This window comes from Vipera berus (genome assembly GCF_964194415.1).
Source record: "Vipera berus genome assembly, chromosome: Z".
In the NCBI taxonomy this organism is placed as follows: domain Eukaryota; kingdom Metazoa; phylum Chordata; class Lepidosauria; order Squamata; family Viperidae; genus Vipera; species Vipera berus.
In genome coordinates this window covers 108,566,717-108,700,426 of record NC_138205.1, presented here as the reverse complement: position 1 = coordinate 108,700,426, position 133,710 = coordinate 108,566,717, and the positions used below count along the sequence as shown (strand labels likewise).

Sequence of the window (133,710 nt, the reverse complement as noted above, 5' to 3'; positions counted from 1 at the left end):
GAGACAAGCTTTAAAAGCAATTGTTGTTTCCAGTTAAAAGGGACAGCTGCTAGTATCTGTTGAATGTCATTAAATAAAATTTCAATAACCAGTGGGTTTTGGGTCATTTGTGTGAATATACAGTTTAAATTTTTTTTAATGCCTTTAAAGGAGAGATATTTGGAATCACCACCTGTTGTGACATTAAAAGAGAATCAAAGTTAAATATCTGGGGGATATATATATATATATATATATATATATATATATATATATATATATATATATATATATATATATATATATATATATATATATATATATATATATATATATATATATATATATATATATATATATATATATATATATATATATAAAGGTAAAGGTTCCCCCACACATGTGTGCTAGTCGTTTCCGACTCTAGGGGCCGGTGCTCATCTCCGTTTCAAAGCCAAAGAGCCAGCGCTTGTCCGAGGACGTCTCCGTGGTCATGTGGCCGGCATTACTAGACGCCAAAGGTGCACGGAATGCTGTTACCTTCCCACCGTAGTGGTCCCTATTTTTCTACTTGCATTTTTTACGTGCTTTCGAACTGCTAGGTTGGCAGAAGCTGGGACGAGTAACAGGCGCTCACTCTGTTACGCGACACTCGGGATTCGACCCGCCAAACTGCCGACCTTCTGATCGACAAGCTCAGCGTCCTAACCCACTGAGCCACCGCGTATATATATATAAAATGTTTGTTAAGCATTCAGAATACCAGAATACACTTGCTTAGTCCCAGACACAGGACAAATCTTATTTCTTGTTTCAGCCTAGCCCAAGGCCATCTACAGGCAGTAGCCACAGCAGTGGCAGCTCATATTTGTGTAAATTTTTTGGCTTGCTAACAAAGAATAAAGGGAGACCGATATGATCATTTCAAACTTATTCGTTCTCATCAGTCAGCCATACCCTTCAGAGAGAGAGAGAGAAGAGAGAGAGAGAGAGAGAGCCTGTGGCCTAGGGGTTAAAACAACTGCTTAAGACGCAGTCAGCCCAGGTTCGAATCTCAGAAGAGTACGGCTGACTGATGAGAACAAATAAGTTTGAAATGATCATATCGGTCTCCCTTTATTCTTTGTTAACAAGCCAAAAAATTTACACACACACACACACACACACACACACACACATAATCTTTATAAAGCCAAATACATAGAACAGAACATGGCAATAAAGAATGTATAAAAATTGTTTAACTTTTTCTGAAACATTATAAAAAAGAATTACTGTTTCTGAAACATCACAGCCATATTTGCTGTATGTTTATTTTAAATGTTTATTTTAGTTGGAGAAATTTGCTGGGTGTAATTATAAGCACATTTATTATTTTTAATGTATATTAGTATGTAGATTTATGACTAACTTGCATAGTAGTTACTTCTTACTTATAACTGAAATTTTCCTTTTGCTACCCACTGAAATACACAGCATTAGCTCTCCCCACTTACTATTCCAAATGACCAGGAACAGACATCTTGACTAGGGCAGGGGTAGGCAACCTCGGCTCTTTTATGACTCATGGACTTCAACTCCCAGAATTCAGCATAACCCACTCAGGAATTCTGGGAGTTGAAGTCCATGATTCATAAAAGAGCCAAGGTTGCCTACCCCTGGGCTAGGACTAGACTTCTATGTCACTGCATTTCAGAGAATGTATGCATCTGTCATTTGGAGATGGCTTCATAGCTCTTGCTTTTATATTTCAATGAATGTTTTTGGCTAGGGGGCCTTAAACCAGGGCTCTTCAACCAGTGGTATGGGTACCACCTGTGGTACATTGGCACCTGGCAGGTGGTACGCGACCATCCTAGAAAAGTGGTAGCGGTGAGGGGAATGAGCTGAACCGGTGGCAGCACCGCACAAGCCTGAGCGAGAGATGGCTGGAGCTGCAGGGCTGTCAGGGATCAGTGGAAGCACCAGGATCAGCACCAGGCTCCAGCTGAAGCTCAGTGCTGATCCTGGCGCTTCTGCGGAGCCCAGAAGAAGTGCCGATCAGCTGGAATGTTGCAGCATCTCCAGGATCTTGTGATTTACATTCAGATACTTGGCAACTGATTCATATTTATGATAGTCACAGTGTCCCAGGGTCATGTGAAGTGACCAAAACCTGCTGCAACCACCCAGCAGAGGGGGGGAATAAAAACCAAACACCTCCCCACCCCCGCTGCCAATCCTCAATAGAAATGCTCAGAACAATGAAAACCTCAGACAGGAGGAAGAACGCTGCTGGGTGGGCAGGCAGGCATCTTGCTCGGCTTTGGCTTGGGGGGCACTTTTTTCCGTGCCATTGTAATTTCAAACAGTCACTAAGCGAACTTGTAAGTCGAGGACTACCTGTACTTCACTTTTTTCCTTTTTTTTGTGGTCATCAAGTTTTTGATATCTTGCTAGGCGACTGGTGGTACTCGGATGTTGCCATATCCTAAAAGTGGTACAATGGGTGAAAAGGTTGAAAAGCCCTGCTATAGGGAATCATGTGATAATTAACCCAGGTCTCTAACAAAATTACTGTTTAACAAAACTAAGTTGTAAAAGTTGCCCAGAAAGTGATAAGTGGTAAGTGACAATAACAAAATCCTTTAAAATCAGACCAAACATAAGAATTAATTAAATACTTCAAATTGTAAACCCACACAAGCAAACACAAAACACAAACACAAAATAGATGACCCAGATTGGATCCTACACACAAGCAAACACAAAACTCAATTAACATAATGTAAACATAATTTTCACAGTTCAAAGGAAGAGATTCAATCCACATTGTTTGATTTAATCAATCTCTTCTCCGAGTCAACATGTATACCAACTCACATCCCTCAAGTACCACACACTAGAATCAACATGCCCCTGAAACCCACACCAAGGACCAGTCTACCTATAAAACTACCTCTCTATACCCCATTTTCTCTGTAGCTATCCTCACAGGCAAACATCTTTGCTTTGGAGAATAAATAAATATTTATTCATTTGGGAATAAATATTTAATAATATTTGTCTGGATTTCATTTTGACTTGCTCCTGCACAAGCCTGGCTCAAGTTATAACCCCAAATTATTTTCTGACATTTTAAATCAAATCCAGACAAAATTTGTTCTATGATTTTGTAACAGATGCTTAAAACATACAGATTTAGTTTATTATCTTATTTTACACCATGAAAACATTTTTGCAATGTTACAAAATTAAGTCTTTTTCTTGAATCTTAAATTACCGTATATACTTGAGTATAAGCCGAATTTTTCAGCCCACTTTTTGGGCTGAAAAATCCACTTCGGCTTATACTCCAGTGAACAAACAAAAAAAGAACTTCCACCCCACAGTTTGGAGAGCTGCTGCTTTCATCAAACATGGACGAAGGCAACAGCTCTCCAAACGGGCTGCGGCGGTTTGGAGAGCTGCGCGCGCAGCTCCGCCGCCACCTCTGCAAGCCTCCGCTGAGAGAATGGGGCGGTGGAAGCTTGCCACCCATTTTCTCGGCGAAGACTTCTTTCGGGGGATGCAGCCTCTGTCACCCCCTTCTCTCAGCTGGGCAGCTGAGAGAAGGGGGCGACAGAGGCTGGATCCCCCGAAAGAAGTCTTCGTCGCTGAGAGAATGGGCGGCAAGCTTCCCCGCCCCATACTTCGCGGAGCGCTCCAACGCCTCGTTCTCTCATCTCAGCGGAGATTTGTTTCGGGGGATCCAGCCTCTGTCACCCCCTTCTCTCAGCTGGGCAGCTGAGAGAAAGGGGCGGCAGAAGCTGCATCCCCCGAAAGAAGTCTTCGCCGAGAAAATGGGCGCTGAGATTTTCTCGGCGAAGACTTCTTTCGGGGGATGCAGCTTCTGCCGCCCCTCTCAGCTGCCCGGGCAGCTGAGAGAAGGGGGCGAAAGAGGCTGGATCCCCCAAAAGAAGTCTTCGTCGCTGAGAGAATGGACGGCAAGCTTCCCCGCCCCATACTTTGCGGAGCGCTCCAACGCCTTGTTCTCTCGTCTCAGCGGAGACTTCTTTCGGGGGATCCAGCCTCTGTCACCCCCTTCTCTCAGCTGGGCAGCTGAGAGAAGGGGGCGACAGAGGCTGGAGCCCCCGAAAGAAGTCTTCGTCGCTGAGAGAATGGGCGGCAAGCTTCCCCGCCCCATACTTCGCGGAGCGCTCCAACGCCTTGTTCTCTCGTCCCAGCGGAGACTTGTTTCGGGGGATCCAGCCTCTGTCACCCCCTTCTCTCAGCTGGGCAGCTGAGAGAAGGGGGCGACAGAGGCTGGATCCCCCGAAACAAGTCTTCGTCGCTGAGAGAATGGGCGGCAAGCTTCCCCGCCCCATACTTCACGGAGCGCTCCAACGCCTTGTTCTCTCGTCTCAGCGGAGTCTTGTTTCGGGGGATCCAGCCTCTGTCACCCCCTTCTCTCAGCTGGGCAGCTGAGAGAAAGGGGCGGCAGAAGCTGCATCCCCCGAAAGAAGTCTTCGCCCAGAAAATGGGCGCTGAGATTTTCTCGGCGAAGACTCACCTTCTCCCGTTCACCTTCAGCAGCTCCGCCAGGCCCGTCCAGTGCCCTGCTAGCAGAGCTTGACAAATGCAAAAGCTGCTTTGGTTAAACACTGGAAGGTTTAGTTATTAACCCACCCCACCCCACCCGGTCTTCTTGCTGTTTCTCCCCATCCTCACTCCTACCCACAGGGGCTCTCTGCCACTTCTACTACTTCTTTTTCTTTCTTTCTTTTTTGCTGAGGTGTGCGTCTCTCTCTCTCTCTCTCTCTCTCTCTCTCTCTGTGTGTGTGTGTGTGTGTGTGTGTGTGGTGTGTTATCTCGAACCAGATGGGATGGCAAAGTCAAATGCAAATGGGGATCTTGCAGATCTTGCCCTGCCTTTCCCCCCACGGTTACCTTCTGTTCTTGATGAGCTCACGAGTGCTCAAGGACAAAATAGGGCAGGGCAGAGCCGGCAGTTAAAAATAGGATGCAGATAAAAGGAAAGGTAAGGAGGGGTTCAGGTTGAGAGGAGAGGCTGCGTAGCCTTAGTGTAACTCCTGTTTGGGCTGACTGGGTTGCCTCCGATGGGCTCTGACAGTGGAACAGAATGGAATAGAAAATATGGAATGGAATGGAACAGAACGTAGAACAGAACAGAACAGAACAGAACAGAACAGAATAGAATAGAATAGAATAGAAATACAGAAAGTGAATAGAATAGAATAGAATAGAATAGAATAGAATAGAATAGAATAGAATAGAATAGAATAGAATAGAATAGAATAGAATAGAATAGAATAGAATAGAATAGAATAGAATAGAATAGAATAGAATAGAATAGAATAGAATAGAAATATAGAAAGTGAATGGAATAGAATAGAATATAATAGAAATATAGAAAGTGAATAGAATAGAATAGAATAGAATAGAATAGAATAGAATAGAATAGAATAGAATAGAATAGAATAGAATAGAATAGAATAGAATAGAATAGAATAGAATAGAATAGAAATATAGAAAGTGAATGGAATAGAATAGAATATAATAGAAATATAGAAAGTGAATAGAATAGAATAGAATAGAATAGAATAGAATAGAATAGAATAGAATAGAATAGAAAATGGTAATAAGAATAGAATAGAATAGAATAGAATAGAATAGAATAGAATAGAATAGAATAGAATAGAAATATAGAAAGTGAATAGAATAGAATAGAATAGAATAGAATAGAATAGAAATATAGAAAGTGAATAGAATAGAATAGAATAGAATAGAATAGAATAGAATAGAATAGAATAGAAATATAGAAAGTGAATAGAATAGAATAGAATAGAATAGAATAGAATAGAATAGAATAGAATAGAATAGAATAGAATAGAATAGAGAATGGTAATAAGAATAGAATAGAATAGAATAGAATAGAATAGAATAGAATAGAATAGAATAGAATAGAATAGAATAGAATAGAATAGAATAGAATAGAAATATAGAAAGTGAATAGAATAGAATAGAATAGAATAGAATAGAATAGAATAGAATAGAATAGAATAGAATAGAATAGAATAGAATAGAATAGAATAGAATAGAAATATAGAAAGTGAATGGAATAGAATAGAAATATAGAAAGAATAGAATAGAATAGAATAGAATAGAATAGAATAGAATAGAATAGAATAGAATAGAATAGAATAGAATAGAATAGAATAGAGCTGGAAGGGACCTTGGAGGTCTTCTAGTCCAGCCCCTTGCTCAAGCAGGAGGACCTATACCAGTGGTGGTGAACCTATGGCACGCCTGCCAGAGGTGGCACTCAGAGCCCTCTCTGTTGGCACGTGCGCCACCACCGCTGCCAGCAGCAGGTCCTTGTCGGTTGGTGGACTGGAAGAAAAGGGAGGGGGAAGCATTTTACATGCGTGCATGCGCGCACGGGGCCACGAGCAGGCACATGCTGCAAAGGGGGCGGGGCTAGTGCCTGCGTGATACTCACTAGCCCAGCCCCGTTCTCACGTGGTGCGGTGCCTTGTATCTGCACCCTGCGGCGCGGCGGTTGGCGTTTTTGTGCCTTGCGGTACGGTGGCCCATTTTTTGCTCCCCCTTTTTTTTGTGCCAGAGGCGGCACTCAGAGGCGCCTCCCTGTCCCCTCCCCCGAGGGCACCAGAATGCCGATGCTGCCTTGGCACTTTGTGATAAACAAGTGGGTTTTGGCTTGCGGTTTGGGCACTCGGTCTCTAAAAGTTTCGCCACCACTGACCGATACCATCTCAGACAGGTGAATGTCCAGTCTCTTCTTAAAAACCTCCAGTGATGGAGCACTCTTGATTTCTGGTGGCAAGCTGTTCCACTGGGCAGCTGAGAGAAAGGGGCGGCAGAAGCTGCATCCCCCGAAAGAAGTCTTCGCCGAGAAAATGGGCGCTGAGACGCCTCATTCTCTCGCTCAGCGGAGACTTCTTTCGCGAGATCCAGCCTCTGCCGTGCTGCACCGAGAGAACAGCAAGCCGCCCCATTCTCTCGGCGGAGCACTCCACCGCCCCATTCTCTCGGCGGCTTGCCACCCCGTTCTCTCATCTCAGCAGAGACGTCTTTCAGGGGATCCAGCCTCCAGCTGCTGCATTTCCCAGCCTCGGCTTATACTCGAGTCAATAACTTTTTCCAGTTTTGGGGGGTAAAATTGGGGGTCTCGGCTTATACTCGAGTCGGCTTATACTCAAGTATATACGGTAAGCATGTGATGAAATGTATTTAAATATTTTACGTGGGTGGAGAATGCAAAAATAGAAAGCGAGACTTGCTATGTTCTAAACTACTGGCCAGTAAGGAAATAACTTTCTTCTTCTTTATTTCTTCTTGGTCCATTCTTTCAAGAAATACAGATATTAAAATAGAAAATGTGTGATTATCCGGTTATATAATATTATTTATTTTTAAAAAATACTTCTCATATTTGCAGTATAGTTATGACTGGTATAATGTTACAAGTTTTAAATTGATTCTTATTTTTAAATATTAGATGTCCTTGTGCCAAATACTATATTCTATCTATCTATCTATCTATCTAATTATTTTGTTTGACAGATACCATGTAACACAACTATATTTTAAAAATATGTAAACAAGGAATAGTGGGGACATGATGGAACAGAGATTTAATGACACTGGATGTACTGAGCAATTGCAAGCACTCTGATAGTTCAAATCCATCTCTTGTCCCTAGCTCCTGTGCACCTAGCATTTCGAAAGTATTGTTTGTGAGTAGATAGATAGGTACCGCCATTATTGGAAAATGCTGGCTGCATTCTGTGTGGGGAGCTGGAACCTACGCTGGATCTGCCCAGACGCGATCGGGCAGAGGATCGGTGGAAGAAAAGCCCTGGGATGAGGTGACTTCCTTGGAGAATGCTGGTATGAAACTAGTTCACCCCCTTGTGGTGTACTGGTGTAACAAACCGGTATGATAAATGGACTAGTGCAGGAATAGGCAACATTGGCTCTTTTATGACTCGTGGACTTCCAGAATTCCTGAGCCAGCTGTGCTGAGGGAAAAGGCAGTTTCCAAGCTGAGCCATGCTGGCTCAGGAATTCTGGGAGTTGAAGTCCACAAGTCATAAAAGAGCCAAGGTTGCCTACCCCTGGACTATGACTGTAGTCTTCAGGATTCCTATGTGTGCTTAACATTGTAGCCTCCCTGGCCTAGTAAGCTATATGATGAATGAATGAATGAATGAATGAATGAATGAATGAATGAATGAATGAATGAATGTTGATTATTATAGGTGTATTATATTAAATAGTTGTTGTTGTTGTTGTTAGTTGCGAAGTCGTGTCCGACCCATCGCGACCCTATGGACAATGTTCCTCCAGGCCTTCCTGTCCTCTACCATCTTCTGGAGTCCATCTAAGCTCACGCCTACTGCTTCAATGACTCCATCCAGCCACCTCATTCTCTGTCGTCCCCTTCTTCTATTGCCCTCAATCTTTCCCAGCATTAGGCTCTTCTCCAGTGAGTCCTTCCTTCTCATTAGGTGGCCAAAGTATTTGAGTTTTAGCTTCAGGATCTGGCCTTCTAAAGAGCAGTCAGGGTTGATCTCCTCTAGGACTGACCGGTTTGATCGCCTTGCAGTCCAAGGGACTCGCAGGAGTCTTCTCCAGCACCATAGTTCAAAGGCTTCAATTCTTTGGCGCTCAGCCTTTCTTATGGTCCAGCTTTCACTGCCATACATTGCAACTGGGAAGACCATAGCCTTGACTATACGCACTTTTGTTGACAGGGTGATGTCTCTGCTTTTTAGTGTGCTGTCTAGATTTGCCATGGCTTTCCTCCCAAGGAGCAAGCGTCTTTTAATTTCTTAGCTACAGTCCCCATCTGCAGTGATCTTGGAGCCCAGGAAAATAAAATCTGTCACTACCTCCATTTCCTCCCCATCTATTTGCCAGGAATTGAGAGGGCCGGATGCCATGATCTTGGTTTTCTTAATGTTTAGTTTCAACCCAGGTTTTGCACTCTCCTTCTTCACTCGCAACAAGAGGCTCTTTAGTTCCTCTTTACTTTCTGCCATTAGAGTGGTATCATCTGCATATCTTAGGTTGTTGATGTTTCTTCCGGCAATCTTAATTCCAACTTTTGATTCATCTAGCCCTGCATTTCTCATGATGTGCTCTGCATATAAGTTAAATAGGCAAGGCGACAGTATACAGCCTTGCCGGACTCCTTTCCCAATTTTGAACCAGTCAGTGGTTCCGTGTCCAGTTCTCACTGTTGCTTCTTGGCCCGCATATAGGTTTCTCAAGAGACAAATAAGATGGTCTGGTATGCCCATCTCTTTAAGGACTTGCCACAGTTTGTTATGATCCACACAATCAAAGGCTTTAGCATAGTCAATGAAGCAGAAGTAGATGTTTTTCTGGAACTCTCTAGCTTTCTCCATGATCCAGCGTATGTTAGCAATTTGATCTCTAGTTCCTCTGCCTCTTCGAAATCCTGCCTGTACTTCTGGTAGTTCTCGATCCACATACTGCTGGAGTCTAGCTTGTAGAATTTTAAGCATAACTTTACTAGCATGAGAAATGAGTGCAATGGTGCGATAGTTTGAACATTCTTTGGCACTGCCTTTCTTTGGAATTGGAATGTAAACTGATCTTTTCCAATCCTGTGGCCACTGTTGAGTTTTCCAAATTTGCTGGCAAATTGAGTGTAGCACTTTTACTGCATCGTCTTTTAAGATTTTGAATAGCTCAGCTGGAATACTGTCACCTCCACTAGCTTTGTTGTTGCTCAGCTTTTCTAAGGCCCACTTCACTTCACATTCTAGGATGTCTGGCTCGAGGTCAGTGACCACCTCATTGTGATTATCAGGGACGTTAAGCTCATTCTTGTATAGTTCTTCTGTGTAATTTTGCCACCTGTTCATAATCTCTTCTGCCTCTGTTAGGTCCCTGCCATTTTGGTCCTTTATCATGCCCATTTTTGCATGAAACGTTCCTTTCATCTCTCCAATTTTCTTGAAAAGATCTCTGGTCCTCCCTATTCTATTATTTTCTTCTATTTCTTTGCATTGTTCATTTAAGAAGGCATTCTTATCTCTTCTAGCTATTCTTTGGAATTCTGCATTTAATTGGGCGTATCTTTCTTTTTCTCCCTTGCCTTTCGCTTCCCTCCTTTCCTCAGCTATTTGCAAAGCTTCCTCAGACAGCCATTTTGCTTTCTTGCATTTCTTTTTCTTTGGGATGGTTTTGGTTGCTACCTGTTGTACAATGTTGCGAACCTCTGTCCATAGTTCTTCAGGCACTCTGTCTATCAGATCTAATTCCTTAAATCTATTTGTCACCTCTACTGTATATTGAACAGGGATATGATTTAATTCATACCTGACTGGCCTAGCGCTTTTCCCTACTTTCTTTAATTTAAGCCTAAACTTTGCAACAAGAAGCTCATGGTCTGAGCCACAGTCAGCTCCTGGTCTTGTTTTTACTGACTGTATAGAGCTTCTCCATCTTTGGCTGCAGAGCATATAGTCAATCTGATTTCTGTGTTGGCCGTCTGGTGATGTCCATGTGTAGAGCCATCTCTTGGGTTGTTGGAAAAGAGTGTTTGCTATCACCATCGTATTCTCTTGACAAAATTCTATCAGCCTGTGCCCTGCTTCATTTTGTACTCCAAGGCCAAACTTCCCTGTTATTCCGGTTATCTTTTGGCTTCCTACTTTAGCATTCCAATCCCCCATGATGATAAGGACATCGTTTTTGGGTGTTAGTTCTATAAGGTGCTGTAGGGCTTCATAGAACCGGTCAATTTCATCCTCTTCAGCACCGGTGGTTGGGGCATAGACTTGGACTACTGTGATATTGAATGGTTTGCCTTGGATTCGAACTGAGATCATTCTGTCATTTTGAGGATTGTATCCCAGTATTGCTTTTCCTACTTTTTTATTGACTATGAAGGCTACTCCATTTCTTCTGAGGGATTCTTGCCCGCAGTAGTATACCTGATGGTCATCTGAATTAAATTCACCCATTCCTGTCCATTTTAGTTCGCTGATACCTAAGATGTCGATGTTTAGTCTTGTCATCTCTTGTTTGACCACGTCCAGCTTTCCTTGATTCATGGATCTTACATTCCAGGTTCCTATGGAGAAAAAATCTTTACAGCATCGGACTTTCCTTTCACCACCAGACATATCCACAGCTGAGCGTCCTTTCGGCTTTGGCCCAGTCGCTTCATTCTTTCTGGCACTACTAGTACTAGCCCTCTGCTCTTCCCCAGTAGCATATTGGACGCCTTCCGACCTGAGGGGCTCATCTTCCAGCATCATATCGTTTTGCCTTTTGGTACTGTCCATAGGGTTTTCATGGCAAAGATACTGGAGTGGTTTGCCATTTCCTTCTCCAGTGGATCACGTTTTGTCAGAACTCTCTGCTATGACCTTTCCGTCTTGGGTGGCCCTGCACGGCATAGCTCATAGCTTCATTGAATTACGCAAGCCCCTTCGCCACGACAAGGCAGTAATCCATGAAGGGGTAAATAGTTGTACCTTGCTTTAAATTTGATTTCAAAAGATGATACTAAGTGTGTGATTGTAGCATCTGTCTGCCACTCTTAAAAGCAGCCACATCTTAAAAGATGCGATGATTGCCTGGGGGAAGAATTTTGGTTATGCACTTCGACTTGAGAAATGGGAAGAGATTTGGTGGACTAATATGAGGCTGGTGGTTTCCACGTCATATAAGGAGAACATATACAAAATGCTTTATAGATGGCATCTCCCTCCGGCTAGACTTTCCAAAATGTTCCCCGGATTGTCGGCCGATTGTTGGAAGTGTGGTAAAGGGATTGGCACATACTATCACTTATGGTGGACATGTCCGGAAGTGGTTAGATATTGGATGAGGATCCAAAAGTGGATAGAGGAAATCACAGGGTGTTTAGTTGATCTTAAACCAGAGACGTATCTGCTTGGCTCCAGGCCTGGAAATATTAAGAAGGAAATATGGTATTTGGTTTTACATATCTTAACGGCGGCAAAGATGGGGTATGCTCAATTTTGGAAGGCAAATCATACCCCGCCGGATGAAGTTATAATTAGGAGAATACTTGATTGTGCAGAAGCAGACACATTGACCAAGAAGTTGAAGGGTAAAGAAGAGACACCAGCATTTGTATCATGGAATAAATGGTATATTTGGATGGATAAAAGATTAAAGAAATGAGGGTGGCTTGGAGGTTGGTCAATGGTTGGGCTAATGCCTCCTTAAGTAACACCAGCTGCCTGCAATTAGTGCAGGTTCGCATCCCACCAGGCTCAAGGTTGACTCAGCCTTCCATCCTTCTGAGGTAGGTAAAATGAGGACCCAGATTGTTGGGGGCAATTAAGCTGACTTTGTAATAATGCCGCTTGGGGTGTGTGTGAAAGCCCTAATAAGCAGACATATACATAGAATGAAGGCTACTGCTAAGCTTGTAAGCCGCCCTGAGTCTTCGGAGAAGGGCGGGATATAAATGGAATTTTAAAAAAAATGAAGTGATATAGTCTTTGTTAATGAATAAGCTTTGGAGTTGAATGGTTATAAGAGACTTAATGAGTGGAATATAATTGTTAGTTTAGAAGTAGATATAATGTGAAATTTTTGAAATGGTTTTCAATTTTTTGATTTCTTCATTTTTTGTATATTGTAAATGTTTTTTTTGTCTTTGTTGGTGTATGGTGTGTTTTTAACACGAAATGTAAATAAAGATTCATTTATTAAAAAAAAGGAGCCACATCTTTACCCAGGATTGTATAGCAACCAAATTTATCAGAAGATACATATAAAAAAAATTAATTAATCCCCTTGTGGCCTTGTTATAAATTAAATATTAAGACCCAAATACTATCATTAGATTTTTTAATGTAGTGTATCTGTCACGCTGTAAAGTTGTTTTTGGAAATGTTTCCAGTGAAAATTTAAAATCATCAAAATACTTCTTAAAGAAGTATAGGTTACACAGAGTCATAAGTAAATACATGTATTATAGATATCTTATTAGATTATGGGTAATTGTTTCACATTTGTATATTTGTACCATAATGATGCTAGAAAGCCTGAACAGGTGTATTTTTTGTAATAAAAATAGCATTAGAATCTATGTGTTGGAGAAGAAATAGCAGAACCTGGGGCTGGATTGAAAAAGAGATCAGCCTAGACCAGCTTGGCTGGCTCAGGAATTCTGGGAGTTGAAGTCCATGAGTCATAAAAGAGCCGAGGTTGCCTACCCCTGGCCTAGACTCACTATGTAACCATAAGTGAACTAGTCCTGGCTAGAGAGAAATTCCTGAAGATGGGCTCCAGCACAAGTCTGAAACCTCAGAAGACTAAACCTCTGGTCCCAGTGACCAACCCAGATTGGAACTAAATCCAACTCTCTTTTAAAGCTGTTGTCCCTTATCTAACTCTAACCAGGTGGTTATCTTACTTGAGAAGCTTCCTGTGCTTTAGTGATGTCAATTTAACTGAATCTTCACATGTGGACTTAATCTTTTATGCCTAACATGCCTCAATATACTTTATTCATTTTGCAAAGCAGTGATGACAGAAATAGTTGCACCCATGTTTGGACCCATGATTTATGATTTAGTTCAGGCTTTATCTAGATCTTAGGTAAAATGCAGTGTTTTAATAGGATCTACAGGTGAAACTCAAAAAATTAGAATATCGTGCAAAAGTTCATTTATTTCAGTAATGCAACTTAAAAGGAGAAACTAATATATGAGATAGACTCATTACATGCAAAGCAAGATAGTTCAAGCCCTGATTTGTCATAATTGTGATGATTATGGCTTACAGCTCATGAAAACTCCAAATCCACAATCTAAAAAAATTAGAATATTGTGAAAAGGTGCAATATTCTAGGCTCAAAGTGTCCCACTCTAATCAGCTAATTAAGCCATAACACCTGCAAAGGGTTCCTGAGCCTTTAAATGGTCTCTCAGTCTGGTTCAGTAGGAATCACAATCATGGGGAAGACTGCTGACCTGACAGTTGTGCAGAAAACCATCATTGACACCTTCCATAAGAAGGGAAAGCCTCAAAAGGTAATTGCAAAAGAAGTTGGATGTTCCCAAAGTGCTGTATCAAAGCACATTAATAGAAAGTTATGTGGAAGGAAAAAGTGTGGAAGAAAAAGGTGCACAAGCAGCAGGGATGACCGCAGCCTGGAGAGGATTGTCAGGAAAAGGCCATTCAAAAGTGTTGGGGACTTTCACAAGGAGTGGACTGAGGCTGGAGTCAGCGCATCAAGAGCCACCACACACATACGGATCCTGGACATGGGCTTCAAATGTCGTATTCCTCTTGTCAAGCCGCTCCTGAACAACAAACAACGTCAGAAGCGTCTTACCTGGGCTAAAGAAAAACAGACCTGGTCTGTTGCTCAGTGGTCCAAAGTCCTCTTTTCTGATGAGAGCAACTTTTGCATCTCATTTGGAAACCAAGGACCCAGAGTCTGGAGGAAGAATGGAGAGGCACACACTGCAAGATGCTTGAAGTCCAGTGTGAAGTTTCCACAGTCTGTGTTGATTTGGAGAGCCATGTCATCTGCTGGTGTTGGTCCACTGTGCTTCATTAAGTCCAGGGTCAACACAGTCATCTACCAGGAGATTTTGGAGCACTTCATGCTTCCTTCCACAGAGGAGCTTTATGGGGATGCTGACTTCATTTTCCAGCAGGACTTGGCACCTGCCCACACTGCCAAAAGCACCAAAACCTGGTTCAATGATTACTGTGCTTGATTGGCCAGCAAACTCGCCTGACCTGAACCCCATAGAGAATCTATGGGGCATTGCCAAGAGAAAGATGAGAGACATGAGACTGAACGATACAGAAGAGCTGAAGGCCGCTATTGAAGCATCCTGGTCTTCCACAACACCTCAGCAGTGCCACAGGCTGATAGCTTCCATGCCACGCCGCATTGAGGCAGTAATTGCTGCAAAAGGGGCCCAAACCAAGTACTGAGTACATATGCATGCTTATACTTTTTAGAGGTCCGATATTGTTCTATGTACACTCATTGTTTTATTGATTGCATGTAATATTCTAATTTTCTGAGATTGTGGATTTGGGGTTTTCATGAGCTGTACGCCATAATCATTACAATTATGAAAAATCACGGCTTGAACTATCTTGCTTTGCATGTAATGAGTCTATCTCATATATTAGTTTCCCCTTTTAAGTTGCATTACTGAAATAAATGAACTTTTGCACAATATACTAATTTTTCAAGTTTCACCTGTATTTAAGATTACCAGATCCTTCAACAGCACATGTACAACTGAAAAAGAGAACAAGCGGGGAGTAGGGAACAATAACTTTTTAATTTTCTTGGCATCTGCCACAAAAAAAATACATCAAAAAAATCCTGCAAAATTGTACTTACTGTAGATCTACTGGATATGAAATAGCTTTTTCCAGTATCAGAAAGATTGGGGTTTTTTTAAATTGAAGTACAGGTAGTCCTTGACTTACAACAGTACCTTAGTCAAACTCAAGACCAGAACCGCAGTGGTGATTGAGTAGTTACCTTCTTGCTTTTTCCTCAGTGGCAGCAGTGCTAGCAGAGGACAGGCAGCAGGAGTCTCTCCAACACTTGGAGCTGTGTGGCAGCGATGCCCACAGGGGTGGGCGGGCATGGCTAAAGTGCCCTCTGCCTGAGAGAGAGTGGCTGGCGATGGAAGGAAAGAGAATGGAGGGAAGGAGCTCAGATTGTGTGTTTCTTCAATTCTCACCAACAATTTCCCCACAATTTACCTCCCAGATTTATCCCCAGAGACATGAGGAAACATGAGATGAGAGGCTCACACGTGCACCAGGCCCAGGCCAAAGCTAGTTAAGAAACCTGAACCAACCTCAAACAGGAATGAACTTGTAGGCAAAAAAAAGATGCCAAACATCCGACTCGGACAAAATGGCATGAGAGAGAGATCTAAATAGCTTATGTTTTTTCTTGGTTTTAAATTTGTTTTTTGCAAATTTATTTGAAATATTTGTTCATATCTGAAATGTTAATCCTGTTGGCCCCGTGTCTTAGACATAAAGCACTCCTGAACTAATATGATATATATATAGTCTTACATGCAACTGGCCCTTTGAGGTCAACCTAATGCTGATGTGGCCTTCAATGAAATTGAGGTTGGCATTCCTGATTTAGTGACTCTTCAAAGTTACAATGGCACTGAAAAAAGTGATTTATGACCGATTTTTTCACATTTACTACCATTGCAGCATCCTCATGGTTACTTGATCAAAATTTGAACTCTTGGCAACTGACTCATAATTATGATGATTGTAATGCCCTGGGGTCATGTGATCACCTTTTGTGACTTTCTGACAAGGTCAATGTAGAAACCAGATTCACATAACTATGTTATTATCTACAGTGGCTCACTTAACAACTGTGGCAAAAAAGTCATAAAATGCAGCAACTGCCTTCCTTATCAACATAAATTTTTGGCTCAGTTGTGGTTACAAGTCGAGTACTACCTGTATTTTTCCAATCTTTATTTTCAAAAACAAAGTTTCTAGCATTTTTTCACAAATGAAGGATCCATGGTTTTAAACCAATCAAGTTTGCAACAGGAGCTGACTGAGCCCAACAGGGACTGAGAGAGTGACTGGTCCCAAAGTCACCCTGCAATTTTTCATGCCTAGAGAATTTAGTCTCTTGGTTTCTAACCTGGTGCCTTAACTACCTGATCAAACTGGCTCTTTAATTTTTCAAGAACATATGCTAATTCTAACATAGATCCTACAACACTGAGCTTTGTAAGTTTCACCATACATACATATGATAATTCATTTGATCTATAGATTATGATTGTGTATTTGAAAGAGCTGGATTGAAGCCAGTGCTGGAATTAGGAAATAAATAACTTAAATTTAAATTATTGAATAAGTTGACAGAAAAGAAAAGAAAGCAGCAGATAATTTACTATATCACGATACATAAACGTTTGTGTTTACTGCTGTTGAAAAAACAATCCAAGCTCTTTTTTTTTAAAGAAGCCATACCAGTTGCCAAGGTAAAAAGCCAAATAATATTTGATTTCAAGGTTATACCTCTTGGATGGATAACATGAGGCCGAAAAGAGGACATGTCTTACAGGTAGTCCTCGACTTACAACTATTCACTTAGTCACTGTTTGAAGTTACAACAGCAGTAAAAAAATTAATTATGACTGGTTTTCATTCATAACCATTGTTGTATCCCTGTGGTCATGTGATCAAAATTCAGTGCTTGGCTACTGGCATGGATTTAGGACAGTTTAACTGCCTGGAGTCATGTGATCACCATTTGTAATCTTCCCAGCTGGCTTCTGACAAGTAAAATCAATGGGGGAAGCCCGATTCACTTAATTAGTGTGTGATTCACTTAACTGCAATGATTTGCTTAACAACTGTGGCAATAAAGGTTGTAAAATGAGGCACAACTCAATTACTGCCTCACGTAGCAGTAGAAATTTTGGGCACAATTATGGTCACAATTCAAGGACTAGTTGTACTTTTGATGGACATCTGGTATTCCTATTAATGCTTCAACTTTCATTCTGGGGTCAGTTTTTAATACGTTTGTATAATAACTAATAGACAATAATTGTATTGCAACTGCTATGAGGGGAGAGTGGGGTATATGTTGTTATAAGCCACCCGGAATCACCTGTTAGTTGGGTGCCATATAAATTTATATAATAAATAAAATAAACCTTGGGACACTTATCCCCAAGTTGCAGTGATTTTGTTTAGATGGATATGATTTGTTATTTAACTGATGAATGCCAGCTGAAATTATATGTTCCAAGATCCAAGCCTCTTTGCTTTTGTAATTTTAACACTAATGGAGCACCCTCTAATGAGAATGTTGCTTGCTTGTTCTTGCTAAGTCTGCAGAGATAGATTGCAGGTGATCTGTTATCTGACAGAATTTAAATTCAGGAAGTTTGGACTTGTCAATTCCTGGCTGAAACGACCTAGAGCCCGTCCAAGACCAATGTTTCTCAACTTGGGCAACTTCGAAGATACATGAACTTCAACTCCCAGAATCCCTCACTAGCATTTGTTAATTGGAGAATTTTGGGAGTTGGAGTCCTCACATCTTAAAGTTAGCCAGGTTGAGAAATGTTGTCGTGGACAAAATGAGGGTTGCAGTTACACCGTATCCCCAGTCAGGCGACTAAAGCCGAAAGCGCGGCATCCGTAACTGTGCCTCTCCCTGGGCTCCGGAGAAGCTTTGAAAGCCCTCTCCCCTCCCTTTTGGTCCCGCCGAAGAGGGAGGGGCCGCGAGTCGGCGCTTCCTCCTCGCCTTCCTTTCGTGTGAGTTTAAATGTAGCGCAGAAGTGCAGAGCAGAGGATCCCAAGAGGAGGAGGAGGAGGAGGAGCGGAGTTGCTGCTTCCTCTTCAGCCACTGTTTGGACTGAACTTGAGGAGACGCGCCGAAAGGCCTCGGAGAGGACTGACGAGCGCGGCGTGGGCATGAGGCAAGGTGAGGGGGGGGTGTGTGCTATGAGGAGCTCGGAAGGGTCTGACCTGAGCGGGCGAGCGGGTCCCGAGAAGCGCCAAGCCGTGAGTGGGAGTGCGAGCAGGGAAAGACTGTTGTCGGCCCTACCTTAGTTCTCCAGGGTCCCTTTGGTTGAAGGAGGGTGGTTATTGCTCTACTTTTCTTTCTGCCCTCGCCTTAAACTCTCGCTCTCCAGGCCACCAGCTTCTGGGGGCTGGACCTTTTAGTAGAGCGTCTTCGGTTTGTTGGAACAGAAACGCTTCTTTGCACGAACGCTCAGAGACGGAACTTCGTGCCTTTACTGCTGGTCCACAGAAAAACACTGGGCGTTGTTGGGTATAAATATTCCGTCCTTAAAACTTAATTCTCTTCCATTGACAATATTTACTAAGGAAAAGTCATAAAGGATTCTCGACTAGGACCTCGGGCACCACTTTCCTTAAAAATATGCGATCCTCCTCTACGGGGTAGAATAGTGTTTTGTTTTGTTTCTTAATAAAATAATGCGAGCACACTTGAGTTTTTTTCTCCCCCCAAGAACCTCTACTGGGCTTCGAAATCAAAATTATTTGCCATCCTGTGTTGAAAAACAGTCGATTAAAATCCCATTGAAGAGTCGTGAGAAGTGGCAGCAAATGTGAGTCAAGTTTAAATTTTTATTATGGTAAATATCAATGTTACTTAACCCATGCAAGCCAAAGTTCTTTTGGAATTTTTTCATAATTTTTAAAAGTGGGAAGGGATCCTGAGAGAAAACAGGTTTAAGAAACTTTGTACTGAACTGACTTCCAAAAAGTTCATGAGATCAGTTAGGATAATACTGAGATTGTGTTTTCCAATATGAGGCTCCAAGTATTTTTTTTATCAACTCTCATCGTAAACCAGGATTGGTGATTAAAGATTAATGTGTCTGGAAGACACAAAGTGGGGGAGCTTTGAATGAATACCAATCTCAGCAGGTGGTGTTTTTTTATGTTTTCACCCTTTACATTGTAATAATGTGGCAGAATAGGTTCAGCTGTAATTCCATAGGTGCTTTTTCTCATTCTGGAAAAGCACACTTGAACTTCTTTTAATGTGCCATGATAAGGAGCAGTGAAACTGGATAGGGCTGTTGAGTGCATTGCTAGTAAACAAAGGGAATGGAGAGAATTGGGGCAAAGGTTAAGCACATTTGATTTGTGCTTAGATTGTAAGCCGCCCTGAGTCTTCGGAGAAGGGCGGGATATAAATGGATTAAAAAATAAAAAAAAATTATATGGCACATTCTTTAATTTGAGCATGTAGCAGACAAAAACCAGAATGTGCACATTCTTACTCTATAGTAATTGCAACTTACAAAATTTATAAAATAGTATTTTGTGCCCCAGCTGTGGCTATAATACAAGACCAATATGGTTAGATTATTTGATTAATGTATTTTTATGAATTGCAGCATGTTAAAGCTATTCTGGATAAAGGTAAATGCTTTAAAACAGGGGTGTCAAACTCGCAATGTCACATGATGTGTCGTGACTTATTGCAACTTTTTCCCTACTGCTGGAGCTGGGGTGGGCATGGTTTTGGCAAGATGTATCCAGCCCATGGGCCGGCAGTTTGACACCCCTGCTTTAAAACATAGTGTATGTATTTGACCAGGATGCAATGTTCTTAGAGGAATAATGCTTTTATTCAGTAATTGCTCCTAGCATTTCTAGATAATTTTTCTGAATTTTTGGGTTATAGAAAATTATCCATGCTCTGAAACTTTGGCTTACAAAAACAATATTAAATTTGACATACACGCCAGGTTTGAAATTAGGAAGAAAATAAGAGAAAATGGACAGGGGGAATTTAGTAGTTTTAAACCAGGAAGACATAAAGCCTAACTTGGAGGATGCAGAGAATCTGAAGTTGTATAATAGATAAGAGCAGGAATAGAACAAAAGTGGAAAGAGCAGTTATAGTAAGCCTTTGCAACTCATTAAAAAAAACAGTATAAATACTTAAAAGAACTATATTATAAAAAACATAGTTGCTAGCCAATTTTCTGTAGCAGTTTTTATAATATTTACAGTAACAGTAGATTGACAGTAAGAAAAATATTTTAAAATTATTTTAATATATGCAAAAATGAAGGGAAAAATGAATTCCAAAGACACTTGAAAATGCATTATCAAAAGACTAATTAAATTGTATCTTTATGTAAGTTTATACAAAAATAAGAAAAAATAGAAAAACAACAGCCTACACAGTTCAAATAGTTGAGTATTCTTCCAGTTAAGACTTTGATAAAATGCTTGTTTAAATATATTTTTGAACCATGGTTCTTATTAATCAAATACTATGCTATAAGGGACGCGATGGCTCAGTGGGTTAGGACGCTGAGCTTGTCGATCAGAAGGTCGGCAGTTTGGCGGGTCAAATCCCGAGTGCCGCATAACAGAGTGAGCGCCTGTTACTCGTCCCAGCTTCTGCCAACCTAGCAGTTCGAAAGCACGTAAAAATGCAAGTAGAAAAATAGGGACCACTATGGTGGGAAGGTAACAGCATTCCGTGCACCTTTGGCGTCTAGTCATGCCGGCCACATGACCACGGAGACGTCCTCGGACAAGCGCTGGCTCTTCGGCTTTTAAACGGAGATGAGCACCGGCCCCTAGAGTTGGAAACGACTAGCACGCATGTGCGGGTGAACCTTTACCTTTACCTATGCTATTTTTAGACCTGATGAAATATGATCTCTCATACCTCAGAGATGTGACTTTGAACTTTTAACTATAACAGCAGGATTTTGATTTTTTTAAAAAAGCTGATTTGTTAACTTGCAAAAGAGGAAAGTTGTATAGTCTTCTAACATGTTAAAGAATTGTAAGGAGTATTGTCTGTTTTCTGGAAGCTAATTCTAGATGTAGATGTCTGATCCTACATAACACTCTTAATGATGATTGATTATGATGATTATGTGTAATCAAATAATTTTTTACTCCACAGTTAGATTTTTCCCCCCAAGATGATATATCCCTTATCTGTTTTTCCAAGTCTACCAATAATGCATTCATTGCCACTGTAACCGAGTCCATATTAAACACTAATAGAAGTAAAGCAAATTTTAATTATTGTATAAAAAAGCTGAACAAGTGGAGGAACTCTATATATATTTAAGTAACAGAATAATCAGAATTGGTTAAACTATGTTTCCCTGGATATGAAAGCCATGTAAACAGAAACTAATTTTTCTTCCTGTTTTGCTGTCATAATAAATATACAAGATGTAAAGACTAAAAGATAAGCAATTTGCATTAATACAAATGTCAAAATGAAAAATATTACTTGCTATAGATCAACATAATGGAAAACCAGTTAACTGATTCATCTGAAGAACGTACGTTTCAGTATCAGAATTCCTTGCCTTCACTGCCTGTTCCTCCTCTTGATGAATCCCTAACGAAATATCTTGATGCAGGTATGTACATTATGATGCTTTCATTGACTTGAAGATTGCTTTTGATTCTATCTCTAGAGTATGGCTGGGGAGGAAACTAGCAATCTTTTCTATTGATCAGTGTTTATTGTGACGGATAATAATATATGAGAACACCTTCATGTTTCTTTAGCTGTACCATCATAAGAAATCCCACTGCTTAATTCCTGTATTGAAGGGTATCAGGAATGTATTCTTGCGCAATTTTTATTTAATTTGTATATAGACTCTGCAGTTAAAAACTATTGAAAAGTGAGTTTCACCCTATGTTAGATAACAATTCCATCTCCATTCTTTTTATGATATTTTTTTTATTTATTTAGATTTTAAGTCCTGTTTTAATATTTTAATATTTTTGTAAGTAACTCAAGAAAGTGAACATTCCTAACCCTCTCTCCTCCTCCTATTTTCCCCACAACAGCAGCCCTGTGAAGTGTGTGTGAGAGAGAGAGTGACTAAGCCCAAAGTCACGCAGCTGTTTTTCACGCCTAAGGAGGAACTAGAACTCATAATCTCCTGGTTTCTATCCTGGGGCTTTAACCATTACATCAAATAGCCCTGAATAAAGACTTTTTGTCATAGTCTAAGATTTGCAGTGGCGAAGTCTGTGAATCCTTGCAACATATTGTTATAAGAAACTGAAAATTATTTTAAACCTAAGGTGGTTTTAATTTCTAACTGTTGTAGCAATTATTGTAAATGGAAAATTAATGGGCTAAAATTTTAGTTTTACCAAACACAATTTTGTTCCAGCTGTTGCTAAAATCTGTTAATCTGTGCCCCTATAAAGACATGTATGCTTTATAAGCAATCCTCTCCAAATTTCCAATAATTCTTCTCTGTGTTCTGTAATATGTGCCTAACACATTCTTTCATTTGGAACTTGGCCTTATATCTGTAGAGTCCTGTATGGGAATTTGCCAATTGAAATGCTAGATAAAATAGGATTTCTGGGGCAGGTTTTCATTTCAGTTTTAGAAAGCAAACATTCATTTGTTAAGGAGCTAACTGATATACATGTTCAGGATACAATGTTTATCTTACAAACCAGTTAAAGAAAAAGCTACAAAAGGCAAATATGATGACTCAGCAGTTAAAGATGCTGAGTTGTCAGTTAAAAAGCTGACAGCTTGGTTCAAGACATGAGCATTACACGATGGGTGAGCTCCTATTACTTGTCCCAGCTCCTGCCTACCTAGCAGTTTGAAAGCATGCAAATGCAAGTAAGTAATAGGTGCCACTTTGGTGGGAAGGTAACAGCATTCTGTGCACTTTTGACGTATATTCATGCTGGCCACTTGACCATGGAAACGTCTTCAGACAATGCTGGCTCCCTTGGTTAAGAAACAGAGATAAGCACCATCCCCTAGAGCAGGGGTGTCAAACTCGCAACGTCACATGATGTGTGGCAACATATCACAACTTTTTCTCCATTGCTGGCAATGGGATTGGCGTGGTTTCAGCATGACGCATCTGGCCCGCGGGCCAGCAGTTTGACACCCCTGCCCTAGAGGCAGATACAACTGGACAGGGGAAACCTTTACCTTTATGACAATAGCTATTTCTGTTTGAGAGCTAGAAATAAATTTCAAATGATATGTGATTTTTAGAAGTTTTGTTTGTTTATTTGAAACTTGTTTTATAATAAAGGTGAAGCCTTAATGCTGCTTGAAGTAAAGAAGTGAATGTGTTTAAAAGATATTTTCAACCGTTTATATTGTGCAGTGAAACCTTTCCTAAATCAAGAAGAGTATCAAAGAACTCGGGACATAGTCAGAAGATTTGAGAATGGGATTGGAAAGGAACTGCATAAAAAATTACTTAAAAGAGCTACATTGAAGAGAAATTGGGTATGTTTTTAAAGAAAGCCATTTTTCCCAGTCACTGTGTATAATAATAAGAATATATTGGCAGTGTTCACACATTGCATAATGTGGGCTTGTGGGTTTGGCTTAACATGTTGTGTCATGTGTAAGCAATGCTTTATTATAATATGTTAATCCAGCCATTGTAGTTATTGTAATATTTCAGCAAGTCTTGTTCGAGTAGAATCTAGTTTCGGTTCTAGTCCCTATGATACTGAATGTCAGAGTAAAAATAATAATAGCAGAAACTAATTCAATAGCAAACATTGCTTTTCTAAATAGCCAATCTCACTAGAAATATTTTCTCTTTGAATAGATCTGAAATTATTTTTAAGTTTTATTGTTCTGTAGTGTAGGGTGAAGAGTTGCTGATTGAACATCATATATGTAATATTTCTTTGTTGTGCCAAATGCTTTCTGTTGTGCTTTTAATGTCAGCCATGGAATAGAACCTGAACTTAACAAATAACTATGTTAAGGATTTATTTTGCTGTTAATTGCTTTTTCAGTTGGAAGAATGGTGGCTGAATGCGATCTATCTTGAAACTCGTTTATCAACACAAATCTATCATAATTTTGGAGGACCAGGCTCTTTTCTTGAACATTATTGGCCAATTAAAGAAGGGACTCAGATAGAAAGAGGATGCATAGGTGTTTGGCACATCTTGAAATTCTGGGAACAAATGAGAAAGTAAGAAATATAAAATCACAATGTAGTAATTATAGCTATGGTTATTTGTCATGTTATTATGAGATCTTGCTAACATAATTTATAAGTTTAGAGTTTATTTTTTAACATATATAAAATTACACCATTGGAACTCTTAACAGGGGAAAAAAAATCCAAGCACATTACTGTCTTCTTTCAAATTATAGCTTCTGGAATAAGTGCCACTGCTTGTAGTAAAGCATAAGCATAACAGCCTGAGAGAATAGTGGGCATTTCTATAGTGCTTTTAAAAGGATAAATAGTTGTGATTTGAGTGCCTTGTTTATGTCACATTATATGGAAAGACATCATAGGGCCTAGGCCTTCAGAATATATAGTATTGAAACATATTAAAATATAGCGTTTGCTTAGATCAGAGGTTCCCAACCAGGGTGCGAGACGATACTCCAAGGGGTGCGAAAACTTGAGTTTAGAAATTTCAAAATCATACTGCATATGCACAATTTGTTGCCGTTATTTTGAACTTTTGTAATGGGTGTGAGAATATATCAAGTGTTCTAGGGGTAAGGGACATAGAAAAGACTGGGACCCAGCTTCCGGTTTGCTATTGCGGTCGCTGGAAGGCAAGCTCCATCTTCCGCATTCGGTTTTGCTCTGCTGGGGAATCCTGGAAAGGGTCAAGACTTGCCTTGTAGGGGTGACAAGCAAGGAGGGGACCCCCGCTTGATCGCAGGAGGACGATAGCCCTTCCTCTTGATCCGGGGCAGCCCTCCAAACCGGCGGACAAAAGACTGGCCATAGAAATATGGCTCGTCACTAGGCTACAGACAACTGAAGTCAAACTTACCACCAGGCACTTCTAAAGCAGTGTGGAAGAGACTGGGTGAGATCTGAACCTCTCTTCAATCCTAAGTATTTTCTTCTCCTGTAAAAGCTGCCCAAAGTATCTCCCTGTGAGGAGAGAAGGAAGGGAACTTCTATCCCACCCTGTAAGAGTAGTGGCGACTGACTATCCAGGGGAGTTAAAACACTGAAAGAATAACCTTAATTTAACTGGATTTATATGCTTCTAAAATTTGGGGACCAAAGGATTTCTTACCTTTACTGAAGATTAGTTTTTATTTACAAAAAAGGAATAAAATTAGAAAAAGGATTATAAAAATTTTGGATTTAAAAAACCTCAAACGGCATTGGTGACAACTTGTGGCCAAGTTTGATATTACAACTTCTTATTGTCTAAAGGAGAATTGACTTGAAGCCCAGACTACAGATAAGACTTTTTCAACCTTGACAAATATCAGCTATGAGAAGCTCAACTGTATTCTATACTCAGTTATAAAATTATTTTCATTCTCTGACTTAAAGCTCTCAATTTAACACACTATTAAGAGAATGTGGATGAAGACTAGGAACAGATTCTTTTTATGTTGAAAGCAATACATGAAAACATTCTTTCAGCTTGTGATGAAATAAGACGCTACAAAAAAGAACAAGATGTCAGCTTAGATATACGAACACAAATTTGGACTACAATTAAAGAATCGGAACATAAGAAGTGGAAGAAGAAACTTCAGGAGCAAGAAGAACAACAGACCAAAGGGAAGACAACCATATCAGGACAACTATGGGGATCTGGAATAATAGAGAGATGATTCGCTAGCCCTTCCAAAAAAAATGGTGACTGAATGGTCTCTTTTATTTCAAATAATATATATAGCAACAGAGGAGATCTATTTGATGACTTAAAAGAATGGACATAGAAGGTGAGCTGGCAAAGGAAGAAATCCAGAATTAGGTTGAAGAAAATTGGGGTTTTGATTTATTAGAGAGGATTTTATTTTGCTAATTTAAATGGAATATACTCAAATAGACAAGATGTGTATTTTGAATACTAGATTTTGTTATGAATTGAGATAAAAACTTGGAAGTATAAATATTAAAAGTTAAATTTGAATATTGTGGGAAATTAAAAATTGGGGAAAACAAATATATAGGATATTGATTGTCTATAAAGACTGAATATAAAAGTAAGATGTATAAGCTAAAAATTTATTGATAAATGTAATAAACATGTTTTTACTCAGTTGATATAATAAGAACTGTATTAGCTTAAATATGAAACAGTAGATATTAAAGGAAAAAGGAAATATTTGATGTTGAAATAGGGGAAATTTTGGTCATTAAATTTAAGACATTTGGAAATTAATTGAAAATAAGGATGTTATACTGTATTATTAACTAGATGTATGATGGTGGGAAATAAACTTTGATATGAATTGTGATAAAGGAAATTGGTTACCTAAAACTTGGAAATTATAAATATCAAATGTTAAATTTAAATATTGATGGGAAACTAAAAATTGGGAAAAACTAATTACAGGACATTGATTGTCTATAAAGATTGAATGTTAAAGTAACTAGGATATCTGTAAGCTAAAAATTTATTGATAAATGTAACAATGCTATTTTTACTTAATTGATATAATAAGAAATGTATTAGTTCAAATATTGGACAGTAGATATTAAGGGAAAAAGAGAGGAAATATTTGATGTGGTAGCTTGAGATTTGTACTAAAGATTTTTATATGTTATTGAATTATCGATTAACCCAGCCACCATGTTGCTTTTTAAATACTTAAATGTAAGAATAGAAAATTAATAAAATATTACAAAAAAAGTGGGAACTGCTGGCTTAGATCTTGGTTATAAATTTATGCCTATCCACGCAGCTTTAATAACTTATATATTAATTATCTTACAGGGAAAAGATGGCTGTACATAGATCCGGCAATAAGCCCCTGGACATGGATCAGTTTCGAATGCTTTTTTGCACTTGCAAGGTGCCAGGCATTATTCAAGATTCCATTACTAATTATTTCAAAACAGGTAAATGATATATCTTTATGAATCAAAGAAAGTGGCCACAATGTACTGTATATAATGTTTATCCCATATATATGGATGATCAACAGGTATATTTAGTTTGCAGTCTAAACCACATACCTGGGAGTAAAACCTAGTAGAGCTTAGAAACCTTAGAAGCAATAGCAACAGCATTTAGGCTTGTATACTACTCCATAACTTACAGTAGGCACTGTAAACAAATATAAAATAAGAGTTCATTGGAAATAATTACTCTCATTACAGTATAGAAGAGTACACTTTGGTCCAAGATTTAGTGCGTAGTATGAATATCTGGAGACAGACAAATAGTCTGATTCCTTTTAGTAAGATAGCTGATGTGAAAAATACTAAAAGGACTGAAGAATTTTTCATTCTTCAATAAAAATGCATAGCAGGATAATATTTGTGAGTCACTAGGCAAGCTGCTTTTACACATTTTCCTCTAATCTGTAATGTGGCACAAAAGTGTATTGGCTTAATTCAGGGGTGTCAATTTCATTGAGGGCCGCATCAGCATTGCAGTTGCCCTCAGGGGGCCGGGTGGGTATGGCCTGGGTGGGCGTGGCCTACTGGGTGGGCGTGGCCAGCTCTACATCATTCGCATCAAGGGTGCCTATGGGGGCCTGGGCAGGAGTGGGACAGATCTGAGGGTCTCTGGCAGGAGGAGGGTCTCTGGGCCAGGGCCAAGGCAGTGGGGGCCGTTCCTCACTGTTTCCAGGATGGCTTCACGGGCCACATGAAACCACTTCGCGGGCCGGATCTGGCCCCCGGGCCTTGTGTTTGACATGTCTGGCTTAATTTGTTCTGTCCCATTCAAGTTGCTATGGAGAGCATTTTTATATGACGATCTTGCTAGCACTCTTTGTAGCACTCTTGCCACTCCATTTCCACAGTGGCTACTGTTCAGTTGAGTGGTGAGTGCCTAGACTTTTTAACAAGAAGAAGCAGTTACTGATGTCCATTCTTGATTTCATGCCATAGATATTAGCTTCCAGAATTGTTGATGGACATGATTGCAACTGGCCATATATATAATCACCAGCACCATGGCAACTAGTGCCTCTAACACTATAGTGAAGAGGTTCAAGTAATGAATAAACAATGAGTCTTTAACGTAATAATGGGGCCCTCCAGAAAATTAAAAATAATATAAGAGCGTGTCCCTTTGTCAATAGAAGCAGTGGACAAACTATACTGCTACATTTCTATGCAGAAAATTAGTCTTAATTTTACTTAAGTCCTTAAAGGTGTATTTGAAACTTCTTTCACTAGGATTGAAGGAAACTCATCTAGTGCAGAAAGTGTATTAATCCAAATGTTTAACCAACAAGAAAACTTCAAAAATGATTAGAAAAGGAAGTATGCAGTGTACTAAAGGCGCTGACCAGGGTCTTAAATTGAGGATAACCTGTAACAGTGTTTCATATGCTTGCAGATAATTACTATCTTGCTAAAAGGTGAAGATATAGCTCATTTGAGATAAATCGGAAGTCTCCAGTATGCTGGCCTACATGGCTAATAACAGCAAAAGGTTATTGTGTGTGTCTCATCATCCTAGGAAGCATTTCATGAAGATTATACAAATGTCCATATTAATGAATTAAACTTTTTCTTTCAGAGAATGAAGGTGAATGTCCATCTCATTTGATAGTGTTGTGTCAAGGCAGAATTTTTGAATTCAATAGTTTACATGATGGTCATATTCTGAGCCCACCAGAGCTTTTTAGGTATGATTAGAATACCTTCTAAAAACAACCTATACAAATTTGACATTAATTATAATTATACTGATATTCCAAATATGCTCTATAGAAAGAAGTAGTCAATGAAGATTGAGGGAATTTAAGAGTTTCTGTATAAAACCTAAGAGGGAGATGCTGCATATTCAGCTTTGAATTAATATTTATCAGATGTTATTTTAAATTGCTTCTATGTATACTTAAGTATAGTTTATACTTAAAGGCTGAGAATTTTTAACTGGGGTTTTTATTTTCAGGGATAATTTAATCTTTTTAATTGTTTTTTAACTTTTGTATTTTGTATTGGTGTGATTTTAAAATACCCTGTAAACCGCCCTGAGTTCTTCGGGAAAGGGCGGTATATAAATCTAATAAAATTAAAAATTAAATTAAATATATATATATATATATATTCATTTTGTGGTGAATACAGATTGCATTCTTACTAAATGACTGTAATTCACAGTCAGTGTTTTCTTTTTAGGTTTTCTTATCTTAATCTTATATGTACTACTTCTGATATTTGATAAATAACTTACAGAAACTGTGAATGTTTAGTTTAGTTAATATAGACCTGGAAACTTGGTATATTTTCAGTCTTCATTACTTGAAATGGTGATTTAACAAAAAAAAACACCAAAAAGATTTGTCTTGCATGATAGTTTGCATTGGAAGTGTTAAGTATTTTTACTTATATTATTTGCAGACAACTTTCCTACATTAAGAAGAAATGTGAGAATGAACCTGAAGGGCCAGGATTGGCTGCCTTAACATCTGAAGACAGAATCTCATGGGCAAAGGTGTGGATTTTTTAAAAGAGACATTTGGTGCAAATTGATGTTTTATTTTAATAATTGTTTTTTTCCTTTTAGACACGGGATTATCTTATTAGACTTCATCCAAAGAACCTCTCTCTGTTGGAAACAATACAGAGTAGCTTATTTGTAATATGTCTAGATGATTCAAAGCCTCAAGCTACACCTGAAGATTATACAGAGGTATTTAAAGAGTTAAAGTCCACGCCAGCCTTACTAGTCTGCTCAGTTTTAAACATGGGTAGGATTGCAGTTTTGTATTAGGCTTGTATTGGTAATTTACTAAGGGCAGCATAATAAATATGGGTGAAGCTTGAGCAGTTTGGGCGATAGATTTTGGAAGTTTTGAAAATTAAAATATGTGCCTGCAAAGTTTGTTTATTCATTTTCCCCTTGGGAATTTTCTAAAGTACTCCCCCTCTCAAAAAAAAAACAGCCTCAGTATTCTAAATGGTCTTCTTTGGCATTAAGAGGGTACTGTTGGCTGCTAGGCTGCAATGTCGCACTTCTGGTTGGTATCTATAGATAGCAATTTTAAAAGTGATGATCAAATTGAAGATGCTGTAGGAGATAGTATTGGAGGTGAAGAACCCTATGGTAGATGGAGATCTTGCTGTCACAATTCAACCTGCAGTGATGTCAAGACATGAAAAGTAGGGTATCCCAGTGAGCATTTTTCAGTCTTTGAATGGCAAATGTGACAACTTTTTCTTTCAAAACTAATTATGCTAATTCTTGATTTAGATAACCAGATTGGCACTCGCAGGGAACCCAACGTTACGGTGGGGAGACAAATCCTATAACTTCATTGTCTTCTCAAATGGTTGTTTTGCAAGCAACTGTGATGTGAGTTTGTACTTTTTGCATTTCTCATTTTTTTCTCTTGTGTTTATTTAAAAACATTACAACCATTCTTAAGAAATATCTGCTTGTTTTAATGTCGCAATAAATGTATTTATAATCTATAAATCACATCTTAAAAAGAATTTGTTCATTTTGTTTCTGTGCTACAGTTTCAGTTATTACATGAGAAATATCATTGGCATAACAAAAATTATGAGCAATCCTTCTGAAAAAGACCATTGAAAACAGATAGGCGACATGTGACATGCTACTGGATTACAGTTCCTAACAGCCCCACTCAATTTGACCAACAATTATTATAGATTATCTATGGTTGTAATAGGAAAAAAAATGATGTCGATCATTTATTGCTCCATGGAGTAATGTTTATTTTATACATATCTTCCAGCATGCTCCTTTTGACGCCATGGTTTTAGTGACCTCCACTTCTTACGTTGATTCTAAGATTGTTGAAACAGAAGGGAAATGGAAGGTATGCTGTTAATTGTAGTTCCATCCTCTTCCAGTTGATAAAACCTCCGTCCTGTGTCAGATAAGTTGAATGGTTCTCTCCTTATTTCATACAAAACAGGGATCGGACAAAGTACGCAATATCCCTTGGCCAGAGGAGCTTGTGTTTAATTTGGATCAGAAGGTGCTAAATGGTATTGCTCGTGCAAAGGAGCAATATTACAAACAGGTATCTATATAAATTTTTGGAAGTCATATATTTGTGCTTAATGTTAGTACATTCCCTTTGTTTCCATTATGTGACATGAATGAGGATGAAGCAAAAGAGAAATCTTTTTATGCACAGCTGGTGATTTGTTAATTTGGCTTGCCATCTACCTGCACTGCAGCCCAGATCCATCCTGAGAGATTTTGTATCATTCCCTCAAATATAGGACACAGAGGCAGAACTATACTTTTTTCATACTTCCAGGTAATAAGTATGATTTAGAATAACAGTTTGCATTGTTATAAGCCAGAGGTTTCTATCAATAGTATGGTAGTAATCATCACTCAGAATTTCTAAAGACTTGATTCTCGAATCTTTGCTAGATGTTATCAGTTCTGTGTCATTCAAAATATAAATTTTCCATTGGTTCTCTGAAATTTCATTATTTTTCTCTTCTCAGATATCTGACTTAGAGCTTGTGAATTATGCTTTTACAACTTTTGGGAAAGCACTGATTAGGAATTACCACCTTCATCCTGATACATTTGTTCAGATTGCCCTCCAGTTAACTTATTACAGATGTCATGGACAGTAAGAATACTTTTTAAACATGTATTTCTTTTGTTAATTTTATTAAATACATATGGAGTATAATTTATGGAGCCTTTTTGCAAGTTTACAAATAGATGAAAATTATTTTCTCATCTGTATGCACTTTACATATTCTTTAGAATTATCAAATAAATACCTTTTATACATTTCTTCCTTTCTCCTTTATTTTTAATTTTTTCGCCAGCAATACAGACTTAATCCAAATATCTAACTTGTTCATTTCTTATCTTTTTGCTATTCCAACATGCACTGTTCTTCATGTTTGTATCCGTTTATCTAAGACTGTTTGTATTTTATTATATCATCAATTTTCTTTTTTAAAAAACAAAGGTATCATGTGAAGGCCAGATAAAGTAAATCATTTTTTTTAAAGTAAGATTCAAAAAGTAGAGTGGAACTACTTGGTTTCACATACTTTTTTGTTAAAAAAAATTGCTGTATCAACAAACAACTGGGCTTTTAAATTTCTATCCTTTGAGCAGTTAAAACAGTTAAGTGATAGACCTACTATTCGTTTTCTAGCCCTGGTTGCTGTTATGAAACTGCAACAACTAGACAATTTTATCATGGCCGGACAGAAACTATGAGACCATGCACCACTGAAGCAATTGAATGGTGTAAATCCATGCTAGACCCTTCAGTCACTGTGAGTGTTGTAGTTAAAGAGACTTTAAAAATTTGTGACCTTATTTTGTATTTAGTACTAAGATCTATATAACCCCCGCCCCCCAAAAATGCTTTACTCATGTATTTAATAGAAGGTCAAAATCTAGTGGAGATAAGTGCCATCTTACCTTAATAATGATAGATCATTTCATCAGCTGAATTCATAGTTCTCAGCCTGGGAGAAAGTTCAGATACTAAAGGAATCATGTTCAGTATGACATAAAGCTTGCAGTACGTCCCTCTTGAAATAAGAAATAATCTCATCCTTGTGGATATTTTAATTCCTCTTTAAAGCACAGTTGTGTTTTACCATGTTGTTTTTGTTAACTAGATTTTTTTACTCGGATGAGATAATGTATTTGCATTAAATCTTTTGATTCATGTTGATTGTGCATGTACATGTTATTTACATTATACTTGGCAAAAAGTAGCTGCTTCCCCTTTCATGGTTTTAGATATGTAAAACACAATTTTAGATATATATTTGGGACATGATCACATTACATACTTCTAGATCATCCTTCACATTTCAAGAGCAGCTTTCCCTAATCTCACGTGGGGCTTCAATTCCTATCTTCTATGGCAAACAAATGGAAGAGAGTCTGATAGGTAATAATAGAAGCATAGGAGTCAAATGGCAGCTGATTCATCCTGGCCCTTTCCCCTACTGTCTTTTGTTCTTTTCTGAAGAAATGTTTAGATATAAGCAATTTGGGTGGAATAATTTTGTTTTTCTTGTGTTCTGCAGCAAGGCCAAAGAAAACACCTTATGTTAAAGGCATTTGCAAGACATAATAAACTGATGAAAGAGTGTGAGAATGGAAGAGGTACATTTTTTTAATCTCGCAGAAGCAAAGAGATACATCCTACAATATCAAAATACCAAACTGATCTTTTACGTAACAGGAGAGAAATTTTTTAATCTACCCCTTGAGAGTAATAGTATTGTTTAGTTTTAATTATATTGAAATGACAAATAAAAGGGGTTTTTTTCAATCCAACCTCCTCCTCTAAAAGTATTGCCATATGTAAGTCTTGATCTAGAAGTAATTCTGCATCCTGGCATTAATATCTTTTTTCTTCATAAGCTGTGATTTGTTTTCTTACCTCTCCAGCTCTAATTATAAAAGTGCTAAGTAGGATCATAGAGCTAATATACAGTGTGAGCTCTCAATTGGCATCATTTTCCACCCAGCAAAATTCTCAAACCATCCTTTATACTATTCTGAGATGTTCAACAGGCTGAATGGAATAAACTCTGTCCAAGTCATTGAATATTTTGTCATTATTAATTAATTTTATATTTATCAAACAGGCTTTGATCGCCATCTCTTAGGCCTCCAACTCCTGGCCAGAGAGCACAGCCTTCCAATGCCAGAACTCTTCTTAGATCCTGCTTTCACTAGAAGGTATTGAAAAATATTAAATTTAGACTTATCTTTGGAAATAAATCATTTTATACCAACAGAACATAAGGTTTTACAAGTTGTCCACAGCAACAATTGGTACAAACAAGTATGTCATTAAGTGAAGCATTTGCTAAATGCTGATCTTATGATCTTACTTCAGCATTCCTGTCTTCATAGACCGGACATGTCAAACACAAGGCCCGGGGGCCAAATCTGGCCTGCGAAGTGGTTTCATGTGGCCCGCGAAGCCATCCTGGAAACAGTGAGGGAACGGCCCCCACTGCCTTGGCCCTGGCCCAGAGACCCTCCTTCTGCCAGAGACCCTCAGATCTGTCCCACTCCTGCCCAGGCCCCCATAGGCACCCTTGATGCAAACGATGTAGAGCTGGCCACGCCCACCCAGTAGGCTATACGCACTCTAGCCACGCCCACCCAGTAGGCCACGCCCACCCAGGCCATACCCACCCGGCCCCCTGAGGGTAACCGCAATGCTGATGCGGCCCTCAATGAAATTGAGTTTGACACCCCTGTCATAGACAAAGATTGTTACCATTGTTACTGTGAACAGTTGCTAAATGATGTAATCATGGAGTTGAAAAGATAAATAGATAAGTAATTGTTTGCTGATGGGACGAATGTTCATTGCTCCAGCAGCTTCCAGGGATTAAGGAACTGCTCTTCTTTTAAACTATTGTTGTGGAATAAGCAATTCAGTTTTTCCATTAACAAGAGTGTTTCAGAAATCTTTATAATATCAGTTTGAGCACTGAACCCCATTCATTTATTTCAGTGAAGTTCTCTAATCTTAGCAGGGAAAGCAATTATATTTATTCACTCTGCTCCTGGTCTTATTTTTTATATGCCTTCTTGTTTTGTCCTTTAAATTTGCAGTGGGGGAGGTGGAAATTTTGTTCTTTCAACTAGCCTGGTAGGATACACAAGAATTGCAGGAGCTGTTGTTCCAATGGTAAAGCACGGTTATGGCATTATCTACAGAATTAGAGATGACAGGTAACAATACCATTAACATTATTCCAAATAAAAATTGAACCCTGTTTTCCTTTGTGTCAGTGTGGGAGAGACAACTATTGTATTATTTCACTAATGAAAACTTGACTTCACAGCTACACTTGTAGGTACTCTTAACTTTCTTCCGTGTAGTTCTAAATATGATTCTTTCTCCTGAAATATTTTATCAATTCTGTCAATGATGTGATCTACTCTTGTTTATGGCTTCATGTAACTCACTAACCTAAACTGGTGATTCTCTTGTATGAATGTAGCAGGATGATTAATTCACTGGTTAATTATGCTATTATGAATTCAGACAGTAGGGTTAACTCCATAAACCATATTTCATATGAACAGACCCATATTTAAGTTTAAAAATTCAGCTTCCTAACTAGGTTTATACATTCCATAGTGATAATTTCTTGTCTTTTTCTTTATGTCTGCTGCTTATATTAAGAATAATATGCTGGGCAATATTTTAGGAGTATAATAGGATAGCTAAACTTTCTGTGAAAAACAGGTAAGACAAAGTACTTCACTCTACAACATTTCAGAGCTTTTTTATCTCATTTGAAGGTAGTTTTTTCTTCACGTTGTTGAATGTGAAACACATCTTGGAAGAGATTCTTTCATTCCAATTTTATAGCATAAATCCACCTGCCCGTGATTTGGATGTATAGTAATTGTATCCTGTAACATTGTGATTATTTAGGTGCCCAGTATTTTATATATAACCAACTGAAATGCTATGCTGATTTTTTTAAAAATGGCATTTATCTAAACAGTTGTGTTCTATTTTTCCTCTGGTAGGATTGTTGTTGCCTGTAGTGCTTGGAAGTCATGTCCAGACACAGATGCTGAAAATTTTTGTAAGGAATTGTTCCAGATTTTTCAAGACATAATAAAATTGATGGCCACAGCCCAGATGTAGAAAAAGTATTGGAGTTACAGTGCCATTTTTTTTACAATACCACATCTACTGAAAATATGAATATTAAATCCTTACTTAAAAGGAATGATTGAAGTGGACATGGTATTTGAGTTAAATATAAGCCAGGCATAAGTAATGCAAATTTCTATTACAGTAACGATGCAATTTTCTTTTAATAATCTGCAGCAGCAATGCAAAATATTAGAACTATGCAATGATAAACTAAATTTTTTAATTTTTCTATAGAAAAAGTTAAATTATGTAATCTTACTAGCAATAAAGAATGCAAAATCATATTCAAATGAATTCAATTCATTAAGTTCCTTTTTAAGTACACTAGACTGGGGAAGCATGCTTTGATTTACTACAGTGGAAATCTGTATTTTGAGCAACCATTGCATGTTTTCTTTCTATATGAAATGCATATCATGGTTTTTTTCTTGCCTTCAAAAGTAATCAGAGTATTAGAATGCTTATGAATTTATTTCAGGTAACATGGGGCTGTTGTCTTGTTTTATACAGTGGGATTGTTTAAATGCAGGTTTTCTTTCTCTATAAACTGGAAGAAGCGATCATTAAAGATACTGTATTTTCTTGCCATTTCAATGTATATCTCAGGATAACATGAATTCTTTGAATCAAATGAAAATGCAATTTATTCTTGAAATAAAGACATTCCAAAGAGCAAAAAATGTGAACATTATTCATCTAAGCTTACTTACATTGTTCCATTATGATGGGAGGGCAGGTGTATTCTTAATTACTCCACCACACAAGATAGTTAACAAGCATTCAAATGTTTTTGAAAGAATAAATACTGAAGAGTAGTGTACCTTAAAAATCCAATTGATTTCAAACTGAAAGAGATCAGTACAGGTAGTCCTCTAGTTAAGAATGTATTGGAGCCTGCCCATTCCATTCATAACTCGAAAATTCATGGGAGTGAATCTTGTACCTTGAACAAGATCACTCCCTGCTTTCGCCCATGCATTCGCTAATTCAGGGCTTTTCAAACAGTGGTACGGGTACCACCTATGGTACATTGGCACCTGGCAGGTGGTACGCAACCATCCTAGAAAAGTGGTAGCAGGGGAGGGGAATGGCAGCACTGCACAAACCTGAGCAAGAGACGGCTGGAGCTGCAGGGCTGTCAGGGCTCAGAAGCGCCGATCAGCTGGAATGTTGCAGCATCTCCAGCTTGTGAGTTACATTCAGATGCTTGGCACCTGATTCATATTTATGATGGTCACAGTGTCACAGGGTCATGTGAAGTGACCAAAACCTGCTGCAACTACCCAGCAGATGAGGGAAATAAAAACCAAACACCTCCCCACCCCCGCTGCCAATCCTCAATAGAAATGCTCAGAACAATGAAAACCTCAGACAGGAGGAAGAACGCTGCTGGGTGGGCAGGCAGGCATCTTGCTCGGCTTTGGCTTGGGGGGCACTTTTTTCCGTGCCATTGTAATTTCAAACAGTCACTAAGCGAACTTGTAAGTCGAGGACTACCTGTACTTCACTTTTTTCCTTTTTTTTGTGGTCATCAAGTTTTTGATATCTTGCTAGGCCTCCTCACACACACACACCCCACCCCCACTGCCAATCCTCAATAGAAATGCTCACAACAATGAAAACCTCTTACAGGAGGAAGAGCACCTCCGAGCAGTCAGGCAGGTGTCTTGCTCGGCTGTGGCTTGGGGGGCACTTTTTTCAGTGCCATTGTTTTCGAACAGTCATTAAACGAAGTGTTGTAAGTCGAGGACTACCTATACTTCACTTTTTTCCTTTTTTTCTTTTTTGGTCATCAAGTTTTTGCCACCTTGCTAGGTGACTGGTGGTACTTAGATGTTGCCCTATCCCACAGGTCTGCAACCCGCGGCTCCGGAGCCGCATGCGGCTCTTTCAGCCGTCTCCTGCGGCTCCCAGTTCTCTGCCATGCGCAGTCCCCCCCAAAAAAATGTAGGACTAAAAAAGTTCAACCAATCAATTCAAATATGCAGGATAGGTGCATATCTCGCCTTGGCTCCACTCTTCAGTTAAACCCCGTTCTGCGCATGTGCGCATGTACGCACATGCGCACACATTTTTTGCGGCTCCCAGTTTTTCCTTTTCTGAGGGAACCGGTTCCGAGTGGCTCTTTCACTGTTTCAGGTTGCTGACCCCTGCCCTATCCTAAAAGTGGTACAATGGGTGAAAAGATTGAAAAGCCCTGCGCTAATTCATCACTTTGTAGGAACATTTTAAAAAGGTGCATGGTATAATATGGAAACATTTTAGGAAAGGCAAATTGTTTGTCATTCTCTGGTACATTGTACACGATGGAACAAAGTGCATGACCCAGAAATATTCTAATTTTAAGCATTACATAATAGTGATAGGCAATGAGAAACAGCTATGAGAACACTCTACTTAAAATAGGTTGTCTGTCTGGATCACAACATAGTGGAATAGTGGAACACGTAGGATTTATCTTCACATCCAATTTCCACCCAGAGTTCTTACTAAATTTTGCGGAAATTTTAAATCATTAGGCTTTGTCCTAATGCCATTTGTACCTAATCGTGTTTAAAGGAGAGATTATGACAATGAAAAGACCGATATGTGGACAATTAATGGCACTTTTCTTTCACAGGCGCTGATCGTTAATACTGGGTTTAACTATAAATACCTGTTAACCATCAGAAACTGGTGTAGTTATACAGAATCCAGAACCAGTTCTAGACCCAGATTGACCATGGCAGTGCAAGTTCAGTGTGATAATAGAACATTTTATCTCCAATATGAAGCATGTTATAGGTAGTCCTCGACTTACAACAGTTCCTTTAGTGACTGTTCAAAGTTACAACGGCACTGAAAAAGTGTCAAGATCTTTTCACTTTTATGACTGTTGCAGCATCCCTAGGGTCACCTGATCAAAATTCAGATACTTGGCAAGTGATTCATACTTACGATGGTTGCGGTGTCTTGGGATTATGTGATCATCTTTTGTGACCTTCTGACAAGCAGAGTTAATGGGGAAGCCAGATTCACTTAACAACCATGTTACTAACTTAATCACTACAGTGATTCATTTAATAGCTATGACAAAAAAGTTGTAAAATCGGGCAAAACTCACTTAACAGCTTATTAACCAACTTAGCAATTTTGGGCTCAATTGTGGTTTTAAGTCGAGGACTAGCTGTACTTTTCTAAAATTTATAATGCACAAATTGGCTATTCTGGAAATAAAACAAAACCACGACCCAAATCTGACACCAAAGAGCAATGGGGGAAACTTCCAACACTATCTTGATCTCAATAGGACTATCCTTTAGAAGTGGAATTATAAAGACTATTAAATGGCTCAGCTAGAATTCATTAAAAAGCTCGTCATCAGCACACTTAACAATATTTATTGCATATTAAACTGAAACCAAGATTTCTTATCCTGAATAGAAGAACCTCATAAATGCAAAATCGTGCTTCATCCAAGTTTTGTTAATAATTTATTATTCTGTAATTGTCACTATATTCGACCTGTCATTTAATATTCTACACTCCATAATCACTATGTGTATATATTATAGTATTATCCTCTCAGAATTATGTTCCACACATCTCGATGAAGTAGACAGTGATCACAAAAGCTTATGCTATTACAAATATTTGAGACTTTTAAAGTACCAAAAGTGTGTTATTGGAATGATGAGTTTAAAAAAACTGGTTGAAACAAGTTATGTATTGATAGAAAATGTAAAGCACAATCAATGTCATAATGATTAAAATGAAATTGTTACAGATTAAGGTTTAGGCCAGACATTAAAATTAATAACATAGTTTTGAAAGTATGATGAGCTACTTAGAGATAAAATGTTAGGGAAATTCTATATTCCATATTTCTGGATCATTTCATTTGCTTTAGAAATATAGGCTTTCATGGCATCTTCTTTTGATATACCTGGAATGGAAAATTAGCCGTTACTATGGTGCCTTACTTTTTATCACTGGGAAAAAAACTCTATTATTGAAAGTAAAACTAACCTTTCTTCAGATTCCAAGCTTCCCATTTGGCTCTGCCTTTCAAATCTAACATCCCAGGGCACTCTGTTGAAAGAAAATATAACCATAAACATTATGTGTGTTCTTGAGAAGAGCTCTCATACTCAATTTGTCTTAAATGTTCATTAAACTACCAGTGTTGATGTCTCCTACAGTAGCCTGTTTGTAGAGTCCATACAGTTCCTTTAATTCATCATCAGTGGGCTTGGACTTTAATTTTTTAACATTTTCTGCCGCAGTTTCAAAGTCAGCCTGGTGAGAAAACAAAACAAACATTAAAGAAATATCATTGTTTCATGTATCAACATGACCTGTTTATTTCTACAAATTTTATTGAGTGCTTGATTTCTGATTCTAGATGTGTGGTAAAATATTCTGTTTTTCTAGCTGCGTGATAGCTCATACCCTATACTATTTCTTTTTCTTTTTTTGCTAGTGTAAGAATTCCCTCCAGCCTTTGAGCTAGAGGCCATGCATACAAAACAGGTTTGCACGTGTGGAGAATTGCTGTTAAAAGACAAAAGACACTTTCATTACTGAACAGCAATGAGGAGCAAGCTCTAAGTTTGGGATAACAATTCAACATCCCATTTATTAGTTGAGTTTATAATTCGACTTCTCTTTGCCTTGATTTAATCAAGACCGAGAGCCAGTTTGTTCCAGTAGTTAAGGCAGGAGGCTAGAATCTAGGGTAGAAAGAAAGAGACCATCAATTCAAAATCCTGCTTTAGCCATGAAAGCCAGCTGGGTGACTTGGACCAGTCACTCTCAGCCCAATTCACAGGGCTGTTGTGGTGGGGAAAAATAGGATCAGTGGCGTAGCGTGGGTTGTCAGCACCCGGGGCAAGGCAAGTAATTTGTGCCCCCTAACCCGCTGGGCGGCCGCTGCACTGTCCCTCCCCCAGATAGTCCCTCGCTCTCTCTCCGCACCGCACGCCTGGCACCCCCCCTCCACAGTGGGCGGCGGCTCGGATCGGATTCGCACAGCCAGCACTGCAGTGAGAGAGAGTGAGTGAGCCAGGCAGGGGCAGAGAGCTGCGAGTGCGAGCACGCCCCCCCAGATGTTGCGCCCGGCCCCCCCTGCACCCCCCACGCTACACCACTGAATAGGATCAAAGTGTGTTGGATATATTACTGCCTTGAGTTATTTGTAAAAATAATAAAGGCAGGATACAAACAAAATTAAGAAAATACTTTTTAATACTATTTACAATTCTGTTTAAAATAACCTGGTTCTGTTTCATACAACACAAATTTTAAATGATATTGCCATATCACAACTCCGTTACGTAAAAGGGCGTCAAAACACACAATCTTTCCCCAAATATTCCACTGTTCTTAAAACTAATTATTACAAAAGTCTGCTCTTCTATATAGAGCTGCTCTCAGTTCTTTATGTGCCTAATTTTCTTTTCCTTATTCTGCATTATTTTTTTTAAAAAAATAAAATTATTTTCCCAGCATGCTTAGCATTCATTCAAATGTTCTTATTGTGTATATGGACAAAACCAAAGAAAAAGTGACTTATTGCAGTGATTTTTGCTGGTTATATTAAATCAACTTTTCTCAAGCTGGGCCCCTCACTCAAAATTTCTAACAGACTCTTAAGCACCAGACTCAGGAAGACAATATGAGATGACCCTCCATGACAATTCATGTTTGACATAAGCCAAAATTTGATTTTTCTCTAAACAGTATGTGATTGTTTCTCACATACAGAAAATTCATTATTACATCTGTAACAAGTATTCTTTAAATAATAAACTATGTTGATGAGGCACTTACAAAGAAAGCAAAACGTAACAAGAATTGTCAGAAAGAAATGAATTAAGACAGAAACAGTTATATAACTGCATCAAATTAAAATGTAGAAATAAATACATTAATGTGCATATAGGAATCAAAGCTACATGCAATTAGCAAAGCCACTTGGAATCTTTCAGCAACATATCTCTGTTTTAGCCTTGAGAACAATTTTATGATTTTTGACTACCGTAATTAGTTTTGTTCTACTCAAACTAAGATCATTAGTATGATACAATGATCTCATATGCTATACAACCAGCTCTTGAAAGCATACATTTTTAGTATTCTGCCCAGCAGAATTTTATACCTACTTGCTCAGAACTGAATCCTAAAGTGATCTAGATTTTGGATACATTCTATAAGTTAGTCCACCCTTGGTTCAAAAATTGATGCTCTGTGATGCACTGTTTTGCCCAGTTAAGGATTATGGAATCAAGAATTTTGATAGTACGTATATATAAAAAAGTTCATCCCAAAGTCACTTTTATTTCTTTCATTACCACCATGGTTCACTTGTTTCTTGCAGTCCTAATTTCTTATTAAATTTAGAACTGTACCTGCCCAGCATCTTTTATGTTCAATCAACATAGCCTTAGTCCTTTTTTCAGCTATCTGGGTTGTTGTGCACAAATTATCAAAACCTGTAGGTTTCCAGCAACAGTAGTTTTAATAGGAATGCAATGCATAATGCTTTTGTGCATTAAAGAAAATAAAATACAAGTAATTTTAATATTTTTTTAAAAAAGACATTGGATTGGATTCATATTTGAGTGCAATTGTAGTGATATTTCCTTAAGCTGAAAAGAAAGTGAGGGTCCATGTAGTATTAATCTCTCATGAAGTTGTTGTCACAGCTAGGTTGCTCTACATCGTCAGGCGTGCGCACACAAACACACACACCAAGAAATGTCCTGGCATCTCCAGTCCTGGCTGAGATGGATTGAAGTAAAATTGAGTTGTCTAGCATTGTATTAACGGTGAACCTACCTTGATAATAAAAAAAATTATATGCATGACATCATTTGCTGAGTACACAAGCAGCGGTAAAATCCAGATTTCAATCACCTTGTTTCTAGTGTATCATGATAAAGAAATTTATGATGATAATTTAGAGAAATGATACACAGAGTATTTAAAAATATAACTATGATGAAGTAAAATGCCATTAATAATTATTCATTTGCATAATTTATATTCATAATTTATATCTCCCATTTGTTTTGTTCCAGAGATGCAAAAAGACAAGAAAGACTAATCAGGCATAGAGGTCAAGTGCTAGGAAATCATACACAGAAATGCTGCCTCCAAAAAGTCATAAAAAGCTGCCCTGGACGAGTGATTCACAATCAAAGGTTCTGGGCATCAGAACTAAAGGCTGGCTGAAACAAATGTTACCTCCAACAACAGCTTCTGATATTATCTTATGAAGTTCCCAGCCCCACCCAGCTGAGCAGGTATTCGTGATGTTTCCATCTTCCAGGGAGGTGCTTTTTCCCCACCCTGCAACCTTTACCATTCAACCCTTTATTCTCTACTAAGTGGCACTTTGAGCGGGATAAAGATCAGCAACCAGAGTTTCAGGATCACTAGATGTTGCAAGAACCTGTTTCAGAATCAGATTTCAAATTTAAATTGCTTTACACAATTACATTTTTACAAGGTATTAGAATAAAATTATAATAAAGCTGCTACTGGCTAAGGTTACATTATCTTTAATCTAGCCTTGTCCTTGGTATTAGCAGTCAATAAAACCTTTCCACATTTCATAATAATGGTGCTGAAATCTCATGATCCAGCAATTTGTTGAAGCTGTTAAAGGTTATGTAAAGATGCTTTTGTTGCTTTTGGGTGGGGGAGGCTTCAAGGCCGCCTTGACTCCTGGTGACAGCCTGGACATACCCTTGTAGATTTTTGGGGCCATATTTTGGGAGTGGTTTGTCATTGCCTTCTTTCTAGAGCTGAGAAAAAAATGACTGGCCTAAGGTCATCCAGCTGGCTTTGTGCCTAATGCAGGACAAGAAATTCAGGTTTCTAGCTCAATGTCTTAACCACTACACCAAACTACCTCTTCCATTGTCACAGTATTTAATAACCACTGGTTGAAGGAATTACAACAGCAGCTTTCCCAACATAAAGAAAATGCTGGGTTGAGTTTCACTTTTGGGGACTTGTGTGTAACCTGCAGTTTATTTAACAACTACAAAAATGGTTTTATACTTCCTTCCTCATGGATTTTTTTAAAACTTTCCAGTCTACCTTATATTACTTTTACATGATCTCCCATTTTAGAAAGCTTAGCTATAAAGCCCACACAAATGTTGCCCACTCAGAAGAACATTACTGTTTTTTTCTAATTTTATTCCCTGGACTACTTCAGTACTCTACCAGGGAAAGTCCAGACATTTGCAAAGTAAGAGGAAGTGTTATATAAAGTCAGATCAAGAGGAAGATCTGGTGGCAAGGAGTGTAAGTGGGAACTATCTTTGATTTTCTAGAAGCAAGTGAAATACTGTTTATCTACAACTTTGCAGGCTCAAATAAAGGAAAAATCCACGCAAGCAGTTCAGAAGATAGCACTAAGAAACCAGCACAAGATAGGGCAGTGGTAGTGAATGTTTTAGAGACTGAGTGCCCACACTTGTTTCGCTGGGTACCGGGTGGATGTAGCCCGCTGGGTGGGCGTGGCTATAGTGGTCATGGCAGACTGGGTGGGTGTGGTCAGCTCGATGTTGCTCCTGGGGAGGGATGCCTGTGGGGGCCGGGCAGGGTTGGGGGAGATCCAGGGGGCTTCTGGTGGGTGAGGCAGTGGGAAGGAGGGGGTCTTGCTCAGCTGATAGTTTGGGGGGGAAGGGGCAGCTACACCCCCTCCCAAATGCTGCCATCTCACGAAAGCAGGATGAAAACTCCAAAAAGCGACAAGGAAAAAAAAGTTAAAATAGAAGAGTGTCTAGCGATGGTTTTCTTCCCCGTAGGGGTGGGGTGGCATGGGGGGAGGCTCCTGAGCCCCGTAGATCTTCTGAGGGGGGAAGGAGGAGAGTGGGGAGGGGCTGTGCTGGGATTGGGGCTCATACCTTCCGCTGCCTGCCTGCGCTCTTCTGCCGCAGATGCCGTGGCTCTGCTTGCCTGGCAGGGCAGGGGCGCACTTGCGCATGGGAACACACATGAGGCTGCTGCCTTGCTTCCTATGCTCTGCCGGGGCTGGGGTGGACTGGGCACAGAGCCTCCTCACCGCTTCTTCCCCCACAGACATCGGGAGCATCCACCCCACCTACTGCTCATCCTGGGGCAGATGCCGCCATCCGGCACTATCCAGCCTGTCGCTGCCCAGCCGGGTGCACCAAGATGCCTCCCTTCGGGCTCCAGGCAAGTGGAGTCACGGCATCTGCGGCAGAAGAACACAGGTGGGCAGCCGCCGTGGCTCCACTTGCCTGGCAGGGCGGGGATGCACTGGTGCACAGGGACGCACATGGGGCTGCTGCCTCGCTTTCTATGCCGGGGCTGGGCTGGACTGGGCTGGGTGTGGAGCCTCAGCGGAGCCACGGCATCTGTGGCAGAAGAGCACATGTGGGCAGCGGAAGGCACAAGCCCCAATCCCAGCACAGCCCCTTACCTCCCCACATGCCCAGTCTGGCATGCGTATCATAGTTTTGCCACCACAGAGGTAGGGGGTTTGAAAATGGAACCACAGCAGACAAGATGCTGTAAGGATAAGTAACAATATTGGTGACTATTTGGCTAAGAAAAAAATGAGTATCAAATCTACATGCAAATACACATGGTGTGGGGCAGAGGGAATGGGGCTTTTTTCCCTCTACACAATACACAATGCTAGATGTTGGGTGAATCAGGAAACAATACTGTTTCACAGAGCATTTAATTAAACAATGCAGCTTATGGTCACAAGAGGCAGTGATGGCCATCATCCTCGATAATTGGACAGATTACATCAACATAAAGAGAGCAAAGTTATCAGTAGCTATTAATCACAACAAAGATATGAGGCTCTTGCAATCAGAAACACACTGCTTCTCTTGTAAGGAGCAGGAATATTGTCCAATTTCCAATTTTCCCATTAGCAGCTGCCTGGCTGGATTTAACAGCTTTTGGTTTGATCACTTAGCATGGGTTTTTTTAATATTCATTATACGAACCTAAGCGTGAATTGCATGATATAACTATTTCATTTAAAACTAAACTACTAATCCAGTTGTTAGGCAAATCCTTGCTTTTTGTAGAAAATACAAACTGTTTTGGCAGCAACCATACCTAGGTAAGCACTTTTTACTATGAAACATCTGCCTTTTCTCCACATGGGACTCATTGCAGCACACATATTATTCTCAATAGATAGAATAGCCTCCTGGGGAATATCAACCAGATTCTCTGCAGTCAACGTGGCTGAAGAAATTATAAAGTCACAAATCCTTAAACCTTTTCAAGGACCGTATTTATACTGTGCATAAAGTATTAAATTCCATTTCTGTGCTCATGCACAGTGTTAAGTCGTGGGCTCTGGTGAGCAGGAATGATGACATGAGGCTGAGTACAGGAAAACTCATTGCTGGAACTGTACTGAAGCTTGGGCCGCAACCAGCCACAATATATAGCCTAGCCCCTAGGTGGCAGCCAATAGGTTTGAACCCACGCTTGCCGCCTGGGGCTGACCAATTGCAGGACCGGAGACGGCCTGTCTGGGTTGCTGGAGAGCTGTTAGCTCCTTCAGCAACACAAGTGGTGTAACACCACAAGCCCAATACATAACACCCCTCCCTTCTTAGATCAGACTATGACACCCTTAAAATAGTCTTAACAACTGTCAAGACTTATTAATCACTCCCAACAACCGTAATGAAATAATAATAATAAATAAATAAATATATATATAAATAAATAAATAAATAAATAATACTTATAAATTTGTTGTGGCTACAATGACATTAAACAACATCTGAACAGACTTACCAATGCAGTAAGGACTACAATGAAATTAAACATCTGATGAAAATGCTTACAAAGCAGTATTGGCAGTTTCAAAATGCCCAAGTTTGTATAGGTAGTGGTACAAGTTTCACAACACTATACATCACTTTATTTTACAATATAGTCTGTGAGGTACACAGGAGGCTTGTGTGGCCTAGAGGAATGTCTTGGAGTTCCCCTCACTTTGTGGTCTACCAGCTTACCCGGTGGGCTGGGTAGACCCATGTCCCCTTGTGCTCCAGTGTCAAGGGGAATCGAAATGCTCTGGCTGGTCTCACCAGGTTGGCCCACCCCAGACTCAGTCTGTTCTGCAGAGTAGGCACAGCGGTTGCTGAGGTTCGGCTGGCTTGCTTGGTCAGGGGTTCCATGTTGCACTTCTGTGCTTCCTGGTTCTTCCTCAGATTCCACTTCTCCTGAGAAGGGGAAACCCTGGTGGTTCCAGTGTGGGCTGGCTTGGCTACCAGTTTGAAGACCTTGGGAGGGACTTATGCCGCAGTCCTCACTTAGTGACCATTCTGGAAACCTTTTCCTGAGTTGGTCAATGTGTCTTCTGACCAGTCGCCCTCCCTCCAACCCCACTTCATAAGATAGGGGTCCGGATGTCTTGGTTATTTGACCAGGAACCCATAAATTCCCTGGCCCATAGTTTCTGGCCTAAACCCAATCGCCCATGTGCAGTCCCCTTGGGGGGTTTGGTCGAGAGGCTTCTGTTGCCACTCTGTCTGGATGGAACCTGTCCAGTTTAGTAATTAAACGCCTTCCCCAACGTAGTTCAGCAGGACTTTTGCCTGTAGCAGTGCAGGGTTTAGAATACTGGCAGAGTAAAAAATCTGCCAATCTGTGATCCAGTCACCTGTGACAATAAGCTTGAGTGCCTCCTTTGTTGTCCTCACCATGCATTCGGCTTGTCCATTCGAAGAAGGATGAAACGGTGCAGATGTTGCATGTCTGATGAGGTTAGCTCTAAGAAAAGCCTGAAATTCAGCAGCAGTGAATTGGGCCCCATTATCAGAAACTAAGACATCAGGCAACCCATGTGTTGCAAAAAGTTTTATTTATTTATTTATTTTATTTATTTAATTGATTTTATATACCGCCCTATTCCCAAAGGACTCAGGGCGGTTTACAGGGCGAATTAAAACAATACAAATAAATACAATTAAAATAGAATTAAATTAAGACTAGCCCACAATTAAAACAAATTAAAATTTAAAATTTAAAGTTAAATTAAAAACCCCTCAGTCCAGGCCAGAAAGATCAAATAACCAAGTTTTCAGGTCCCGGCGAAACGAGCGAAGGTCCAGGGCAGTCCGAAGTTCCATCGGGATGGTCCTAGCAGTAGTCATATTAGGAACTGGAATTACTTCCAGCCATTTTGAGTGGCTATCCACTACTATCAGGAAAAGCTGCCCCTGAAAAGGCCCAGCATAGTCAATGTGAATCCTAGATCAGGGAGTGTGCGTTTCCTCCCAGCTGTGAACTGGGGCCTGAGGCATTTCATGCCTAGATTGCTGGCATGTATAACAACCATGAACTTGATCCTCTATAGCCTTATCAAGGCCAGGCCACCAAAGGTAGCTTCTAGCTAAAGCTTTCATTCTGACAATGCCTGGATGGCCTTCATGTAAAGAGTGTAAGACCCTGTCTCTTAGGGAAGTGGGAATTATGACTCTGTTCCCCCATAAAATGCAGCCGTTATGCGCAGACAACTCATGTCTCCTGACAAAGTAAGTTTGAAATTCAGAGCCTGGACTTTTTTCCAACTAGCCTGTGTATACCCATGACAACACTCTACTCAGAATTTTATCTGTGGCAGTTTCAGCAGCAATATCCCCTGCGTGGAGGAGAAACTCAGGTAAGTCCTGTATGGACAGTATTCTAGCAGCAGGAGCTGGATCAGGATCCATTAGTGGCAGTAGTAGTCTGCTGAGGCCATCCGCATGGCCCATTTCCTTCCCTGGTTTATGAATTAACTTAAAATTGTATGCAGACAAAAAAATAGACCATCTCAACTTTCTTGGAGATAGTATGTGGGGGGTTTGTTTGTCAGTTGTGAACAATCCCAACAGAGGTTTGTGATCAGTGTAGACAGTGAAATCCCTGCCATATAAATAATCATGAAATTTCTTAACTCCAGCAACTATGGCCAAGCCTTCTTTATCAATCTGTGCATAGTTGCGCTCAGCAGAGGATAAGGTCCTAGAGTAAAATGCAATAATAAATAGTAAAATGCAACCTGTTTCCCATTTTTCTGTGTGGCTTAAGACTGCCCCACCCCATCACATGCAAGACATACAGGTTTAGACTGTATGTAATGAGTTACAGTGGACTTTTCTAACAGAAGGGCTTTCAAATCCTGGAAGCTTTTTTCGTGTAAGTTAGTCCATTTCCAAGGGGCTTTTTTATCAAGCAGCCTATGGAGGGGCTCTGCTATTGCTGCCTTATGAGGTAGGAATGTGTGATAAAAATTTAGGAGGCACAAAAATGCTTGCAGCTCTCCTTTTGATTTTGGCCTAGGAGCCATTTTGATGGCCTTCACTTTAGAATCAGTGGGGTGAATACCATTAGCATCAATGTGGAACCCCAAGAATTCTGTTGATGAGACCCCAATACTACATTTGTCCTTCTTTAATTTGAGTCCCGCTTTGCAAAGCCTCTGCAAAACAGCCCTGAGCCTTCTGGCCAACACTTCTGGGGATTTCCCAGCAATAAGAACATCATCAAAATAAGGGCAGACACCCTGAATACCCTTAAGTGTACGTTCCATAATCCCTTGGAAAATACCCGGTGCAACATTGACTCCAAACTCTAAGCATTTGAATGCCCCTCTGAGAGTCATAATTGTTTGAGCCACGGCTGTGGCCTCGTCAATTGCTGATAAGCCTGTGCTAAATCAAGTTTAGCAAAAATGGTTCCCCCTTGCAAGGAGGCTAAAATATGGTTGACTGCAGGAACTGGGTAAGCATGTTGTTTGAGGGCCTTATTTAATATGCCTTTATGATCAGCGCAACTGCAAACTTCCCCGTTGGATTTCAGTTTGGGTGACAATAGGAGTTTCCCACTCCCCCCCATCAACAGGTTGTAACACGCCCTGTTCTACAAGCTTATCGATTTTGGAATCAATTTTGTGCTTTAAGGCAAAGGGGACCCTGCAAGGTTTAACCCTAATTGGAACAACATTAGGATCTAACTTAAAAGAAATTGGCGGGCCAGTGTATGTCCCCAGGGTTGAATCAAAAACATCTGCGTATTCTTCGCAGTCATGAGGTCTGCAGTTTGTGTCCGGTTTATGCCAGTAATCTGAATACCTAAAGCATCAAACCAATCAAATACAATAAGACTCGTTCTTTGGCCCCCTACTACTATTACATCCAGGTGCCCCCAAAACCCTTTAAATTTTACCCATAATGTGGCTTCACCCTTAACTTTAATGTGAGCGTTCTGAAAATCCATTAAAATGATATCTGAGGATCTTAGTTTAGCTCAATTGTTACTGCGCCTACACACGAAGTCAAATGTGTCTTGCAAAATGATCGATACTGCAGAGCCGGAGTCCAACTCCATCTTACATGGAACTCCTTGTAACTCTACCAAGAGCTTAAGTTTAGGCTTGAGGGGGCGTTGAGCCCCGATGCGGCAAACACTTCTCTGGCTTCTGAAGAACCCCACACTAACTGGACCCTGGGCCCCAGTACCTCTCCTAGTCGGTTCCTCCCACTGGTGTTTGGGTGGCCTGTCTCTCTGGCGGGCTCTGCAAACCACCGCAATGTGGCCTGTCCTTCCGCAAGCTCTACATGTGGCTGAGTGAAATCTGCAATTGGCACGAAGATGGTTGCCTCTGCATCCCTTACATCTAGGTAAGAGAACTGCCTTGTAATCGTTCTCACACTGGTGGTTGCCGCAGTTTTGCGCGTTTGGTTGCCTTTGGAGCTCGTTGATTTCGGTTTCTTCATCTTCTGACGATTCTCCAACGCATTTGGTGACCTCAAGATGGATGGAATCTTCGACCTTTGAAGGTTTGGTGGGCTGCACTGTCTGCACTGCACCCCCGGCAGCTTCGTCGGCCATCACCTCGTCCTGTGCCTCAGAAAACGTTAAGTTGGGTCTAGCAAACAGTCTCTGCTGAAGGGTTCTGTCCCGAAAGCCACAGACGAGCCAGTCTCTTAGTCGTTCTTCTAAATTTGAAAACTTGCAAAGGCATGTGGCCTGCCTTAGGCCCACGATAAGCTCCGAAGCTGTCTCCCCAGGTAGCTGCACTCTTTGGTCAAATTTGAAACACCACACTATCTCCGACATCTTGGGCTCGAAGTGCCCAGTCAGCTTCTTCTTAAGGTATGCATATGATACTGCTTCGATGGGCGTCGGCGCAAGAGGTAAGACAGCCATTCTTCTGGATGCTTCACATCAAACCCTCTTAGCTTGCCGACCTTCGGCATCTTCCTTAGATTCCTGCGTTCTTCGGATCCTACTTCTAGGCTCAGGGAATGCGTCCTCTGAGTACGCAGCTGCTAGCGTAACTTACTAGCTGGCCTTGAGGGGGAGGGGAAGAAATGCCTCTTCCCTCCAGCATGTACTGCCGACCCCTCGTTGACTTCAGCCCTTTAAACGGTGAAGCAGGATCCCATCCTCATCGCCACTGTTAAGTCATGGGCTCTGGTGAGCAGGAATGATGACACAAGGCTGAGTACAGGAAAACTCATTCTTTTATTCTTGCTGGAACTGTACTGAAGCTTGGGCCACAACCAGCCAACAATATATAGCCTAGCCCCTAGAGGTGGCAGCCAATAGGTTTGAACGCTTGCCGCCTGAGGCTGACCAATTGCAGGACTGGAGACAACCTGTCTGGGTTGCTGGAGAGCCTTAGCTCCTTCAGCACCGCAGGTAACACCACAAGCCAAAAAAAACACACAGTAAGAGACAAAAGAGGGGGGGGGGGAGAACAAATCCATTTTAAATCAGTAGATCTTGCTTCCTTCTCAACCAAGAAAGAAGAGAAACTCCTGCACACAGAAACAAAGCCGTACATTGTTTCAATTTCAGTAACGGATTTGCAGCCTAATTAAACAAGCGAGGATTCATCAGTCTCTGCCGAGTGCCAAGAGACTTCCTCCAAGTAACTGAATACAGAATTGGAGTATCAACTTTTCTCAAAGTAGACATCTACTTTTATTCACACGAATCTCTTCCACGGTTAATCAGAATCCCAGTTCAACTCAATTAAATTAACCCAGTTCGCACATCATACGGAACTAGTAACTGACCACTTCGCCTAACAGGTCAGATTAAAATGCTTTTGGCCAGTCTGTGAATCAATGTCCCGCGGCAACGCAGATTAAAGGAAAAGTTGCTTTAGAGGACGAAGCTAAGTGATTTTCAGCAAGTAACCGTATTCTCCCCCGCTACTCAACCCTCTTTCATGATCCAGTTTTTCATGTGATATTAAGTCCGGAAGCAACAAAGGTAAACCAATCCCAGTTCTCTTTCTTTCTCCTCATCCCCTTTTTTATTTCATTACCTGAAGTGTCATGTTGCTTCGTACACCGAACACTTGAACTCCTACGAACGAGCAGCGGACTGGGCACTAGGCGCGCGCTTTCCCCCGCAGTCTCTTTTGTGAATTCGGGCAGGCCAGTGGTTCTGCCTAGAGCAGAGCTTTGTGACGTCACTCCAAGGGCTGTAGTCAGTGCACCGACGCTAACTCGGGATGAGATGGACTTTGTCTGTGTCGAAACAGACAGATGGAAAGCTAGCATCGGAGCCAGAGGGAGAGCAGTTGCTAGGCGGAAGGAAAGCAAGGGAACTTCTCCTTCGGTCAGACGTATTGTTTTGCAACCGCGAGAATCTCGAAGCTAGAGAAAGAGGGTCAGATTTCAGCGCAATGGGATTGCTGCAAGATAAGCGCAGCCTCCTTGCAGTGCGCAGCGTCTGTTGGGCTGCTCCCCGTGGTGTAGGATAGTCGTCAGCACAATTAAGAGTTGATTGTTACAGCAGATAGTTTCGTATACTTCATGGCACCGAATAGACGGACATCTAGCAAAATGCTTGGGACTAAATCTGTCAAGAGAAGAGAAAGGTCGCGTTCACAGTACCCTTTCAGTCCCGTATCTACTAAATTGCGTCAATTCAGCTGGTGTGGTTAGTTGAGGGTTCATTGCTTTATTTTATTTATTAGTATCCCGCCTTTATTATTTTTAAAATAATTTAAGACAGCGAACATGTCCAGCGCGCCTTCTTTCCCCACAACAAAGTCCCTCTGAAGTGAGTTAAGCTGAGAGAGAATGATTGGCCTACCCAGGTGCCTTATGCAACTTTCTCCGCAAATGCCTAAATCAGATAAGTATGTAAGTTTAGCCTTGAAACCAGGAAGCTATACCTGGGGGAAGGGGGTGTCCAGCCACTGTCGACTTTTGTTGTTTTGACAGCTAGAAAAAAATGCCGTCTAGAACTCCAAAAATGCTTTTTCCTGTATTTTTCCCCCCAACCCAGAATTATAATGAAGTAGAATAGATTAGAATAAAGTAGAAGGACATTTCAGTCCTCCCCTTTTTTAGTTTTTCTTTTCTGCATTACTAATCTGAAAAGATTTAATATTAATTTGACAAGAAAACAACTTTGGAATAGATAATATATAGCCATTCTTTTTTCAAAAATTCATTAATTTAAGGCAACATTTATTTTAAAAGAAAATTTTTTGGAGAATTGTATTTCAGGTAAATATATTAGTCAATATTCTCTTGATCAAATTCTACTGGATTATTTTATTGGATTGGGAGATTTTGCCCCTGGCCATTTTCTTAACAGTTATTTTATACCCATAATTAATAAGCACATCTCTTGTTTTTCAGCAGCCCTGCCTACAGTTCATTATTAATTATATAAACTAGTTGGGCTAGAGTGAAGCACTGTGGTTTCTGATGTCTCCTATTGATTTCAATTGTAGAAAATCAACTCTGAAAATGTATTTCAGTGCATGTGGCATGGTTTCCTTTCTAATGGACTTTGCTTCTTATAAAATTTAAATAATTAAACAATATACAATAAAAAAGTGTACTGACAATCATTTGCTTGTTTCTTTTGCTCAGCAAATTTTAAAAGACTCCTTATTGCATCCTAATTCAGTTCTCTATTTAATAAGACTAAATGTGCATATCTAATCTCATTCCCAATACTCTTAAGGGATTTTCCACACTGCAGTTTAAATTGCTTGTCTTCTGCGCATAAACTAGAAATGAGACTGGATTAAGAATGACTTTCATGGGATTCAACTCATTTGTGTTCTGGCCATGATGATGACCCGATGTTCATTACGACCTCTTATTTGTAGATTCCTCTGTTTCTTTACCCTTCCCAAACCAAAAAGAGGGGGCGGAACTACAGTTTGACACTTTTTTCTGGGTTAAAAGTGACACAACTCTTCTCAATGTCACATAGTGAAATGGAAAAAAATAAATAGCTTTTAGTGACCAGGAGAGCAGACATTCTTTCCACAATCAGCGTAATTGGTCCTATTGGAATGAAGTTGCCTACATTAAAATAGCAGGAGGCAAGACAACAATGCTTAAGCCAGTTCAAGTCAGAAAACACTATAGATTCTCTCATTTAGGAACTGCCTTGTTTACAGCAACTATTCAGGGTTATAATAGTGATGAGAAAGTAAATTTGCAACCAATTGATTATAGAAACAGCTTTAGTTGTGCTTGGGAAACTGCAACCCCTGGATATCTCATTATCTTCAAGTGAAATCTATATACAGGAGAGAGCCACAAGTTGAAAAAACAGCTTGGTAAAGCAGTGTGACAAGGCTAAATACTCTCCCAATATTTATTCAGCCTATATGAGATTATATAGTGAAAGAGGTTGGATTGGAAGAAGATGAGTGCAGATGTAAAACAGCAAAAAGAAAAATATGTGCTTATGACATTATTTTGACTGAAAGTGCAAATTATCTCAGAACTCCAGTAATGAAAATTAAGGTCTAGTGAAAAAATGGGATTATTAAACAAAAAGACCAAACTAAAGGTAACAGATACAGTACAGTCACCAATTCTAAAACTCATAGTAAAGATATTGAAGGGGTGGATACGTCTGCCTTTTAGGATTAACGTCAGTGTTAAAGGGACCAAGAAATAGACTGCAGACTAAACAGATGGTCATGTAGCAGTAAAATGCTTGGAAGTTCAGATGTTAGAATATGTTTGTACTTAGAATCATTTAAGCGACAGTTTTCTCTGTGACGTGAATGTGTGGCATGTGAATATTGAACTTTGAAGAAGCAAGAAATTGATGTTTTTGCTGTTTGGCTTTGGGAAACCAAGAAAGTAAGCAGTGGGCTAATGCCTCCTTAAGTAACACCAGCTGCCTGCAATTAGTGCAGGTTCGCATCCCACCAGGCTCAGCCTTCCATCCTTCCGAGGTAGGTAAAATGAGGACCCAGATTGTTGGGGGCAATAAGCTGACTTTGTAATAATGCCGCTTAGGGTGTGTGTGTGAAAGCCCTAATAAGCAGGCATATACATAGAATGAAGGCTACTGCTAAGCTTGTAAGCCGCCCTGAGTCTTCGGAGAAGGGCGGGATATAAATGGAATTAAAATAAAATAAAAATAAATAAATAATAGAACCAATCTGTCCAGATTTTCATTCAAGGTGCAGCTGGGTAGGTGCAAATTGTATTCTGGACACATTTTGAAAAGATGCAACTCTGTAATGTTAAGAAAGGTGGAAGGAAAGAGAAATAAGGATGATCAGTAGCAAGGTGGATGGATTTGCTTGTAGTATTGGCGGGTGCACTACTGAGATACCTGAAGAGCTAGGATGGAAACAAATCTTCCTGGGAAAGATCTGTTAATAAAAGACAACACTAAATTGATAACACATAAGAACCAAAAAAGAACCAATTAAGGCCAAGCTAACCAACCAATGTGTCATGCAATTTAGAAGGTTTTATCAAATATTCTATTATTGAAATCTGAAAAGTATTGATGCTTGAAGACCTAAATCATTTTTCTACAAAAAAAGTATTTTGAACTGCTGCATAGAATGCAGATTTCCACACAACCCAATTTTTTGCTAGACATAGATGCAGGAGTGAAATATTGATACTAACTTCTAGCCAAAATCACCATTTCACAGGACTAGAGGAATGATAGAATAAAACATTCATTTCCATTTCAAAATGTGAATTTTTATTCAGAATTGACGTGGGACATGTTTTGTGTGAAATCTGGAATTAAATTAATTGGAATTTTTAAAATCTCTAGACAATTCACAACATAAAAATAATCCAATAAAAACAAATGAAAAATCAATGAACAAAAATATAAAAACTATCATTTTAAAAAAATCATTATCAGCAGCAGAATTCATCATGCAACAGCTCGACGTATCCATTGTAAGAACTCCCCTCCATTGCCAGATTCCCCAGGCCTGGTGATAGAGCCATGTCTACAGGGCCTTTCCAAAGGTTAGTAGGGTCAAGCTTTGGGGAACGATGTGAGCGTTATAACAGAAAAAAAAGACTCTCTTCCTGGTCCCACCAGATGACACACTGGTAAATGGGACCTGTCTGTGGTACTTAACTGCAGTTTAATCTTAATTGCATCACTAGTCCTGATTGGTGAATTTCACTTTTCGGCTAGCAAGGAGAAAAGTTTTGAGTTATTCAACCACTACGGATAAATAAAGTGTTAAGAGCTAATCGAACCTTGTAAGAGTTATAATGTCTCGATGGCTTCTTATTTATTGTTTTTACTTTGTACTGTGTCCTGCATCATTCTTTTTTTTTTTTTTTGCACTATTAGGAACATCATTTTTATTTAAAAGAGTCCGTTCCAGGAATTCTGTTCCGGCTTTTCCAACGTAGTTGTAGTTCAGGCAATTCTGCGGGCATGGCCTTTTGGGGGCGCTCAAGAGAGCGTGAATGCAGAGAGATAGGTCCAGAGTCCTCTCAGACTCGAGGAGGCGCTGTCGAGGCGAGCGTGGGCCTAGCTTGGCGAGCAACTGGCCTCTTCCGCTTCCTGCTCTGCTGAACACGGCATGGGAAAGATACTCTTGTGACCAGGCGCTGCTTCTGCATGAGCGCCGCTGCGCTTCCATCGGTGGAGGAAAAGAAATTGATCAGGCCGCTGGAGTTTGGAGGGAAAGCGGGTGGCGTGTAGCCAACAGTCTGGAGAGTCTCGGAGCCTCCCGGTGGGTTCGAGACAGCAGCCCCTCCCTGAAGTGAAGCTGTTGGCAGGAGTATGCAGCGTTGTCTTTTGCCTGCTTCATTGATAGCAAACCCAAAATTCGGATGGAAGAGCTCCATGCAATAAGCTCTCTTTAAGGGGAAAAAAAACCCGCTTGCTCTATTTGCTCTATTGTGCTGGGATACTATATCACTGTTTTATTGCCTATCAGCTGTTTAAAGCGTTTAGCAGAGAAAAGTGTTCTGAAATATTCTGGAAATAGAACAGAATGTTTATTGTCAGTGGGGAGTTAGAAGCATTTAAATGGCGAATAGCAGTAGCTGTTTGGCCTTGTTAAGCAATAGCAGACCTGATTGGAAAGTGGAGGAAAGAATAGCAGGAGCTTAACGTGAACTGGGAAATGGGGCTGGGCGGGGGGGGGGAATCTGGGAATAGTAAAAAGGGTCAAATAAGTTATTTCCATATTTTTGCCAAGGAAGCACAAGTGTATCCATGTAAAGGTTGATTTCAGTGCTCTTATCTATCACAGAAACCTACACATTGGCTATTTTGCATGACATACTGGATAAGAAACTTGACGATGGGTCCTCAAATTGATATCAGCTCCTGGAACCACATAGATGTCATAGATAAACCTCCAAGATGATCAGTTTTCAACTTGGCTCTTTATATTGTGGTATACTAGTAGATGTTTGGCAGCCAGCTCTGCGGGTTCCAGTCCATTTCTCTGTGCTGCTAGTCTCTGAACAGCTGATTGGCATGCTGGGTATTGTGGCTTAGCTCTGCTAAGAACTGGCTGAGCAGTTTCTACAAAATTTAAAATTGACTTTCATGAGCCAGCTCCAGCACATCTCTTCCTTTACTTCTTCTAGTAGGTCACCCTTCATTTCTCTAATTGAGTTCATGTTCCTTTCCCAGCCTTATATATTTTTCAAGAGAGGATAACAACCTAGCCAAGCCTATTTTAGTTTAGTGTATTGTATAAATACAGGTCGTTTGGATAGTTAATATTGTGAGAACCTAAACTATCAGCTTATGGATGCATGTATCATGAGAACGCAACCATTTTGTAACCAAGAAGGGATGTTTGTTCAGAAATACTTAATAGCTGTTGCTTCCTATTCTTTATCATTCTTTTATGTGTGTACAGTGTATGTGGTTGGAACACAACATAGTTTGGTTGCTGGCAATTAATAGTATGAACTGTCTTGCAATAGGGGAAGGATATGACAATATTTGCAGACGTTGCCACTTTCTAAACCCTGTTGGTTTGTTCAAGCCTAGAAGATCAACATTTCTCTTATTTTATTTTTACCTACTTTTTCCTTCAATTGACATCAGTGGGACAAAAAAATTACTCCATTTCTGGATTAGTCTAGTTCAGGGGTAGGCAACCTTGGCTCTTTTATGACACATGGACTTCAACTCCCAGAATTCCAGAGCCAGCATGGCTGGCTCAAGAATTCTGGGAGTTGAAGTCCATGAGTCATAAAAGAGCCGAGGTTGCCTACCCCTGGTCTAGTTGTTTCCCCATATTGCGAGCAAAAAAGAGTTTGGGAATCTATTGGTTCAAAGGTTTTCATGATGCTCCACCCCTTCCAGTCCCTGCTGGGATTTCTGTTGATTAACTGATGTGTCGTCAAGTTTGTATCTTTTCAGTAATAACATTGTTAAACATCCAGCATGATCTATTCCCAGCCTGGTCATTCAGGTCTTCAAGCAGTGCTCCCATTACCGATGTAACCAAATCCATCCATCTTGCTTCTGTCTTGCCTCGACTTTTTCTTCCATCTTTCAGACTTTTCAGGAGAGAGAGTTTTTGCACAATGCATTCAGAATATGGTAATTTAGTTATTTGTGCCCCAATGTAGAAAATTCTACATTGAGTAAACTCTGGCTTTTTTATTATTGTAGACAAATCATTAACAGTACTGTAATTGCTTGGGTGTAGCTTTTTCCTCAATAATGCATGGATAAAGATTTTTCAGCTGTGAAATTACAGCTTCAATAGCATAAAGTCAATATAAGAAAAGCGAATGTGACATTTCATTCTTTTAAATTAGTGCTACATTTTAAGCAAAATACTTAAAACCTTTCCTCTTGTGTTCATTTCAGCTCGAGTTCCAAAGTGGAAGCACACCAAAATGTCTGTTCTGCGGGGAAAAGGATCAGCCCGTAAATCCAAACAAATTGTGAAAACATCTTTGAACAACCCATATATTCCACAATGGTGTACACTGCCTGGAGAGGATATGCATTTTGTCTTGCAGGCCTTGGAAGAAGTCATGAAACAGATTGGGTTTAAAAAGATAGAGGATCGGAAGAGAATGAAAAGCACCTCCAGAAAAAGGCGGAAAAAGGAAGAGTGTTGCAATCTTCCGAGCAAATTTGATGAAGACAAAGAGGCCGATGACCCAAAAGCATGTGGGTGGTCCGATGTGCAAATCAGGAACCAGCTTGCTATTGGGATCAATGAAGTAACTAGAGCTTTAGAAAAAAATGAATTGTGTCTTGTACTGGTATGCAAATCTGCCAAACCTGCCTTGCTAACATCTCATCTGATTCCACTCAGTGCAAGTCGAGCTATCCCTGCTGGGCAAGTTCCACGTCTGAGCGAAACATTAGCCCCAGTGCTTGGACTAACATCTGTGCTGGCCTTGGGGTTTAAAAGAACTGCTGATGTGTTTGCAAAGGTACTTGAGGTAATTATTCCACGAATTCCTAATTTAGATCTGCCATGGATGCAGCATGGAATTGAACCACTTTTAATAAATGATACTAACGTTATGACTATTTCAGCTGCTGAATTCACCGATTCCACCCCAGTAGGGAGCTCTCTTAGTCACAAGCGGAAACTAGCAGATAACAGCCTACTTGCTTCCCCTACTATAGCTCTGCAGACACTTAAAGTTAAAAATGTAGTTCCCAATCCAAAAAAATGCCGGAAGCTTCCCAAAACTAAAAAACGTATTTCAAAGTAACGTTGATTTCTTCCCTACATTTTTGATTTCCATTAGCCTAAGGTATGATGTATAATAATGTCATATCACTGAATAAAAGCATTTTTTCCGAATTAGTTTTGCATTGGAATTGAAACTAGGCATCTGTGTTTTAAAAAAACAACCAACTGTATCCATCTAGTAGAGGGTGCTTAACCAATGAATATAATGCCTAAAAAAAATCCTTCCATTCTCTATTATCTCTTCCCCTAATTTTTTTTAATTTTTAATTTTATACTTTTCTTTTGCTTTTCCTTAACCAATTTCCAGCCAGTGAATTTCTTCTGCTGCTAGAAGAAACAAGGAGAATGTGTTCATGTACGCCAGCAGAAAAATCAGTTCATTATATAAATAGCCTATTGTTCCAGGTGATTTTTATTAGGGATTATGAATTCAATAAATATAACTTTTTTATCCTGGGTATACGTTTTTGGAATATGGCTTCTGCAGGTAGATAAAGCATAGAAATACATGTATTTTACAAGTTTTTACATGTATATATAAAATTTGTTTCTAGTGATGTTGGTAACCTTAAGGCGAGATCAAAGAGCTCGTCATAGTACATGACGTGGGGTAAAAATTATAATCCGTTCATGGTGCCTTCTACAATTAATTAGGATGGCCTTTCCTAATCTCCAGATATTTTGGGTTACAACGTCCATCTTCCCCAGTCTGTAGGGATGTATGATCATTTTAAAACCTTGGGTTTTGAAGCAACTAATATTTTAGATTACACATAATTATTCAAAACAAAATAGTATGAAAGTTTACATTTATTCAAACATTCATTGGTGCCAATAAAATTCAAGGACTGTTAAGATGCTGTTAACTGAAAACAGCTGCACATTTGAAAGCACAGCTTTTTTCTGTTTAATATTTTTCTTAAACAGTTGTGAGTAGGACATGCAGAACTGAGCATAGATGCATTTTGCTTTTAATAATACAAATACTTTCTTTAGCGTTATCAGATCAGTTCCCTGCACTAAGATAGAGAGGCGTTAAGAGACTTGAGGCTTTTGGATTAATAGCCTGTGAGGTGCACTGGTCCAAAGAAGCAGATTTCTAAGAGGAGGACACAGTCTTATTGTATTTAGATGGTCCTGGTTGTATAATTAAAATAATTGTTGAGACTACATTTACTTCATTAAACTTCATTAAATTTACTTCATGATAGTACAGGCTGTAGAAACAGGAAAATTGGAGGGAAAAACAGGATAGGAAGTATAGAACTGTATCCATGAACAAGGGGTAAGTTACTTTTAAGCACAAATTTTGCGACTAATGCAAAATCCAGGATTGTGCTAGATTGGGAGTTTCTGGCAACAATTCAAATTTTAATTCCTGGTTTGTATGCAACATCAGCTTTTGGGAAAAAAGGTACAAGAGTCCCTTCTTCCATTTGCTATCTAACAATAGGAAAAGAGTACAAGCTCGAGATTTAGCAACTGAGCAGTTTTTGATTTAGGAACGACAAAAACACATATTCATTCTAAGCTAAGCTATTGGAACCTCTTTGAAAATTTCCACATTTGGATATGTACAAATATGGTTTCGGCTATTTGGTTAAACTGCTTGTTATATTATCTACCAAAGTTTCTGATAAATTAGAATCAAATCTTGGTAACACTTTTTCTCCAGCAATACGGTACTTGATGAATCTATTTTGAAAAGATGTTCAGGTCACTCACTGTTAAACATCTACAACTCCACCACCCCACTTTTCAAAAATGGGATGGAAAAAGATATTATTTTGAAATGTGGAAAAATAATTAATATTCAATAAATATCAAAATTTAGATGACCAGCTCCCACAGCATGTCAAGCCACCCTATTGACATATCACATGCAGCCAAAAACCTAACAAATGGCATCCTGGCTTTGCACTATGTTCAAATGAGGCTATTGTTTTTATTGATGGGAAGATTCTAGAAACTGCAGTCTGATACACTGGGAAAATGCCAGTTGGAGAAGGGCAAATAATTACGCTTAAAATAAATAAATAAAACAAAAATGCCTCAAAAATTGTCCAAAAGAATATTTTTGTTGTGTACAAACTGACTATAGTTTTTCAACAAACATGGCTTATTATGATGTATGAAAACAGTTGACAAATCTCTATATAAACGATTGTGAAAATCTGGATGCATATGCACTGCTTTAACATATTCTAAACTAAACTATTAATCCAAAGGGAAACAGATATCTTGACTTGGTTCATGCATTTTGCTAAACTATCATTTGTTAAAGAACTTATGGTAGGTTGTATTCGCATGACACATTAAGCCAAACAAAACCATATTAAGGTATACCATAAGATATGAACCAAGACAGTTTGGCACATATTGCTGCCAACAAAAATATGTTTGCAAGGACATATACAAATGTGTACTATGAAACACCTCTTCCCCCAAACCAGATATTGCTACTACTAGCAACAAAATTTACCTATTTACAGAAACATATTTTTCATTTTAAAATGTTTTCTTAAAAAAACCAAGTAGACAAAAGGAGTATGTGCAATTCTGCAAAAGCCTTAAAACACATTCATTTTAACACATCTTCATAACAGTACTAATATTCTCAATTTCATTTGCAGGCTACTGTTACATCAAAAACAGTGTAAAATTTTTCTTTTTCAGAACTGTAAGATGAAAAGAATACTATATAGCTCAGGAAAGATATTAACACGTGCATTCAGCAGTGCTATACTTTAATCAAGTCACTGATCTATTGAAGATCAATTTACAAATTTGCATTTTTATTGATTTGGCAGCATTGTTTATGGAGAAACATGTACTAGTCCAACCAGCACATTTCTGTTTCGGTCCACATTACAAAAGACATCCAATATCTGCATATTTTCCTAGCAAACACATTCCCAAGGCTTTTTTCTTGGCAATGATGACATCCATGTCATGAAAACAAGCAGAAACACTCAAAATCGGTTCCTTCATTTCGTTACATTGATAAACATACACTACCACTTAATAAATAGAAATGCAATAGTTCAGTCACATTACAGTAAATTATTTGTACTCTATTCCACCACTGCAACTTCATTGTTGTACAAAAAGTCTTTTTTATTTTTATGCAGGGAAACAGAGAAAAGTACCCTTTGCATCAAGATGTGAGCTAAGCATGTAAAATTAAACAAATGTGCTTTATTTCTTTTTCATTGACAAACAGTAAAAGGTTCATAAGCATTTTTGTTCCTGTTCAGGGCTGAAGGGCTAGTTGAGCTCAGAAATCTTCACTTCTTCTTGTAGCCCTCCTCCCCGAGGTTTGACTGATTGATTTAAAAACAACAGGCATTGTGCTTTGGCTCCTCTTGAACTGTACGGATCCAAGAGCATCCAACAGCCCAGATGATGACTTCGAAGAATTATAAATATAAGTGTCCTTTCACCTTATTGTAATACAAGACCAACCTAGAAAAATGATAACAGGGGTGTTACTGCAGAAAAAAAACCAAAGTCCTTCAGGCTTAGACCAGGGCTTTTCAACCTTTTTACCCATTGTACCACTTTTAGGATATGGCAACATCCGAGTACCACCAGTCACCTAGCAAGGTGTCAAAAAAAAAAAAAGAAAAAAAGAGGAAAAAAGTGATGAAGTACAGGTAGTCCTCAACTTACAACAGTTCGCTTAGTGACTGTTCGAAGTTACAATGGCACTGAAAAAAGTGCCCCCCAAGCCACAGCCGAGCAAGACACCTACCTGCCTGCCTGGTGGCGCTCTTCCTCCTGTCGGAGGTTTTCATTGTTGTGAGCATTTCTGTTGAGGATTGGCAGCGGGGGTGGGGTGGGGATATGTTTGGTTTTTATTCCCCGTCTGCTGGGTGATTGCAGCAGGTTTTGGTCACATGTAAATGAGGACCCAGATTGTTGGGGCAATTAAGCTGACTTTGTAATAATGCCGCTTGAGGGGTGTATGAAAGCCCTAATAAGCAGGCATATACATAGAATGAAGGCTACTGCTAAGCTTGTAAGCCGCCCTGAGTCTTCGGAGAAGGGTGGGATATAAATGGAATTAAAATAAAAAAAATAAAAAATACATGACCCTGGGACACTGTGACCGTCATAAATATGAATCAGTTGCCAAGCATCTGAATGTAAATCACAAGACCCTGGAGATGCTGCAACATTCCAGCTGATTGGTGCTTCTTCTGGGCTCAGTAGAAGTGCCAGGATCAGTGCTGAGCTCTAGCCGGAGCCTGGCGCTGATCCTGGCGCTTCCGCTGAGCCCTGACAGCCCTGCAGCTCCAGCCATCTCTCGCTCAGGCTTGTGCAGTGCTGCCACCGGGTCAGCTCATTCCCCTCCCCCGCTACCACTTTTCTACGATGGTCGCGTACCACCTGCCAGGTGCCAATATACCACAGGTGGTACCAGTACCACTGGTTGAAAAGCCCTGGCTTAGAGGATAGTGTCACACTTGGAGCACTATAAGCACTCTCACAAGGAAGTATTGGCACAGTTAGAAGAATCTTGTCTATTGGACAAAACGACAGTTATTATGAGTATGGGCAGTTATAAAATAATAAATCACCACATTTTCTATTTGCCCCCAATTCTCACTTCTAACTCCAGATGGAGAATTTTGGGGGAGCTATGTGCAGTGAGCCTATACCTACTTAAGGGGGGATCTAGGACAATTTGTTGTGGCCAATTTGCCGTGGCCAGATCACCACTACCAATTTGCCGTGGGACAATTCAGTGTTGCATTGTTCGTTTCATTCAGTTACTTTTAGTGACCACTTTTTTGTCAAAATTATTGTAACTTTTGTATTTCTGGATTGACTTTACTTTCTTATTATTATTGGCCATGGTTCTGTTGAAATTAATTTAACTTCTGTATTTGCTGAATTGCCCTGCAGTGAGTTGTTCCGTGGTAGTTGACCGCGGCATGTTGGCCATGGCAAATTGTCCTGTACATAGGGCCAGAAGCATTTTTGAAAATGAAGGTAGTGCTAAAAGGTGGTGTTTTTTAGCATGCTAGTTTCCCAATGATGCAAAATCCATCAAGAGAAGACTTTACTAACACAATATGGGGAATCCCAAATATAGAGGGAAGACAGGAAGGCACACACAAACATTGCTATTAAAGGAGCTAATCAGTGCATTTCATATCATTACATAAATGAAGATATAGAGAATCTGTGTAAAGGACATTACTGATGTAAAGGACATCAGCTTTCTAAACTACCATATCTTCCGGAAGTATTGATTACTATCTCCAGAAGCATAGGAAGGACAATCAAATCTCTGGTATAAATATGTTACCTTTTCAGAATCCATGCCAGGACATCTCCAGTTATACAAATAATACTGCAGATTGCCATCTCCAATACCAAATTTCAGTTTTTCCAGGAATGTTTTGTTTTCCATCAAGTCTAGTGCATTAAACACATCGAATCCTTTCTGGCAACATAAAGATATTATAAATTGATTTTCTAATTGGGTTTACATAAAGGTTGTTAAAAGATTTTATTTAGAAAAGAAACTGCAATCTTATCAAGCATTCTGCATGACAGGCATCTATTTCTATAATTAACTACACTACAAATTGCTTTGAGCACACCATAGCTGTGTCCCTACCTCCTCGAATTCTAACTACAATAAGGTACTACCTTAACATAGATAAAAGATACAACTGGATGGGACTTTATACCCAATTTTACTTTTAACTGTATGCATATGGAACAAAAGATTTTGAATACTCTTAAGAGTGTTTTTTAAACCACAAGCTACAGCGTTAGAATGCAGTATTGCAGATTAACTCTGCCCATAACCGGGGGTTTGATCCTGAATGACTCAAGGTTGACTCATCCTTCCATCCTTCCAAGGTCGATAAAATGAGAACCCAGGTTGCTGGGAGCAATATGTTGACTTTTGTAAATCACTCAGAGTGCTGTAAAAGCACTAAGGGGCGGTATACGCAAGTCTACGTGGTATTGCAATTAAGTGTGGTGCTGATTCGTCTAACCTATGAAAAACGAAACAAGAGAATGCTTTTTTGAAAAAAAAGGAAGAAATTTTCCCCTCACAACCCCATAGCAAGGAATGAAAGCAGCAACTGAACATGCTTTTCTTTGTGCTGTTTGTAGCAAGTGTAATTTTCAAACGAAGTTGAAGCAGCTGCATGAGTAGCGTTAACTGCAATCAAAAACCAAGAACATTCCAAACATTATACTAAGACAGCTATGTCTGCAAGACAAAAAATTCAACAAATCGGCAGTGTTTTGTATTTTTAGCAATGAGTTTACTCAGCACACTGTACATCAACACAATCCAAGAACATATAGAGTGCAACGACATACACACTGAAGCTCAAAAATTGCAATCAAACCAACATAGTACTCTGTACATTTACAACTTAGAACCTGAAAATCTTAACAGCATTAGTAACCTTGTGTAATGCACACAATGCATACACAACACAGACAAACCTTTTTCTCAGCTACGTTCCTACAGTAGGTCATAGAAGTCATATTTGACAATGACTTTTCATTTCTTGTAACTGAAGAAGCCCAGTTATGAAGCTTTGATTTAGAAGTGCCAAGTGCAACCCCAAAGTCATCTGGGGCTGTAAGGCAAGCACAGGAGTTTTGAATAAGCAGAGGCTGTGCTTTTTAACACTTTCCTATTGAGGATTAGGCTGAAACAAAAAGTTCCAACGGGCAAAGAAAACATTATCGCAACTTGTTTAGAGGTTGTACTTCTCTTGCTGAAGCAAATAAATCAATGAGGATTTAAGCCAACTTCACTCTTCTGTAAAAAAAAAAAGAAGGAAAATAAAGCAGTTATTGCATTACCTACCATCTTTGCTATAATGAGTGCGTCATTCATTAGATCCAAGAGAGGGGTCTCCGTGTGAACATTATAGAAGGAATAGGCTGCTTTGAGGCTTTTATGAGCAGGGTGGTGCATGACTGTTGAAGGTAATGTATAGAAACTCAGAAAGTCAGTTAAAACACCATTTGAATTCTGGAAAAGAAAAGGAAAAAAAACATGAAGGAATGCAAACAAAGGACTCTACAGCAGACATGTCAAACACAAGGCCCGGGGGCCGGATTCGGCCCGCGAAGTGGTTTCATGTGGCCCGCAAAGCCTTCCTGGAAACAGTGAGGGAATGGCCCCCACTGCCTTGGCCCTGGCCCAGAAACCCTCCTTCTGCCGTAGACCCTCAGATCTGTCCTACTCCTGCCCAGGCCCCCATAGGCACCCTTGATGCGAACGATGTAGAGCTGGCCATGCCCACCCAGTAGGCCATACGTGCCCTAGCCCCGCCCACCCAGTAGGCCACGCCCACCCTGGCCACACCCACCTGGCCCCTTGAGGGCAACCGCAATGCTGATGCGGCCCTCAGTGAAATTGAGTTTGACACCCCTGCTCTACAGCATTATAACTCTTAAACCACCTAGTTGGTCTGCAAAATTACAGGCTGTGGTAATTCACTGTAAAATGGTGAGACAGAACAAGGAACCTGAGTCCATCCAGTTTTAGTTGAATACTTTAACTCAGATCTTTCTGAGCCTGGGGTACCCTTCTGATGTTCTGACCAATGCTCTAGTTCCTTCAGTGACAAATATTTCTTTTATCCATTCTCCCATCCCAGTTTGAAAGGATTATGGGCATCAGAATGAAAAGAAAGTGCTTAACTGGAAAGGGCAACATCTCCAACATCAATGTAATACCTTCCATCAACCCCAACAATAAAAAATAGCCTCAGGAACATTTCCAAGAGCGGGAAAAAAAGATGAAGCCTCTGGTTGTGGGGAAAGACAATTTTTCAAAAATTACAAAACAGATTTTGGCCCAAATTAGTTTACATATGCATTAGCCCTCCTTTCAAGCACAGAAACCTCATCCATTAAAAAGAAAACAGCTGAGGAAAAGTTGCCAGATGGAAGGGGTTTCCGTAGGAAAAGGAAGCTGGGAGGGGCCTCTCTCTCACCTCTACCACAAAGGTGTCAATAATATGATCCTGAGGCAGGAACCAGTGAGCCACTTCTTCTTCGTCCATAACAGGAGCGAGATTGAACTGCTTCAAGTAATTGTTAATCAACTCTTGCACTGCTTTGATATCTTTTCGTTCCATAGGTCTCAAGCCTGAGGTTTTTGTGGCCTTATTGTAATGAAAGAAGACAGAAATTCAAAGAGCTAATACCCCACCTAGGCTTTCATCAACAGGAAAGTATTCAGCCAGAGGCAACAATCAACAGGCATTGGGACTACAATTCCCAACTTTTCTCAGCCGGCATTTCTGGAAGCTTAATGTACATACTCAACTGGCACAAAAGCAGTGTTTTGCACACACTTCCATTCTTCTCAACTATTATTAAATAGTAAAGAGCACAATTATAAAATGGTCCCTCTCTTTCTCTCACTCTGTATGTGTGTGTGTGCCTGCATGTGTGTTTATCAAAGGAATTCCTCTGAACTAAGAGAATTCAACTATATCATGCTTTTTTTCCCCTTAGAATTCACCATTAACACCAAGTACTTTCCATTGGTACCAGAGAGATTTTTATCTCCTTCTCCTCAAGATCTTAGAGCTCAAAAAAACAACAACAACAACCCCAGTATATTGGAATAAGGACATAAATCTTAATTTTTCAAGTTTCATATATTCAAGAAAATAGTACTTTTCCTCCATCACCTTTACAAAAAATGTCTTCTAATGCCAGGCGTGCCTACATACGCAACTCCTCTTTCCAGGAAAGTCTATCTTTTGGAGGTTTTGCCCCACAACCATTGTATCCCTTTCCCTTTTGCACAGTACTGCCTCCCCCAAATGGAAAGCGTGCCTTGGCAGGGACAGAAGGCTATTTTGTTGTGAGAATGAGGGTCCTCTGGGTGAACGCATTGCTTACATCAGGAAGTCTGTAGAGCTTCATTGTTCTCTGTAATGTCATATTTCTGCTCAAGTGAGAAAATTTCACTTCTACCAATTTTCTGGGGTTCAGCGATCGATGCCAGTACCTGGAAAAATTAAATTATATATTTATAATTTCTTTAGCTAATGTAGGAGACAATATTAGTTTGTTTGGACAATAACTGAGGTTTTAGATTTGAAATCAAGTACCGTATATACTTGAGTATAAGCCGAATTTTTCAGCCCACTTTTTGGGCTGAAAAATTCCACTTCGGCTTATACTCCAGTCAACAAAAAAACTTACCGCTCTTCCGGTGGCTCCGCGGCGACGGAGACAGCCTTCCCGGGCTGCCCGCGGCTCAGCTGAGTGATTTTCGCCCGAAACAGCGCCGATCAGCTGTTCGGGCGAATTTGAAGCCCCCTCCTCGGGAGAAGAGGAGGGGGTGAGGCCCCAGGTAGGGGTTGAGTTCTCCGGGGCCGCCTGAGCTTGCAGCTTGGGCGGCCGAAGGATTGAACTCCCCCGTAGCCTGGGTCGCTCCCAGCTGGCCAGCGCCTCTGCTCCTGACTTTATGGAGCAGAGCCAGGCGTCTGCGACCACCCCTGCCTGAAGGAAGGACTATGGAATAAAAAGAGCAGGCAGAGCGGTACAAGAGGAAAAGGTGAAGAGGATTATTTTATTCTACTCTCGAGCTTGATGGACTTTTTAAACTCTAAGTGAAAGTGCGTCACAATTGAAAGTAAAAGATGGCGGCTAAACCTCCCCCTAAAACTCTTCGGAGTGCTGGAACTTCCCCGGTGCAACAATCATCATTGCAGGCATTGCATCCTCCTGATGTAGTGACATCGAAGGACTTACAAGATGCTCTTGAAAAACATACCCAAGTAATCTTGGAATCAATTTTGGAATCAATGGGTGATAAATTTGCACAGATGGAGGAGAAATTGAAGAAGTTGGAGGAGAGAATGGAGGAGAGGATGGAACAGAAGTACAGGGTGATGAAGGTAGACATTTTGTCTTCAGTGTATAAAGTGGCTGAATGTGTGGAAGATTTGGATGAAAAAGTCAAAGATTCGACTCAAAAGAATGCCATATTAGAAGCAAAAGTATTGGAGAATGAAGATTTAAGAGACAAAATGGATAAAGAATTGAGTCTTGCTCAATATTTCCAGATGCAGTTTGCCATTAGAATCAGAGGTTTAAAGGAGAATATTAAGGAAGATCTAAAGCAGCTGGTTTCTGAGGCTCTCGAAGTGGTATTGAATCAGCCAGCATCTGAAATAAAAGGAGGCATGGATAAAGTGTATCGTGTGAACTCATGGATTGCTAGACAGAGAAAGTTGCCTAGAGATGTGGTGGTTTATTTTACAAAAAGGGAAATTAGAGATGAAGTTATACAAGCTGCCTATGATACTAAGGTCGTGATTGCTGATCAAGAAGTTCTGGTTCTAAAAGAAATTCCTCCAAAGATTTTAAGGAGAAGGAAGGATTTTACATTTCTTGTGCAAGAGCTCAAGCAACGAGATATAAGGTTCAGATGGGAGATTCCAGCTGGGTTGATGGTGATGCATGAAGGTAAAAGGTACCGTCTGGTTACTGTGATGCAAGCGCGTGATTTTTACAATAATGTTTTAAAAGCAACCCCATTAACACTTCTGGAAGCTGCAAAGGGATCTGGAGAAGGAGAATATCAAGAGGCTGAAGATGGACAGACAGAGGAGAATGGTGCTGGAGGAGATCAAGTTATAACACTTTTGGATGATCCCAGAGAACAGAGGGTGACGCGTGCTGCTTTAAAACGATCAAAAAAGATAAAAGAACAAGATCAGCAGAAGTCTATGGAACTTTCACAACGTACTTATAGTCAAGTAGTGGGAGGTGGGAAAAGATTTGGGTGAGGAATGTAAAATTTATACAAGTTTGAAATGTAAGAGAGAATTTTTATAAAATGTTTTATAGATGGTATTTAGATTTTAAAAAGCTAAGCATGTATCTGAATTATTAGCCTAAATGTTGGAGGTGTGGTGATAAAGATGTAATATATTTTCATATTTTCATATATGGTAGACTTGTAAAAAGGTTAAGGCTTTTTGGATAAAAGTCTGATGGAATATACTAAGTTGATGTTGAATTTAATTACGGGGATAGTACTGGAAAGAGGAACTGCCGACTATAGAAGAGTGGATTTTAAAGGTTTCTGACCTGGTAGAAATGGTGAAGATTTCGGCCTATTTGAAAGATTACTCGCAGGAACGTTATATTATGGAAGGGAGAAAATGGCTTGGGTTTATTCAGAACAAGTATAGGGTTAAGAAGTTTTATATTTGAATAAGTCTTCTTTCTTTGTTTTTTTTCTATATTAGTTTTTTTTATATATATTTATATATATTTAATATTACTAAGGTTTGTTTTATCCTATATAAGCTAGAGAGTGATAGATTTTAGAGTTTATGGTTGTTAGTATATGGTTGTTTATGATTGTTTTTTTTTATATATACCTTGTATTTAGCTCTGGGAAGTCGGGGGGGGAGGGGGGGAGGGGGGAGAGGAAGGGGGGGAGGGAGAAGGGGGGGAGGGGGGATTTTTTAAGGGAAAAATTGTATGTTAAAACTTTTCAATAAAAAAAACAAAAAACAAAAAAACAAAAAAACTTACCGAGGACTTGTGCGCGGCCGAGGCTTTGGTGCTTCCGGGATCGCGCGCACCTCTCCCAAGCCACCGCCATCCGGAGACCTGCCGAAGTTTGGGGAGGTGCGCGCGCACCTCCCCAAACCTCCCCAAACGTCGGAAGGTCTCCGGACCTCCGCGCCTTGCCTGCCTGCTTCTTTCCACAGCGGAAAGAAGCAGGCAGGCAGGGCGCGGAGGAACGGAGACCTGCCGACGTTTGGGGAGGTTTGGGCGCCTCCCCAAACCTCCCCAAACGTCGGCAGGTCTCCGTTCCTCCGCGCAGACCTGCCGACGTTTGGGGAGGTTTGGGCGCCTCCCCAAACCTCCCCAAACGTCGGCAGGTCTCCGTTCCTCCTGCCGACGTTTGGGGAGGTTTGGGCGCCTCCCCAAACCTCCCCAAACGTCAGCAGGTCTCCGTTCCTCCGCGCAGACCTGCCGACGTTTGGGGAGGTTTGGGCGCCTCCCCAAACCTCCCCAAACCTCGGCAGGTGTCCGTTCCTCCTGCCGACGTTTGGGGAGGTTTGGGCGCCTCCCCAAACCTCCCCAAACCTTGGCAGGTCTCCGTTCCTCTGCGCAGACCTGCCGACGTTTGGGGAGGTTTGGGCGCCTCCCCAAACCTCCCCAAACCTCGGCAGGTCTCCGTTCCTCCTGCCGACGTTTGGGGAGGTTTGGGCGCCTCCCCAAACCTCCCCAAATGTCGGCAGGTCTCCGTTCCTCCACGCAGACCTGCCGACGTTTGGGGAGGTTTGGGCGCCTCCCCAAACCTCCCCAAACATCGGCAGGTCTCCGTTCCTCCTGCCGACGTTTGGGGAGGTTTGGGCGCCTCCCCAAACCTCCCCAAACGTCGGCAGGTCTCCGTTCCTCCGCGCAGACCTGCCGACGTTTGGGGAGGTTTGGGCGCCTCCCCAAACGTCGGCAGGTCTCCGTTCCTCCTGCCGACGTTTGGGGAGGTTTGGGCGCCTCCCCAAACCTCCCCAAACGTCGGCAGGTCTCCGTTCCTCCTGCCGACGTTTGGGGAGGTTTGGGCGCCTCCCCAAACCTCCCCAAACGTCGGCAGGTCTCTGTTCCTCCACGCAGACCTGCCGACGTTTGGGGAGGTTTGGGCGCCTCCCCAAACCTCCCCAAACATCGGCAGGTCTCCGTTCCTCCTGCCGACGTTTGGGGAGGTTTGGGCGCCTCCCCAAACCTCCCCAAACGTCGGCAGGTCTCCGTTCCTCCGCACAGACCTGCCGACGTTTGGGGAGGTTTGGGCGCCTCCCCAAACGTCGGCAGGTCTCCGTTCCTCCTGCCGACGTTTGGGGAGGTTTGGGCGCCTCCCCAAACCTCCCCAAACGTCGGCAGGTCTGCGCGGAGGAACGGAGTATTCATCCGTCCATCCATCCACCCTGTATCAAGGAAAAACTAGTCTCAAACTGAAGGTAGAATCTGAAAAAGGTATTCCAGTCCACTTTTAGCATTGAAATACTCTGTGGAATCAAAAACAATTAACAACCTTACAAGAGTGTAAAAATTTTGAAAGTTTATACATTTCAAGAAGTGGGCTGACTCACAATGCAAGATTTATCAGTGATAAGGGTCAACTCTGGGACCTGATCCCCTTCACTCCATAGGGAATAAAGGGCCCTCAGCATCCCCTCTCAATGATTGCAAGGACTGAGAGCAAAAAATCAGAAGTCTTGTGAAAAAATTTTACGACCTTGTAGTTCCTTAATTTGTGGTAGAGTCAGGGTGACTGGGTGGAACTGAATGTTTACTTCTGGATGCCCTTCCTGACTCCGTTCCTCCGCGCAGACCTGCCGACGTTTGGGGAGGCGCCCAAACCTCCCCAAACGTCGGCAGGAGGAACGGAGACCTGCCGACGTTTGGGGAGGTTTGGGGAGGCGCCCAAACCTCCCCAAACGTCGGCAGGAGGAACGGAGACCTGCCGACGTTTGGAGAGGTTTGGGGAGGCGCCCAAACCTCCCCAAACGTCGGCAGGTCTGCGCGGAGGAACGGAGACCTGCCGACGTTTGGGGAGGTTTGGGGAGGCGCCCAAACCTCCCCAAACGTCGGTAGGAGGAATGGAGACCTGCCGACGTTTGGGGAGGTTTGGGGAGGCGCCCAAACCTCCCCAAACGTCGGCACGTCTGCGCGGAGGAACGGAGACCTGCCGACGTTTGGGGAGGTTTGGGGAGGCGCCCAAACCTCCCCAAACGTCGGCAGGAGGAACGGAGACCTGCCGACGTTTGGGGAGGTTTGGGGAGGCGCCCAAACCTCCCCAAACGTCGGCAGGTCTGCGCGGAGGAACGGAGACCTGCCGACGTTTGGGGAGGTTTGGGGAGGCGCCCAAACCTCCCCAAACGTCGGCAGGAGGAACGGAGACCTGCCGACGTTTGGGGAGGTTTGGGGAGGCGCCCAAACCTCCCCAAACGTCGGCAGGTCTGTGCGGAGGAACGGAGACGTGCCGACGTTTGGGGAGGTTTGGGAAGGCGCCCAAACCTCCCCAAACGTCGGCAGGAGGAACGGAGACCTGCCGACGTTTGGGGAGGTTTGGGGAGGCGCCCAAACCTCCCCAAACGTCGGCAGGTCTGCGCGGAGGAACGGAGACCTGCCGACGTTTGGGGAGGTTTGGGGAGGCGCCCAAACCTCCCCAAACGTCGGCAGGTCTCCGTTCCTCCGCGCCCTGCCTGCCTGCTTCTTTCCGCTGCGGAAAGAAGCAGGCAGGCAGGGCGCGGAGGTCCGGAGACCTGCCGACATTTGGGGAGGTTTGGGGAGGTGCGCGCGCACCTCCCCAAACCTCCCCAAACTTCGGCAGGTGTCCGGACGGCGGTGGCTTGGGAGAGGTGCGCGCGATCCTGGAAGCACCGAAGCCTCGGCCGCGCGCAAGTCCTCGGTAAGCTCCGGGCGGTCACTTGCTTCGCGTCTCCTGAGGGAAGGGGGGGCGACTGGAGCGGGCGTGTTTCCTCGCCTGCTGGGCGCCGCGATTTGCCCGGGGAACGCGCGGGCCCCGAATGGCAGCGTGGAGCGAGGAAGCGGACAGCCAGGGCTTCCCCGAGAGCCGCGGCCACACAGGGTATTCCTGTGTATTCAGGCTTGCAAAATGGCGGATCGAGCCTCTGCTGGCGGCAGAGGCTTGCAGAACGGCGGATCGGCTTATACTCGAGTCAATAACTTTTTCCAGTTTTTGGGGGTGAAATTGGGGGTCTCGGCTTATACTCGAGTCGGCTTATACTCAAGTATATACGGTATGTTCTTTATGAAGTTTTCATTGTTGTTGCATCAAATAATAATATAGTCATTAGTACTAATGACTATCATTATCATATACACAATCCACCAAACACCTGACAATAGCTTAGATTATTTCCTATAGCTTATATGTTTCCAATTCAGATCTTTCAAGGTAGTCACTTCAACATATTATTTCAGAATGTGGTTTTATCCATGTCTACTCACAATTAAGAATCTGTTAAGATTAACACATCTTAAAAGCTTAATAAGTACTATAGCTGCATATCTGCTTCATCCAATTTGATATTTGCCAAATGTACTATGATCCATCTCTCAAAGTTGTTGCTGATTATGGAAGTTCCTATCCCCAAAACAACTGGAGGGCCGCTGAATGAGTAAACCTGTAGAGTTATCATTACAGTAAGCTTTGTCCTTACACTTAGAAAATATTTATAGGTAAACCTCAATTTATGATTGCAATTGGGCCAGAAATTTCAATTGCAAGTTATGATGTCGTAAGTTGGAACTGCCCATATGACTGGATCTGATCCACTATAGTTGTTAAGCAAATCACATGGTCATAAGTGCAAACCCATTCTCCTAAATGGGTGTTTTTTTGCCAGAAACTGGCAAAAAGTGTGAAAAATTGACAAGAAATATTGCAAACCAAGGTCAGGTAATTGTAGGAAGCTACAACCAGTTGTAAATGTGACCTGGCTGTCACATGACCAAAATATAGTCATGTAACCACAGGGATGGGAGCGGCACAACATTTCATAATGGTCAAATTGTAAATGGTCATTAAAGGACTGATCAGAAATTGAGGACTAGCGACATTTTGCTAACTGTATGCAAAAGACCTGTCAGGGTGTACATTTATATACAGCCAATATGTATATTGTAAAATTTATTCTAGGAATATGGTAACTACATTTAATCATTCATGTCATTCCTGCTGAAAGAGACCTTCATTCCTTTATATGCAATCAAACTATTCAGAAATCTCATTTGGTATTGCTGAATTATTTAGAATATGTAATAGATTAGGGTTTTTCCCTCAAACTTCCTGGAAATGCAAGAAATGGAACCTGGGCCCTTCCATAACAGAATAACAGAGTTGGAAGGTCTTCTAGTCCAACCTCCTGATCAAGCAGGAGACCCCACACCATTTTGACAAACGGCAGTGATGTTTTCCAGTGAATCATGGATTTTATTGGTGATAAGAGGCAATATTCCTTGGTTCATGTGGTAGTAGAGACCACCATCTTTCTCTCCACGTATGTGGGAATGCCAAACAGCACAAAACTAAATTTATTTAAATTTATTTTTCAGATTTGTGCTAGTTTGCAGATATGTCTTAATTTTTTTGAAGATTTTTGCTGAGATCCTACTATTAAATACCGTATATACTTGAGTATAAGCCGACTCGAGTATAAGCCGAGACCCCCAATTTCACCCCCAAAAACTGGGAAAAGTTGTTGACTCGAGTATAAGCCGATCCGCCGTTCTGCAAGCCTCCGCCGCCGGCGGAGGCTGGATCCGCGCTCTGCAAGCCTCTGCCGCCAGCAGAGGCTCGATCCGCCATTTTGCAAGCCTGAATACACAGGAATACCCTGTGTGGCCGCGGCTCTCAGGGAAGCCCTGGCTGTCCGCTTCCTCGCTCCACGCTGCCATTCGGGGCCCGCGCGTTCCCCGGGCAAATCGCGGCGCCCAGCAGGCGAGGAAACACGCCCGCTCCAGTCGCCCCCCCTTCCCTCAGGAGACGCGAAGCAAGTGACCGCCCGGAGCTTACCGAGGACTTGCGCGCGGCCGAGGCTTCGGTGCTTCCAGGATCGCGCGCACCTCTCCCAAGCCGCCGCCGTCCGGAGACCTGCCGAAGTTTGGGGAGGTTTGGGGAGGTGCGCGCGCACCTCCCCAAACCTCCCCAAACGTCGGCAGGTCTCCGTTCCTCCGCGCAGACCTGCCGACGTTTGGGGAGGTTTGGGCGCCTCCCCAAACCTCCCCAAACGTCGGCAGGTCTCCGTTCCTCCGCGCAGACCTGCCGACGTTTGGGGAGGTTTGGGCGCCTCCCCAAACCTCCCCAAACGTCGGCAGGTCTCCGTTCCTCCGCGCAGACCTGCCGACGTTTGGGGAGGTTTGGGCGCCTCCCCAAACCTCCCCAAACGTCGGCAGGTCTCCGTTCCTCCTGCCGACGTTTGGGGAGGTTTGGGCGCCTCCCCAAACCTCCCCAGGTCTCCGTTCCTCCGCGCAGACCTGCCGACGTTTGGGGAGGTTTGGGCGCCTCCCCAAACCTCCCCAAACGTCGGCAGGTCTCCGTTCCTCCTGCCGACGTTTGGGGAGGTTTGGGCGCCTCCCCAAACCTTCCCAGGTCTCCGTTCCTCCGCGCAGACCTGCCGACGTTTGGGGAGGTTTGGGCGCCTCCCCAAACCTCCCCAGGTCTCCGTTCCTCCTGCCGACGTTTGGGGAGGTTTGGGCACCTCCCCAAACCTCCCCAGGTCTCCGTTCCTCCGCGCAGACCTGCCGACGTTTGGGGAGGTTTGGGCGCCTCCCCAAACCTCCCCAAACGTCGGCAGGTCTCCGTTCCTCCTGCTGACGTTTGGGGAGGTTTGGGCACCTCCCCAAACCCCCCCAGGTCTCCGTTCCTCCGCGCAGACCTGCCAACGTTTGGGGAGGTTTGGGCGCCTCCCCAAACCTCCCCAAACGTCGGCAGGTCTCCGTTCCTGCCAACGTTTGGGGAGGTTTGGGCGCCTCCCCAAACCTCCCCAGGTCTCCGTTCCTCCGCGCAGACCTGCCGACGTTTGGGGAGGTTTGGGCGCCTCCCCAAACCTCCCCAGGTCTCCGTTCCTCCTGCCGACGTTTGGGGAGGTTTGGGCGCCTCCCCAAACCTCCCCAGGTCTCCGTTCCTCCGCGCAGACCTGCCGACGTTTGGGGAGGTTTGGGCGCCTCCCCAAACCTCCCCAGGTCTCCGTTCCTCCGCGCAGACCTGCCGACGTTTGGGGAGGTTTGGGCGCCTCCCCAAACCTCCCCAAACGTCGGCAGGTCTCCGTTCCTCCTGCCGACGTTTGGGGAGGTTTGGGCGCCTCCCCAAACCTCCCCAGGTCTCCGTTCCTCCGCGCAGAACTGCCGACGTTTGGGGAGGTTTGGGCGCCTCCCCAAACCTCCCCAAACGTCGGCAGGTCTCCGTTCCTCCTGCCGACGTTTGGGGAGGTTTGGGCGCCTCCCCAAACCTCCCCAGGTCTCCGTTCCTCCGCACAGACCTGCCGACGTTTGGGAACGGAGACCTGGGGAGGCGCCCAAACCTCCCCAAACGTCGGCAGGAGGAACGGAGACCTGGGGAGGTTTGGGGAGGCGCCCAAACCTCCCCAAACGTCGGCAGGTCTGCGCGGAGGAACGGAGACCTGGGGAGGTTTGGGGAGGTGCCCAAACCTCCCCAAACGTCGGCAGGAGGAACGGAGACCTGCCGACGTTTGGGGAGGTTTGGGGAGGCGCCCAAACCTCCCCAAACGTCGGCAGGTCTGCGCGGAGGAACGGAGACCTGGGGAGGTTTGGGGAGGCGCCCAAACCTCCCCAAACGTCGGCAGGAGGAACGGAGACCTGCCGACGTTTGGGGAGGTTTGGGGAGGCGCCCAAACCTCCCCAAACGTCGGCAGGTCTCCGTTCCTCCGCGCCCTGCCTGCCTGCTTCTTTCCGCTGTGGAAAGAAGCAGGCAGGCAGGGCGCGGAGGAACGGAGACCTGCCGACGTTTGGGGAGGTTTGGGGAGGTGCGCGCGCACCTCCCTAAACCTCCCCAAACTTCGGCAGGTCTCGGATGGCGGTGGCTTGGGAGAGGTGCGCGCGATCCCGGAAGCACCAAAGCCTCGGCCGCGCACAAGTCCTCGGTAAGTTTTTTTTGTTGACTGGAGTATAAGCCGAAGTGGAATTTTTCAGCCAAAAAAGTGGGCTGAAAAATTCGGCTTATACTCAAGTATATACGGTATATACTGCAAATGTTTATCACATTCCACCCAAATTTAAAGAAAACAACAAAAATAAAATCAACTAAAATCCTCAGTATATATGCTTTTACATCTTCTTGTTGCACTTGTTGTATTCAATTTTATGATCTTATTTTTATCACATGTATTTCTGAAAGCTACTATAGGACCATCTCTGACTAGAAGAAATGAACTATTCAAAAAAGTTGGGAAACAAATCTACTTTCTGCCAAGTATGAGTCTGAAGGCAACTATTCAAAAATATTTATATCCTTTGCTGCAATAACTGACATGTTGCAACTTTAATAAAGCCATAACTACAACCTACACAAAATATTGCCAAATGAACTTGCCCTAAGTAGGTGAAGGCTTAGTTGAGGTAGAATAACCTGAATGCACAACTCATTCCTGCACTTCTGTAGAGTAACTTTTTTAAAAGAAATACAGACAATAGAATCAAGGTACAATAAAGAATACAATGATTCCTACACAGGTTTCAGATCAATATTTCAAAATCTCAGCCATGCATGCTGGCTGAGGAATTCTGAGAGTTGAAGTCCATACTTCTAAAATTTGCTTTAGCTTTCAATACTATAGACTCCAGAACTGCGACTATCAGAATTCATAATCAACTGGGACTTTTAACTCCTGTACACTTGAAGGAATCCAGGCTGACGTGATGTTGGCATATTAAACTGACTCAGTAAGTTGTCTGCATAGTCTATGCTGCCTCCCTGTGGTGATTAACCCTTGAAAGAACACTTTTTAGAGAAAAGATGGAAGAAAATATATGTATATGATATTAGTTTGTTAATGAATGTTTGCACAGTCCACATCTGGGTAGGAAGAGGAAGATTTTGCTGTCCTGAAGTGTACCTAGGTTTTCACCCAATGGATGCTTAATTTTAAAATGTGTTCCCTATATCTGCTCATCCACTTAGCTTACTTTTTCTTTTTAATAACACTGTCAATTTCTTTCTGGCAAATTGACTCCAGGCAATGAGGAGTCATGTTCCCAACAGGTTGATAACATTTATCACATAGAGTGCTTGAGATTGATTATAAAGGCCATTACAGGTAGTCCTTGATTTACAACTGTTTAGTGACCATTCGAAGTTATAACAGCACTGAAAAAAGTGACTTATGACTGTTTTCAGACTTATGACTGTTGCAGCATCCCCACGATCATGTGATCAAAAGCTGGACACTTGGCAACTGACTCATATTTAAAACTAAATCTCGAGGTCATGCAATCCCCTTTTGCAATCATCTGACAAGTAAAGTCAATGGGGAAGCCAGAGTCTCTTAACAGCCCTGTTACTAACTTAACAGCTACAGCCATTCACTTAACAATTGGGACAAGAAATGTTGTTGTTGTTGTTAGCTGCGAAGTCGTGTCCGACCCATCGCGACCCTATGGACAATGTTCCTCCAGGCCTTCCTGTCTTCAGAAATGTTGTAAAATGGGGCAAAAGTCACTTAACAATTGTCTCACTTAGAAAGAGAAAAATTGAGCTCAATTTCGGTTATAAATTGAGAACTACTGAATATTCAAAAGAGCATGACATTGTTATTTTTGTGAATTAGCAAGCCAAAGGGAGAACAGAAAGAAAAAAAAAAGCTATCTGCATTATCTTCATTAAAGCAAAATAAGAGGGGGGGAAATCAACTTTATTAGGCTGCTTAAAATGAAATACATTAGGAATCTCCAAAGTATTTACGGACTGCACATTCATTGATCAGAAAGATTTTCATCTATTCACTGCACTTTTGGCTTTGTTTACTAGACTTTGTCTTCAGGCTAGGTCTCACAAAGTAGCTAATAAAACCAGTGCTGAAATAAAACTTTGGGTAGATTAAGTCCTTAAAACAATGCAAGTAAGGCAATCAGAATCTAGGTGTGAAAGATCAGCCACAAGTTTTGTAATATTCAAAGGAAATGAGGTGAGCAGATAAGGAACCATACCTCAACTTCCCCTTTTTTGTGTTTCCATCTTGTGATAATGACATGCAAAATGGAAACTGTAGATGTTCACAGTAGCCTTGAGTTTCACAACTAGAGTTCATACATTTTCAAGAAAGGCAGAAATGCCAACTCTCATTTCATCACTGCGAGTACTGTAATGTGAAATACCTCCCTAATGCATTAAGATCACTCCAATCTGAAGTCAAGAATCCTAAACTGACCATTCAACTTATAAAGTGAGTTTTGGCTACTCTTTTATAACAAAAATTATGTAAGTTCTCAAAAAACAAAACAAAACACAAGTCTTTGCTTACCTGCAGGTTGCTACAGGTTTGGGAAGGACGACTCCTGCAGTGTAAACAGCCTGAAAAATCCCTTCCAAGTTTACTCTTCTGGTTATTTCACGGATTAGGACCGGTGCTACTCGCTTTGATCGTAGTTTTTTATGGACACACAGAAAATTAATTTCTACCATTTTCTTCTCACTGTTAAACAAAATATATAAGAAACTACTTAAATTTTTGAAGGAGTACAAATATTCTTATATATTGTCCAACGAATTTTACCTACCCTACTGATCAACTCTTCCCAATTTTTCAGAAAATGTATTTCTTACAGAAGAAGCAGGGAAACCTTTGAATCAAGAAGTATTATTTTAAAGAAAGAACTATGTCTATGTCATTGTCCTTGTCGTCAATCAGTCATCAGCATAATCACAAAGGGGAACAGAACCTTAAGTTTTATTCCCATTTTTTTTGCAAATTTTGGGGAAATTGCTGAATTAAATAAATTAGAGGTTTAATACTCTGTGTTATTCTCTACGTTTTAAAGACAGTGTCATGGCTGCTATGTCTGGGTTTGCTGTTAATTTCAGAAGCACCATCTTGGAAAATTCCTGGAGTCACAAGAAAGAGATTGGGGTCCATCTGGGACTGCAACTTTCTCCAACCAGTTACTACTGGGACTTTATGAAAAGAAATGGGCTAGATCAGGGGTCCCCAACCCCTGGTCCGTGGACCAGTACCAGGCCGCGGCATGCCAGCAACCAGGCCGCACAAACAAGGAAAGCCCCATCTGTGGGATGCAGGCAGCACACAAAACCACACTGTCTCCAGTCCGTGGAAAAACCTCTCTCCACAGAACCAGTCCCCGGTGCCCAAAAGGTTAGGGACCTGTGGGCTAGATTGTGGCTCTGTATCACTGTTTTCCAACAGTAACAACTTTAAGATAGGTGGACTTCAACTACCAGGATTCCCCAGCTATTTTGAAATAGGAAAAATAAATTATTTTCATAATTCCAGCTTCTATATACCTTTTCATGAGGTACACAAAAATAAAGTTGATCGTTTCCAAGAATCAACTATTTCAGTGCATGAAATTTTTGTACCTTTTAAAAGAAAATTTAAAATAAAAAATGAAGATTATTCCAGTGGATTGCTGCCAATTTTCTTTCTCTGGAAGTAACATGTACTTTGTGTATAACATGTAGTGTTACGTGCTGCGAAGGGAATGTGGCTATATTTCTAAATGTTGCTGTCTTCCAGCTGTATAAACAAAAAGTATTTTGAATCCATATCAGGAACCCTCATTTTTAGCATTCTCTTTCCCAAGGAGGTGCACATACATAACACTTGTAGAAAATAGCAAAGCAAGGCAAACTATTTCCTTTATAGGGAAGGGTTCTGAATAGTAAATTTTCGAATTGCCTATGTACATTGCATGTTCTGATTTTTAATGAAATATTTCAGTCCAGTCTGCTGAATTGGGATATATTTATGCTTTGTGTCAGAGATAACTTCTTGAGTAAATTTTACAGTTTGTTCTGCATCCCTCTGCAGATTCCCTGTGGGTGTATTGTACTTGGGATAAATAAATACAGTAAAACTATCTACATATTCCTTATATATGGAAGATTCTGATTTGACCTTTCCCCTATTTAAGAAATAACAGATGGGTGTAGAGAAATCAATCAATCAAAAAAAAAGTTGCTCTGACAGTTGATTTTTCTGCTTCGAGGGACTTTCGGCTGGGAACCAAATATAACTACTACCGGTAAATTAGATTTTTAAAAAATATTAAATACTAATATCAATTCCACTTGCATAGGGCTTGGATATCTTACAGAAATTATGAGCACAGGTTGAGTTGCTGATTGTGGCAGATGCAATGTTTTTCTACAATTTCAGCACAGGGATGTCTGCCTCTTCTTGCTACATTAACATCATTTGCTCCTCTGAACATATTAACCTCTCCAAATTAACGGTCAGCAGCCAAATTTCAGAAATATGTTAAAAATTAGTTAAGGGTAAGAACATGTTTTGGATTTTGTGTTGAGGCAGAAATACAAGACAAAAGGGAAGAAAGTGGGGGAGTGTGTGCTTTGGGTGTACGCATGTGTAAACATATGCAAGGCAGTGTAGGGGAAAAAATAAGGCTGAATTTGATTAGCATTCCTCAACATGCTCCAATATATAATTAGATGATAGCTTTCTCTCTTTTAAGTGTTGCTGCAGCACTTTTATGATGATCTTGATTATAATTCCAACTCTGTAATAATGACAACAAACTCCAATACTTCTGAGAAATAAAAAAATTGCTGAAATAGCATTACTAATTATGAATATTTTCAATAAATATTATTAGTGGGGTAAAGAAAGCAGAAAGATGTAAGTGTGGTTGCACCACAGTGCTTAAGATACGGATAGATAACCTTGGGTGATCTCCAAGGTTAAAAGTGGATGAAGAGAAAGGAGAAAGATAATATGTTAAAATGGCAATAAATACTACAGTTGTCGCATAAACAGCGCTGTCGCGTAAAAAGTTGCTAATTGTTGGAGTAAATGGACAAGGATTTTAGTTTGAGCTATTTAAAACATTTCCAATGCTTCACTTTTCCCCTTAAAGTTTCTTCCAAATCTAACCTTTTTGATAAAGGACAAGCCATGCAAGTGATTTTAAGAAAACCTAAGTGGGCCCGGCTAACTTCCCAACCAGTTAGGGCTTACCTATCATAAATCCGAATGTGTGCAGGAATGGCACTGATGAACCCCACCAGTTTCCTATTGGATGACACCCTGACACCACAGTGCCACTGCGGAAGCCAACCTGGTGGTCTAAGGGCCCTAAAAGAGTGGGGAAAAGCATGAAAGTAATCATTATGTCTTAACTTTTATAGAATACGGGGAGTCCTCAACTTACAACCATCCATTTAGCAACCGTTCAGAGTTATAATGACACTGAAATAAGTGACTTACAACCAATCCTCAGACTTATGACTGTTGCAGCATCCCCACAGTCATGTGATCAAAACTTGAGGAGCCTGGCAGTCCTAGGGTCAAGAGATCTTTGCAACCTTTCTAACCAGCTTCCAACAAAATCAATGGGGGAAGCTGGATTCGCTTAACAACTTGCAGTGATTTACTTAACAATCGTGGCAAAAAAGTTTGTAAAATTGGGCATGACTGCCTTGGAAATTTTGGTCCCAAATGCAGTCATAGGTTGTGGAGTATCTGTACTGTAAACTTTCTAAGCATCTAATATAGGGGAAAAATTCACTCTAATTCCTGCTGTCTAGCAAGAGAGATGAGGGAAAAGGCGTGAGAAAAGCGTTGGCCATTGACAACATTACTTCTCCACAGACCACCCCCTTGATGTATATGGAAACTGGGACTCACCACAAAAGGAATTCCGATGAATAGTCAAATCTAAACATGTTATCGTCATCTTCAACATAATTTTCATTTAGCAGCATGTACAACTCTTTTAACTGGGAAAAAAGGGGTAGAGAGAAGCCATCAATTGATTGAATCGAACAGCTCACTTTGCTCTGAATTTGAGCACCTGACTTATCTTAAGAGAAACAGTCCACCTAGCCAAATCAAACTCATCAATCGTCACCAGAGACACTACGCACAAAATCTATTCCTTTCCACCCTCTTGGTTTCAACATACCTGAGGTTTAGTTATTTATTTCTTCCACAGCTCATTGTTGGCTGTGCTACTTAGAGGGAATTACTAGCTTGAAGTCACCCAATGAGCTTTCGTGACTGAGAGTAGAATCCAGGCCCTCCAGTCCTAGCCCAAGGCCTTCACCTCTATGCCATCCTGGCTCTCAATCTTAACATTGGTTGATAAGGTCCAATAAGATCCTGTGGTTAAAGCTGTTCCTTGGCTATTTGGAGAATGGGCAAAGTCAGTTATAGCAGTTTTCAATCCATGAAAATCCAGAGGATTAAATGACCTCACTTCCGTTCTGTATCTCAGCTGTTTTGCTCTCACTTCTATTCTGTTCTGTAGCTCAGCATTTTTCCCAGGAGGGAGGAAGAGGGGTGTTTTTTTGCTATTTTCTTCCCCAGAAAAACAAGTGGCACCCTAACAGAGTGGTCCAAAATAAGGTGGAAAACTATGCATTCAGGAGAGAATTTCTATTCTTCTCCAATTCATGTCCATTGACAATTGCATTACACTGACAGAATGCATAACACAATATATACACAAATATACAAACATGAAACCAGGTTTGTAATTGAAAAACTGCAAGGAACTCTACTTACGACTTCAGCACTGCTCAGATCCAACGTGTCCCAAGTAAAACCCTGCGGTAAAGAATATGGCTCTAGGCGAATGTTATCTTTATCTGGTTCAATAGCACCATGAGATGTTATAACTTCACCTTAGAGAAAAAGAAAGTAAGTTTGATAGTTTTTAAATCATCGTTTTGGCTTTCGGGGAAGTTGAGAGAAGATTTACTAAATAAAAATTACAAGTCTATGGCCAAATTCATTTTATGTCAACTAGATTATCAATAACGGGATAGTATTTTTCCCCTAAAGATATTATTGAATTATAATTATTAATTTTGTCAAGGGAAAAGCAATCTCTATAGAATTTCATACATGTTATGGAGGTGCTTTCTATCTGCTGCCTCTTTTCTTTGATTGCAATAAATAATTTTTCAAAATGAGTCATTTTAGATTGAATTCAAACACAGTTCTAACTTTTTCAGTTAAAGAAGAAACTATTTTTAGTAACATACTGGTGTCTGCAAATTTAAAAATCTTTTCTTTCATACTTCATGCACAACAATCTTACAGAGGGATTTATAATGAAATATATGACAAGCTTTCAAAAAACCAACTTTAACTGACTTGATATATTTGCAATATGCAATTGTTGTTAGTTGCGAAGTCGTGTCCGACCCATCGCGACCCCATGGACAATGTTCCTCCAGGCCTTCCTGTCCTCTACCATCTTCTGGAGTCCACTGAAGCTCACGCCTACTGCTTCAGTGACTCCATCCAGCCACCTTATTCTGTCGTCCCCTTCTTCTATTGCCCTCAATGTTTCCCAGCATTAGGCTCTTCTCCAGTGAGTCTTTCCTTCTCATTAGGTGGCCGAAGTATTTGAGTTTCAACTTCAGGATCTGGCCTTCTAAAGAGCAGTCAGGGTTGATCTCCTCTAGGACTGACAGGTTTGATCGCCTTGCAGTCCAAGGGACTCGCAGGAGTCTTCTCCAACACCATAGTTCAAAGGCCTCAATTCTTTGGCGCTCAGCCTTTCTTATGGTCCAACTTTCACTGCCATACATTGCAACTGGCAAGATCATAGCCTTGACTATACACACTTTTGTTAGCAGGGTGATGTCTCTGCTTTTTAGTGTGCTGTCTAGATTTGTCATGGCTTTCCTCCCCAGGAGCAAGCATCTTTTAATTTCTTGGCTGCAGTCTCTGTCTGCGGTGATCTTGGAGCTCAGGAAAATAAAATCTGTCACTACCTCCATTTCTTCCCCATCTATTTGCCAGGAATTGAAAGGGGTGGATGCCATGATCTTGGCTTTCCTAATGTTGAGTTTCAAGCCAACGTTTGCACTCTCCTTCTTCACCTGCAATAAGAGGCTCTTTAGTTCCTCTTCACTTTCTGCCATTAGAGTGGTATCATCTGCATACCTTAGGTTGTTGATATTTCTCCTGGCAATCTTAATTCCAACTTTTGATTCATCTAGCCCTGCCTTTCTCATGATGTGCTCTGCATATAAGTTAAACAGGCAGGGCGACAGTATATAGCCTTGCCGAACTCCTTTCCCAATTTTGAACCAATCCGTGGTTCCGTGTCCAGTTCTCACTGTTGCTTATTGACCCGCATATAGGTTTCTCAAGAGAGAAATAAGATGGTCTGGTACTTCCATCTCTTTAAGAACTTGCCACAATTTGTTGTGATCCATACAATCTGATTATGCTTTAGCATAGTCAATGAAGCAGAAGTAGAAGTTTTTCTGAGTGACTTAGTGCTTTTCCCTACTTTCTTTAATTTAAGCCTAAATTTTGCAACAAGAAGCTCATGTTCTGAGCCACAGTCAGCTTCTGGTCTTGTTTTTACTGACTGTATACAGCTTTTCCATCTTTGGCTGCAGAGCACATAGTCAATCTGATTTCTGTGTTGACCGTCTGGTGATGTCCTTGTGTGTAGAGCTGTCTCTTGGGTTGTTGGAAAAGAGTGTTTGCTATGACCATCATATTCTCTTGACAAAATTCTGTCAGCCTGTGCCCTGCTTCATTTTGTACTCCAAGGCCAAACTTGCCTGTTATTCTGGTTATCTTTTGGCTTCCTACTTTAGCATTCCAATCCCCCACGATGATAAGGACATCGTTTTTTGGTGTTAGTCAATTTCATCCTCTTCAGCACCGGTGGTTGGGGCATAGACTTGGAGTACTGTGATATTGAGTGGTTTGCCTTGGATTCGAACTGAGATCATTCTGTCATTTTGGGGATTGTATCCCAGTATTGCTTTTCCTACTCTTTTATTGACTATGAAGGCTACTCCATTTCTTCTGAGAGATTCTTGCCCGCAGTAGTATACCTGATGGTCATCTGAATTAAATTCACCCATTCCTGTCCATTTTAGTTCGCTGATTCCTAAGATGTCGATGTTCAGTCTTGTCATCTCTTGTTTGACCACGTCCAGCTTGCCTTGATTCATGGATCTTACATTCCAGGTTCCTATGGAGAAAAAATCTTTACAGCATCGGACTTTCACCACCAGACATATCCACAGCTGAGCGTCCTTTCGGCTTTGGCCCAGTCGCTTCATTTTTTCTGGCGCTACTAGTACTAGCCCTCTGCTCTTTCCCCAGTAGCATATTGGACGCCTTCCAACGTGACGGGTTCATCTTCCAGCGTCATATCTTTTTGCCTTTTGGTACTGTCCATGGGGTTTTCATGGCAAAGATACTCGAGTGGGTTGCCATTTCTTTCTCCAGTGGATCACATTTTGTCAGAACTCTCTGCTATGACATGTCCTTCTTGGGTGGCCATGCATGGCATAGCTCATAGCTTCATTGAATTATGCAAGCCTCTTCGCCGTGACAAGGCAGTAATCCATGAAGGGGAATATGCAATTAGAAACTAATTTTAATGACATATAATTAATCAATGCCCATATTTTCAGAGCAGCTATTATGGTTTAAAGATCCATTTTTTCCATTGACATTTCAAAACTGATCTTACTTTCTCAGAGATCAGAAGAACAATACCAACCATAAAAATCAAACTTTACAAAACTTATTAAATATAACATTTTTTAAAAAAACTAAAAAATATTGTAACACAAATATAAGCCTTTTTCTTCTTCATACTGAAATGACTGCAGACATTTGAGGAAAAATTTCCAAACTAACCACTGTATAATCCTATTATCTTTCTTATATATAACAGAACAATTCAGTACAAAGATGTCAGTTCCTAACCCATAATGAGTATGTTCCTGGGTATTTCTGCTTTTACAAAGAGAAGCAATTGCAATGCAATATAGTCTCCTCGACTATAAATGCCACATGAAAAGCAATTATTTATGGTAGAAAAGAGTTTTGCAGTAAGGCTTTTGGAACTAACGAAGTGATGGGCTAACAAAGCAGAACCTGTAAACAGAAATAATACAAATGTCTTAACCAGAGGACAACTATAATAATAATAATAAATAATAATAATAAAATTAAAGATGTCTCATAAAATAAAATTTTAAATGCTTCTTATTTGACAACAATTTGATTCTTCTGTGTTTTACCAGGAATTTTGTTCTAAAGAATTTTAATTGAAGTTTAAGACATAAATTGACAAGGAACTGTAGGTATTGTACACTGAAATGAATAAAAATAAATCTTAGGAAATTTGGCATGAAAGTATTCAGCTCTTTATGGCTCAAAGTCTTGAGCTCTTTATGGCTTAAAATCCGATGGTAGTTTAATGTTAAAATTACATAGTAGTTTTTCAAATACCAATTAATTATTTGGTGGTAAAGCTTGTTTTTAACTTAACCTTAAAGTTGTTTGAGTACTGAATGGTTTCATCTGTGCATCTGAGGTGAGTTTTTGTGATCTGTAAACTATACATTATTAAAATACAAGCCTCCTCCAATAAACAAAAAACCAATGCTGTTTAAATCCAGTCACTAGCGATAAACTTACTAAGCTTGGGTACAGGCTGTGTGTCCCAAAACTGGTATTTACGTTTGGTCGCTTCATCAATATTCTTGGCTGGGCCCTGACAGGCTGAGAGCAGCTCCATAGCTCTTTGAATGTCTTGCAGCTTCTGCATTGGAATGGCTGGATTCTGCGGGCATACAATCACAGGTAAAAGGAGAATGTGGTTTCCTTTAATATTGCCACACCCTGCTGGTTTACAAGCTGTTGCACATTTTTTATATATTATTACACCTTGTTATCAAAGCTATCCTTTAAAAAAATCCCACATAAAATAATCTCTGAATGAAAAATAATCTGTATTTAAAGCAAACAAATATTAATTCCAAGATACATCAATAAAGTTTGCATAAGGTATGCAGAGTGATCATATGGGCCCCTTGGCACTGCAAATAAGAGGACTATTTACTTAATCTTTTCAATATCCTGATTGTTGCACTTTTTTCTCTTTGATGCCCCAATCAGACAAGAATCTGAGATCTTATTTCACACAATGAAATTGAATCCTGGGAAAATCAGGGCCCATAAAAGGATTATTTTTACCCCCTCTTGTAATTAAACTTTAGAAGTCATTACTGTGAGATAGTGTTGGCTACCAGCTAAGTTGTCTATGAGGAACCTCAGCTGAAAGATGAGAGGCCTTTCTTGCACAGTGGGTTGAACAGCCTGCTGGACTAGGAGCTTGGGGTCTGATCTAGCAGGCTACAACCTATGTTCTTATTTTTCTAGTAAGTTACTTCAGAGCACTTCAAGCAATTCTTCTGAGAGTTCTTATCACCATCTTTTATGTCATCTTTATTTATGTGAGAGTTCTTGCGCAAGGCCTAAATGGATCTCCCTCCGAGATCTCGGAGTCCTAGTGGACAATCACTTAAATATGAGCCAGCAGTGTGCTGCAGCTGCCAAAAAAGCCAACACAGTGCTAGGCTGCATTAATAGAGGGATAGAATCAAGATCACGTGAAGTACTAATACCACTTTACAATGCCTCGGTAAGGCCACACCTGGAATACTGCATCCAGTTTTGGTCACCACGATGTAAAAAAGATGTCGAGACTCTAGAAAGAGTACAGAGAAGAGCAACAAAGATGATTGGGGGACTGGAGGCTAAAACATATAGGGAACGGTTGCTGGAATTGGGTATGTGTAGTTTAATGAAGAGAAGGGTGAGGGTGACATGATAGCAGTGTTCCAATATCTCAGGGGCTGCCACAAAGAAGAGGGAGTCAAGCTATTCTCCAAAGCACCTGAAAGCAGGACAAGAAGCAACGGATGGAAATTAGTCAAGGAGAGAAGCAATCTAGAACTAAGGAGAAACTTCCTGACAGTTAGAACAACTAACCAGTGGAACAAGCTGCCTCCAGAAGTGGTGAATGCTCCAACACTGGAAGTTTTTAAGAAGAGACTGGCCAGCCATTTGTCTGAAATGGTATAGGGTTTCCTGCCTGAGCAGGGTGTTGGACTAGATGACCTCCAAGGTCACTTCCAACTTCTTCTTCTTCTTCTTCTTCTTCTTCTTCTTCTTCTTCTTCTTCTTCTTCTTCTTCTTCTTCTTCTTCTTCTTCTTCTTCTTCTTCCTTCTTCTTCTTCTTCTTCTTCTTCTTCTTCTTCTTCTTCTTCTTCTTATTCTTATTCTTATTATTATTATTATTCACCGCCCTGAGTCCTTTGGGAGAAGGGCGGTATAGAAATTAAATTATTATTATTATTATTATTATTATTATTATTATTATTATTATTATTATTATTATTATTATTATTATTATTATTATTATTATTCCTTCAGTCATTCTCCTCACCCTCCTATTACTGGCTTTTAATTTGGGATGGAGGTACTAAGGCACAAGACTTTTTCCCTCAAAGACCTGGAGAAGCAGAAAAGGTAATCAATCTCATTAAAAAACATTGGGACACCTTTTTTCCTTTTGTGTACACCAATCTTTTTTCTTTTGTTGTTGTTGTTAATGCTGGATATATTGGGGTTTTTTGCTTGTTTTTCTGTTTTGTATTTTATCTTTTATGATAAAACAAACTAAATATATTTAAAATCAGAAAAAAGGCAATTTCATTTCATGCCCATTTCCTACGTAAGTTTCATCTACCTTTGCTTTGTTATCAATGCAAAGCAAAACCCACAGCAGGCTCAATGTTACAGCAAGATACCGTAACACTTAAAAACTGATAGGCAGAGGGCTAAAAGTGTATTTAGAGAAGGCCATGTTTTAAATTACTAGTTGGTTTTGCATTGTTGTTATTAAAGTGCTTAGATTAAAATCTGTGAGCAAATTAGTTGTGCCAAATGGCAAAAGAGAAGAGAAATGTATACCTGTGTAATTTAAAAGTTGTTTTTCTGGGTTAGAGGAAGAAACAAGTTCATCTTTCTCCTGTTTTTTGTAAAGTGATGACAATGATACTAAAGCCATTTTTTGGAACTAGAAACTGGAAGATTGTGAGTTTTAGTCCCGCCTTCAGCACAAAGCCAGCTGGATCTCTCAGCCTTAGGAAGAAGTAAATGGCAACCACTTTCTAAAAAAACTTTTCCATGAAAACTGTAGGGACTTACTTGTCCACACAGTCTCTGAGAATCAAATGTAATTGAATGGGAGGAATAAAAAACAATTACACGGCTATTATTTTAATAACAGCACAGTGATTTGTTATTACTTTCTTCAAAGATTTTTAAATTTCCCTATTTATAGACCCAACATTCCCTTGTAATCTTCATCCAAGCACTAACCAAGCTTGACCCTTCTTAGTTTCTAAGTTTAAAGATCAGTTACATTCTGCTATCAATAACAGTAATGGTGAAGATTTCATAATTTCTACACATCACATCATACTTATTGAGCATATTATAAGATGTACCAATCTAGGCATTCTGTGATGGACAAAGCATCGCAGATTTCTACCCAAAATTTTCAAAATTAAATGCAGAATATTCAAGACACAAATGTTGACATGTCTGAATCTAACAGAATTTGTATGCAAATCTTAGCATCAATGCTGCAGAGAAAGAAAACCTGACAAAACATTATGAATAAGATAATAATAATAATAATAATAATAATAATAATAATAATAATAATAATAATAATAATAATAATAATAATAATAATAATAATAATTTTATTTGTATACCGCCCTTCTCCCAAAGGACTCAGGGTGGTGAACAGGGCAAACATATAAAAGTACAAAAATACAAAAATTAAAAAAGAATTAAACGAGATGCCCAAGTTACAACAATAGATTAAAATACATTTAAAACAACAATAAAATCCAAACCCATCCCCCATCAGGCCAGGCCGGCTTGTTCGAACAAATAAGTCTTCAGATCGTGTGGGAAGGAGCGAAGGTCGGGCGCCATCCGGAGCTCAACCGGCAAACGATTCCATAAATCTGGGGCGCCCACAGAGAAGGACCTCCCCCTGGGGGCCACCAGACGACATTCTCTGACCAGTGGCACCCTGAGGAGGCCCCCTCTGTGGGAACGCACAGGGTGGAGGGAAGTTGACGCCGGCAGCAGGTGATCCCTAAGGTACTCCGGACCCATGCCATGTAGGGCCTTGAAAACCATTACCAGAACCCTGAATCTCACCCGGAAGACAACTGGGAGCCAATGCAGCTCACGGAGCAGAGGTGTAACATGGGAGTATCGGGAGACTCCCAACACAACTCTCGCGGCTGCATTCTGTACCAGTTGGAGCCTCCGAGTGGTCCTCAAGGGCAGCCCCATGTAGAGAGCATTGCAGTAGTCTAAACGAGAGGTCACGAGCGCATGAGTGACCGTACGCAGGGCATCCCGGTCTAGATAGGGCCGCAACTGGCGCACCAGGCGAACCTGGGCGAAGGCCCCCCTAGTCACAGTTATTATGTGGTCTTCCAAAGAAAGCTGTGAATCTAGGAGGACTCCCAAGTTGCGAGCCCAAGATGCCTGTCTGTTAATGTTATTTTTAATTTTATTATTCTTGTTGTTGTTGTTTGGTTAATCTTCAACTCGATTCACAATCTGAGACTTGTAAAAATTTAACAGTTCAAGTCCAAATCAAAGACCTAAAAGCTTTTAAGGTACAGTCTGAATAGGATGGTATTTTTTATTTTATTATTATTATTATTGTTATTATAATACAGGGGAGCTTCAATGACTGTTGAAATGATGGTATGACATTTACATATGGCCACTGGCTGCCTTATAAGTAAATATATATAAGAACATATATAATTAACTATAGAATTATCTTGAAAGTCTCTTCTTTGAAAAAATTCTAAAAGCAAGGATTGTTTATGCCAAATATTGGAAAGAAAAAGGAACACCGACAGTTGAAGAATGGATTTTGAAACTGACAACAGTTGGCAGAGATGGTGAAACTAACTACATTGCTTAGAGATAATGCTTTCACATGTTTATAAGAGATTGGAAGCCATTAGTGGAGTTTCTGTGAGTTAAATACATTTTTTTCCTTTTCACAACTCTGTAATCTCTTTTATCGGGATGGAATCAGGGCAACTGAATGGAGCTGAGTGTTTACTGGCCAGATGCCCTTCCTGAAGCCTACATAGAAGTTTGTAACAGATATTTTCTTTTTTGCGCCCTGATAGACATTTGTTGTTATCTAGGATTGAATTGTCAACCTTCCAAGTGGGAGATGAGTTGTTTTCACCTCTAGGCTACCACGCTGTAATGGACTGTTAATGGAGGGCTTTGAAGATTAGCTTATTTTGGGAAAGGGGTACCAATTAACAGGTTTTTTTTAATAGCTAATAGGTATTGGGTTGACCTGACTGATAGTTATTAGATTTCTGTATTTCAGAAACTGTGAGGTTAAATAGTAATATAGCAAATATAGCTGAGAAGCTTTATAATTATTTGTAACCCACTATGCGGGGGGGGGGGGGGGGAGGGAGGGAAAAATCTACCAGATTTATTTGAGACATATATTTTAAACAATCAACCAGGGTGAACGATGTATGCTTAATGTTGACACTATATGTGCTGTGCACACTTTGTATTATTCCCTTTTTGTCTTGTCTGTAATTTTTTGCCTTTCTTTTTTATTGTCTTTGTAGTTGTTTATATGTAACATCTTGTCTTTAAAATACAAAAATTTAAAGAAAAAATTCTAAAACAATTACTTTTTTATAAAATTTAATAAACGTCTGTAAGAGAAAAAAGTTACAAACTGCAACATTTATGTGAATTGAGTCTGTTCTGATTTGTTGCGTTGAGCCAATGCAAGTAATTGATGCAATCTGAATTTCCAGGGTGATTTGATTTGAATCATTAATTTATATATATTAATTGGGTCATTTCACAAATCTGATTTCATTTAAAACATATTTCTATGGTCACTAATAAGCAAAGCAAAATAGTGATATGAAAACAAAGGCCAATTTCTCACTTTTGAAGGTTGCTGAATTTTAATTTCCTGGGAGTCAGAAGCAGAGTCTGATTTGGTACCTCCAGAATTTGTTTTCTCCTTTTTTCTTTTCTGCTTCTTTTTCTTCTTTTTAGCTCCCAATTCTCCCCCTGGACTTCTGCAAAAAAGAACAAGACAACAATTCGTTGTAAGCTTTGAAAAAAGGAAGTAACCCATGAGCAACCTGCAAATGTGTAGCCCCATTTTTGCAGTGCTGGTATTCTGCAAGACTGGAGAGCCAAAATCTGATGTAATATTATTGACTGGGACTGTATACTTTGTGTGTATATAAGGATGAAATGTATGCATTTAAAGGAAGAGGTAAAAATGATTCATCCTCTAATTCTATTGCATCCATTTTGCCTTAAAATACACCTCCTTCCAATTTCAAAAAGAAAAAAGAAAAAGAAATTAAAACAAGGCAAAACTTTTCAACTTCCCATCCCCTGCTCCCCTCCCCCCATCATGTCATTTTTGCAACAGACAGAAGTTTAAAGAAAAGTGCAAAGCAGACTGAAGGAAAGCAGCCACCTATGAATTAAAAGCTAACGGTGAAATATAATCACCTTTTCACATAATCTTTGCTTTTTATAGTTTTTAAGTTTAAGTTAAATTTAAGTTTATTGAATTTATATACCGCCCTTTTCCCGTAGGACTCAGGGCGGTTTACAAGGTATTTAAAAACGTCAATACAATACAAAAAATAAAAACAATTAAAAATAATTAAATTTGATCCCCGAAAAGGATCAACTGTACACTGTTGAAATTGTTACAACAATTTCACTGTTACAACTGTAACTGTACACTGTCAAAATTGTTTAGCAAGTGGGTAGCTTAGAAATCAAATAAAAAGATTAATTAATTAATTCAGGCCAACAGGTGCTCCCAAGCCTATTTTCCTGAGAATAGAAATGTATCAAAATGTCCAAAGAAGGAAGGGGTATTTGTGTTAAAGTATAAACATTCTGATATTCCTTCCTCGGAACCACCAAAAAATGTGTCCTTTGCTTGTTTGGAATCCCATTTCATCATATAGATTTGGCTGAGAGAGCATATATAAATAAAAATGGAATGGGATATCACGTAAAAAGTGAATATAGGTAGGAGAGGGAATACTACCCTTTTCTAATTCATTCTCTCATATTGGTACCCAATTCCTGTGCAAACATTAAAAAAAACACGCATCTCAGAAACCTTGCACTCTTTGTATCATGCACCTTCATTTTATATTTGAGAAGAAAAGTACCCAGTCTGACATAAAAATAGAAAAAAATGGCAAGGTCCAACTTTTCAGAAGATATAGGTAGTCCTTGTCTTACAACCATTTGTTTAGTGGCCATTCAAATTTACAACAGCACTGAATAACATGACTTGAGACCGTTTTTCACACTTATGATCATGGCAGCATCCTCATAGTCCCATGATTAAAAATTGGACAATTGCCAACTGGCTCATGTTTATGACAGTTGCAGTGTCCCGGGTTCATGTGATCACCTTTTGTGACCTTCTGACATGCAAAGTCAATGGGGAAGTCAGATTCACTGAACAACTGGGTTCCTAACTTATCAACTGCAATGATTGTTAACTCTGGCAAGGAAGGTCATAAAATGGAGCAAAACTCATTTAACAACTATGTTGCTTAGCAAAAGAAATTTTAGGCTCCATTGTGGTCATACGTCAAAGATTGTCTTCCATATTTAGGGTATGGAAATGGTCCAGATAATTAATTTCTTCTTCCAGGACCCTTTGAAGCTGCAAACCTTATCGATAATCTTATATAAAAAGGAAAGATGTGAGACTGGATGGAAATTGTCCAGCCCTATGGATCCCAATGATAGCTTCCCAAATTTCTTTCAGAGCTGGTGAAATCATCCCATCTCTGTCACATAATGGAATCCATTAAAAGATCAAATCATGTTGCAAGACTTGGCTTTAAGTCAAATAGCCAAAATAACAGCTCAAGGATTTCATCCCCTTCCCTAGGACTTGTGTATGCCTCTGCCTGAAGACCTCAGCCAAACCCCTACAAATTTCCCTCAATTTGCCAAGTTAAGAATGTTACAATGAGTCCCTGCCCACATGGAGCCATATATCCACCATTTTTCTTCAGCTGACATGCAACTCAATGTAATACACTACAGCCGCCAAAATATCACTCCAGACATTGCTGAAAATGTACTTTTTAGACACATTTGAAATACAATATTGTGAGGATCCCAATATTGATCCTTTACAATAGAATTAGTAAAAGAAAGGGATGTGAAAATGGGTAGGAAAAGAGCTGCTCAGAGTAGCCTTGAACTGAGATTTGTCTGGAAAATAAATTTGATAGATAAATAAACAAACAAAATAGAAAATAGGATGCTGACTTACTATAATATTTTATCCATATTGTTTACAATGAGATATATTGTTGATCATGTTCTAGTGTTACAGTTTTGGTTTAAGTGACATATATTGATATTGCTCTAGTTTAGGCAATGTAGAGACACCCAAAGGAAGTGATTAAAAGCACTTAAAAGAAATGGAAATGTTTGTTCTGTCTTCCTTGCTGTTATTAATTTTCTTATGTATTTCTTTTTTTATGACTGTTAACCTGCCAAGTTATTTATTACCATAAAAAACTAAAGATTAGTCAACCATGTAGCCATCTCACTGTTGCTAAAATTTCAGGTAACTGACATACTTATTATTTTGACAGTTTGTCACTGTGGCTGACCTATTTCCTTAGATGGGTCTCCTCCATACATTCATGTTGCTTAAGAAATGTGGACAAATGTCCTAATGGATGGTCATGTGGGTTCACACACAAGAACCCCACTTAATCATCCAATCCATCTTGGGCAAAGTGACTTTTCACCCATATTTTACTATTGCTTGAAAAGAAGAAAAGAAAAAAAAAAGAAATCAATTTAATATTGAAATGAAAACTTTTGTTTATCCTTTCCGGATTTCTTTTTTAATTCTTTATGGCCTATGGGAGTAGTGGAAAGCATCCAAGGAAAAGTTTATCTTTAATTAAATGGTTGTTGTTGTTGTTTTTTGCTTACCATGCCAAAATAGCAAGGATTGGTGAACAGGAAGTACTACAGCAGTGCTACATATATTCTTAAAAGTCCAAATTTGCTGCTAGTCAAAAAGGTTGTAAACTAATAACTTGTAATATACTATTAAAAGAGAGTCAATCTGGTCTAATGGTTAAGGCATCGTGCTAGAAACCAGGGGACTATGAGTTCTAGTCCCGCCTTAGGCATAAAAGCCATTTGGGTGACTTTGAACCATTCATTCTCTCTCAGCCCCGGATGTCACTTTCAGGCTATAAGTCAGTCAATCAATTCCTGTCACCCCCAATGGATCAACACTCTGTTGACCTAAAAAAAAGAATATCTTGCACTTGCAAGAAAATGCTGGGGGGGGGGGGAACCAGTTAAAACTAAACAGATCAGGATAGAATGCTGACAAAGCAGTATAGAAAAAATTGTGCTAAATATTTAGGTTATAAGACCAATATTACTTTAAGCAGACAATATCAAAAGAAAATGTACCGTATATACTTGAGTATAAGCCGACTCGAGTATAAGCCGAGACCCCCAATTTCACCCCCAAAAACTGGGAAAAGTTGTTGACTCGAGTATAAGCCGATCCGCCGTTCTGCAAGCCTCCGCCGCCGGCGGAGGCTGGATCCGCACTCTGCAAGCCTCTGCCGCCAGCAGAGGCTCGATCCGCCATTTTGCAAGCCTAAATACACAGGAATACCCTGTGTGGCCGCGGCTCTCGGGGAAGCCCTGGCTGTCCGCTTCCTCGCTCCACGCTGCCATTCGGGGCCCGCGCGTTCCCCGGGCAAATCGCGGCGCCCAGCAGGCGAGGAAACACGCCCGCTCCAGTCGCCCCCCCTTCCCTCAGGAGATGCGAAGCAAGTGACCGCCCGGAGCTTACCGAGGACTTGCGCGCGGCCGAGGCTTCGGTGCTTCCAGGATCGCGCGCACCTCTCCCAAGCCGCCGCCGTTCCTCCGCGCAGACCTGCCGACGTTTGGGGAGGTTTGGGCGCCTCCCCAAACCTCCCCAAATGTCGGCAGGTCTCCGTTCCACCTGCCGACGTTTGGGGAGGTTTGGGCACCTCCCCAAACCTCCCCAGGTCTCCGTTCCTCCACACAGACCTGCCGTTTGGGAAGGTTTGGGCGCCTCCCCAAACGTCGGCAGGTCTGCGCGACGTTTGGGGAGGTTTGGGGAGGCGCCCAAACCTCCCCAAACGTCAGCAGGTCTGTGCGGAGGAACGGAGACCTGGGGAGGTTTGGGGAGGTGCCCAAACCTCCCCAAACGTCGGCAGGAGGAACGGAGACCTGGGGAGGTTTGGGGAGGCGCCCAAACCTCCCCAAACGTTGGCAGGTCTGCGCGGAGGAACGGAGACCTGGGGAGGTTTGGGGAGGCGCCCAAACCTCCCCAAACGTCGGCAGGTCTGCGCGGAGGAACGGAGACCTGGGGAGGTTTGGGGAGGCGCCCAAACCTCCCGAAACGTCGGCAGGAGGAACGGAGACCTGCCGACGTTTGGGGAGGTTTGGGGAGGCGCCCAAACCTCCCCAAACGTCGGCAGGAGGAACGGAGACCTGGGGAGGTTTGGGGAGGCGCCCAAACCTCCCCAAACGTCGGCAGGTCTGCGCGGAGGAACGGAGACCTGGGGAGGTTTGGGGAGGCGCCCAAACCTCCCCAAACGTCGGCAGGTCTGCGCGGAGGAACGGAGACCTGGGGAGGTTTGGGGAGGCGCCCAAACCTCCCCAAACGTCGGCAGGAGGAATGGAGACCTGCCGACGTTTGGGGAGGTTTGGGGAGGCGCCCAAACCTCCCCAAACGTCGGCAGGTCTGTGCGGAGGAACGGAGACCTGGGGAGGTTTGGGGAGGTGCCCAAACCTCCCCAAACGTCGGCAGGAGGAACGGAGACCTGGGGAGGTTTGGGGAGGCGCCCAAACCTCCCCAAATGTCGGCAGGTCTGCGCGGAGGAACAGAGACCTGGGGAGGTTTGGGGAGGCGCCCAAACCTCCCCAAACGTCGGCAGGAGGAACGGAGACCTGGGGAGGTTTGGGGAGGCGCCCAAACCTCCCCAAACGTCGGCAGGTCTGCGCGGAGGAATGGAGACCTGGGGAGGTTTGGGGAGGCGCCCAAACCTCCCCAAACGTCGGCAGGAGGAACGGAGACCTGCCGACGTTTGGGGAGGTTTGGGGAGGCGCCCAAACCTCCCCAAACGTCGGCAGGTCTGCGCGGAGGAACGGAGACCTGGGGAGGTTTGGGGAGGCGCCCAAACCTCCCCAAACGTCGGCAGGAGGAACGGAGACCTGGGGAGGTTTGGGGAGGCGCCCAAACCTCCCCAAACGTCGGCAGGTCTGCGCGGAGGAACGGAGACCTGGGGAGGTTTGGGGAGGTGCCCAAACCTCCCCAAACGTCGGCAGGAGGAACGGAGACCTGCCGACGTTTGGGGAGGTTTGGGGAGGCGCCCAAACCTCCCCAAACGTCGGCAGGTCTGCGCGGAGGAACAGAGACCTGGGGAGGTTTGGGGAGGCGCCCAAACCTCCCCAAACGTCGGCAGGAGGAACGGAGACCTGCCGAGGTTTGGGGAGGCGCCCAAACCTCCCCAAACGTCGGCAGGTCTCCGTTCCTCCGCGCCCTGCCTGCCTGCTTCTTTCCGCTGCGGAAAGAAGCAGGCAGGCAGGGCGCGGAGGAACGGAGACCTGCCATTTGGGGAGGTTTGGGGAGGTGCGCGCGCACCTCCCCAAACTTCGGCAGGTCTCGGACGGCGGTGGCTTGGGAGAGGTGCGCGCGATCCCGATAGCACCAAAGCCTCGGCCGCGCACAAGTCCTCGGTAAGTTTTTTTGTTGACTGGAGTATAAGCCGAAGTGGAATTTTTCAGCCCAAAAAGTGGGCTGAAAAATTCGGCTTATACTCAAGTATATACGGTAATTCCAGTTACTCAATTCAGTTTTAGTATATGAATTTTACAAATCACTTCAGAAAAACCTTGAAATATTTGTTGCTATCAGACTATTTATTTATTTATTTATTATTTGGATTTATATACCGCCCCTCTCCCGAAGGACTTGGGGCAGTGTACAGGGCAATTAAAACACTATATACAACACATAATATAGAAAAATTAAAATAAATTAAACCAAGTAGCCCTAAACAATAAAACACATTCTAAAATGTAAAATTTTAAATTTTAAATCTAAAATCCCAGACCAAACTGGACTTCTGGCTAAGATGACAAAATCTCATCTTGTTTCTTCCTCCCTCCCTCTATGAATTGTTAATAATCATACTGAAGCCACTTGTTAAAAACTAACTACCAAACAAAAACATTTATTAAATTGTTGTCTATTAATTTTGGAATTTTAGAGATAACATATCTTGTCATCATAAGAAGCAACTTTCCCGACTGTCTCATCTACTTGTTTCCTTCACAATCAGGAAAAACTCTTTACAGTATATGCCCATGTCATCCCAATGTGTTGGACAAGAATTCAGTAACTGTCAATGAGCGTGGCTTCAGAGAAGACTGGAAATTTAGGGAGGATTTCTTTAAATCTCTTAGCAAGAGATTTAAAAAGATAAGATGAGATGAGATGAGATAGGATAGGATAGGATAAGAGATAAGATAAGATAAGATGAGATGAGATAGGATAAGATAAGAGATAAGATAAGATATAAGGTAAGGTAAGGTAAGGTAAGGCAAGCTATAAGATGAGATAGATAAGGTAAGGTAAGATAAGATAAGAAAGTAAGATAAGAGGATAAGATTAAGATAAGATAAGCTTTATTGTCCTTTTTTACTGTGGGCACAACAGCACACATAAAAAATGAAATTTAGTTGCCTACTCTCAAAGTGGAACACATACATGACACACACCTAAACATACTATATACAACATAAGTATAGACCCACACCCCTACATTATACATAACAAATAAATATTAAATACTGTCCATCTTGAATATATAATGGAAGGAGGAAGCCTGAGAGTTCACAAGGTTGATGCTGCATGGAATGAAACTATGGCTGAATCTGGATGTTCTGCTTCGGAGGGAACTGCCAATGATTTTTTTTGGCCATCCTCACCACTCTCTGCACCGCCTTCCTGTCTGAAGCAGTGATGCTTCCAAACCAGACTGTGATGCTGTATGACAGGATGCTCTCGATCGTCCCCCTGTAGAAAGTGGTAAGGATAGGAGAAGGAAGATGTGCTTTTCTCATGCGATGCAGAAAATGCAGGCGCTGCTGTGCCTGCTTTACCAGTGTCTCGCTGTTGAGCACCCAAGCCAGCCTACTTGTCAGCTGCACACCCAGTTATTTGACCCTGGTAACCCTCTCCACAGGTGAATCATTAATGCACAGAGAAGTGTGACTGTGTCTGCCTTTTCTGAAATCAACAATGATCTCTTTGGTTTTTCCGGTATTTAAAACTAGGCTGTTTTTCTTACATCAGTTCACCAACCCCTCAACCTCCTTGCAGTAAGTATCTACATTGTCATCATAAATAGAGAGTACAAAAAATGACAGTCCACATTGCCATCTTTATCACTTCTAAATGTAAAAGGCACTGAGATCCATGAAGTGCATGTATTTGTCAAACTATTTTTTAAAAAATACCTCAAGTTTTTTCCAGTCTCAGCTATGTGACCTGCTACACTTCTAAGGCAGGGGATGCACACAAATAGCAGCATAGGCCCTAAAATGAAGCATAACACAATTGAAAATAAACTCCTAATTGAAACTCCTGACTCCCATGAGAAACCAGACAATTCTGAATCAACCTTCTAGTATGCTGGCTTTGACTCTTCATCTCCTTATTTGCAGCCCTCCCCCAAATGTTACCTTGCCATTAAAAGGTTGCCTGTCCTTGTTCTAATGAGAACAAAGGGCACCATTGCTCTATACAAGCTCACTACTGTACTTCTATAATGCTTGGCAGCAGTTTTCAAAGTGGGCTTTTCTCTGACCTCCTTGAAGATGCGATGGAACCAGAGATGAATGGCACCCAAAATTCTTCCCCAAGGATTTAAGAGGACATGCACAAGTGAGGGAATTAGACGAAAGTGATACCACCTAAATACTAGATAGCTGAGCAAAAGAATTTAGAATGGGCTTCCGGTTCGCATGTACGGCGCTTCTGGACGTGCAGGAACAGTCCACTACCTGCCGTCTCTTTCTTTCTTTTTTGGAGGACCCTGAAAAGGGTCAAAAATCACCCTGGAGGGGCGATTACCGAGAGGAGGACTTCCCTGCGATCGCGGAAGGGTGGCAGCCCTCTGCTTGAATCCAGGACAATTTCCTTTGGCCCGAAGAAGAGACCGGCCATAAAGATGACCGATCACTAAGCCACTCCCTGCCAAAAGCCAAAAGCACTACCCAGCACTAAGAAGCAATCTGGAGGACCTGGGTGAGCCTTTACCTTTCCTATTCCCTTAACCATCTTCCTGTGGGATTTTCCTGAAAATTTCTTTTCCCATCTTTTGAAAAAACAGCGAATATCTACTCTGGGAACAAATCTTAAAGCCTTAAAGCTTTAAAAGAAATTTAATTAATTCAGCAAAGAATCTAAGCAATTTCATCTGTATTTACTAAAATTTACTATTTTCTGCTGGGGATCCACTATCCTATTTTCTCTCTAAGCTATGAAAAGGAAAAAATTGGACTGTTACAAAAATTCTATATAAATTTGGGAAAAAAAGAAGAAAGTTTTTACATTTTATATGTTATTGATGACATCTTGTGGCAAAACCTGGTACAGCAACTAAATTTCTTTTTTCTGTTGTGAGAGATGACTGAATAACAGAGCTGTCCTTGACATTATTCTAAAAAGATAAGTGTGGGAACACCTGGCACTGAATACAACTCTTTTGGAGGTGGATAATCCTTGATTCTTATTAAAATAGCCTTCATGGAAGATTTAGCTGCAAACAATAACAAAATGGATGAATATATCCCACCACTTGACTATAAATTGATACTGGACATGATTTTGGCAATGACAGAGCAAATTAAAGCCAAACTGCAAGAAAAATCTGACAACTCAAAGCCACCAAATCAAATTCTGATTTTAAATGAGCAAAAGATAACCCAAAACCAAATAGAAGTGGAAACTAACACTAAAATAGGAGATTTCAAAGAACAACAAAAGCAACCTACAGAAAACCTTAAAGTCCAAACTTTAATGGCAACTACAAAACTTACAACTCAAAAAGCATCAGCACCTGAAGAAAGCAGTAGTAAGAGTGAAGACACTAAAGCCTTCAAATACACTATATTGAGAATTCAACTAATCAAATGACAACCATAACACCAGCTACTACTTTCTACCTAACCCAGATAGAATTGGAAGAACAAAAAGACTTGACTGATCTAATGACAACTACAGTCATGGCCGAAATTGTTGGCACCCCAGAAATTTTCCCAGAAAATCAAGTATTTCTCACAGAATAGTATTGCAGAAACACATGTTTTGCTATACACAGGTTTATTCCCTTTGTGTGTATTGGAACACAAGAAAAAAAGGGAGGAAAAAAAGCAAATTGGACATAATGTCAAACAAAACTCCAAAAATGGGCTGGACAAAATTATTGGCACCCTTAACTTAATATTTGGTTGCACACCCTTTGGAAAAAATAACTGAAATCAGTCGCTTCCTATAACCATCAATAAGCTTCTTACACCTCTCACCCAGAATTTTGGACCACTCTTCCTTTGCAAACTGCTCCAGGTCTCTCTTATTGGAAGGGCACCTTTTCCCAACAGCAATTGTAAGATCTCTCCACAGGTGTTCAATGGGATTCAGATCTGTACTCATTGCTGGCCACTTCAGAACTCTCCAGCGCTTTCTTGCCATCCATTTCTGGGTGCTTTTTGACGTATGTTTGGGGTCATTGTCCTGCTGGAAGACCCAAGATCTCGGACGCAAACCCAGCTTTCTGACACTGGGCTCTACAGTGCGACCCAAAATCCTTTGGTAATCCTCAGATTTCATGATGCCTTGCACACATTCAAGGCACCCAGTGCCAGAGGCAGCAAAACAACCCCAAAACATCATTGAACCTCCACCACATTTCACTGTAGGTACTGTGTTCTTTTCTTTGTAGGCCTCATTTCGTTTTCGGTAAACAGTAGAATGATGTGCTCTACCAAAAAGCTCTATCTTGGTCTCATCTGTCCACAAGACGTTTTCCCAGAAGGATTTTGGCTTACTCAAGTACATTTTGGCAAACTGTAATCTTGCTTTTTTATGTCTCTGTGTCAGCAGTGGGGTCCTCCTGGGTCTCCTGCCATAGTGTTTCATTTCATTTAAATGTCGACGGATAGTTCGCGCTGACACTGATGCTCCCTGAGCCTGCAGGACAGCTTGCATTCCTTTGGAACTTGTTTGGGGCTGCTTATCCACCATCCGGACTATCCTGCATTGCAACCTTTCATCAATTTTTCTCTTCCGTCCATGACCAGGGAGATTAGCTACAGTGCCATGGGTTGCAAACTTCTTGATAATGTTGCGCACTGTGGACAAAGGCAAATCTAGATCTGTGGAGATGGACTTGTAACCTTGAGATTGTTGATATTTGTCCACAATTTTGGTTCTCAAGTCCTCAGACAGTTCTCTTCTCCTCTTTCTGTTGTCCATGCTTAGCGTGGCACACACAGACACACAATGCAAAGACTAAGTGAACTTCTCTCCTTTTTATCTGCTTTCAGGTGTGATTTTTATATTGCCCACACCTGTTACTTGCCCAAGGTGAGTTTAAAGGAGCATCACATGCTTGAAACAATCTTGTTTATCCACAATTTTGAAAGGGTGCCAATAATTTTATCCGGCCCATTTTTGGAGTTTTGTTTGACATTATGTCCAATTTGCTTTTTTTCCTCCCTTTTTTGTTGTGTTCCAGTACACACAAAGGGAATAAACCTGTGTATAGCAAAACATGTGTTCCTGCAATACTTTTCTGTGAGAAATACTTGATTTTCTGGAAATATTTCTAGGGTGCCAACAATTTCGGCCATGACTGTAGTTGTCATTAGATCAGTCGGCAGGAGGAACGGAGACCTGGGGAGGTTTGGGGAGGCGCCCAAACCTCCCCAAACGTCGGCAGGTCTGCGCGGAGGAACGGAGACCTGGGGAGGTTTGGGGTGGTGCCCAAACCTCCCCAAACGTCGGCAGGAGGAACGGAGACCTGCCGACGTTTGGGGAGGTTTGGGGAGGCGCCCAAACCTCCCCAAACGTCGGCAGGTCTGCGCGGAGGACATTTGGATACATTCCCTGGATTCAAATAAGGGCTATAGCACAGGTCGGCAACCCGCGGCTCCGGAGCCGCATGCGGCTCTTTGAGCCGTCTCCTGCGGCTCCCAGCCGCCCGGTGCGCGCGCACCTCTTTGAATGGGCAGTGGTGCGTGCGCACCTCTCCAAATGGAGAGTGGCACCGCCCGTTTGGAGAGGTGCGTGCGCACCTCCCCAAACCTTTGGAGAGGTGCGCGCGTACATCCGCGCGAACGGGCAGAGGTGCCGCTCTTTGAGGAAGCTGTAGCGGCCCGTCTCCAAAGCTGCCGCTTTCGGCAGCTTTGCAGACGGGCCGCTACAGCTTCCTCAAAGAGCAGCGCCCCTGCCCATTCTGAGAGGTGCGCGCGCACCTCTCCAAACGACCAGAGGTGCGCGCGTACCTCCGCGCGAACGGGCAGAGATGCTGCTCTTTGAGGAAGCTGTAGCGGCCTGTCTCCGAAGCTGCCGCTTTCGGCAGCTTTGCAGACGGGCCGCTACAGCTTCCTCAAAGAGCAGCACCCCTGCCCATTCTGAGAGGTGCGCGCGCACCTCTCAGAATGGGCAGGGGCGCTGCTCTTTGAGGAAGCTGCCGCGGCCCGTCTGCAAAGCTGCTGAAAGCGGCAGCTTTGCAGACGGGCCGTCACCGTCGGGCAACTGGGAACCGGTTCCATCTCACTTTTTTAAAAAAATGGCAACCGCATGAGTCCGCGCATGTGCAAAAAACCGTTTTGCGCATGCGCAAAACTTTTTTGCGCATGCGCGTGCATGGACACACGCACGCGGCTCCCACTTTTTTTAATTTGTGATGGAACCGGTTCCCAGTGGCTCTTTTCCTTTTTTAGGTTGCCGACCCCTGGGCTATAGGAAGAAAGGAAGATACATTTGAGAATTTAAAGATGCCAAGAGGGAAGCCTGATTGGCACAAAAGGAAGGCAAGAGTTAGATTTAAAAAACTGAACTTGTTTCTTTTTGGGGATTCCTAAAGATAGAATATAAAAATACAACAACAACTTTATTGATTAGCCCTTGGGCCATATCAAAGTGCAAAGTTCCAGCAACAAACTGTCACCAAAACTTGATAAAAGCAATCCAAAATGGAATTTGATGAAATACAATTTAAAATGGAATTTGATAAAATACAATTTAAAATGGAATTTGATAAAATACAATTTAAAATGGAATTTGATAAAATACAATTTAAAATGGAATTAAAATAAAATACAATTTAAGATGAAATAGTAATAAAATACAATCTAAAATGAAACTGTAATAATGTACAATAATTTAAGATATAGATAAAATATGATAACATTATATTTCGGAGTCGCCCTTGCAATCTACCCCAATCAGTCCCACATATGCAGATCTTAACCGGATCATTTTGTTTAAATACTGTGCTACGTTAAATGTTATTTTCAAGTTCTGACCGGACATAAGGTAAGTATATAAAAATACCTTTCAATGGATTAAGGGGAATCTCTAAAAAATATAACTGATTCTACATTTAGCTTTTAGATCTGTAAGGGAAAACAAAAGTAAGCTCTTAGAATATAATTCTGAATTATATTATAGAATTTGGAATGATATATCAAAAGATAGTATTTTAACAATTGATGTATGGTTAAGATGACTTATAGAATATATTAGTTGTTACTTTTGAACTATATTATAGAATCTAGAATTTTATTTATAAAAGATAGTATTTTAATAATTGTTGAATGGTTAAGATAAAAATATACTTCTAATAATGGGTGATTTGTTAAGATGAAAACTAGACTTTAATGGTAAAACATAAGAATGTTCTGTAACAAACAATGTAAGTGGGTTACCCAAAAATTAAGCTTTCTTTTGTATACTATAGGCTATTCTAGAATATTCTATTGCAATTAGATAAAATTTAAAAACAGGATATTGATATGTATTAGTGAAAATATATTGAAAATTTTGTTAATTGATTAGATAAAACTAGAAGTGTATTAACTTGACTATTTTGACTACGTGATAACTAAGGGAATCAGAGAGGGAATGCCTGTTGATGTGACCTGAACTATTTACAAATTGTTATTTTGACTACCCAACCACCATATTGCTTCACAAATACATGTATATGTAAATATTAAAAAATAAATAAAACTTGTATTAAAAAAAAAGAGTTTAGAATGAATGTTGTGTTCACTGAGAAAAACAGCCTGGAATATGAATATATGTGTGGAAATTTTGCTTCAGCTCAAAATGTTGCAGAGATCTAAGCCAGACTCCAATTGCTCATTAGAGTTATGCTATATGATGGCATTGATGTTTATTTCTGATTCTTGCATTGTGTGCTTCATAATACTGTTTCCAATAAGTTCAGAACCGGGATGTGCACCATGAGGCAGCAGCTCTCTGAGACTTCCAGAAGTTGTAATGTACTTCCCTTCCAGAAGGGAAGTACATTTAAACTGGATGTGTATTTTAATGTACTAGAATCAAATTTAGTACTTTCTACTATTTTCCAAGTGTGCATCACCTTTCCATATGTCATTTTAAAGGCCTGAGTTGTGCTCCCTTGATTTAGGAGGCACTGAACAACATGTAGGATATAAACCAATTAGAGGCAGAAACCAATTAAGTTGTAAATAAGTTGTAAATTTAATTTGCAAATTAAGTAAATTAAGTTGCAACTGCCAGCAGTTCTTTATTTTATCAAACTCTCCCTTAACTCCTGGAGACCACAAAGTCATGTTCATATTGTTTTTCCAAGCAACAATATTTATTAATGGGATTTATATCCCGCCCTATCTCCCAAAGGACTCAGGGCGGCTAACAACAAAACATATAATAAGTACAGAAATTAAGATAAAAATTAAATTTAAAATCATCTGTGCAATAAATTAAAATTAAAAATTAAAAATAAATTAAAAATTGTAAATATAATTAAAATGCCTGTCAGTCCAGGTCAGCCTGGTGGAATAGGAGTGTTTTGAGGTGTAATTTGGGTGCTAAAAAGATAAATGCTCTCTTTGGTGTATTAACTGATATGCAAATTCTAGATCATGGGAAATAATTCTATTCTATTCTGGCCATCACAGTTCTAAAACAACAGAGAAAATTGGAAAGCCCAAGAAGACAGTGAAGAAACCAAGTACCATAAGGAGTGGCTAAAGGTTCGGTATATTTTTAGCTTACAGAAGAGACCACTGAGGGAAAGATATATAAGAGTTTTCAAATATCTAAAGGGTTGCTGTAACATAGACATTAGCCACCATTAGAGCAGACTAAGGAAGAATTTCATAATTGTATTAGATCTCAGTCAACAGAACAGGACATTATACGAACTGTGATTTCTCCTCCTCTGGAATTCTTCAACCAGAGGTTGATGATCATCTGTCAGAGATGCTGTAACACAGGGTTTTTCAACATTTTTACCGATGGTACAACTTTTAGGATATGGCAATATTCGAGTACCATCAGTCACCTAGCAGGGTGTCAAAAACATGATGACCAAAAAAAAAAAAAAAGGAAAAAAGTGATAAAGTACAGGTAGTCCTTGACTTACAACAGTTCACTTGGTGACTGTTCGAAGTTACAATGGCACTGAAAAATGTGACATATGACCATTTTTCACACTTATGACTGTTGCAGCATCCCCAGGGACATGTGATTTACATTTGGATGCTTGGCAACTGATTCATATTTCTGATGGTCATAGTCCCAGGACCATATGATTCCCTTTTCCAACCTTTTGACAAGCAGAGTCATTGGCTGGGGTGTGTGGCCAGCTCAACATTTCTAGTTGGGGGCACCTGTGGGGGGGCAGGGCTGTGGGGGGATCCAGGGGTCTCCAGTGGAGGGGGAGTGAAACGGGGGTGGGCACCAGGGCGTGGTCCATCCGAGAAGCCTCACCGTCCCTCTTGGTCCATGCGGGGAACTCGCGGACTGTTCTGTACCAGCCTGCTACCGGCCCTGCAGCAAAAGCAGGCAAGAGGCTGGAATAAAGCCTGCCAAATTTATTCACATAAAACAGAGCAAGACAAGACACCAACCATGAAACAGGAGCTATGAAACAGGAACTTTCCAAGCGGTTGCCTTCAGCAAACCAGCCCTCCCACACATTCCCCTTAAATACAGTTCAGGGCGTGGCCTCTCTCTGCCTCCTTCCGAGGAGCCCCAATGCCTTCCTCTGTTTACTCCTGATTGACTGCCTCCTGCGTCGGGCATCCTTGAACAGGGCCAGCTGTGGGTCATCTTCATCCACGCTGTCAGGCTCACACAGCTGGGTCTGCGTCGTGACCAGATGAGAGGGGCCTGGCTGGGGGCTCTCATCAAGCTGTCCAATCCCCTCAGCAAGTTCTTCAACACCCCCTCCTCCTCCTCCTCTGAGTCGTCCGACCCAACTGCCGAACCCACAGGCTGACCCTGAATCACAACACGGACAGTGGTGCGGGCTGCCAAGAGCCCTGGGCAGCAGAGGACAAGCACCCAGCCCTTGAGCTCCTGGGCCACCAGAACCTTGCAGCTCAACTCAGTCCAGCCCCACTTCCCTGAGGGGGCACCCAGCTGCGCTTACCTCCTTCTTGAGGCTGCTGCTGCTGCTGCAGCTGCGCTCACTCTCCTTGGCCTGGTTGCTCATGTTGGGTGCAGGAGGGCAAAGCGCATGGGTCAGAGGGAGGCCCACTCCCTCTCCCTGTGAGGAGACCCAGCTTTGTAACCAAAGCATCCTTTGCAATATGATGGGAAACCACCAGGGCAGGCTAGGAGAAGGGGGCAAGGGGATGGTAAAAGGGCAGCAGGGCTGCTGGTGCCAAGTGTTAAGTCAGGACTTCCCTCAGTTTCCCTCCCTCTCATTATAATCTCCTTCCTTCTTCCCTTTTCTTTTTTCCTTTCCCTCTTCGTTCTCCTTTCTTTCTTCTTCCCTCCCCTTTTTCTTTCTTTTTCCTTCCTTGCTCTCTTCCCCTCTTTCCTTATTTTTCTTTATCTTTCCTCTTTCACTTTCTCCTTTGCCATCCCTTCTTGGATGCTCAAATGCAAAAGGGGAAACATGCCTCCTTGCCTTGGGATCAAATGCCACTTTTGCTAGTAGTTTGTGGCCACTTAAAAAGACTGAGAACAAACCAGGCTCAGTTTATTCCGTGCTTGCATTTAGTGGGGGCGTCCACAGGCAACAGTACAGCAAAACTGTCAAAATGGTGCTTTGACAGTTGATCAGAGCTCCTCCATTTTTTATGTGCAACAGCTTTAGCGTTTAGGAACAGAGGTAGCTTAGTTGCTTTTCTATTAATACATAATCCTTAAAAGGGCTCTCTTGTAGGGAGCCAGCCTTGGTCTAATTCAGGCTGAAAATATAGCAAAGGAAAATACTTTTCCTCAGTCTGCTTTGCCCTTTTTTCTCCACTGGAAATGGCTGTTAGCAACACACGGAGGGGATACTTCCCTAAGAGCTCACAATTCAAGAATACCAATGTTAACTTGGATATACATAGAATGAAGGCTACTGCTAAGCTTGTAAGCCGCCCTGAGTCTTCGGAGAAGGGCGGGATATAAATGGAAATAAAATAAAAAAATAAATAAAATAAAGTTCTGTCTGTGACAAAACAGAACACAAAATTGTTTTCTCCTTTGAACTGGGGCATTTCCAACCAAGTTGCCTCTCCCTTCCTCCTTCCTTCCCTCCCTCCCTTCCTCCCCTTTTTTAAGCTGCGTCTCCCTCCCTCCTTCCCTGACTCCCTCCCTCCTTCCCTGACTCCTTCCTTCCTTCCTCCCTCCCTCCCTCTCTTTTTTTTAAGGTGCCAGAGGCTCCAGTCAGTGATGGCAACAGGCAGGTAGCGCAGAGGCTTCCTATTTTGACCCCTCTCCGTCATTGCCTCCGTGTGGCTCTCAGCTCACCTCTCCCAGACCTATGCACATGTTTGTGTGTGTGTACGCATGTGGGGGGGGGTCTCACCCTTTGCAGCCCCGCGCCCTCAACAGAGACCTTCTGCGATGGCAGGCTGCAAACTAATGAAAGCTGGGGTTTTTTTTGGAGTACTTGTTTCTTTCTCTCAGCTCCCGCCCTCAGCCCTGTGGAAGGCTGCAAGAAGCTCCCATCGCAGTTTCTTTATCTCTTCCTTTTTTTCCTCCCCAATGTCACAGTGTGAGGCTGCAAGCGCATGCACAAACAGACACACACAAACACCGTGCACAAGCCTGGGAGAGGTGAGCTGAGAGCCACACAAAGGCCCTTCAGGCACAGAGGCAATGACAGGGAGGAGAGGTCTGAATGGGAAACCTCTTGCCCGGAGCCTCGGGTAGCTTAAAAAAATGAATCTGCAAAGCGCTGAGAGCACGGTCCGCAGGGATGCCAGGCCTGCATGCTCTATCACTGCTTCCTGCGCAAGCACCCAGGGAGCGGGGTGCGGGCGGTGCTGAGGCAACCAGGTGGCTCCTTGCTGGTTCCAGGGCTGCCCCACGGATCTAAGGCTGAGTGCATTCTGGCTTTGGTGGTAGATACAAGGTTGTAAATCAGCACCTAGTCAGCCTGGGCTTGCTTGTTTTCTTTCTGAGTGCTCAGTAGGGATGCCGGGCTCTCGGTGGCCCCTGTGCGTGCGCCCAGGGGCGAGGCAGGGGCAGCCCCTCACTGGCCCTTTCTCGCCCAAACCTCATCTCTTTACATCCTTTCCTCTCTCCCCTCTCCTTTTCCGTCCACCTCCAGCTACGCACTGCATTCGGAAGTGCCAATCAGCCAGAGCCTGGTGCTGATCCTGGGACTTCTGCTGAGGCCCGACAGCCCTGCAGCTCCAGCTGTCTCTCCCTTAGGCTTGTGCAACGCTGCCGCCGCTTCAGCTCATTCCTCCCCACCCCCCACTACCACTTCTCTAGGACGGTTGCGTACCACCTGCCAGATGCCAAAATACCACCAGTGGTACACGTACCACCAGTTGAAAAGCCCTGCTGTAGCAGACCGTACACTGAGCAGGTGGATGAATTCTAAGGATTAGATGACTGTTAAGGTCCCTTCTAACTAGATGAGACTATGAATATATAAGTGATTGGTCTCTACCTTCTACTTTTTTATGTTGATCATACAACTGTCTACAATTATTCAGAAGCAAACCTTACTTAAGTTAATAAAACCTAACCCCATATAAGGGTGTTTTTATACAGAACTTTTCATGCTACCAACCCAAGCTATTATGCTGCCACTTTATCTTTCTCTCCTTTTTTACAGCAAGTCAAACAGAGGGAGAAGCATAAGGAAACACAGGTCCCTAACCCCTGATCCAGTACTGGGCCACAACCCATTCAGAACCAACCACGCAAGCAGCAGGCGAGTGTGCAAGCTATGCAAAGTTCCATTTGCGCAAGTGGAGGAACAAAACCATCCTCTCTCCCCCACCCCTGCCAGTCTGCAGAATTGGAAAGTTTGGGGACTACTGACCTATATGACAAAAACATTATATTTCAGTGAACAGGTACTATCTAGTATCCGTTCAATAGTATGACCATTTTTCTACTTTGCATGTAATTCACATAGGAATTGGCTACATGGACTCAAAGAGCACCATTATTATTATTCAATATAATACAAAGCAATATAATCATATCAAATCTTATTTCAAAAGCAAAGCGAAAGTGTAACCTCTGCAAATTTGTTTTATAGTACCATGGCTAAGCATCAAATTAAACTTGTTTCCTACTTCTTTAGATTACTTATACTATATACATATGTGTTTAATTTTAGAAACATTTCTCATACTACTGTAGATGTTTCCGTAAGTGATATCAGGGTGTGGGCAAGCCTATGTGATAAGAAAAACACAACATATCAAAGTACTGGTCTGATTTAAAAAAGAAAAACAAACTATAAATAATTGTCAGTTTTCTAAGTTTCAAAATGAGATATTTTTAATTAATAGTCAATTTCTAAAGTGCTTTGTATCATTCATACTGAATACAATTTGCTTATATTTTTAGAATTCAGAATTTATGCAGTGCTGCCTTGTTTATTTCTTTTATCTCTCTTTTTCAATGATATGCTGCCTACTCCCAGAGGCTCTAAGCAGGTAGCAGATGTGCCAGTCTATAATTCCTAGATTTCTTACTCTTACTAAGCATTAGATCCCAACACACCTGGAATAAACAAGATTGGGTAGGTGACAGGTCATGTGCTTCACATACAAAAGGTCTTAGTAAAGCTAGAAGACATCCTGAAGAATTGTAGCCCTATTTTACAGCACTTAGCCTAAATGAGTAGCAATTATTTCAATAACGTGTTTGTCCATGATTGAATTAACCACAATTTACTCAAGTATTTCCATATTCTGAGTTTTCATGATAAACACTGAAATATGTACTAATCAAGAACTAAATCTTCACAATAAATTATAATAGAATATGTCTAAGATTTATAATTCGGTATGGTATCTGAATATAGAAGCATATGATTTTTCTCATCAAGGTTTCTATGCTCATACTAAAAATTAAATAGCAACATGTAAAGCTACATTTTCCATATAAATGTAGGACTTAACAATTAAACCACAATAACTGAATTTGCAAAACATTGTAGTCAAAGCAAAACACTGCCTATTTGTTTCAGTGTCCTAAAACAGTTCCCCCATTTTAAGACTTTGGATTAACTTCAACAGAACCTGAATTCAATTCTCAAAGCATAAGCTCTCTGAAGAGGAACATTTATCAGAAGAAAGTTCCTAGCTCTGATAGAAAAACTCGGTATTTTGCCAAATTGTTTCTCCTGGTAAGAAAGACTAGCATATTGAGAAAACATGGGAAATTTATAAACATCAATATAATAACATCTGCTCTCTCCTTTAAAATCCTTGAATGAGCCAAAATAAATATATGATTTCTTTAATGGAAGCAATGCACGTAGTCTCCATATTCTAAGAGACTTTTCAACTTAAAGAAATACTTATCAATGGCTACTACATACTAAGCCACAGCCTGATCAACAGAATATATTTTGCCATAAACTGCACTACCAAACAGTATCTCAGTTCATAAATGTGCAAAGCTACATTATGTTTGGTATGGCCTCAGATTAATTTGAAGCCAGCTACTTATCCTACTATGGTTTGTGCATACTTCTAAACATTGGTTGCTTAACGTGGCTTGTTAAATAACTGTTTCATTTTACATAACATGCTAATCAATAATTTGCAAGTTACAATACTAGATTCACACAAGACCCTAAATAGCAACCAAGGAAGGTGAATTATAACCTAGTCTTTCAGCTAGAACCGATCATTCAAGTATCCTGAATGTTTATGTATGCACTGGGGTTTAACACAGAACTTGGAAAAAAAAGTTGTCTGCAAATTTTGTCTCCTAAACCTTTCCACTATAGGATGGCTGGCTGTGGAAAATAAACTCCTGTATCTGCTTGAACCTCACCAGGCATTGAAAAGCAGTTTAAAGTTGGATCCCACAGTGAAATCAGGCACATAACACCATCCCCAAAGATGTTATTATTTATTTATGCTTTTCTTCTGCTCTGTTTTGGGGGGTGGGGAGATCCTAAAGATACAGAATGAGATGGTAGCAGAAAGCCTCAGAAAGAAAAATATCCATTACAGGTCAGAGCAAGAAGAACATCACCAAAAACGCTTTGGAGTCCTCCAAGACGCTTCATCGGAGATGTGCCACGGAGGACACCTGCAAGTCCAAAACCCGGGCCAGCTAATGTAGATCATGTGCAGAAGGCGCACGTCAGTCACCTCGTCCTTCCCCACAGCCCATTCCTCTGATGCGCACTGATCGATCTAAGGAGCTGATCCAGCCTCCCGCCGCCCCCGGGATCCCGAGAGCGAGCCAGCCGCCCCCCGAGGAGGGCCGGGCAGTGGGAAGGGCCGCCGCCACTCCAGCCCGGCTCCCACCCACCCCTCCCCGAAGGGGAAACGACGACGCGGGTGCTTCTTGCCCGCCTGGCGAGCGGTGCGAAGGATGGGAGGTGGTCACAAAGGAAAGGAGGAGGGCGGCGGGAGGGGGGCTGGCACGGAAACCGTAGCAGACAGCCGTCGGGGGAAGTCGGCAGGCCAAAGCCTCGGTCCCGGCAGCGACGCCAGCCTGCGGGTGTCAACGACACGCGCCGACCACTAAGCCTCCCCACGGCAGGGAAACGCAGCCTGCCCGCCTGGCGCCTTCCTCCTCCTCCCCGGCAGCAAAGGGGGGCGGCTCTTCTCTCCCACCTCGCGCTCAAGCCTCAGCCCGGAAGGCTGCTCCGTGACCCGCGTGGCCTCTGCGCCGCGAGGGCCGCCCCTGATCGCCATTCCTGGGTTGCTGCAGCTGCCTCCGTCCCTGCCGCAGGAAATCGGCTCAGGGCAGGGTCAGGCTGTTCCCAAGCTAGTTCCCGACCCGGCCGGGCCGACCGCGCGCTCGTGCAACGCGCTGCAGCTCCTGGGCAAGCCCGGGCGAGCAGACTGGCAGGAGCATCGGAAGGGCGGCGGCGGCTCCTGCGGGCGCCTCCACGCCGACCCTACCCTTTGGAGTGCTCCGTCTCCTCCTCATTGTCGCCGTCGATGCCGCAGGTGTCCTGATCGTCCAGCTCGAGGCTTTGCTGACTGGCGGCAGACTCACTGTCCTCCGCCATCACGGGGAGAAGGTGGGTGGGAGGGGAGGAGGGACTCCCCGACAGGAGCCTATGAAAGGCAGCTGGTCCGACGCGCAGGCTGATGGGCCGTAGCCGCCAGAGCAGCGCCTCCTAGCGGCCGACTCCCTCAGCTCCTGTCAGGCGGAGGTTCATCCCTCAGGTAGCAATTGCCCTGACGCTCGTCCGAGGAGCTGGAGCTGGGACGGCGCGTGACGGTGGCTCCTCAATGAATGTCGTCGCTTGCCTGCTCTTCCGACAGACTCCGTGGGTGCTGCTCACCCGGGGTAGGTTAGACCGAGAGGAGGCGACGATGCCTGGCCCCGCAAGCCGCGACGCTTAAACCTGGATTGCTGAAAAAAGCACAGTGGCTGAGCTCATGCGCGTCGCCCGAGTCCGGCAACCGTAAGGGTTGAGCAGCCTGTCGTGCTAAAATGAAAGGGGCCGAAACGGATTTCGGAACCATGTAACGTGACGAATAGCGGAGCTTCACATTTTCTCTGCTCTGGCCGCGTATTTGCCATGTATTTTCACGGGACGGAGCGGAGTAAATACCAAATAGCAGCTGGCAAACTGTCAAGGAATAATTCTTCCTATCAGAGGGCGATGGACCGTGCTTCAGATGATGCATAATGTGTGTGGGTGAAGCAAATCTTCGAAGAGAGAGGAGGGATGACCCTCTTGCCAAGGCTGTGGGGGTGGGGAGTCATTTTGTTCTGAAAGGTTGTCCAGCCTTAGAGGACAATTGTCAGAATAGCAAAAAAAATATCTTATTTCCAATAAATATGGGTAATAAAAGAAATGTTGGCATTACTCTTATTTAGAATTTAGTTAATTTGAAAGGAGGTTACCATCACTTTTTTAAAAAAAAAATAGTTTCTACTTTTAAAAAAATGCACCTGAGGCTTCCATGCTGCACAAAAGGCATTCTAGAGTATTCTCTTTAAAAAGAATTGTAAGCAGCAAGTTTGCTGATCATAAAATTGTTTTCCTCTTTAACAAGAGAAATATTTTTCATCTAATGCTAAAGGATACTGGAAAGCTTTGCCCTTTCCTTGCCTTTTGACCTGCTGGCTTCTGATAGGTTCATAGCACCTGTTCTTCCTGGTTAGCCGAAAATTAGGGCTTTACGCTGCTTCATGGATTCTACAGTTGTCAGCTAACATCCTGCAAAACTGTTTCCTGGCTGTTAAATAACATGTCTAGAATTCTGTCAATCTTAAGTGGAGTACTACTGTTTAAGGCAAGAATAATGATGGAGAATTCATCATTATGATGACATTATAAAAAGGCAGAGTAAGAGCGGCATGCAAGGTTGTTTTTTTAAAAAATATTTGTCACAGTGTTACTTTCCAATTTTTAGTAAATAATATTTATTTTTCAGAATAAGATAAAGATCCTTTGAAGAAACAATTTAAACCTGACTATCCATTAAACAAGTAATTTACTAAGTTCTCACATAAGGTTTGTACATAGCAAATTCAGCCAATTCTTGTGATTAGGTACACATTTTAATTTTTTGGCTTAGGAATATTTAAATTTTAAATACTGGAATATTTAAAATTTAGAAGAGACTCTTCAGGCAGGCAGCCTTAGCAAAGCAAGAATACACATGCTGAAGTTGATAAAGATGGTACAATGAATCCAGGTGATGTTTTGTGAAGGCCAAGAGTGGGCAACATAGGAACAGGAGGCAGTTCCTCTCCAAAGTTTTGGGTTCTTCAGGTTCACATCTTTAAAGTTCTGAATAGAGTAATTCCAACAATTGTAGGAAATATTGCTTACAAGGGAAAATATCTCACCAGAAATGACATAACCCTAATCCTAGGTAATTTGTTGCATGCATGCAGGTGCATGAAAGAGTGGGAGAGAAATGTATTGCAGTATCATGAGGCAAACTTCATCCCTTATGTGCAATGTTGCTTGTATGAAAGGCAATATTTGTTCTGGATTTCCAATTTTCGTATGGGAACTGATACCTGTACCCCACCTATCCTTTTAAATTGGTATGCAAGTTTCTGGTTCAGGAATATGTTTACCTTTTAAGTATTGCATTTATTTTCCAAAATGGGTAGCACCAACACCAAAATTCAATATTTCATTTATATTAAAATAAGAAGTTATGTCTTTCTATTCTTATTGTTTTTAGATGCATTTTTATGGCTCTGAAATTTTTAAAAAACCCTGTGATTTTAGAACCTCAAAGTCTGTTCAGTAATTTTTTACTATATATCTGTATTCTAAAATGAGCTTTCTCTGCTGGAAAAAAAGCTTATATTGCAAATTATGGTTTGTGACTCAGTGGGTTAGGATGCTGAGCTTGTTGATCAGAAGGTCAGCAGTTTGGCGGGTCGAATCCCAAGTGCCGCATAGTAGAGTGAGCACCTGTTACTCGTCCCAGCTTCTGCCAACCTAGCAGTTCGAAAGCACGTAAAAATGCAAGTAGAAAAATAGGGACCACTGCGGTGGGAAGGTAACAGCGTTCCGTGCGCCTTTGGCGTCTAGTCATGCCAGCCACATGACCACGGAGATGTCCTTGGACAAGTGCTGGCTCTTTGGCTTTGAAATGGAAGATGAGCACCGGCCCCTAGAGTCGGAAACGACTAGCACGCATGTGTGGGGGAACCTTTACATTTACCTTTTATTAATACTGGAATCTATTTTAAGTTTCTATGAGCCTGGAAGGAGCAGATATACAAAAAAAAAACCTTAAGAAAATTAAATACTAATAAATCCTTTACTCTGTCCCTAAATTCAGTATTTTGGAAAATGGAGCCTTTTTATCATCAGTCTTCCATACTTACTTTATTCAATGACTTGAAACACATCCCACAATTTCTCTATCCCAATTTGGACATCTTAAATCAGGATCATGGTTTTTATTTGATTTTTATCCCACCTTTATTATTATTTGCAAATATCTCAAGACAGCTAACAAATCCAAAGTAACTTCCTCCAATTTTCTCCACACCAACAACCCTATGAGGTGATTTGAGGTGAAAGTGAGTGATTGTCCAAAACCAGCTGGTTTTTCATACCCAAGGCAGAACTAAAACTCAGGGTCTTCTGATTTTTAGCATGATGCCTTAACTAAAATGGTACTTGCTTTATTTATGAGAAGTGCTCCATTTGCACACAGTAATTACATTCTCCTTGCCAATGGCTTCATTTCAAACAATAAAGCAATAAGTCCATGAAAGTACAATGGAGCAGATGTCACTGTTTATTGAGCAGTGACCTTGGCCTAGTGTGGCTATGAGAATTATTGCCAAGAGGCTATCAAAAAGTCTCAGTTAATTGCAGCTATGGTGTTCCCTGCCAGCCGCTGAGTCAAAAAGACAACCAAGAAGCAGTCAAATGCTCCCTGGAGAAGGAAGCCATGGACTGGTGTGAAAAAAAGAGCAGCCAGTTTAGATTTGCAGTGTTATGATGTTATAGGCATTTAATCACTCAGTCCATAAATGTTCAGAAGTCTTTGCTTTGTGATTAACAGCCATGTATGGATATAGGCAAGGAAGCTGAGAGTGTATTCTCAGTGGAGCCACTCCCTCTAGCTACCAGGGAATTAGTTCTGTCTGACTTTGTTTTTCTTAATGCACCCACTAAAAATGATTTCCAGTCATTTTCTTTCTCCTGTTTTTTCACTTGCCACAAAATTTGGATTTTGCTATTAGGTAGATGGATTAGGTAGATGGAAATAATTATTTCCATCTACCTAACGACTAGCACGCATGTGCGGGGGAACCTTTACCTTTAATTGCTATTAGGTAGATGGATTATTTTCCCCACCCCCTTTTTTTTAAAGAGAAAGATCAGTCCCCTGTTTTTTCAGCCTAGTCCTGTCCTCTAGTATATACTGTGGATCCTGTGAGCCAAGGAATTTCGGCTGGTGGCATCCAGGAGAAGATTTTTCTGTGCCATGGCTCCTTCCTTCTGGAACATCTTAACCCTGAGGTGAGATTGGCTCACACCCGCCTGAGGTTTCAAAAGTCTGGCTCTGTCAGATGGCTTGGGGACCCAATGAGAGAGTCAATGCCACCTCCTCACCCACATGTGGCTGGCTCCCCTCTTTGCCATCTTGTGTCTATGATTTTATCTGTTAATGTTCTTATCTGCTGTGTTTTTACAGTGGATGCTTTTAATGTTTTTCAATGTTTTTTTATGTTGTAAGCTACCCAGGGTTGTTGGATACAAGATGAATGACAAATACATTTTATAAATAAATAATTATGAATTTGATTAGCTGCACTGTTCTCTCATTTTTTTTCTAGACCTTGACCTTGTATCAAAATCTATCAAAATTTTCTGCACCATCCACTCCTCTATTTTCAACTTTTTGTAGCATCTTCTCTAATGAAAAGAGGAGCACACATTCATTTTGGCTTTGAGTCTAATAAATTTTTATGACCTAGAATAGAATGTGAATTTATTTTAACCATGGTTGGACGAGGGCTCCTATTTTTTTATGTTGTTAGCTGCGAAGTTGTGTCCGACTCATCGCGACCCTATGGACAATGTTCCTCCAGGCCTTCCTGTCCTCTACCATCGTCTGGAGTCCATTTAAGCTCACGCCTACTGCTTCAGTGACTCCATCCAGCCACCTCATTCTCTGTCGTCCCCTTCTTCTATTGCCCTCAATCTTTCCCAGCATTAGGCTCTTCTCCAGTGAGTCCTTCCTTCTCATTAGGTGGCCAAAGTATTTGAGTTTCAGCTTCAGGATCTGGCCTTCTAAAGAGCAGTCAGGGTTGATCTCCTCTAGGACTGACCGGTTTGATCGCCTTGCAGTCCAAGGGACTCGCAGGAGTCTTCTCCAGCACCATAGTTCAAAGGCCTCAATTCTTTGGTGCTCAGCCTTTTTTATGGTCCAGCTTTCACTGCCATACATTGCAACTGGGAAGACCATAGCCTTGACTATACGCACTTTTGTTGACAGGGTGATGTCTCTGCTTTTTAGTGTGCTGTCTAGATTTGCCATTGCTTTCCTCCCCAGGAGCAAGCGTCTTTTAATTTCTTGGCTACAGTCCCCATCTGCAGTGATCTTGGAGCCCAGGAAAATAAAATCTGTCACTACCTCCATTTCTTCCCCATCTATTTGCCAGGAATTGAGAGGGCTGGATGCCATGATCTTGGTTTTCTTAATGTTAAGTTTCAACTGAACTTTTGCACTCTCCTTCTTCACCCGCAACAAGAGGCTCTTTAGTTCTTCTTCACTTTCTGCCATTAGAGTGGTATCATCTGCATATCTTAGGTTGTTGATATTTCTTCCCTCAATCTTAATTCCAACTTTTGATTCCTCTAACCCTGCCTTTCTCATGATGTGCTCTGCATATAAGTTAAACAGGCAGGGTGACAGTATACAGCCTTGCTAGACTCCTTTCCAAATTTTGAACCAATCAGTGGTTCCGTGTCCTGTTCTCACTGTTGCTTCTTGGCCCACATATAGGTTTCTCAAGAGACAAATAAGATGGTCTGGTGCGCCCATCTCTTTAAGAACTTGCCACAGTTTGTTATGATCCACACAATCAAAGGCTTTAGCATAGTCAATGAAGCAGAAGTAGATGTTTTTCTGGAACTCCCTAGCTTTCTCCATGATCCAACGTATGTTGGCAATTTGATCTCTAGTTCCTCTGCCTCTTCGAAATCCTGCCTGTACTTCCGGTAGTTCTCGGTCCACATACTGCTGGAGTCTAGCTTGTAGGATTTTAAGCATAACTTTACTAGCATGAGAAATGAGTGCAATGGTGCGGTAGTTTGAACATTCTTTGGCACTGCCTTTTTTTGGAATTGGAATGTAAACTGATCTTTTCCAATCCTGTGGCCACTGTTGAGTTTTCCAAATTTTTATGTACTACTATATATTTATGCTGCCTTTCCTCAGTGCTATCCATTGGGATTTGATCTATATCATTATATGCTCACAGCCACCTGGAAGGCAGGCAAGGCTGAAAAGTAATGGCAGTCAGCCAAGAACTAGTAGAGGCAGTGTGGTGTAGTGGCTAATGTGTTGGATTGGCACAAGGGTGATTTGGCTTCTGATCGACTCTTAGCCATGGAGCTCCCTGGGTGACTTTTGGGCCAGTCATTCTCACTTGTCCCATGTGCCTCACAAGATGGGGGGGAGGGAAAAACAGGGAGGGAGTGTCCTACGTATATCACCTTGAGCAGTGAACTCAGGCCATATAGCTGGTTAGTGATGTGAACACTGTTCAGAATGAACCCTAATTTAATCTTGGACAAGTCTTTTGTGTGAAAGCTGCTGCTGCTTAGTGCAAAAGCCCTCCAGGAGTTCCAGAATAAAGTATCCAAAGAAGGTCTTGCTGCCTAAATGAACAGAAATGGCAGAAATAAGTCCTCCTTTTCCCTTTGCAAGCCTAAGAATGAGTTACGTTGCGTGGATAGCATTAAGAAAAGTGGCTATAGGGTGAATCTAGGAAGGATACTCTCTTGTTTCAAGGACAGACTCTAAAAGTTTTCTCTTTTGGTGCTGTAAATATCCACCTACCTTGAGAGAAGGCTTAGACAACAATGTGACATCTCTTGCCAGAAAAGACAATGTGTCAATTCCTAAATAATTGGGGGAGGGGCAACATTAGTACACTTGACAAGACTGCAACCTCACAGGCAGCGACAGCTGATAGTGGTAGGAAGCCAAGACTACAAATCCAAAAAAGCAGATACAGTTGAGGTTCCTGGAAGTTTGTCATATGTTACATCTGAACCAGTTCAAGGCCTTGTTTTGAGAAAAACATTACTAGTTCCCTACTAAATATAATAAAGAGTAGAGCACTGTAAAGTATCCAAGTGAACATCTGGAGCAGATCCTCCTATTCTCTTGAAGGAGAACAAAAGCATTGACCTGACATTTACTGTAATATTACCATTAATTGCTATAGATTAATCCCCACTGTGATTAGTATATGTTAAATCCTTTGAGAAGGGTGTAAGTTTGCCTTAGTTCCAAGAAATAGAGAGGGCCAAGAACTTTGGTTCTAACCTGGCAGGCAATTCATGGACAACCTTTCCTTTAATGGTTGATTCACATCTGGAGATCACAGTGACTATAATCATTATACAATGGCTTTTTCAATGTTTGTCCTCGGACAAGCGCTGGCTCTTCGGCTTTGAAACAGAGATGAGCACCGGCCCCTAGAGTTGGAAATGACTAGCACGCATGTGCGGGGGAACCTTTACCTTTTTTTTTTAACATCCACATTCGTAACTAGTTTGGTATAGTGGTTCAGGCAGCAGGCTAGAAACCAAGAGATCATGAGTTTTATTCCTAACTTCAGCACAAAGCCTGCTAGGTAAATTTGGGCCAGTCACTTTCTTTCAGTCCTAAGGGGGAGGCAATGGCAAAACACTTCTGAAAACCCTTGCTAAGAAAACTGCAGGGGCAATTGAATGGAAGAAAAAATAACAATATTGGGGGACACATTTAAAATAACCTCATGGATCATGGTGGCATCACTGTGATTTTCTGGTAGTGCTGCTATATGCATACAAAGAGAAAATTGGAGGGTCTGCTGCAACAGTATAAAGTGCAAGGATTGGTTGTAATGGTTGTTAAATGAATGGCTGTAGGTTGAAGATTACTTGTAGTATACTTCCTTTGTGGGGGTTTTATTTATATTCTCCTTGCGAGTCATGAGTCCCAATCAGAACAAAGAATTAACTATGATTACAACCTAGCAAACTGCTGTTGTCAGCTGACAGGTGTTCCCTGACTAATATTGCAGACTCTTTTGTAGTGGGTAGCTAGGTATCATTTGCAGATTTTTTTTTCTGTTTAGGAAAAACCAACAACAAGAGAAAATTGGTGGCACGTATGCTAGATGGAAGAAAGGTTGTTGCTTCCTCTATCTCTTTTGCTTTTAAATCCTGTAGTTTTCTAGTCTACTACTGGATTAATCTAAAAGAAGCCATGGTTTCTTACATGGACAATGTGCTAAACCTACCCGCACTAGCATGCCTAGTGAAATTTCTTTCAGGTGGCTACTTTCTCCTTGGAACAGGTACTTCAAGACACAGAATAGTGTTCTTGGACCCAAGGAAGCTAAAAATGTTTAATTTGTGGAAAATTGCAGGAAAAGGTAAGGGACAAGCAAATGTCAAAGATAAGTCCTGAGTCCTTCGGGAATAGGGCGGTATATAAATTCAACTAATAAATAAATAAATAAATAATAGTACAATTTTCTACCTTGCATTGTATGACTATTAATTCATTCTATAAATTCATGTAATAACTGATATTTATTTGATGAATATTTATCACAGGACATAGGCAAATTAAGTATAACTCTCACATTACATGTTCATTACTTTATTTTTTCAATAATAATATTGTGATTTCAAAGGAATTTTTTAAAAAATCATGAGTTTCCAAAAATTTCATTTTTGAATTATAATTTTTGGATAACCAAGCAGTTTCATTAAGAGAAAATAAACTGAAATCTATCTGGCACTTTGGATAGTTTATAACAATTCTGCCTGACATTGCTTGGTCCAAAATCCGTAAGTATAACTCTCACATTACATGTTCAGTATTTTATTTTTCAATAATAATATTGTGATTTCAAAGAGGATTTTTTTAAAAAAAATTAAAGTTTTCAAAAACTTCATTTTTGAATTATAATTTTTGGATAACCAAGCAGTTTTATTAAGAGAAAATAAACAGAAATCTGTTTTGATTATATCACTTTTGGATAGTTTATAACAATTCTGTGTGACATTTTTAGGAGACATTCGATCCACTTGCTTGGTCCAAAATCTACGTTACTTGAAACTATATACATCATATATACAATCAGTGAAACTGTTTTGGCTACTTTGGGGTTTTCAAAGATGTCCTATAGTCTACCCTTGCTAAACAGAACACACCAAAACTAGTGAATACACGTGTTTTGAAATAGTCATTTAGTAGAGCATTTGATAGCATGCAAACTAAAGAACAGATAGTTTCAGATTTTTTTTCTGATTATTCAAGTCACTAGCAAAAGAAAACATTGTTCATTGTTCCTGTAAAAAAGGCACTTAGAATGGAGATTGAAGGAATCAAAGCTGACTTCACAAAAGGCTCTTCAGATACCAAGAACAGCTTGTCAAGTTTTGTGTCAAGAAAAAAAAAGATGGTTAGGCAGACTAAAGATAGCCAACATTTTGGAACTACTTTGTAAATAGGTATGTTAAAACAAAAACAAGATTACTAAAACAAGATTACTGAAATAATGCATATCTGTAGTTGTCAAGTGTTGAACTCTACTAACATCATTATGATACATTTGAATTAAGAAATAAGAAAGAAATAATAAATAATAATAAAGTTTCTCACAGATCCCAATTCAGGAAAATCAGAGATTATAATCTGCCATACCACATATCAAAATATCCAATTGTCCCTGATGGCCAATATCAAGTAAATGGAATCCAAAATCCTACTTTCATACAGACTTTTCAAAATAATTGGCTGAGTTGTACAAAAATTGTCTTGAATGTCTTGACAATCTTTTTCAGTTGCAACTCACCCAAAAGATTACTTCCTTTTTTTTCTTCCATTCATAAAAAAGGCAATTATATATTCTCTTCGCAAAAAAAAAATCTAACATACGTTACTTCAGATTGAATGGCATGACTGGTCTTTCCTCTCGCTTTTGCCAAGGAGTCTTTTTAGCTTCCTTTTGATGATTACATTCATCAGTGTCACTACCATCACAATCAGCTTTACTGCGTCCAGTGATTTTATGTTCTGGACTTGGTAAAGGGTTGGATGGACTTTCTACATTTCTCTTTATTGTTTCCTCCTGCAGGCTGGGCAATTGGCTATCTCTTCTCCTTCTCCCTCCCTCCAACACACATCTTGGACTATTGTCTTCAGGGGTACCAACCATAGTTTCACATTTACTGCCAATTTGGTCCACTTCATCCAAATCTTTCTGTGGATACACCTGCACTTGCTGGTGGGTTTCTTGTAAATGATCTGCCCTTCCCTTTCTGGCAAATTTTGGCTCATTTATGTCATCCCTAGAATCCTGGCTGACATCATTAATTCCATTCCTTCCAGCTGTTTGAAGATCAATGTAGGAATGTCTAACTGTATTGGGTTTCCCATCCAAAGAAACAAACCATGCTCGAGGATGAGGCAAAGACTTTCCTCCATTTAGCTCCATTTGAGCTTTCTTAGTAAGAAGCTTGTCACTGAGGGATCCTGTGCACTGAGGCTGCATCTGGAATGATTCAGTCATCACAATGTACTGTGGTTTCCAGTCACCTGTATCAGCTTCTTGCAAATGTTGCTGGGATACTGCTTGAGCAGCCAGGTGTTGTGGCTGCCTCTGTTGCGGCTGCATTTCTTGTTGGGAATGTGGGCTAGATAATTCAACTGAGAACATTGATTGCTCTTGCTTCTCAAATAAAGACTGGCTTAACATTGTACTGTAACTGTATCTAGAGTGTCCCATGTCAGGAAAACCATACCCTTCTGTCTTCTCTAGAGACTTCCTTGGGTTTATAAAAAAAGATGCCATGCTTGCTAAAGACATGTGGCTTTGGTCATTTTCCTCATGGGAAAGCCATCCCTCTCTGGGACTAAATTCCTGTGAGGTGCTGTAAGTATGTAGGAACACAGGGGTATGCATATCTGCTTCTTCTACAGAACATCCTTGGTCCACATGAACATCTGCCATCACTACTTCCTTGTGGCCAGAGGATTCTGGGTGACTGTTGCCAGTAATGGAGAGCCCACCAGGGAATTCTGATTCACGTTGGGAAAATACTAAATTGAGATGGGACATAGAAGTTGATTGATCCTTCTTAGAACCACTGAGTGTTGGGGATAACTGTAGTTTCTTAAATAATTGACGGGGCTTCAAAAGTTTTCTCCTAATGTTAAAAAAAGCAGAAAAAAATTAAATGGGACTTGCAGCAAAAGAATGATCTAGTGAATACTTAGGTATTCAAACACCTATGCTCTCTTCCAATTATGATAAATCTGGCTGCCCAAGGCAGGTGGGTAGAAGTTATGGGCATTGTGGTCCACTGTAAGTGGAGAGTGCTAAGATAGTAAGTTGTAAGAGGCTCAGGCAAAATAACACCTCCTGATTTTATTTTGCAACCCGAACTGAATGGAAATTCTTCTTCTTTTTACCACTCTATTTATTAGCTTTCTCAATATTGTTTTTTCAAGCATACCAACTGTTGTATACTTTTATATCCTTATTTTTTAGGGCTTTTTACCTTCAAAAATCTCCTTGTATTACATTAGATATTTCAATTGTAGAGATAACTACTCATTATCTCATTATGAAAAAAAAATACTGTAATAAAAAACAACGTAGTAGATACAGATATAACAGAAGAAAGTCAGCCTTATAATTCTTTTTGTTAAAATTATTTTTAGCAGGCAATATATTTAATAGGACTTCTTTAATAATAAGCTGGTTTTACTGAAGAAATTTTTAAGAAAGAAAAAATGCTACTATTCTTGATTTAACTCTTGTTTCAGCAAACATCACATAGACTACATATACTGTGCTAGAATTAGAGAAATTTTACTTCAGTTTTAAAAATGCCACAGTTTCATAAACTATTCTTGATACTTTCAAGTTTCAAATTACATTACTCCATAATATGGCTTGTTCAACAAGCAAATAGAAAAATTAATACAAGCTGCATCATCTATCTTATTTTGTTTGTTTTCTGTTACTAACATTTGTAATATCCCATTTTCAAAAGTTATTTAGGGTAAGACCATTAATTCTGAAAATATGAATTTGATAATATTCAGTATATTATGTGATACATAATATACAATATAATATGTTAAGTTGATAAAATAAACTTAGGTCCACATAAAGAATTTTCCTCAGTGGCGATGTGTTAGACCAGTAATCCAACATATTTCAATGGTGCAGGTTTGTGGACAATTCGTATATAATTTTCAGGTAGCCTATTTACACTAGTAACCAGAATCCAAACATACTGGTTCACTTATGGAAATTATGAATTCATGGAAGGCTTGCTAAAATGTATTTGCATAAAAATGAAAATGTTCCACAAAAGACCTGATAGAAAATAATTTGACCTCTTTTCCTTCCATTCATATGTTTTACACTGACCCATTCTACAAATATATTTATCTATAAAAATGAGACATTTTACCTGCAATAGTATAAAAGGAGGCACAGCAGAACAAGTAGTATAAGAACTATCCCTCCAAGAATCGCCAAAAGAAACAAATACTGGTCAGTATTGTTGTCCTTTGTTACAATGTGATCTATAAGATAGGGGGGGGGGGGAATTAAAATTCCGAGGACAGGTAAGTCAAAGTTTTCTAACTCATTTTAGTGTATATTTAGATACAGGCTATCTCTCAACAACAACCCCTTGCAGCAGAGTATCATCTGAGGTGCCCTGACCCACTTCTAGAAGTATTTGCTAATGGCACTAGACAGCAGCCCTGATTACACAGGTTTCCAGAGCTGAGGGATGTCAGTGATTTGAATTACTCAGAGTATCCCAGAACAGGCCTGTGCTGAAGACACCGTAAATAAATAAAGTGCAGTTCACAGCCCTTTGACACAAGTTATTTGATTAGTGGAACCAACCAAAACAATGGGCCAGTGCTATTGTCTGGATTGCAATCTGGAGCATCTCAATGTGGAGATGTCTTGCCTACACAATGAATGATGCAATAGGGCAAGAGTTAGCCATGGGCTTGGTAACCCTCTTGCATGAACTGTTTATCTGCAATCTCACTTAGCATGGTTGGTGAATTTCCTCAGGCTCTAATTGTCAGAAACTGTACAAAGTTGATTTAGGAAATTTACAGGATTTCCCTGACTGTTTGGTCTTACACACAGCCGTATCAGGTAGTCAAATGGGAAGTGCTTTTCCAGCCTGTGCCTAGGCTGGGAAGATAGCAGTGTTCTCTGCATGTGCAAGCAAGAGTTTCTGCCTGATTAGTGCATCATAGAAATGATAAGTCCCTTGGTTTGAGTCATGTTCTAACTAGGATTTCTTTATTTTTTTACTTGAGTAGAGTCATTAAAACTGTAATCTGGATCCATCATTGGAGGTCTGACCTGGGATATAATCCATTTCCCACTTTACAATTTTTACTTTATTCTTAGCTCATTCTGTCTATGTGTAAATCAAGACTACAACTGATCATATATCAGAGTTGACAACCATGGCCTGGTACTGGGCTGCGGCCTGTTGGCCACCAGGCCCTGGGAATAGTTGGTGAGCTCTGCCCCACTTGCAGTAGCACCACTATGGGGGCACTAGTGGTCCCATTTGCGCATGTGTGGGGACGCTAGCACCGCTGCCAACATCATACAGGTGGCAGCGGCCCGTTTGCATACATGCAGCCCATTTGTGCATCCACTCGGGTGCCAGCATGCATGCCAAGGGTGCACACGGCCCATTTGTGCCTGTGCATGCACGCTAGTGCCATCATCGTGTGTGTGTCCATTTGCACATGCGTGTGCATGTGTGCATGCGCTCATTAACCTGCTGCTCCCTTTCCTTCCGGGCCGCCAAGCTGGAAAGGTTGGGGAACTCTGTAGTAGGCTATGTCTTGCAAGGTCACAAAAGAGGAAAGAAGCTGCCACTAATAGCGCTCTTACAAATGTGGTGTAGGATTCCTTTTTCCCATTTTAAGCAATTCTCTTATATGGGGTATGACACTACCCCTAATGGTCTAAAGGCCCCTGCATTCTCCATTTTGAAGAGCTAGTGGATAAAATGGGGAAAAATAAAATCTACAGTGAAACTTCTTTGTACTTTCCCAATGCTATATAATTTATACTGGGACAAATAAAATATCAGTCTTACCTGGATTTGTGGGTGACATGGCTGCAACCCAATATCCCAGCTGGGATGCAATATAGGTCCCGGTCAGTGTATTTTCTTTTTGTTCAATAATGCCTAAACTGCTTTTCAACCACATCCCTGGAAACATGTAAAGAAACTCATAAACTGGGATCAGTGGTGGGATTCAGATATGTGAACAACTGGTTCTCTCTGTGGATGCCGCTTCTGGAAGTCCATTCTGGGCCTGGGCAACAAAAAATTAGCTGCTGAACTGATGCAAACTGGCTGAATTCCACCACTGACTGGGATACAAAATAGAGAATTAGAAACAAAGTTATTTGACTGTTATAGTATAAATTGATCATGATTTTCAGATGCAGAAACTCAGTAATAGTGATAGTCATCATCTATAAATTAAATGCTAGTAGTTTTATTTACCAACCACCAGTGGGTGCCACAGTGAAGAATTTGAAAGAACAGGAAAAGAAAAAGGCATCTTGGATGCCTTTAAATTTATCCCTTTGGACATCAAAAAGTTTCAAAGTTTTATTTTATACATGTTTTTTTTTCTTGAAACATCAACACCACAAAGCATTTTTATCTCTCTCGGATATACAATATTAAGAAGGTAGCATTATCAATTCTTTCCTTCTCCTGAACCCCCCCCCCCAGCAATGTCATACCAATATAGTTTTTTGTGAAAGTTTCCTCCTGTTAAAAATCTAGGATGGCATATTTTATTATTGCTATGCTTATTTTAAAATATGTCAAAAATGGATCTAAATACGGGGGAAAGGGCAATTCATTGATGTTCTTAAGTAATAAAACAGCAGATAGTTTTGTTTGAACAAACGTTGCTATGTGACTTAGCAGCATAATGTTGGTTGAGAACCAATCAATCAGAGTTTCCATCTGAGAGAGACATGAATGATAATCAAAATGAGATGAGAGGCGATTCTACTTTCATGTTTTGGTCCAAATGTACACTATCTATATTAAAACACTTTGTTTAAAAAGTGATGTAATGTTTTGCCAGATTGGTTTGGGGACTGAATCAACATCCTGCAAAGGAAACTCCTTGCTCTCCCAAGGACGAAATGCCTTTCTTACTTCAGAAAGAGGTGTGCTGGTGACACAGGTCTGCCTTGAATAAAAAGAAGAGCTAAAGAGAAGAGGAGCTAAATGGGTGCAAGAGATCCATGGTGCTAAAAATATGAATATTTCAGATCTTGCCGTGTCCCTTTTTACATAAATCAGCAGAGAAGTAGCTCACTTACAATGCCCTCCCTAGAGAGGCCATATAAACAGCTAACTACTTAGGGAAGATAGGCAGATACCATAAATAACTTGGGCATGAGAAGAAATTCTGTTGCTTCTGCTACGTATTTTTGAAATTAAGAACTGGACTTGCTATTTTCCTAAAATAGTAAGGAAGACCTCCCAAGGATATGCTCATAACTGCCACAAAATGTTTCAGCAAAACTAATAAAATGCAAAACTAAAGAAAAGGCAGTTGGGGAAAAATGTGGAGAGAACATAGGAAAAGATAAAGCCTCTCTATGAGGAACAGATTGTTCCTTTAACTTTATTTTGACTTTAAGAGCCTTATTACATAACTCACAGTGACTGTGAGTTATGCCACTTTTAGTTAGAAGTCAAAAGCAGATAAGCCTGTCTTCTTTAATTAGTGCAATCTGAGAGGAGACATGAACTTATCAAAAACCCCTTATGCTTCGGAGTCTCAGATCCCATGGCATTTTGCAGCCTTCCCCAACCTAATATCTTACGTATGTGTTGGATCTGCACCTCCCAGAATTCCCAGCTACCTGAAAAATGGCCAGGGTCAGTGATAGTTGCAGCCCCTACATATCTGGGGGATATTATGATTTAGGAGAAAGGCTACGCCACTATTAGCAGAGCAAGAGACTGACTGGCAGAGGCATACACTGAGGACTGCAAGCAGTGTGAGAGAACAAAACTTCAAGAGAGGGGGGGTAGATGCCTCAACTTTGGGGGTGAGACACTCCAAAGGGCAGGGGCAACATCAGAGAAGGCTCTCTTCCTGGATCCTGCCAATCAAAACTTTAACGGTTGAAGTCCACAACATACCCTCCCTGCTACACAGGTGGGATGGGTCAGCGTAATGCACAGTTAAGTATATTTATGGGGGATTATATTGAGCCATTTTCAGAGAACTTCCCAGATTTAGGCATATTTGTACTAGTATAGACCAGGGCTTTTCAACCTTTTCACCCATTGTACCACTTTTAGGATATGGCAACATCCAAGTACCACCAGTCACCTAGCAAGGTGTCAAAAACTTGATGACCAAAAAAAAAGAAAGGAAAAAAGTGATGAAGTACAGGTAGTCCTCAACTTACAACAGTTTGCTTATGACTGTGTGAAGTTAAAATGGCACTGAAAAAAGTGCCCCCCAAGCCACAGCCGAGCAAGACACCTGCCTGCCCGCCCGGCAGCACTCTTCCTCCTGTCTGAGGTTTTCATTGTTGTGAGCATTTCTATTGAGGATTGGCAGCGGGGGTGGGGTGGTGGGTGTTTGGTTTTTATTCCCCCCCTCTGCTGGGTGGTTGCAGCAGGTTTTGGTCACTTCCATGACCCTGGGACACTGTGACCATCATAAATATGAATCAGTTGCCAAGTATCTGAATGTAAATCACAAGACCCTGTAGATGCTGCAACATTCCAGCTGATTGGCGCTTCTTCTGGGCTTAGCAGAAGCACCGGGATCAGCGCAGAGCTCCAGCTGGAGCCTGGTGCTGATCCTGGTGCTTCAGCTGAGCCCTGACAGCCCTGAAGAAGCACTGATCCTGGCACTTCCACTGAGCCCTGTCAGCCCTGCAGCTCCAGCCATCTCTCGCTCAGGCTTGTGCGGTGCTGCCACCGGTTCAACTCATTCCCCATCCCCCGCTACCACTTTTCTAGGATGGTCGCGTACCACCTGCCAGGTGCCAATATACCACAGGTGGTACCTGTACCACTGGTTGAAAAAACCTGGTATAGACGACACTTCTGCTGGAATGAAGCTATGCCCGTGTGCATGTATGCACATGCACACATGCACACACACACACACGCCTGCACACACACACACACACACACACACACGGAGATAGCATGGAATGGCAAATGCATCAAATCTTCCAAAAAATACAATTGCTCCAATGTTTTGATATGAACTTCCACTTTGGCTTGAAATGATTGAAATGATTAATTTATCCAGAATGAATAAGCTATTTTTTATTCAATTTAGTTGAAGGAAATAATGTTCAGATAGTTCTTGAATAACAAGTCTCAGCATTTCTAGGTAACATGGCCAGTGGTGAAGAATGCTGGGAGTTGTTGCAGTTCAGCAAT

General features: G+C 41.2%; 4 protein-coding genes across 13 annotated transcripts; 2 read left to right on the top strand and 2 right to left on the bottom strand.

Moving 5' to 3' along the window:
* The first annotated feature begins 18,330 nt into the window (after positions 1–18,330).
* On the top strand, positions 18,331–43,689 carry CROT (carnitine O-octanoyltransferase). 3 transcript variants are annotated; one of them, XM_081343774.1, is made up of 18 exons: positions 18,331–18,475; positions 19,029–19,127; positions 21,809–21,932; positions 23,676–23,800; positions 24,325–24,506; positions 27,247–27,371; positions 29,008–29,116; positions 29,835–29,928; positions 30,001–30,126; positions 30,688–30,789; positions 31,196–31,279; positions 31,379–31,486; positions 31,926–32,056; positions 32,600–32,723; positions 33,492–33,570; positions 34,059–34,152; positions 35,044–35,163; positions 43,168–43,689. In XM_081343774.1, exons 3-18 carry the CDS (start codon positions 21,818–21,820, stop codon positions 43,319–43,321), a joined length of 1,872 nt encoding a protein of 623 aa, XP_081199900.1. In that variant the 5' UTR covers positions 18,331–18,475; positions 19,029–19,127; positions 21,809–21,817; the 3' UTR covers positions 43,322–43,689. The 3 variants fall into 3 exon arrangements, with proteins under 3 accessions (XP_081199900.1, XP_081199902.1, XP_081199901.1); XM_081343776.1 differs by lacking the exon at positions 43,168–43,689 and adding an exon at positions 35,974–36,791; XM_081343775.1 differs by lacking the exon at positions 18,331–18,475 and having other exon boundaries at positions 18,629–19,127.
* Positions 38,264–52,665, bottom strand: ACBD7 (acyl-CoA binding domain containing 7). Its single transcript, XM_081343785.1, has 4 exons — positions 52,434–52,665; positions 40,267–40,384; positions 40,115–40,177; positions 38,264–40,031 (listed from the first exon to the last, which is right to left on the bottom strand). The coding sequence occupies exons 1-4, from the start codon at positions 52,443–52,445 to the stop codon at positions 39,958–39,960; spliced, it is 267 nt and encodes an 88-aa protein (XP_081199911.1). The 5' UTR covers positions 52,446–52,665; the 3' UTR covers positions 38,264–39,957.
* Positions 52,666–52,899: 234 nt separating this feature from the next.
* RPP38 (ribonuclease P/MRP subunit p38) lies at positions 52,900–60,641 on the top strand. 3 transcript variants are annotated; one of them, XM_081343783.1, is made up of 3 exons: positions 52,900–53,053; positions 56,270–56,379; positions 59,216–60,641. In XM_081343783.1, the coding sequence occupies exon 3, from the start codon at positions 59,245–59,247 to the stop codon at positions 60,079–60,081; it is 837 nt and encodes a 278-aa protein (XP_081199909.1). In that variant the 5' UTR covers positions 52,900–53,053; positions 56,270–56,379; positions 59,216–59,244; the 3' UTR covers positions 60,082–60,641. The 3 variants fall into 3 exon arrangements, with proteins under 3 accessions (XP_081199909.1, XP_081199908.1, XP_081199907.1); XM_081343782.1 differs by lacking the exons at positions 52,900–53,053; positions 56,270–56,379 and adding an exon at positions 56,845–57,104 and having other exon boundaries at positions 59,216–60,347; XM_081343781.1 differs by lacking the exons at positions 52,900–53,053; positions 56,270–56,379 and adding an exon at positions 57,682–57,971.
* Positions 60,642–60,836: 195 nt separating this feature from the next.
* Positions 60,837–116,569, bottom strand: NMT2 (N-myristoyltransferase 2). Of its 6 annotated transcripts, none has more exons than XM_081343780.1 (12): positions 116,129–116,394; positions 94,659–94,794; positions 89,249–89,393; positions 85,343–85,461; positions 84,464–84,555; positions 83,795–83,911; positions 81,104–81,274; positions 68,973–69,081; positions 68,054–68,224; positions 66,916–67,083; positions 65,380–65,517; positions 60,848–63,527 (listed from the first exon to the last, which is right to left on the bottom strand). In XM_081343780.1, exons 3-12 carry the CDS (start codon positions 89,376–89,378, stop codon positions 63,507–63,509), a joined length of 1,236 nt encoding a protein of 411 aa, XP_081199906.1. In that variant the 5' UTR covers positions 89,379–89,393; positions 94,659–94,794; positions 116,129–116,394; the 3' UTR covers positions 60,848–63,506. The 6 variants fall into 6 exon arrangements, 4 of the variants coding, with proteins under 4 accessions (XP_081199905.1, XP_081199906.1, XP_081199903.1 ...); XR_014028477.1 differs by lacking the exon at positions 116,129–116,394 and adding an exon at positions 116,420–116,569 and having other exon boundaries at positions 60,861–63,527; positions 65,380–65,513; XM_081343777.1 differs by lacking the exon at positions 116,129–116,394 and adding an exon at positions 116,420–116,569 and having other exon boundaries at positions 60,863–63,527.
* Between the last annotated feature and the right edge of the window lie 17,141 nt (positions 116,570–133,710).

Excerpts from the sequence above, each read along its gene's own strand:
- CROT (XM_081343774.1), top strand. The coding sequence starts at position 21,818 with ATGGAAAACCAGTTAACTGATTCATCTGAAGAACGTACGTTTCAGTAT. Across the intron at positions 21,933-23,675 it reads AACGAAATATCTTGATGCAG|TGAAACCTTTCCTAAATCAA; the intron begins GTATGTACATTA and ends TATATTGTGCAG. Across the intron at positions 29,929-30,000 it reads ACAGAATCTCATGGGCAAAG|ACACGGGATTATCTTATTAG; the intron begins GTGTGGATTTTT and ends TTTTCCTTTTAG.
- ACBD7 (XM_081343785.1), bottom strand. Across the intron at positions 40,178-40,266 it reads TGTAGGAGACATCAACACTG|AGTGCCCTGGGATGTTAGAT; the intron begins GTAGTTTAATGA and ends TTCTTTCAACAG. Across the intron at positions 40,032-40,114 it reads AGCTTGGAATCTGAAGAAAG|GTATATCAAAAGAAGATGCC; the intron begins GTTAGTTTTACT and ends TTTCCATTCCAG.
- RPP38 (XM_081343781.1), top strand. The coding sequence starts at position 57,932 with ATGAGCCAGCTCCAGCACATCTCTTCCTTTACTTCTTCTA. Across the intron at positions 57,972-59,215 it reads CTCTTCCTTTACTTCTTCTA|CTCGAGTTCCAAAGTGGAAG; the intron begins GTAGGTCACCCT and ends TGTTCATTTCAG.
- NMT2 (XM_081343777.1), bottom strand. The coding sequence starts at position 116,529 with ATGGCGGAGGACAGTGAGTCTGCCGCCAGTCAGCAAAGCCTCGAGCTG. Across the intron at positions 89,394-94,658 it reads AAATTCAGCAACCTTCAAAA|AATCCAGCCATTCCAATGCA; the intron begins GTGAGAAATTGG and ends GTATGCCCGCAG. Across the intron at positions 83,912-84,463 it reads TCATCGGAATTCCTTTTGTG|GGCCCTTAGACCACCAGGTT; the intron begins GTGAGTCCCAGT and ends CCACTCTTTTAG.